The sequence below is a fragment of the Salarias fasciatus genome, chromosome 8 (genome assembly GCF_902148845.1).
Source record: "Salarias fasciatus chromosome 8, fSalaFa1.1, whole genome shotgun sequence".
In the NCBI taxonomy this organism is placed as follows: domain Eukaryota; kingdom Metazoa; phylum Chordata; class Actinopteri; order Blenniiformes; family Blenniidae; genus Salarias; species Salarias fasciatus.
Window position 1 is genome coordinate 20315337 of NC_043752.1, and position 138473 is coordinate 20453809.

The 138473-nt window shown below is 51.7% G+C and overlaps 9 protein-coding genes and 1 pseudogene across 17 annotated transcripts in view; 4 read left to right on the forward strand and 6 right to left on the reverse strand.

The window, feature by feature from the left end:
- Positions 1-3508, reverse strand: part of LOC115393530 (lethal(2) giant larvae protein homolog 2-like) — an 8067-nt gene extending 4559 nt beyond the window's left edge. The window contains exons 1-15 of the mRNA XM_030098563.1: positions 3385-3508; positions 2977-3074; positions 2771-2852; positions 2550-2665; positions 2300-2458; positions 2055-2217; positions 1820-1952; positions 1685-1739; positions 1440-1594; positions 879-1090; positions 721-788; positions 496-649; positions 324-428; positions 148-243; positions 1-86 (exon numbers count right to left, since the gene is read on the reverse strand). The exon at positions 1-86 is cut by the window's left edge and continues 111 nt beyond it. Of these exons, the coding sequence (XP_029954423.1) occupies positions 1-86; positions 148-243; positions 324-428; positions 496-649; positions 721-788; positions 879-1090; positions 1440-1594; positions 1685-1739; positions 1820-1952; positions 2055-2217; positions 2300-2458; positions 2550-2665; positions 2771-2852; positions 2977-3074; positions 3385-3459 (1757 nt within the window). The 5' untranslated portion in view covers positions 3460-3508. The remainder of the gene's footprint in view (positions 87-147; positions 244-323; positions 429-495; positions 650-720; positions 789-878; positions 1091-1439; positions 1595-1684; positions 1740-1819; positions 1953-2054; positions 2218-2299; positions 2459-2549; positions 2666-2770; positions 2853-2976; positions 3075-3384) is intronic.
- A 3293-nt stretch (positions 3509-6801) lies between these two features.
- LOC115392902 (semaphorin-4E-like) lies at positions 6802-12436 on the forward strand (annotated as a pseudogene).
- Positions 12437-14206: 1770 nt separating this feature from the next.
- On the reverse strand, positions 14207-22581 carry LOC115393450 (galactokinase-like). 5 transcript variants are annotated; one of them, XR_003931954.1, is made up of 10 exons: positions 22210-22581; positions 21850-22039; positions 21291-21407; positions 20686-20821; positions 20292-20473; positions 20050-20200; positions 19762-19924; positions 16004-17515; positions 14779-14923; positions 14207-14695 (listed from the first exon to the last, which is right to left on the reverse strand). XR_003931954.1 is itself a non-coding variant. In XM_030098447.1 (8 exons), exons 1-8 carry the CDS (start codon positions 22372-22374, stop codon positions 14621-14623), a joined length of 1179 nt encoding a protein of 392 aa, XP_029954307.1. In that variant the 5' UTR covers positions 22375-22581; the 3' UTR covers positions 14207-14620. The 5 variants fall into 5 exon arrangements, 2 of the variants coding, with proteins under 2 accessions (XP_029954307.1, XP_029954306.1); XR_003931953.1 differs by having other exon boundaries at positions 14207-14923; XR_003931955.1 differs by lacking the exons at positions 14207-14695; positions 14779-14923 and having other exon boundaries at positions 15749-16123; positions 16458-17515.
- A 4283-nt stretch (positions 22582-26864) lies between these two features.
- On the reverse strand, positions 26865-37449 carry LOC115393452 (1-phosphatidylinositol 4,5-bisphosphate phosphodiesterase delta-3-A-like). Its single transcript, XM_030098448.1, has 16 exons — positions 37359-37449; positions 35319-35374; positions 35137-35248; positions 34262-34490; positions 33813-33942; positions 31402-31627; positions 31049-31250; positions 30789-30933; positions 30045-30197; positions 29768-29917; positions 28021-28174; positions 27826-27942; positions 27550-27728; positions 27321-27456; positions 27106-27255; positions 26865-27014 (listed from the first exon to the last, which is right to left on the reverse strand). Exons 1-16 carry the CDS (start codon positions 37447-37449, stop codon positions 26866-26868), a joined length of 2379 nt encoding a protein of 792 aa, XP_029954308.1. The 3' UTR covers position 26865.
- Positions 37450-39452: 2003 nt separating this feature from the next.
- On the reverse strand, positions 39453-41197 carry LOC115393385 (microfibril-associated glycoprotein 4-like). Its single transcript, XM_030098371.1, has 3 exons — positions 41081-41197; positions 40126-40293; positions 39453-39707 (listed from the first exon to the last, which is right to left on the reverse strand). The coding sequence occupies exons 1-3, from the start codon at positions 41160-41162 to the stop codon at positions 39463-39465; spliced, it is 495 nt and encodes a 164-aa protein (XP_029954231.1). The 5' UTR covers positions 41163-41197; the 3' UTR covers positions 39453-39462.
- An 8961-nt stretch (positions 41198-50158) lies between these two features.
- LOC115392885 (V-type proton ATPase 116 kDa subunit a-like) lies at positions 50159-72664 on the reverse strand. Its single transcript, XM_030097546.1, has 23 exons — positions 72543-72664; positions 72313-72391; positions 72150-72247; positions 71927-72055; positions 71765-71847; positions 71551-71677; positions 71366-71448; positions 70122-70215; positions 68313-68525; positions 67990-68140; positions 67692-67831; positions 67456-67619; positions 66323-66413; positions 65968-66086; positions 65661-65877; positions 65042-65149; positions 63780-63887; positions 62707-62724; positions 61864-61981; positions 61515-61686; positions 60304-60405; positions 55853-55859; positions 50159-50169 (listed from the first exon to the last, which is right to left on the reverse strand). The coding sequence occupies exons 1-21, from the start codon at positions 72657-72659 to the stop codon at positions 60312-60314; spliced, it is 2523 nt and encodes an 840-aa protein (XP_029953406.1). The 5' UTR covers positions 72660-72664; the 3' UTR covers positions 50159-50169; positions 55853-55859; positions 60304-60311.
- Positions 50946-55662, forward strand: LOC115392887 (acyl-CoA-binding domain-containing protein 4-like). Of its 4 annotated transcripts, none has more exons than XM_030097550.1 (10): positions 50946-51201; positions 51743-51937; positions 52074-52194; positions 52548-52632; positions 54238-54355; positions 54437-54541; positions 54618-54872; positions 54943-55145; positions 55228-55278; positions 55350-55662. In XM_030097550.1, the coding sequence occupies exons 2-10, from the start codon at positions 51847-51849 to the stop codon at positions 55476-55478; spliced, it is 1158 nt and encodes a 385-aa protein (XP_029953410.1). In that variant the 5' UTR covers positions 50946-51201; positions 51743-51846; the 3' UTR covers positions 55479-55662. The 4 variants fall into 4 exon arrangements, with proteins under 4 accessions (XP_029953410.1, XP_029953411.1, XP_029953409.1 ...); XM_030097551.1 differs by having other exon boundaries at positions 51805-51937; XM_030097549.1 differs by having other exon boundaries at positions 50946-51171.
- LOC115392888 (beta-1,3-N-acetylglucosaminyltransferase radical fringe-like) lies at positions 55772-59362 on the reverse strand. Of its 2 annotated transcripts, XM_030097554.1 has the most exons (10): positions 59116-59362; positions 58826-58918; positions 57874-58298; positions 57701-57749; positions 57358-57460; positions 57084-57237; positions 56923-57008; positions 56689-56854; positions 56523-56608; positions 55772-56438 (listed from the first exon to the last, which is right to left on the reverse strand). In XM_030097554.1, exons 3-10 carry the CDS (start codon positions 58207-58209, stop codon positions 56363-56365), a joined length of 1056 nt encoding a protein of 351 aa, XP_029953414.1. In that variant the 5' UTR covers positions 58210-58298; positions 58826-58918; positions 59116-59362; the 3' UTR covers positions 55772-56362. The 2 variants fall into 2 exon arrangements, with proteins under 2 accessions (XP_029953414.1, XP_029953413.1); XM_030097553.1 differs by having other exon boundaries at positions 58826-59362.
- A 2953-nt stretch (positions 72665-75617) lies between the features above and the next one.
- LOC115392886 (caveolae-associated protein 1-like) lies at positions 75618-94713 on the forward strand. Its single transcript, XM_030097548.1, has 2 exons — positions 75618-76243; positions 91831-94713. The coding sequence occupies exons 1-2, from the start codon at positions 75725-75727 to the stop codon at positions 92692-92694; spliced, it is 1383 nt and encodes a 460-aa protein (XP_029953408.1). The 5' UTR covers positions 75618-75724; the 3' UTR covers positions 92695-94713.
- A 43473-nt stretch (positions 94714-138186) lies between these two features.
- Positions 138187-138473, forward strand: part of LOC115393448 (signal transducer and activator of transcription 5B-like) — an 11791-nt gene continuing 11504 nt past the window's right edge. The window contains exon 1 of the mRNA XM_030098445.1: positions 138187-138330. The gene's annotated coding sequence lies outside the window, so the exon portion shown is untranslated. The remainder of the gene's footprint in view (positions 138331-138473) is intronic.

Consider the following 138473-nt stretch of genomic DNA (forward strand, 5'->3'; position numbering starts at 1 on the left):
GGCGGCTGGCACTGCACCAGGGCGAAGGGCTGGAAGCCCGGCGGGAACAGCACCGGCTCCTCGCGCACGTCCAGCCGGGCGTGGCCCTGGTGGAGGGGGACCGGTCAGTCCTCCGCCCGGACTCCGCCCGCCCCGTCCCGGACTCACCTTCCAGCGGAAGCCCTCCTGGCCCTGCAGCAGGTCCACCACTGTGGCCTCCACCGTCTGCTCGGCCGCCTCGTCGTTCAGCTCCAGGACCAGGATCTGTGAAGACACGGTCCCGAGACGGGGGTCAGCCGTCTCCCGTCCCGAGCCGCCGTCCCGGAGCCGCCGGCGTCCCGTACCTGTCCCGCCGTGCCGGCCACCGTCAGGTAGCCGCTGTATTTACACAGGTGGATCTTCTGGACCCCCAGACGGGGGTCGTCACTGTACGGGTCGAAACAGCCCACCTGGGGACAAGTCCACGTCAGACCGGATCAGACCAGGGGGTGAGAATCCGTCCACGCACGGCCCTACCTTCCTGAAGGGGGGCCACTCTCCCTCGGGGCCCTGGTTCATGTTGTCGTTGGGGTCCGAGTCGGTGTGGAAGACCCCCGCCGTGCTCAGCTTGTACATCGGAGACAGACACACTCCAGAGGCGTCCCAGAACCGGACCGACCCGTCCTCGTGTCTGCAGGACGCAGCACACTGTGACACCTGCTCAGGGGTGTGTGTGTGTGTGTGTGTGTGTGTGTGTCTCACCCCGTCAGCAGCAGGTCTCTCTGTGGTGGATCTGCTCCCAGGTTCTGACCTCCGATTATTGGCCAGGGCTGAAGGAGACAGGAAGTGACGGTTAACAGGAAGTGGACAGGATGTTGGGTTTCGGGGGAGGGGGGCTCAGAGGGCGCAGCGCCCCCTACCTTCTTGGAGTAGTGTCGGGACTGCAGCTCGCCCGCCGCCAGCAGCCGCTCCCACAGCTTGAGGGGGATGGAGGAGACGTGGTGGGAGCAGGTGATGGCCGAGCTGTGCAGCGGGACCAGGTAGGGGGTCTGGATGACGGGCCAGCCCTCCGTCTGCAGGTCCAGGACCACCAGCTCCTCCTCCACCAGCACCACCAGGGCACGGGGGTCTCCTGCAGGGACACACAGGCAGCGGCTGATGCAGGGACCTGGACCTGGTGGGGTGGTCTCTGTGTGATCTTGGGGTGGTCTCGGGGGGGGTCTACGGATGGTCTATGGTTGGTGTCGGGGGGGGGGTGGGGGGGGGGGGGGGGGGGGGCGGGTGGTCTACAGCTGGTGTCGGGGTGGTCTACGGGTGTCTCTACGGGTGGCCTCAGGTGGTCTACGGCGCGGTCTATGGGTGTCTCTATGGGGGGCCTCGGGTTGGGCTACAGGGCGGTCTACGGGGGGCCTTGGGTGGTGGGCTACAGGGCGGTCTACGGGGGGCCTCGGGCGGTCTACGGGGTGGTCTACGGGGCTCACCCGTGTGCTTGGCTCCGTCTCGGATGACGAAGAAGTCGATGATCCTGGAGGTGAAGTCCAGAGCCACGTGGGTCTTCCCGTGGATGACGGTGATGCAGTGGCGGTCTCCGTAGCTGGCTCTGGGCATGCCGCCGCTGAACAGCAGGAACGGGGGCCTGAGGAGACACACGGGGGTCAAAGGTCAGGGTCAAGATCAGGACGGCTCACACACACTAACACAGAAAGGGTCCAGGAAGCGACCTCACCCGTCTGCTGTCGGCAGCTGGACGATTTTAGAAATGGCCTTGCAGGGAAAATGTCCTGAAAGACCAAAGGACAGTGAGACGAAGACAGAAGGTCCAGAGGACAGGGAGCGGGAGCTGAGCAGGACGTCTCCTCACCGTAGGGAATGTCAGACTTCTCCTCGTCGTCCTTCTCGTCCTCCACTCCGACCGCCCAGCGGCAGAAACTCCCGTCACTGTGGGAGCTGAGCAGGAAGCTTCCGTCCTCCGTCCACCAGACGCTCTCCAGCTGCTGCAGGGACACGGGGGGGGACAGGAGGGCCGTTACTGCTGCTGTTACTGCTGCTGTTACTGCTGCCGTTACTGCCCCCCCTCCGACAGCCCCCCTCCTCACCTGTGTGGCGGGGATGTGCTGGACGGCCCGCTGCCTCTGCAGATCCCAGATGACCATCAGCCCTCGGCCGTAGCCCAGGACCACCTGGTTCGGGTCCACCGGGTTCTCCTGCAGCGCCTCCACGTGCTCCAGGTTCCTCCGGCCGATGTAGTCGTCCGGAACGCTGCAGGAGACGCCACGCATCAAACACCAGAACATCTGGACTCCTCAGACCTCCTGTCCCTGGCCCCCTTCCAGGTCCTCACCTGCTGGACACCTGGTCCAGGCTGATGTTCCTCTCCTCCAGCTCTCGGAACCCTGGAACCTCCACGACGAAGACGTGTCCCCCTTCGGTGCCCAGCAGCAGCAGCTCTCCCGAGGAGTGAGCCAGGACGGCTGTGACCCGGGTCACACTGGGGGGCGCCCTGAGAGGCCAGCAGGGGGCGACAAGGACAACGCTTTAGAAGGGACGGGCGAGGGGACGGGAGAGGGGACGGGAGAGGGGACGGGCATTACCCAGGCGGTCCCGTCAACATGAAGCGCCCGATCTCCAGAAGCTCCGACTGTCCTTTGTGTCCTCTTAATGTCCACATGTGGAGACTGTTGTCATCCAGCAGAGTCACCAGCTCCACCTGAGACGGAGACTCCATCAGCATGCTCTGTGTGTGTGTGTGTGTGTGTGTGTGTGTGTGTGTGTGTGTGTGTGTGTGTGTGTGTGTGTGTGTGTGTGTGAGTACCTGGTGGTTCATGAAGTGAACCTGTGTGACGGCAGCGTTCTCGTCATGCAGACCCATAAACTCCACACCTGGAGCTCCATACCTGCTGCTGGTCAAGGAAGAGGACTGTGGGAGGAGGGTGGTCTGTATGGTGGAGGAGGGTGGGTGTGGGTGTGAGTGTGTGTGTGTGTGTGTTAGAGTGTGAGTGTGAGTGTGTGTAAGGATACAGTTTGATGGCTCCAGAACGAGTCCCGATGGCGAGCAGCTGTAGAGACGGGCTGAAGCCCAGGGCACTGGGCTGGTGGGGGAAGCCATGTTCCACCGTCTGGGGGGACAGAGACAGAGCTGAGAGGGTCTTCTGCACACCTGAGACATCTCGTCCCTCCAGAATAAGAGCAGCTGATGTTATGAGAGAAGACTGTAAACACCAGGAAAAGCACGGCGGAATAAAAACCTGAAGAAGAGATTCTGGTTTGACGTCAGGAGGAATAAAAGCGTGTGTTGAAAGGTCGGCTTTTATCAGGTGTAAGTGATATTCAGAGGCTCTTCAGCCTGCAGAGCGTGTGTGTGTGTGTGTGTGTGTGTGCTGCACGGTGTTGGGTTTCATGCAGGGCCTGCTGGAGCTGCTCTCTCACCTTGTTGAACTGGAAGAGCTCCTGTTTGAGCCGGTCCCTGTGGGACTCGTGGCCGTGCCGTCTGAACCTCTTCATTGTGCCTCTGTGGAGCCTGCAGGCCCCCCCGAGCCCCCGGAGCCCCCCCGAGCCCCCTGTGAAACAGAAACACACATTTTGTTTCACTATCTTCATGCAACAAATACGTAAATCATCAAGAGTCTGAATGTGCGGTGGAGAGGAACCTCCATGTAAAATGAGCCTATCATCAGCGTAGAGGTGAATCTGTGTACCGATGTTGATTCATAAATCCTGATCCGGAACAACGTCTAGGTCTGGTTCATTTCACACTTAAACTGGGCAGTCCAGCTGGGTATCGATTCATATTTTACTTTACAGTTTTACTTCGGCATGGAAGACATTCTCAGAGAACTGAAGCTGTAGATAGTAGAAACTAACGCCACCCTGGTGCATTAAAAATATGGTTCAACATGTCAGGCCGTGTGAATCAGGAGACCAGAACGCCAGCAGAGTGAGCCGACGAGCCGCTCAGCAAGCATCGGGGCTCAAACGTCTGAGTGAACACTCAGAGGACGTGGGTTCAGGGCTGAGGTTCTCTCAGGTCTACGCTCCACCGCCCAGACGGCAGGAGGGGCAGTAAAACATCAGGCGACAGCGGGCGGAGCTCCGCTCACACTCCTCAAACAAGAGATAAGAGACAAAGGTCATTCAGGGAACACACACACACACACGCACGCACGCACGCACGCACGCACGCACATGAAACACCTGTCACACACGGAGGCGGTTGGGGAAGAGGAAGGAGCCACAATGTGAGGAAGACAGAACATCCCTGTGTTCTTCCTTCTCTCACCCCTCTGGAAAACAGCCAGTGTCGCCACGGCAACGGCACGCTCCATCACCAGGAACCAGCCAATCCACCGCTGGGTCGGCCGGGCAGTGGAGTGCCCCGCTCGGCGGTGGAACCCTGGGCTGCCCGGCGCCCGGTCCGCTCGGCGGCGGAGCCGCCAGCAGGACCGTGACTCAGGGTTTCCCGTCTGAAGCGGCCCAGACAGACGGCCGTGATTCCCCCCCTCCGCTCTGACTCACTGCTGCGAGGCCTCACACACTTCCTCACACACACACACACACACACACACACACACACACACACACACACACACACACACACACACACACACACACACACACGGCTCTGGACCGAGCATCCTCACCCTGGATGACCAACTGCAAGCTTCCAGACTGAAGCAGACCTGACCCTCACTCCTCTGGAGGCAGCGCTTTGAGACAGAAGCACGCTTTAACAAGTCCAGTCTGCAGAGAGGTGGGGGTCTGCAGGGTAGAGGGGGTCTGCAGGGTGGAGGGGGTCTGCAGGGTGGAGGGGGTCTGCAGGGTGGTGGGGGCCTGCAGAGAGGTGGGGGTCTGCAGAGAGGTGGGGGCCTGCAGAGAGGTGGGGGTCTGCAGTAGAGGTGTGCTGATACATCGATTATTAGATTAATCGTGATGCGACACATAATGATTCGATTACGATTCATAAATATTTAAAATTGATTATTTTTCATAATAACTAGACGCCAGGAGCACGGACGCCACTTGCGGAACCAAAGTATTGTTCCTACGCACCACCCGGACATCTGTAGTGACGGACCGGTTAATATGGCGACAGCTAGCTCTTTAGCTACAGTAACAGAGTGTGAGATTCATTCTTCTGGATTAAAAGCCAGTGCTAAATGCCAACGCTGCTTTTGCTAAAGAGAAAATCATTCAAAGTTCTCGTCCACAACATATTCATCCAATAGATATTCGTCCATTTTACGCTACACTGGAACAAACAGCACCGTGTAGCCTCATGTCGCCCCGGAAACAATGAGCCGTACTGCGCATGGCGCGGCGCCGTAAACAAAGCTTTCAGGTCAGAGGTAAACAAAACAACCAAAACATTTATCTCTGTAATCTGCCTGAAAGAAGTCCAGAGGCGTTTGGCAGCATGACGATGTTTATTCCAAGAGCAGGGATCAGAAACATGCGTTAGCATCGGCAGTCGAAAAAACACGCACACAACAACACTGCAGCTCCCGTAGCTCCCGCTGACGTCCCGCCACCGCCTAGACATATAGACATAGATATCTAGATGTAGGTGTCTAGATATGCTGCACGCCAAGTAGTAAATTCAAATTGAACATATATCTGCATATATGACATATCTGCAGAAACATGGTTGCAGAAACAGCTGTACATTGTTTCAAAGTATGAAGTGGGCACTAAGTGAGGGGGAAAAAAATGCACAAAAAATCATGATAATCGTTTTTATCATTAATATCGTGATAATCGTTGAATAATCGAATCGTAGCACCCTGAATCGTAATCGAATCGAATCGTGAGGTGCCTTAGATGGCACACCCCTAGTCTGCAGAGAGGTGGGGGTCTGCAGGGTGGAGGGGGTCTGCAGAGTGGAGGGGGTCTGCAGAGAGGTGGGGGTCTGCAGGGTGGAGGGGGTCTGCAGAGTGGAGGGGGTCTGCAGAGAGGTGGGGGTCTGCAGAGAGGTGGGGGTCTGCAGGGTGGAGGGGGTCTGCAGAGTGGAGGGGGTCTGCAGAGAGGTGGGGGTCTGCAGAGAGGTGGGGGTCTGCAGAGAGGTGGGGGTCTGCAGAGAGGTGGGGGTCTGCAGAGAGGTGGGGGTCTGCAGAGGAGAACGGTAAACCTCTAGCTGCTGTGGAGTGCAGCGAGCGGCCGCCGTTCACACACCTCCCTCCCTCCCTCCCTCCCTCCACCTGGATGGCAGCAGCAGGTGTCACCCGCTCATTAAAACACACACACTCTCACGCACTAACACACACACCACGCCTGCTACTTATCAAGGGCTGAGGCGGGGAAATGAACTTTACAGTCATGTGAAATAAAGCAAAACTCACAAGGAGGAAGGAGAGGAGGAGGAGGAGGAGGAGGAAGGGTCCTGCAGAACAGGGACGTCTCTCTCTCTTTCTCTCTCTCTCCCGTCTGACTCTGCAGCCTCGGGTCAATCATTTATCACCTCCACCTCCACCCTGGAAGAGACCCACTCTGGTCCACTCCAGTCTGAACCAGGACAACCAGACACCCTGACCTGGTTCTGGTCCAGAGTTAAAGTGACGTTCCTCTGAAACCTTCTGTAGTTCTTTCAGAGATGACGGCCTGCAGTAAGAACAAACCGGTGATTCACCTCTCAGGGTTAATCATTAAGCCTTCACTTCTTTTATAGTCGTCCTCCAATCAAAATGGCGTCAGTCTCGCTCCTCGTCCTCCATCAGATCAATCTGCTCCAGACTGACAGGAATAAAGTTCTTTAATCACGCCGACGTCGAAACAGAGTTCCATGAGAACGGGCTCACTTTACTGATTGTTGACAGAACAACGGCATTCTGGGTATGTAGAACTGCTTCCACCATGAAACAGGAGCAGAGGAGTTCTCCACAGCGTCCCCTCCACCGCCCCAGACCTCCGCCGCCCCAGACCTCCACCGCCCCAGACCTCCGCCGCCCCAGACCTCCGCCGCCCCAGACCTCCGCCGCCCCAGACCTCCGCCGCCTCAGAGCTCCGCTGCCCCAGACCTCCGCCGCCCCAGACCTCCGCCGCCCCAGACCTCCGCCGCCTCAGAGCTCCGCCGCCCCAGACCTCCGCCGCCCCAGACCTCCGCCGCCCCAGACCTCCGCCGCCCCAGACCTCCGCCGTGGAGGCTCACGTTGTGCCGTCACTCTGGGAAACGTTCGGCGCGCTCGCCCGGCAGCAGAACCACCGGCGGGTTCATCGACCTCGCCGAGAGCGCTGCAGGGTCTGGGCTCAGAGAGAACAATGAGCCTGGCGCTCCGACGGCTCCGGGCGCCGCTCGCATCCGAGCGGGGTCACGACCTTCACAGAGCGGGCGGTTTGAGAAATGACTCAGAGCAAACAGCGAGCGTGGAGCGCCCGTTCCCACCGCGTGCCGCGACCTCGCCGGGCCTGATAAAGGGCCCGGTATCGAGCGGCCCCGAGCAGACGTGGTCGCTCTCAGGTAGCGCCGGTTATCTCTCCCGCCGTCACCGCATTCCCAGCACGTCCGCTCAGCCGCGTGAGTCAGGACGAGAGCGGAGAGGGAAGACGTGTCCCGACACGACACCGCTCCGTCTTCCCCGGCGCTGCCGCTGCCGCGGCGGAGAACCTGCGTCCAGGAAATGCCTGGCATCCGAGGCATTCCACTCCGCCGCTTATGCAATCAGACAGGAAGAGGAAAGCAAGAGGCTGGACGGCGGCGGCGCCGGGCCAGCGGCCGGCTCAGAGGTGGAGCAGAACCTGCCACAAGACCGCTGCCGGGGGGGCGAGGGGGGGCAGGTGAGACCAGCAGGTGGAACCTGGAGCATTCCTGGGAACACAGAGGACTTTCTGCAGAAGAATGCAGGCGGACGGGGGGAGATGCTTCCTCTCAGGAGGAGATGTTGTCAGTGTGGGTGTGGCAGGCAGGATATCATATCTCCACCACTCACTGCCTCCTTCCTGTAATCAGAACCCGGGGGGGTGGGGTGGGGGGGGGGTGTTACACCCCACTGCTGCTCATGGGCACACAACACAGAGCCGTTAAAATAATTCACGGTCCTGTTTTCATTCATTTATGACTGCAGCTTATCAGCTGCTCCGTCAGCAGCAGGTGACGCTTCGCCTCTTTCATTTCCAGCCGCGGTTTCTGAGGTGGAGGGGAAATCTCTGGTGCCCGTGCACTTTTGTGGTCGAGTTATGAAGTGATCCACACGCTCGAGGACAGGAGCTGCAGTGTTTTCAACCAGGAAGACCTAATAAAGATCATCTTCAATCAGACTAAACACAGCTGATCTGAACGGATTATTCTGTCTGGAACAGGAAATTTGTCTCGTTCCGCTCTACTCGTGAGACCAGCAGACAGAACCGACTGGTCCTGGACCAGATCCAGACCCAGGGTAACCCTGGTAATGTCAAACAATCAGGACTAGTATTGATCCGGCCCGGTTTGTGGTCGAGGACGACTCTGGATGGAAACGAAGCTCAGTCCCACCTGCAGCAATGGGACGGCTCTGGAGATGCTGGGTCCTCAGTCCTTCAGGAGACCCTGTCACAGACCCAGCGAGGAGCCCCACACACCTCTGCACATTAATTACACACTTAATATGCAAGTTAGACACTCCTGGAGGAGATGCCAAACAACTTTTAGTAACTCTGTACTTGTAAACATGCAATCAGAGCAGAATTGGATCCTGATGGTGGAAAAACTTCCCTCCATCATCAACAAAACATCTGAATGAAACCAGCATGAAGTCCTGGACCTGATGTGGCCCCCGCGCCGGAGATTGACCCCCCACGACTACAGAATATCTGAGAGAAATCAGTCTGACACACACACACACACACACACACACACACACACACACACACACACACACACACACACACACACACACACACACACCTTACTCCAGTGAAACGTTTCCGTATTTAGAGTCAACGTGTCCGGTTAATTTGCTCCTGTTTAACCTCACCTGTCCACAAGCAGCTAAACTAACCCACTAAGTAAACCAAACCACCGACTGCATGGAGTTCCTCACACAGGTAAACTAACCCACTAACTAAACCAACCCACTAACTAAACTAACCCACTAAACTAAACTAACCCACTAAACTAAACCCCCACTCTGCAGTGGCGGAGCACGCGCTGTTGTTGATATTCAGCTGTGAGCCAGACTTCATGCAGAAAACGCGTAATTTAACACCGGACCGTTTGAAATCCCCCCTGCTCGTCCTTCGAACCGGACAGGTGAGTCTCACCTGCTCAATGCAGGTACGGGGCTTCATTCGGCCAGCACGAGGCAGGCACAGCACGCGAGACGCGCTGAGTTAGTGGAGTTAGCAGGTAGTTAGCTAAACTAGCAGCTTGGAGCTCAGCAGGCTGTGAATGGGAGCAGACTCCCCTCCACAAGGGGGGCAGTACGCCCGGGTCTCCCGGAGAACCGGCCGAGGGTCAGCTCAGACCAGCCGGATCAGGGGCAGAGTTTCGGTGCAGAGGTTAGCCAGCTAGCCGGTGACATCCAGAGCACCGTGCGGGGCTAAAGCAGAGCGAAGCTAGCCCGAGTTCAACAGGAGACCTGCCGGGCTTTAACCTAAAGCCGGACCAGGACCCGGACGCGGACCTGAACCTGGACCCGGACCCGGACCCGGACCTGGACCTGGACCCACCCCCACCTCCAGACCCACCTGTTCACACGGCCGTCGCTCCGCCGCCCTGCGCCGCTTCACCGCCGCTGGATGGTCTCCCTGCTCGGCTCGTGCCCGCTGTATCCGTTAGCTCCACTTTAAAAGTACCGGAAAAAAATATGTCGCGGCCGGAAAACAGCACCGCGGCGAGCCCAGTGCCTCTTGTTCCCCGGGACGAAGTCTCCGGCGGGGCAGAGCCTCCTGAGAGCGGCGGGGAGGGTCGGAGTCTTTCAGGGAGAGTCAAACAGGCTCCGCGGCTTTCAGCTCCAGGACGCTCCGCGGCTTCCGGCTGCGGGCTCCGCCCACAAGATGCGTTCAGGGCGCCTCGGAGAGCAGCACCAGACACGTTCAAAACAGTGGCAGGATGCGTTCAGGGTGCTTCTAAGGTAAGATGAAGAATTATTGTATAGCTGGGTTCTTTCTGTCTAATAGTTACTGTAAATCATATGACTGAATGTTCCCTTTCTTCTAACAGTTAGCTTTACGATACATTGCTTAGATTTTTTTATTTTAATAACTCACAAGATTCATCGTTTTGAGATTCAGGCCTGTAAAATGCTCTGACAAGATGTCCAGTGGTTGCAGAGTTGTGGATCTCAATATTGACTGCATTGTCATCCAAGCTTGTTTTCCTCTAAACTGCAATAACTATGGTGCACCGATTGTAAATATTCAGTTACTATTTAATGGGTGAGATTTTGTGAACTTTGAGTCTGCTTTTCTCACATTTAGCCCAGTTTTCTTTCATTTGAGAGAGAAATACATGCAAAACTGAATGTTTTGTTAAAAATGTGGTGTACCCATGAAAAATAAATCTATATCTAAATGCTAAACATAAATGCTAAAATGCTCGCCAAGCATAAAGCTAAATGTTTTGAAATTATTCAAAGTAGGCAGGTCTAACACGCCTCTCGCTCGAGCCTCAGATCACGAAGCCCCGCTGTTTGTCCGCACGGTGGCGCACTGATTAGCGCTCTTGCCTCACAGCAAGAAGGTCCTGGGTTTAAATACCGGCCTGGGCTCGGGGCCTTTCTGTGTGGAGTTTGCATGTTCTCTCTGTGTGTGCATGGGTTCTCTCTGGGTTCTCTGACTTCCTCCCATGATCCAAAAACATGCATGTCAGGTTAATTGGTGACCCTAAATTGCCCGGGGCTTCGTGATCTGAGGACATGAGAGAGGACATTGACCGAATTATCCTTGGTGCCGGAGAGAAAATACTCACCCTCAGCAAAGGATGTCACCAAGAAAACTGGACAGGGGTTGTGGAAAAGCAGCTCGACTGCAAAATCCAGTTGCCAGAAGAAGGGAAAGAGCAGCAAGAAATGTAAGAACTTCATCAGGGCCACACACACCATGAAAAGTGGAAAAATGCTTGTGTGTGGGACCAACGCCTTCAGCCCCTCGTGACTACATGACAGTCACAGACGAAACCATCTCCCTGGATGGAAACCAGATGAGTGGGAAGGGAGCAGTACCGTTTGACCCCAGCGATCGATTCGCCTCCCTGATGAATGACGACACCTTGTTCTCGGCCACCTCTGCAAACTTTCTGGGCACAGAAATGGTTTTCCAGAAACATGGACCCATACCTGGACAGAACGCCATCAAGACCGAAATGAAACGGTCTTTGCTCAACGAGCCCAACATGGTTTCCGTCAACCTCGTTGAGGCCAGCAAGGACAGTGACAATGGAGAAGACGACCAAGTCTTCCTGTTTTTCACTGAGAAAGCCGTGGAAGAACGGCATGCCGACCTCCTGGTCTCCAGAGTCGCTCGCGTGTGCAAGAGCGACCTTGGAGGCAAAAAAATTCAAAAGAAGTGGTCGTCGTTTTTTAAAGCCCGGCTGGACTGTCCGTTTGGAGACCCTTGCTCATTGGCCCTCATGCAGGATGTTTTTCTTCTAAAGAACCAAACCAACTGGAAGGACAGCATCTTTCACGCCACGTTCACGTCCAATCCGCAGCACTCTGGAGCCAGCAGCCATTCTGAGGTCTGTGCTTACGGACTGTCAGACGTGAACGCCGTGTTTGCCGGGAGGTTTCTGACTGACACCGACACTAGAGGCTGGGTTCGATACACCGGAGCGCTGCCGTCCCCTCGCCCTGGCTCATGCATTAACGATGAAACGAGGGCTACAGGCATCACCTCCACTCGGGACCGCCCACACCAGTACCTGATGTTTGTGAGGAACCATCCTCTGATGGAGGGGGTCGTCACACCCATCGGTGGAAAACCTCTGTTAGTCCAGTCATCAAGGAAGTTCTCCAAAATCGTGGTGGACCAAGTGACATCCCCAAACGGAGAGCAGCACCAGATGCTGCTGATCGGCACAGAGTCCGGCTGGCTGCAGAAGGCCGTGAAGCTGGACGGCGAGGAGGGACGCATCGTGGAGGAGCTGCAGCTGTTTGAAGACCCGCTGCAACTGTCCACAACAGGTCAGCTGTACGGCGGCACCAGCAAGGCCGTGGTGCAGGTGGACGTACGAGACTGCAGCCGCTACACGTCCTGTGACGACTGCATCCTCGCCAGGGACCCGTACTATGGCTGGGACCTGATGGAAGGGAAATGTGCCTCTGCTGCTGGAACGTCTTCCTGGTTCCAGAGTCTGACAGATGGAGACACCAGCATATGTCCAGCTCCTGATGTGACAAAGGAACCAGAAGCTGTCCTCACCACGGACAGAGCTCAGTTCCTGCCGTGTCACCCTGATACCAACCTCCCAACCAGCTGGCGCTTTGCTGACGACATCCTCCATCCTGGTCCTCGACTCACCCCAGTCAGCCAGGGTCTCATCATCACACCCTCCTCTTCAGATGCTGGTCTTTAACCTGTGAGACGCTGCAGGACATCGGGGGCAGAATGCACCGAAGGACGGTCATCCAGTACCTGGTGCAGGTTCAGGACACCAGCACCCCGGTCCCTGTTCAGGAGACTAGCACCCCGGTCCCTGTTCAGGAGACTAGCACCCCTGTCCGAAGGAAGAAGAAGAGAAAAGAAAGAGGAAGAAAGAGAAGAGCAGGAGGAAGAGCGATGGAGGAGGGATTATCGTTCTTGCCTCAGAGCCAGAAGGACCTGGGCTCAGGGGATGGCTGGGCGGGGTTGGGAGGGGTTCTTTAGGTAAGTTACTTCGTCGTCGTAGTTTTAGTCGTCGTAGTTTTAGTTTTAGTGGTTTTCTTCATCAGTAAACATAAAAATAAAGAAAATGACAAAAAGTCAAATACAATGTGTCGTCCGCTCAGTGTCTGAACTCTTACACACCAAGAAAAAAACCAAATACATGTGTTATGAATACATGATGAACTCTGTGAGCTCAGCTCCGATTACATCAGCTGGATTCAGGTCTTTCGTTATCAGGAATGTTGGAGTCCAGACTGCTCTTCTTCAGGAGAGGCTTCACCGTCTGAAGAGAGCAGTTCATGATATTTAAAATCTGTTCCTCAAAGAACCAGGACCAGAGGACCTGAGCACAGGAACCCCAGCAGTGGACCGGATCCAACTCCCGGTGTGGAGGACCCCCCTCAGGAACCACTGGAACTAAACAGCTAAAAACTGAAGAGGATACGATACAAAGTTAATATAAAATAATAAGATTATAAAATAAAAAAGTGATAAAAGATAAAAGTACATAATAAAATAGAATAGAATTACATAAACAATGATGGAATAAGAGGACTATAAAAGGTCAGTTAAAAGTCTGATTAAAAAGGTGTGTTTTCAACCTCCCTGTAAAAATATCAACGGTCCTGCAGTCCTGAGGTTCTCATTCGCATTTTGTTTTCCATGAATTTGTCTCGCAGATGAAAGAAAATTAGCTAAATGCAACAAAAGTGAACTAAATGTTCACAAATGTCGCTGTGAGGGAGCGAAATCTCAGGCTGTCTCTCCTGCATCCTGCTACACTGAGGTTGGATCGCAGCGCTGCTCCAGACAGGACATTCAGGGTGGCAGTCCAACCCATGGAAGCTTTTTATTTGTTCAAGGGTTACTGTTCTCAAAAAGAAGAAAATATTTTCAATCCAAACAGTTGGATCACTCAGATGAGCTGTCTTCACAGGAGACACACCTTTCTGTGGGTCAGCCATGTTTGTTAAGGCGTAGGATCCAGTCAAAGACACTAATTTTAAAACTAAATGCAGTTTAAATTTGTCCAGCAACTTGAGGACATGATGGGAAGAGTCTTTAAAACAGAGTCAGAGATATCAGGTCACATCATTATTCTGAGGAACCTGATTTATACCCTGTCCATCATCTAGCCCCGCCCCCTCATCAGCCGCTCTCCTCACTTTCCAAACATTTCAAGGTCTTGGTTAAAAGGAGAGCTGATGAAACTCTGACTGTGTGCTTGTTTTCATGTGTCCAGGGTAATCATTAATCCTTTGAACTCTGTGAATCTGACCGTTTGTACTGTCTCGTCAAACAGTGTCTCTCAGCTGGACGAGCCACATGTCCAGGTTGTCTTCGGTCAGAAAGACACCCTGGACATGTTACTGACTGAAGCAGGACCCAAACCTGATCCACCATGTGTCTCTGAAAGGATCAGTAGTGAACCCAGAACAGAACCGCATCGTCACCGTAATAAAACACTCAGGAAACACTGCCGAGTCTCAGGAGCGCGTCTGTATTTCGTAATAACACCACACACATTTCACAGCGTTTTGACATTTACATTAAAAAAATAATCACCCTGAAAAATCAAGCAATGCCAGGAAATCCATCCCATAATAAGTTCTGTTCATTACATGTAATGATTTTGAGTGAGAGCGTCCAGGCTGTCGAAATCATGTGACAGACGGCGGCTGTGGAAAGCTGTGGGCGGAGCAGGCGTCCAGGCGTCCAGGCACTTCGATGGCGGAGGACAGGATCCGTCCGGCGCTCAGGACAGGATCCGTCCGGCGCTCAGGACAGGATCCGTCCGGCGCTCAGGACAGGATCCGTCCGGCGCTCAGGACAGGATCCGTCCGGCGCTCAGGACAGGATCCGTCCGGCGCTCAGGACAGGATCCGTCCGGCGCTCAGGACAGGGCCAGCGCTCGAGCTCCTTCTGACGGAGTCGTCACGTAGAAAGTGGGAGTCCCGCTGAATCGCTCCTGTTGAGAGACAGAAGACGGAGACAGACGCAGTGAGGACAGGACCAGCGAGGAACCAGGGACAGCCACAACATTATGACCACCTGGCTGATGAGGAGTCCATCTGGATTTCATCACATTCCAGAAGAGAAGGTGTGAGTCTGGAACCAGGATGTTCGCGGCAGACGTCCCGGAAGCTGTGAGCGAGGACCTCCAGAAGCAGCACGTCTCACGTCTCAAAATCCGCCTCTTCAGAGGGAGTTCAGTATCAGGCCTGTTTGTTCATCTCATCCTGCAGGCAGACCACCGAACGCAGACCACCAACACTCCACTCTGACCCCGTCACTACCAAACTCACTCAAACATTCACTAGACATTAATAAAGCATCAGTCTTCGTCTTCCAAACCACAGTTATGAGAATGCAGTGGCTAACTGATGTGTATCATAATACCAGTGTGTCCTGGAAAAAGACGGCGAGGGAAACAGCCATTCATTCACTTCATGTCACTTAGAAAGTCTGAGGAAGGAAGTTCAGACAAGAAGGAAAAAGAAAAAAAAACACATTTGTTGTTGTAAAGACACAGATTTCCTCTTCAGCCGACGCACATCTTCCCCTCCTCAGGACTTCCTTCACTCCTGCTTCCTCCACTGCTAAAATTACCCTGTCTGAAAGTCGTCCACCTCCTGCCGAAGACCGCCCTTTTCCCCACATCTGTCCACAGATCTTGAGTTATCCTGTTAACCAACCAACCAACCAACCAACCATTTAACCAACCAACCAACCAACCAACCAACCAACCATTTAACCAACCAACCAGCTGACCAACCAACCAACCAACTAGCTAACCAACCAACCAGCTAACCAATCAACCAACCAACCAACCAACCAAACATTTAACCAACCAACCAACCAACCAACCAATCAACCGGACAACCTACTAACAATTCCACCAACCAACCAACCAACCAACAACCCACCAGCCAACCAACCATTTAACCAACAAACACCCAACCCACCAACAACCAAATAATTAATCCAACCAAAAACTCACCCACCAACCCACTAACCAACCAATGAACCGACCAACCAACCAAAAACAACCAACAAACCAACCCAATCCAACAACCTACTAACAAACCCAACAGCTAACCAACCAACCAATCAACTGTAACGAAAGCACGTCCCTGCTGGCGTCTTTAAACTCTTCAGACTTGTAATTATAATAACCAAGATGGCCGAGTAACCCTGATCAGCCATAACATTATGACCCAGGGTCACCATGCCAGGACAGGTGAAGAGAATGATGACTGTCTCTTCATCACAGCACCTGGAGGTTTGACACCTGGGGCAGGAAGGAACGTCTCCGACAGCTGGAAGAGTCCGATTAGCTCCAGAGCAGCAGGTCTTCTGGTGGAATGCTGATCTGCAGAGGCCCGCTCCATCAAAGCTGCTCCAGAGAAGGAAAACACATGAATCTGTGATGGAGTCCAGAGAAAAGGCTCACAGACAGAGGCGGGGATGAAGGCTGGCCCTCGTGGTCTGATCCAGCAGACGAGCTACCGGGCTCTGTTCCACTATGGCGTCCAGTCCGGGGACTCATCCTGACTCCAGTCCACCAATCAGACCACAGCAACCACAGGACTGGGCAGGTGGGCTGGATGTTTTATCGTTTACTGTCAAACACCAGTTTAGATGGAGGCCTCTGATGACTTCATTCAACAACTCTTAACCAAGGCCATCCGTGTTCAGTTATGTGATATACCTGAAGTCTTCAGACTCACTGTCAGAACGTCGCTTCAGACGGTTCAGATTGAAGGTGTCCTCTCAGACACGTCAGCTCTCAACTCATCCAGAAATGGTGAAAGTAGAGGAATGATGAATGGAAAAGGACAGGCGGTCCTGACGACACGTTCCAGTCAATATGGACTCATTTTCTCTCTGCAGGCTCAACTCAACATCTGGTTACACATCAACAAAGTAGTGTTGAAAGAGCAAAAGCATCGAAACATCTCCATGAAATGTCATGACAGGAAATCTAATGCCACGCAGCAGCTTTAGGCTTTAACAGCAGTCAGCGGTTTGTCTTGATGTTGGAGGTGAAGGTCGTGAAGGTCGCAGGTCGCTGCAGGTGTGGAGTGTGTTCAGAAAGCAAAGGCTTCATCCTTCAAAGTGTAGAGAATGTGAACTTCTGACCACTTGGGGTTGGGATTATTGGGATTATTTAGTCTGAGTAGATTTGAGAGGATATGCCAGTTTTAAAGAGACTGACTCATTACAGAAAGACAATCGCATTGATAGAATGCTGGATGTTAAAGTGGTGAGTGATCAGGACCAGGGGCGGATCCCGGTGTCGGTCCTGCTCCTGGACTCTCGGCTGCCTTCAGCCCTTCACCAGTCGGAGCGAAGCGCAGTGGAGGACGTCGGCCGGGTCCGGCGAGGCCAGGTCCACCCGGAACCCTTCGGCCAGAGACACCTTCAGCAGCTCCTCCAGGAAGCTCTGCATGTCGCCGACGGGGCGGGGGCCCAGCGGGACGTCGTCCGCCGCCGCCGCCGCCTCGGCGTCGCGCACGGCCAGCCCGCGGTAGCGCTGCTTGTCGTACTGGTCCTGCGGGAGCTGGTCGGGCCTCGGCGCCCACTCCAGCCTCAGGCGGCTCCCTCCAGGGTCGCACGGGTGAGGCCGGGCGGCGCCCTGGGACGTCCTGTAGCAGAACCGCTCGCAGAGCAGAGCCAGAAAGGCCCTCCAGGTACAAAACAGGTCGACGGCGAACGCTCGAACCGAGCACGTGCGCAGCTCGTAGTTTTCCGGCCCGTGGCGCAAGTTATAGTGGAGAAGACGCACCTGGAAAGACAGGAGGAGAAAACGCTGACCAAGAGCTCTGCACAGCAAACACAAACAAAGAACCCGTCCCAGTACTCCTCCATAACACCAACGGCACGCCTCCACGTCAGCCCAACATGACAGGAACGTCTATTTCAACATGAAAGGTGACTTTCTGCCACGGTGGCGAGCAGAGCCAGACCAACCGGAAGAACCTGCTCCCAAAACTACCGGAGTCAGGACAACCCCAGTAGACGCAGGACCAGGATCGGTTCCTGAGCAGCGGAGCGTTCCGAGGGTTCTCATCCGGATCCTGGAAGCTTGGTTTGGGTTCCAGTGCAAAGCTACCGGTTCCGTTCAGAAACCACAGGGCCTGTTTAGAGCCCGACCCACCGCAGCTCCAAGACGCTCCGAGGCTGAACCACAACAGACAGCCGGCTGAGTTTAGGCTGGTTTCATTAAAACACCAGAAAAACCTGCTCAGGGCCACATTCCAGGCTCTGAAGTGAAAACACTGAATAAAACCACTCAGTAAACATAAAGGTTTGGACCTGACGAGTTCTGTTCAGGCAGTGAAGACGCTTCGGTTTAGTTCAATTACTGGAAAAACGGATTTTAAACATTCAGCTTTCTCAAACTTTTTTAAGTTAGAGATGGATCCTACATGATCAGGGAAGGGTTCGTAAAAAAAAGTTCAGGAAACGTGAGGACTTGGTTTGATCCAGGCCTCATTTACAAGATGTTTCGAAATAACTTAACCAGTTCAAGAAAACCACCAAAACTACGTTGGTTTAGGTGAAACCTGGTAAAGTTTAGGAGGTTCAGGAACACGGTCACTCCATGTAGTGTCTGGAGGTGGACACCAAAGCTTTACGGTGAAGACCGGCTGACCAGAACGATGCTGAAGGGTCAGCAGATCAGCTGCTCTGGTTTCAGATGAGACATGTTGCTGAATACTGGTCCTCCAGCAGGTCAACCGGCCGAGCCCCGAGCGGAGCTGCTCTCTGGAATGACTCACACTGATCTGCTGGTGTGTGACTGACCTCCACTTCCCTCTTTCCTAAAGTACAGTCCGAATTTACCCATGATTCAGTTCTCTGGATCCTTTTTAAGATCAGCTTGACATTTAAATAATCCTGATGGTATTCTATCTTTAAACGGTTTAATAGCAACAGATTTTCTTCGGTTCTGGAATACAGGAACTCCTTAAGCCCCCCCAGAGGAGTCCCTGATGGACGGAGAGCCTCTTCATTCAGGACTGCAGGTGTTCTCGGACCGCCGTACCTTGGAGTCACAGTTGACGATAATCATGGCAGCTAGGGGCCCCCCCCTCAGGCTGAGGGGCCCCGCCGCCTCCAGGTGGGCCAGCTCCTCCACCAGAGGCCGGATCTGGAAGAAGTCCGCCTCCCTCCTCAGCAGGGCCAGTTCTTTAAAGCCCCGCGGCAGATCCAGGGCGCCGGAGCGCAGGAAGTTGAGGATGTGCCGGAAGACGTTCCCGTCCCGGTCGATGAAGACGTTCCCCCGGCGGTCCCGGAGCGCGGGGATCTGCCCGGTGAACATGGCGCCCAGCATGGAGTCTCGGTACCGCGTCAGCGTGTCCAGGGTCGTGGTGTAGACCTGTCCGCCCACGTTCAGAGACACCGGGTCCCGGACCGGCGTCCCGTCGTCGCCGTCGTCTGGAGGGTTGAAGTCCAGCATGCCGAGAGGCCGGGCGACACAAAGGAGAAGCTGGGATACGGCGAGGCTGGAGAGATGAGGGAACTAGATCTGACCCAAAGACCCGAACGCCGACTCACATCTGCTGCAGCCTCTTTTACCCACAATCCTCCTCCTCGCCCAGCAGCATGCTAATCTGCCTCCTCCCAGCTGCAGCCCGGATCCTCTGGCAGACACTGGGGCCGTCTGAGGCAGACACCGGGGACGGGGCAGTTTGTCTGAAAGGCCCCCACCCCTCTGAAAGGCCCCCACCCCTCTGAAAGGCCCCCACCCCTCTGAAAGGCCCCCACCCTTCTGAAAGGCCCCCACCCTTCTGAAAGGCCCCCTTAAAGTGACAGCGAGGACACAGAACGGTGCTTTCATCCGCTGTCTGGACGAACAATGTCCGAAGCGGCTCGGATCAGAGGCGGAACACAAACGGTCTCCTCTGAAGGAGAGACAACAGACCAGTGTTCCTTCAACGCTCCGGCACCACAACGACCGCTCTCCGCACGCTCTCCTCGCTCCGCCGGAACCTTTCGAAACTCCTCCCCTTCTAGAGACAGTCTCACCTGCAGGTGGAGGACGGTCCGGTCCACGGCCCGGGCCTCCAGCAGGGTGACGGTGCAGCCGCCGAAGCCTCCGCCCGTCATGCGGCTGCCGTACACGCCCTCCACCTCCAAGGCGGCCGCCACCAGCTGGTCCAGCTCGATGCAGCTCACCTCGAACAGGTCCCTGCGCACACACACACACACACACACACACACACACACACACACACACACACACACACACACACGGCGTCAGCTCGCAGCCCCGCCCCCTGGGACTCCCGCCTCCACCCGCCGCTCCGCCCGCACCTCAGAGAGTTGTGGCTCTCCACCATCAGTCTGCCGAACTCCTGGTAGGCTCCTCGTCTCAGCGCCTCCACGGCGTCCAGCGTCCGGCGGATCTCCTCGATCACGTGGCGAGCGCGGCGGAAGGTGACGGCGTCCATCCGGGGCCGGGCGTCTGGAGGAGGACGGGAAGCTCCACTGACTACAGCCTGCTCCACCCAAACAAGAACCCCCCCCCCCCGCAGGGTGATGGAGGCGCTGCTCACCCTCCAGCTCCTCCATGCTGGCCTCCCTCAGGCTCCGCCTCCCCAGGGCGGAGGCGGCCTCCTCGCACTGCCTCCGCCTGCTGGGATACTCGCTGCCCGTCAGGGAGTGCTTCACGTTGGAGTTGGTGATGAGGATGACGAGGTCGGGGTCCGAGAGGGGGACGGGGGAGAACTCCAGAGACCTGGACCACAGCACACCAGCAGGCTCATGTCAGGCTCCGACCTCTGACCTCTACTGTTTCTGACACTGTCGATTCTGTTCTGCAGTGTTTATCAGTTTCCTCACAGAGCAGAAAAAGCCTGGTTCTATCAGTCTTTCTCATGAGAGCAGAGACGCAGAACGTGTGCAGAACGAGTGCAGAACGAGTGCAGAACGTGCGGGTTCTGCTGGTACCGGCAGTCGATGAGCAGAGCGTGGCCCTCCCGACCCAGAACCGACACAAACTGGTCCATGATGCCACAGGGGACGCCGGCGTGGCTGTGCTCCGCCTGCTGGCAGGCCACAGCTTTGGACACCAGGTCTCCGTCATCTGGGGGGGACACACAAGGACAGGGACACCCGGGACCAGTGAGACACCGGGGACCAGGGAAACACCAGGGACCAGGGAGACACCGGGGACCAGGGACACACCGGGGACCAGGGACACACCGGGGACCAGGGAGACACCAGGGACCAGGGAGACTCCGGGGACCAGGGAGACACCCGGGACCAGTGAGACACCGGGGACCAGGGAAACACCAGGGACCAGGGAGACACCGGGGACCAGGGACACACCGGGGACCAGGGACACACCGGGGACCAGGGAGACACCGGGGACCAGGGAGACACTTGGACCAGAGAGAGGCCTTGTAATAAGTGGGCTCCGCAGGAGGTTTAAGTGATGGTGGACCCTGAAAGTCTCAAGGATAGAGGACTCTGGTGGGGGACGGTGGACTCTGGTGGGGGATACTGGACTCTGGTGGGGGACAGTGGACTCTATAGAGGACTGTGGACCTCACCTGGCTCTAGCTGCTGCAGGAAGGTGTAGAAGGCCACCTCCAGAGAGGCGGAGCTGGACAGACCTCCGCCCAGCGGCACGCTGCTGACCACCACCGCTCTGAAGCCCTGGACCGGACCTGAGAGGACGGAGAGACCACATCAGCCCGTTTCCTCTGGACCAGTTCCCAGGTCCCACTGAGGAACAGTGACGGTGGTTCTGAGGTCACACAGTGACCTCTAGTGGCCTCAGGCGGTTACTGCAGTTTCTAATTTGGATTCAGTTTATTCAGAATTAAGTAATTCTGAATTCCAGTTATTCTCCTGTTTACCTGCAGAGCTCTGATTGGCTGAAGCGTTCTGATTGGCTGAAGCGTTCTGATTGGCCGAAGCGTTCTGATTGGCCGAAGCGTTCTGATTGGCTGAAGCGTTCTGATTGGCCGAAGCGTTCTGATTGGCCGAAGCGTTCTGATTGGCTGAAGCGTTCTGATTGGCTGAAGCGTTCTGATTGGCCAGTGATACTTCCCTAGAGGAAGAGAAGTTCTTCTGACGGCGTCAGATGTTAGAGAACGTTCCGCTCACCTCGGTAATGTTCCACCACGCCCTTCACGTAGTTGGCCCAGCGGGGCGACCCCGGGGGCAGCGGGGCGCCGCCGGGGGGCAGGACCAGGTCCACCCTGTGGGGCTCGTCCGCATCCTTCGTCCCTGTTACCACGGTAACGCCCGGGCCCGGGGTCCGCCTCCCCACCACCACGGTAACCAGGGGCAACGCCTGGGGCCGGAAACAGGAAGAAGTCTCAGACGCACCCAAGAGGGAAGCAGTGCGTTGCACTGCGATGACACTGTGAGGGGAACATCGGTTCGAGTCCACACTGAAACTGCTTCAGAGCGTTTGAGTTCCCAGGAGGATGGGTCCTCATCAGAACGTTACTGATCACTCACCATCGGGAGCACCACCCCCTGGTTGTAGTCGGTGTGCTCCCCGATCAGGTTGACTCTCCCCGGGGCGCACGCCGCCACGTGCGGGACGTCTCCTCCGAACACCTGACCGAACAGGAGCCGCGCCTCCGCCAGCAGGTCCGCCACGGTGGGAATCGAACAGGCCATAATGACTGTTTGGGGTTAACAGTTTGGCAGTCCACTACACACACACCACACACACACACACACGCGGTTCGTCTCCGGTGTCCCGGGTCGGGTCCAGGTCCGGTTCGGGTCTTGTAATCTTAACTACCGGGGGCTTCAGCGGGGGTAACAGGGCAGTCCACTGCACACACAGTGCGTCTCAGACCCGGGTCCGGTGCTGTAATGTTTACTACCGGGAGGAAAACACGTGAGCCGCATGGCCTCGTCACGTCATGCTGCGGACTGACGTGATGCGTCAGTGCGTCCGCCATGTTGGACCGGGCAACGCGAACCGGAACACACTGACCTGCAGACTTTAATAAAAATAGAACAATATGAACGCTCTAAAATAACAGTATAAAATAGTGAAATAGGATATAATATTACTTATATGAAAACTAATCATGTGGAGACTGTGGAGACTAATGAAATAAAGTGAGGAAAAAGTACCTAAAGTCTGCCAAATCTTTAGTAAACTTTGTATTTAAACATTGACGAAAAACAAACTTTTATCAATTAAGTGATAAAATTAATTGAATGTTTGATTATTCATTGGATACTGTAATATTCTCCTACCTTATTTGTGTCATAAAGATAAAAGCAGAACTCTGTCTTCCTTGTTTATCAGTAAGTTATTGTAGTGTACTGTTAAAGTGGAAAAAAAAGGTGCCCGGTCCAATATGGCGGAGGAACTGTGGCGCAGAGGTCACGTGATGAGGTCAAATCTTCACAAATAGAGGAGAACCTATCCAAGCACGACGGAATAAAGTAAACCCATAAGTAGTCCAGCACGACTGATGCTCAGTCAGCGGGGTGGCGCCCTCTGGTGGTTACAAAGTGTAAAACACAACTGGAAGTCCTCAGTTTGGACAGAACTGAAGATGAATGAATGGCTGGTGGATGGAAGTTTAGACGGCAGCATTAAGGTCAACACTGATAGACTGAAAAAAGCAGCAGGAAGTGAGACGCGCTTTCACACTGATGTCTTTATTTCCTGTGAAACGTCAGTTTGAAGATGAATCCTTTACTTTGGTAAGTTCAGACTCGTTTCACCACACTGGACGGCATTTTCGCTTCATCATAATTAACACTGTTCTGATAAATATGTAAATAACACATCCTTAAAAGTAAAGCTGTCATACCGATGCTACATGTTTTTCTTTTATGGGAATATAATCCCATTTCAACAACACAAGCATCGACATCTGATTTGTTTTTCACATAAATAACATCTGTCAGTAATGTTCACACCATTTTCATTCAGATTTTACTCCCTATTTTTCACTGGGACTTTAAATCCTGATGGACGTTTTTAAGGAGAGAGTCAACAAAACATGAATTTCTGCTATGGGTGTTCAACATATGGCTGGCGGGAGAAACCGGGCCCATCAGGGCCCATCAGTGGTCCCATGGAAGAAAGCTTCACAACCTTCAACAAAGAAGGAACGTCAAGTTGAAATCTGACGTCTTTTTCTGCATGAATGTGAACTTTTGCAGGTTTTGTAAACATTAATTGAGCCATTTCTTTCCACTGAACCTTCAGGGTTTTCACTTAAAGACTATACAGAGATAATGAAGGCGTCGTCTTACTGGACGTTTGGTGAAATCGGTCTGAGTCGACTTGGAGACAGAATCACAGCTAAAATACGAGAGAACACAAAGAAAAAGAAAAGACAGACAGAAGGGAAGCGTGAGGCGGGTCTGCTCACAGTACACATGGTCTAAGCTAACGGTAAGGCCGCAGGTCTCTTATTGCATCAAGACTTTGGGTTTCTACAGGGAATATATCATACAAATATAAATATAGATACTGATATTACGCTGAAGGAAACTACAGCAGGCAACACAAGAAAAAACACTGATACACGTCTGAGCCGCTGATCGGCCCAAACTTCAAACAGCCGGCGACACAGAACCAGGACCAGGACCAGAACCAGGACCAGGACCAGGACCAGGGCCAGAGGGGGTCTGGAGACCCAGAGGGGGTCCGGCTGGAGGACAGGAGTTGTGTTCCAGGCTTCAGCAGACGGAGCAGGTGAAGGAAGCAGCTCCTGGTGAACTAACCAGTGAGTCGCTCCTCTGTGAGGAACAGGAAACAGGAAGTGACCCCTGCTGTCAGGAAGAGTCTGCCAACAGGCTCCTGACGCGTTCCCCTGAAAGCCCGAGGCCTTTTAACAACGTGGGCATATTTTCACCTGAGCAGGTTCTGAAGGTGGAGAACGAGACACGCTGAGAACACAACACTGTGTGTGTGTGTGACCGACCGCTCACACACACACAGTCACACCGTCTTCCTGGTTTCACATCAGGAGTCTCCAGAGAACAGACGGCTGTTTTTCATGTTAAAGGTGCATTAAGGAGTTTTTCAACTTTAAAAATACTTATTTTCCACCATAAATATGTTACACATTTTTAATGATGTGTCCAATGTGCCCTGACATATTCATTACCAGAACCTCTAACAGCGCTAAATTGTCACTTGAAAGCTGCAGTGCCGGTCCGACACCAGAATTTTTTGGGGGAGAATTTGAAAAGAATGTCATAATGAACGCTCCGGCTGGCCTGATTTAGTTAGGTTTCGTTTTGTCCGCCATTACTCCGCCAGATGCTTAGTGAGCAACAACTGAGCAGGATCTTCCAGAAAGTCAGAACAGACTGGCTTCTAGCACTGCAGCTCCACACAGACTCCACCAGGGAGAAGAAACTTACATCTTACTTGAGCGCTACTAAATGAGCGAAGACGGAGTTCCCCTCTTCCGTGCACGCGAGCCACAGGCAGTGTTTCACTAAGCTGCATTACGCCCAAGGCCTGCAGGGGGCGCTGTTTCACATAAAACGTGTAAACTCCTTAATGCACCTTTAAGAAAATGGTTTTCCTGTTTATCATCATTATTATTATGATTATTACTGTGTGAAACTTTGAGTGACGTTTAGTTTCCACTCAGTCGAAGAATGAAACCCTGAATAAAGTTTCTGTTTCTCACAGTCAAATACTCTGAGAGAATGAAGAGAAAGTTCTCTGGTGCCTCCTGGTGGCCATGAAGCTCCTAACCAATAGAAATCAGGACACTGAAGCAGATATGATCACATCTGAAACCCTGTTAAGTAGAGAAACAGCGTCTCATTCTGCAACACCCGAAATCAGAGTTGTCTTTTCAAATTAAAAGCCCTCAACTGAGTCGTGTTCAAGCTGTACTAACTCAAAACGCAGAGTTTCACCTTTCACTGATTCAGTTCTGGTGATATCATTTTAAACCTGAGTGTAAAATCACCTACCATGTGGAAGTGGCTCCAGCAGAGAGCAGGAAACTCACTGAATGCTGCGATTGTCTTTTAGACTGAAGTCTGGGATTGTTCCCGTCACACTGTCGTTTCAGCGTCGGTTCACTACAGTCAGTCAAGCTGTAAAGTTCTGATGAATGATGAAGAGGAGGAGGAAGATGGAAACTCCGTCAGCAGAGTTACAACCATGTCGCTCAGTACTTTAACTGCTCTGAACGGAACTCTGAGCCGCGCTACATGCTACATGCTAAAGAGTTTCAGGGTTCACACAACAGTGATGCTACATGCTACATGCTAACATTTTTCGGTAGCTAAAGGTTAGCACTCATCAGTAGGTCCTTTGAAGTTCTGCTTCTTCAGTATTAATCCTTCTTTGAAGCCAGTTAAAAACAAACAGCGTGACTGTTCTGTCACGTTAAAATACAGTAAAATAAAAAAGATGTTTCTGCTGGTGGATTCTGGGGTTTCCCTCTGTTTTCTCCAGGTTGCAGTTTGAGTTCATGTTTGGACGTCTGGTTCTTCTCCTGCTGCTGGAATGTGGTTGAATGTGGTTTAATGTAGTTGAATCTGGTTGAATCTGGTTGAATCTGGTTGAATCTGGTCGTCAGTCTGAGTTCTGGTCCATCACACTGATTTTATGGACCAAACAGGCTGATCTGATCCTGGGGGAACTGATCAGGAGCTGCTGGACGCTCTGCCACGTCTCAGACGGACCACGTCCGCCGTCATGGCGTCAAAAGAGCTCCCGGAGGGACGAGTCCACCTCCACCTCCACCTCCACCTCCACCTGAAGCAGCAACAGCAGGACAGCGGTGGAGCAGGTGGGGGTTCAGGCCGGCCTCTTCTAGATTCTTTGAGCGTGTATCGATGTGTTTTCCTGGTCGTTCAGAGTCGTCTGGCGGTGCGACGTCTGTTTGAAAACCTGAACAAACCCGAGCAGACCACATGGACTCAAGGTCTGGTCTCGACGTTCCGTCCAGACCCAAGGACTCGAACCTGCAGCCGGAGACTCTGCTGCTCAGGGGCAGGTCTGGAAAATCCAAAGAGTGGGCGGAGTCATGAACAAGATGGCGGCTCCAGGAGGAACCTGACTGTAAACACTGAATACTGGCTTTGCCCCTGACTGGAGCAGAACCTGAAGTGGCCCCGGCCCCGGCCCCGGCCCCGGCCCCGTCCCCGGCCCCGGGGGTCTCAGGGTCTCTTGGTGGTGGCCTTGGCGGGGGACCCGGTGGAGGACTTGGACGGAGCGCTGCTGCAGGCTGTGATCTTGATGTGGACGAAGAGCGACGCCGGGGAGATGCTGGAGCCGTCCAGCTTCAGCAGGCGGACGTGGCGGTACCCTGCGGCGGAGAGGACACGGCGGCGTGAGGAGACAGGAGACGTCCCGACGGAGACAACGCCGCTACCTGAAAGCCAGAGAGGCTCACACACCGGTCCGCAGGCTGCAGAACGGCAGCGTGAACTGTCCCAGGAAGTCGTTACTGGACGTGTAGTCGTGGTCCTCCACCATGAAGCGGACCAGAGCCAGGTCCGGGACGTGGACCGTGAAGTTGAAGGTGCAGTCCCAGCGAGGACTGAAGCCTGAAACAGAGACTCACATCACGGGGCGGAAGACTTCCTGAACGGGGGCAGGGACAGGGACGCACCGTTGTTGTCCACGTGGTGGGTCTTCTTCTTGTTGTTGTCGATGGGGACTCCGTGGACCTCCACCCAGACCTGAGGGTCCACGATGGACGAGGGTTTGTCCCACTCTGGTTTGGGAAGCTGCTGAGCTGAAATGACCTGCAGTGAGAGAAGAACAGGTCCTCACTGGTACCGGTCCAGAGCCGGGTCAGAGACAGCGGCTCGTCTCCACCCTCATCACGTCGCTCGTACCCGGACTGTGAGCAGGGCGGGCTTGTGTCCGGGCCCGCCGCCCACGTTCTCCGGGTTGAAGGTGGTCTCATGGTGGCACATGAAGGGGGGCTTCAGGACGTATCCGCACCGGCCGTTCTGCAGGAAGCGGCCCTGGTTCAGGTCCATCGGCTCGCCCGGCGTTTGGAAGTTCAAGGCGACTGCGAGGAGACAAAGACAGCAGCGATAACGAGTCTGACCAGGACACAAAGACCGAGGACATGGGGACAGACTGAGGGAGACGCCTGCCGTCCTGACCGATCTGGCAGCCGGCGTTCCACATGTCCTGAGGGTTGTAGTTGGAGGACTGGAGCCTCTGTCCTGACGGGTAGACCCTGCTCAGGTGCTGGCTGTTGTGACGGACAAACTGCGTCCCTGCAGGGAGGAAAGAGACTCCGGTGAGCGGGGAGGCGCCGGCGCCCCCTGCAGGGCCGCCCCGCCTCCACGTCTCACCGGAGTCTTTGGCGTGCCGGAGCGCCTCGCTCTCGGAGAACGAGGACATGTCGGAGGCCGGGCTCCTGGAGGCCTGCTGGAAGCCCCTGAAGGGGACGCTGCGGGTGTAGACCACCAGGTCGGACAGCTCGGGGCTCAGCTTGGACACGGCCGGCTGGAGGACACAGGAACCACAGGGTGAGTCTGAACAGGCGTGTGCGAAATGACGATATAAGATCGTTAAGCATTATAACGCCGGGACGATCTCATAAATCAGAGAGATTAGCTAGCGTTAGCTTGCTAGCTACCTACTGATAGCGGTTCACAAGCTAGCATGAGGGATTTTATATACAACAAATCAAAGAAATGAGACAAGACACTTAGTGAACATATCATCAAGCTAACAGCTGAAACGGCCCTTTAGTCTGATAACTAGTGGAACGTCTTTGAGTTAATGGGATGATGAGGGGCTGTAGTTCAGTGGAGACAGAGCCCTCTCGTGGTCATAGAGCGCAACTGCAGTAGAAAAAGATAAATCTATGACGTCTCGTGTAACCGGTTACACCTCGGCAGAGGTGGCAAGAAAGTACTTTCCCATGCCATGTTTTTGTTGTGCCCAGTCAGTTAACAAAGGGCTGGGCTGATCTGAATCACCTGCAACAAACAGTTCTGGGCCCAGGTGATCACAATCAGCCCAGCTCTTCCAGAACTGACTGGGTACATGGAAAACATGGCATGGGAAAGTACTTTCTTGACACCTCTGCACCTCGGTGAGAAGTCCCGGTTAAACTTGTAGAAAAAATTGTAAACGTTGACACCTCCAGAAAGAGGTAACTGAAGCAGTTACTCATTACCTTGCTAAAGACTTGGGTCCCATTAAAACTCTGCTAAAAAGCTATTTGGTGTGTTCAGTTTTTTGTGTTACAAAAGTGCACTTTATTGTTGTTCATTACCTTGTACCTTAATTTTTAAAGGAGATAAAAGCTTTGATCTCTGAACAAAAATTTGGTAACACTTTACTTTAAGCACCCGGTGTAACACATTGTAAGTAGTTATAAACACTCATACATGATCACAATGCTTTATAACTCACTATACAGCATGGGGTTAGGGTTAGGGTTAGGGTCAGGGCCTGGCATTGTGATCATCTATGAATGTTTGTAACTATAGCTACATGTGTTATAATGGCATTATAACGCTTTATAAATGTACTTATAATGTGTTATACAGGGGGGCTTCAAATAGAGTGTTACTAAAATTTTTCTCAAGTATTATTCACTCAGGTTATAGACATTGAAGCTAAACCGTTTCTTTTCTAAATTGTTGCCCTTTAAGAGGTAACCAGCTGCATTTGCATTTTTATTGACCCTTTTTAATAATCTATTTGGTGTGTTTAGTTTTCGTGTTACAAAAGTGCACTCTATTGTTGTTAATTAGTTTTTATGTTTGTGTTCATTACACATTTTGATTAGAAAAAAAACTGTACTATTTACATTAGAACCAGTTTCTTTGGATTAAATTGTCTTTTTTTTCTTTTAGGGTTTCACATATTTAAATACATTTTATACGTTTTATATGTTTAACATTGGGGGAAAATGGTCAAACTTGCAAATATAAAAAAGAATCGTGATAAAATCGTGATCGTGATATTGATTTAAAAAAATGGTGATATGATATTTTTGGCATATCGCCCACCCCCTGTCTGAACCCCCTGAGCGGTCCGCAGCGGGGGACGCAGCGCCCCCTCTGTCTGTCTCTGGAAACACACCTTCTGGTCCTCCTCCTTCTTCTTCCTGGTCCTCCCGTCGGACCGGCCCGCCTCCTCGTCCGAGGAGCTGAGGTCCGAGGAGCTGCAGGACAAGTCCTCCTCCTCCACCCTGTGCTTCTTCCCCTTCACCAGGATCTTACCTCTAAGGTCCTGCTCACACACACGCACACGCACACACACACACACACACACACACACACACACACACACACACACACACGCGTGTACCGAGGCTGGTTCCACCAGGTTTCAGGGTGTCTCTGTGCTGGCGTCTCACCTCGGGGGACGGCAGGTAGCGGGAGTCCAGGCCGTCCAGGGGCCGGGACAGCAGCTTGTCCCCCAGGATGCATTGCAGCTGGCGGGCCATGACGGCCTGCTGCTCCACGGAGCAGTGGTTCTCCAGGGACAGGATGAGGGGGAACGGCGAGGCCTGCAACAGGACAGGTTCTACAGTCCAACAGGCCGTCTGAGACCACCACAATAAAAGTCTCCAGGAAGCATTAACATGAGAAACGCTCCAGTCGAGGTTCTCTTATCGAACAGAGAAGCAGAGTTCCCACAGCAGAACCCGAAGCAGAGCAGAGGGAGGAGCGAGTGTTTGACAGAAGAGCCGAAACCACCACAATAAGAGACCTTCTGCACCCAACAGCACCAGGACTTACTAAAGCTTCCTCCTCTTCCTGTTCTGAGGAGGCTCAGGTGAGACCTGCGGTCCAGAGACATGGTCCTCCGTTCAGACAGGTGGAAAACACTGAGAGGTTCCAACAAATCAGAAGAGCTGCGAGTCAACAACACCATGTTCCTGAGGTCTGCTGGATCCAGTAAACCTGAAGATCACAGAGGACTCCTCCTGATTCCAGAGGAAGACCTGGAACGGTTCTACTGAAGACCTGTGTTCTCCGGATCAGAGAACGCCACAAAGACTCACGTCTAGCAGAGATTCAGCAGGCTAGTCAACAATCAGAGAGGTTTTGAGGGGTCTGGACTGCTGGAGGAGGACCTGCAGGTCTGGGTTCCTCACCTTGAAAGCGAACTCATTGATGGTCTGGACCACGTCCACAAACGGAACCTTGGAGGTCAGGGTGTGTCCGTGGTAGATGACCGGTTCTCCTTTATCTCCATCCCAACAGTCCAGCTCCACACAGCGGCAGCCCCCGTTCAGGGCCCTGAGGACCAGATCAAGACCATCAGGACCACAGCAAGACAACAGGACCACAGCTAGACCATCAGGACCACAGCAAGGACTCTGACTAGCCTCAGACCAGTCTGGACTGGACTCACCGGATGTAGGGCTCCACGCTGCTGTCCCCGGTCAGCTGGTCCTTGGTGAGGTAGGTGTTGTGGGACGAGGAGATGAAGTAGTGGGACAGCGGCCTCCTCATGTCCTGCTGGACTCGGGCGTGGTCCGGGTCCAGGACACAGTTCTCCTTGGACAGCATGTACATGGTGAACCCGTTGGGGGTCATGAAGTGGTTCTTCTGAGCTGTACGGGGGGCGGGTGTAGCGATCAGGACCGGGTAATCCAGCAGCAGACAACACAAACATCTGTCTGGTCCCGAACATCTGGACCGTCAACAACCCACGGAAATAAGAAGTCTCTGAAGACCTGGACCGCCGTGGCGGCCTGTTCCTACCCCACTGGTTGAGTTCGTAGGTGAGTATGAGACTCTGGGCGTGGACGAGCGAGGCGTCCTCGTTCTGCTCCCTGAGGAACTCCATCAGGTCGGCGGTGGACAGAACGCAGCCGTTAGCTGAGTACCGCAGGAAGACGGCGTCCAGCTCGGGTCTCCTCAGCAGCTCCCGGCAGAACTCCTCGATCTCCCCGTGGTCCAGACGCCCGTCGCCCGAACGGTCACACTTCTGAGAGACACACACGCTGAACACACACTCTCTGGAGGCCTGCCTGAACACACTCTCTCTGAAGGTCTGCCTGAACACACACTCCTCTGGAGGTCTGCCTGAACACACTCTCTGGAGGTCTGCCTGAACACACACTCTCTGGAGGTCTGCCTGAACACACACTCTCTGGAGGTCTGCCTGAACACACCTCCTCTGAAGGTCTGCCTGAACACACACTCTCTGGAGGCCTGCCTGAACACACACTCCTCTGGAGGTCTGCCTGAGCACACACTCTCTGAAGGTCTGCCTGAAGACACACTCTCTCGAGGCCTGCCTGAACACACACTCCTCTGGAGGTCTGCCTGAACACACACTCTCTGGAGGTCTGCCTGAACACACAGTCTGGAGGTCTGCCTGAACACACACTCTCTGAAGGTCTGCCTGAACACATACTATCTGGAGGTCTGCCTGAACAGACACTCTCTGGAGGTCTGCCTGAACACACACTCTCTGGAGGTCTGCCTGAACACACAGTCTGGAGGTCTGCCTGAACACACACTCTCTGAAGGTCTGCCTGAACACACACTATCTGGAGGTCTGCCTGAACACACACTCCTCTGGAGATCTGCCTGAACACACACTCTCTGAAGGTCTGCCTGAACACACACTCTCTGGAGGTCTGCCTGAACACACACTCCTCTGAAGGCCTGCCTGAACACACACTCCTCTGGAGGTCTGCCTGAACACACACTCCTCTGAAGGCCTGCCTGAACACACACTCTCTGGAGGTCTGCCTGAAAACACTCTCTGGAGGTCTGCCTGAACACACACTCTCTGGAGGTCTGCCTGAACACACACTCTCTGGAGGTCTGCCTGAACACACCTCCTCTGAAGGTCTGCCTGAACACACACTCTCTGGAGGCCTGCCTGAACACACACTCCTCTGGAGGTCTGCCTGAACACACACTCTCTGAAGGTCTGCCTGAAGACACACTCTCTCGAGGCCTGCCTGAACACACACTCCTCTGGAGGTCTGCCTGAACACACACTCTCTGGAGGTCTGCCTGAACACACACTCTCTGAAGGTCTGCCTGAACACACACTCTCTGGAGGTCTGCCTGAACACACACTCTCTGAAGGTCTGCCTGAAGACACACTCTCTCGAGGCCTGCCTGAACACACACTCCTCTGGAGGTCTGCCTGAACACACACTCTCTGAAGGTCTGCCTGAACACACACTCTCTGGAGGTCTGCCTGAACACACACTCCTCTGAAGGCCTGCCTGAACACACACTCTCTGGAGGTCTGCCTGAAAACACTCTCTGGAGGTCTGCCTGAACACACACTCTCTGGAGGTCTGCCTGAACACACACTCTCTGGAGGTCTGCCTGAACACACCTCCTCTGAAGGTCTGCCTGAACACACACTCTCTGGAGGTCTGCCTGAACACACACTCTCTGGAGGTCTGCCCGAACACACACTCTCTGGAGGTCTGCCTGAACACACACTCTCTGGAGGTCTGCCTGAACACACCTCCTCTGAAGGTCTGCCTGAACACACACTCTCTGAAGGTCTGCCTGAAGACACACTCTCTGGAGGTCTGCCTGAACACACACTCTCTGGAGGTCTGCCTGAACACACACTCTCTGGAGGCCTGCCTGAACATACACTCCTCTGGAGGTCTGCCTGAACACACACTCTCTGGAGGTCTGCCCGAACACACACTCTCTGGAGGTCTGCCTGAACACACACTCTCTGGAGGTCTGCCCGAACACACACTCTCTGGAGGTTCGCCTGAACACACACTCTCTGGAGGTCCGCCTGAACACACACTCTCTGGAGGTCTGCCCGAACACACACTTTCTGGAGGTCTGCCTGAACACACACTCTCTGGAGGTCTGCCTGAACACACACTCTCTGGAGGTCTGCCCGAACACACACTCTCTGGAGGTCCGCCTGAACACACACTCTCTGGAGGTCTGCCTGAACACACACTCTCTGGAGGTCTGCTTGAACACACACTCTCTGGAGGTCTGCCTGAACACACACTCCTCTGGAGGCCTGCCTGAACATACACTCTCTGGAGGTCTGCCTGAACACACACTCTCTGGAGGTCTGCCCGAACACACACTCTCTGGAGGTCTGCCTGAACACACACTCCTCTGGAGGCCTGCCTGAACACACACTCTCTGGAGGCGTGTCTGACCTGGAAGAGGCTCCGGGCGTACTGCTCGCTCAGGTCGATGTTGATCATCTGCAGCAGCGTCGTCACCTCGTCGTAGCTCATCTTGTCGTCGTGGTTCTGGTCGGCCCGGCTCAGGAAGGAATGGATCCAGGTGACAGCAAGACGGTCAAGGACCAGCAGAACCCGATGGTGGAGGTCTACACAGGATGCTAACCGCTAACCGCTACAGGTCTAGACAGGACGCTAACAGCTAGCTTAGAGGTCTACACAGAACGCTAACTGTTCACCGCTAACCCAGAGGTCGACTCAGGATGCTAACACTAACACAGAGGTCTATGGAGAAGAATGGAGGAAGCGGGGAAGGTGGAGGGGGTGGATGGGATGTAGAGGTGGAAGGGTGATGGAGGGAGATGGAGGTGTGGAGGGGGCAGATGGAGGGGGTGGAGGAGGGAAGTGGAGGTGGAGGATATTGGTTCAGCTTGTCCTTGTGGCTCATGTTGCTGACCCGGTCCTGCAGGGTCCGGATTCCCCGGCTCCACTGCTCCGCCTCCTCCGGGCTCTGGCACAGCAGGTCCAGACTCCTCCGGCTCCCCTTGAAGACCACCGTCAGGCAGCGGGCCTCCATCGGCGAGCCCGACATCCGCCTCAGCGCCTCCGACTGGCAGCCCCGGCGGACGCACTCCACCTCCGTGACGGAGACTGTGGACGGAAAGGGGAGTGGAGAAGTCAGCTCCACCAGGTGGAGCACATAAAAGACGGTGCAGTGGATCGGTGGCCTCAGGCCTGGAGCCTGTGCTGCAGTGGTGCAGTGGATCGCCCGCCTCAGGCCTGGAGCCTGTGCTGCAGTGGTGCAGTGGATCGCCCGCCTCAGGCCTGTAATCTGAGTCTGGGCTGGAAATAGAAGGCTTCAGCTGACACACCCTCATGGAAGGTATCATCAGCTGGAGGGTGGAGGATAATGAGAGGGTGGGGCTCAGACCCGGGGTGGGGTCCTGGTTCTGGTCCTGGTTCACAGCTGATTCATCCATCCAGAGAGAGAGCGGCTGGGATTAAACTGATGGGATTAGACTCGCTGCACTGCCACAGCCTGTCGCTGTTTCTACCAGCTGCAAACAGACTTCAGCCACCAGAGGATGGCGCTCCTGAAGTCTGGTTTCATCCTACAGACCACAAACCTGCCTTGCTCTGGGGCATCGGGGTAATCTGGGTAAACACTTCTGAAAAGAAGCGTCCAGAAGGACACAGTTCACTTAAAAATCAAAAACACACATAACAGCAGTTCCAGTGTCATCAGACGGTTCTGATCCGGTCCCGGCCGGGTTCCGCCGGTCCCCACCAGACTTACAGGACTGCTGCTCTTTGGCCCGGCTGGACGTCTTGTGGGACTGACACCAGACGGTGACGCCGTCCTCCAGCAGCCTCAGCGTCCGTCTCTTCTGCCAGCGAGGCGACCGGACCTAGACCCCGTCAGACCGGCAGCCGTCAGAACCCGCCCCGCAGGAACACCCGGTTCCGGATCGGCCGTACCTTCACCATGCTGGAGCCCTGCAGCATCCGCTTCACGTCCTCGTCGTCCTGGACTCCTGCAAGACCCAGAGACCGTATAAATATAACGAACCTGAAGTGTGAGGGAAAAGAGAAATGTATTTTTTACACCACCAAAAAAAAACATCTGGACGCCCTGAGAGGTTCCCGGAAACCCAGGAAGAGACTCTGGTCACCACTGATCTACAGCAGCACTAGAGAGACGAGATGTGGCCCTGGTCCTGGTCCTGGTCCTGGTCCTGGTCCTGGTCCTGGCCCTGGTCCTGGTCCTGGTCCTGGTCCTGGCCCTGGTCCTGGCCCTGGTCCTAGGTTAGGCAGTCCTCTGGGGACAGCTGGATCAGTTAAAGCCAGTCAGCATTTAGCTGCAGGATGAACCAGGGTTTGGTTCTGAGCTCCTAAATTGCGGCCGTGCAGCAGATGACGTGAGGACTGAGGTCCAGATGAGAGGCTTTCAGCCCTGTAGTCTGTCTCCACGGCGACGTCCTCCTTCCAGACCGAGCTTCAGGACCGGGAGCCTCCTCAGACACTGATTCAGTGGTTCCGGTTGAGTTCTGGCCTCTGTTCTGGGCAGCAGGGATGGACCCGGTCCCCGGAGCTCTGGGCGGGTCTGGGCTGGACCTCCTCTAACCACAGCGGCTGATGAGAGGCCGCCGCCGGAGGATATTCTGGGCTGCGGTTCCAAATGACAGAGGAGGCGCAGAGCAGAGAGCAGGGTGGCGGCGGAGACGTGGAGCCATGTGGAACCGCTTTGATCCCCTCCAGAGGGGTTCCTGGTCTCCAGACACTAGGAAAACCTGGAGCGGCTCCAGCGGAGCGGCTTCCTGCTGCCGAGCGTCGTTAGCTCCACGACCCGCCCAGCCGGAGCCTTCAGGACCGGATCAGATCAGAGAGAGCTGATCCTCACAGTGGGCTTTCTCTCGGCACCGCTGTGACTGAACGCTGGAGACAACCCTGTCTGTGGACATTTGTCCTCCATTTCTGTGCTTCTGACTTCTTCGGTGGTGTTTCTGGGCCGCGGTCGAACAACCAAACTTGTCTCTCATGTTTGTCTCCAAAGTGTGTCCACTGTCCCCGCTCCGGACCGATGTCCGTCCAGCCTGATGTGAGGAATCTGAGTTATGTCCAGCAGCCCCCTTATCTCCCCGCCACAAATAAACATGTCAACGCTGTGGTCCGGATCCAGTTCTGGAGGAAGACCAGGACAGACCAGTAGGACTCTGAGCTGCTGGGGTTCAGGACAACAGAGGGTCCCTCCAAAGGGGGGTGGTCCTCTGGTCCACCTGGACCCTCTTCATTGTGCTACTTGGGGCCTATCAGAGGAGCAGGACCACCAGGGCCAGGACTAGGACCACCAGGGCCAGGACCACCGGGGAAATTAACTTAAATAAACGCTTCATTCAGAATTTTTTTTTCTTTCAGATCAAAACTCTTATTTATTTTTCTCAAGTGAGATCAAAACACAGAATTCAGGTTTTTTTTCACTGACTAATTATAGAGACACAGAGCATCTACAGAATAAAAGATTCTATGAGAAAATCAGACATGAAGGCCGAATTCTGTGATTATTACCAGTTTAACCAGAGACTGATGTATCCTGAGGAGGAGGAGGAGAGGAGGAGGAGGAGGAGAGGAGGAGGAGGAGGAGAGAAGAGGAGGAGGAGAGGAGGAGGAGAGGAGGAGAAGAGGAGAAGAGGAGGAGAGGAGGAGAAGAGGAGAGGAGGAGGAGGAGGAGAGGAGGAGAAGAGGAGGAGGAGAGGAGAAGAAGAAGAGGAGAGGAGGAGGAGAGGAGAGGAGGAGGAGGAGAGGAGGAGAGGAGGAGGAGGAAGAAGAGGAGAGGAGTGGAGGAGAGGAGGAGGAGAGGAGGAGAGAAGGAGGAGGAGGAGAGGAGGAGAGGAGGAGAAGCTGAGGAGTCTGGATGTGATGAGGACCCGCTGGGGGGGCAGCATGCTGATGTGGGGGGTACCGGGGTACCGGGGGTACCGGGACCTCCCGGGTCCGAGCGGCGGGGGGACAGACTCTCACCCAGGTTCCTCAGAGGGTCGATGGCCTTCAGCTCGGACGTCCCGGCTCCGTTCTTCCCCCGGGGGGCTTCTTTCTTCCTGCTGCCCAGCATGATGGGCAGGGGACGGGCTCTTCCACAGGGACTGGACCGGGACTGGACCGGGACTGGACCGGGACCTCTACCGGGACTAAACCGGGAATAGACCGGGAATGGACCAGGACTGAACTGGGACCTCCACCGGGACCTGGTCCTCCGTCTGGGCGGAGAGGAGCCGCACCGGAGCTTTTATTTATGAAGCGCGAGCTGCGTCCGTCAAGCTGACGTCACCGCGTCACGGGAGGGCTTCCTGTTGCTTTTCAAAATAAGAGCTAAAACACACACACACACACACACACACACACACACACACACACACACACAGAGTGCAGTCCTGTTATTCTGAAGCCAGGCCGTCGTCCTGTTAATCTGAGAGCTTCACAGCAGATTAGGCGGGATTACAGGAGGCCTTCAGGTCTCCTCCTCTCATCCATGAAGTCAGGTGACTGATGGGAGCGGAGCTTTTGTTCCCTGTAATTGGGGTAATGGTGCTTCACGATGTGACACGCTGACCGCCAGTGACCCCATGAATTAGTGAATGAATTAATGTGTCACAGCAATGGTAGCACCCAAAACCAGGTCTGGTTCTGCAGGAAGTCTCCTCTGACTCTGGTCCTGCAGGAAGTCTCCTCTGACTCTGGTCCTGCAGGCTTCTTCCTGTTAACAGGAAGCTGGTCAGGATGTTGTTGTCCAGGACATCAGCAGGTCTGACTCCAGGTCCAGCAGCTCCTCCAGCAGGGGGTCAGGGCCTGTGGCGTTGAACGCCGAGCTGCAGTAAATGAACAGCATCCTGGCTTTGACCCCCTGGACCTCTGGGTGGTTCAGGACTGTGTGAAGAGTGTGTGTTGATGGCATCCTCTGTGGACCTGTTTGACCCATAGTCAGGCTGGTATCGGTCAAGGTTCCCCAGGAGATATGCTTTAAAGTGCTGGAGGACCGGCCTTCGAGGCACCTCATCACCGGACACCAGCGCCACCGGTCTGTAGTCTCTGAGGCCTTTAATGGCTGCCGTCTTCACCGGGACGATGGTGGCAGTCTATAGACGGGGCGGTACTTCAGCCAGTGACAGGGATCCACTGAAGATCCCAGCCAGAACTGGTCAGCTGGTCTACGCAGTGTGTAAAGTGTGGCTGATAGCCATGACTTGAAGAAGCTGTTCCCTTCATCCACGAGTCATGCGTTCACCTTCGTTGGTGAGCTGCTCATGATGTTTGCTGATGTTTCGCAAACTCAGAACTAGGAAAGCTACAAAAAGGACAAGATTAGAGGCTAGGGACAAGACTAAAGTCTAGACTAAAGACCAAGGAAAAGACTATAGACGAGAGACTGAGGCCCCAGAGCCAGAGGGCTAAGCTAGCATTAGCATCAGGTGGGATGGATATAGAACACCACACTGGGTTCCTCCTCCGGTGGCACCGGCCCACCAGTGCGAGGTCGAGCCAGAGAAAGCCCGGCGTTCTGGCAATGTCCTCTGGGATGTCCCGGGACCCTGGAAACTCTGCCGTTACCGCCCTGTGACACGGAACTCCTACATCTACAGCTGGGCTCGGGTGTCGGAGAGCCTCATACTGTTCACACAGCAGCAACCACGCAACACTGAACCAAAACCACCGATACTGGAGCCGAGAGCTGCTGCATCCCCGAAACGGCGCCATCTCGCTGGAAGACACCTGTCACAACTGCAGCAGTGAATGTACTGATGTGGAAGTCAGCCAATAATAAGATTTTTCCATCAGGAACAGGTTTAATGGCCATATTTATTCAGAAGTCTTGAAAAACAAAAAGTACAGATTTTTAATTGATTCCATGATTGGCTGTAATGATTCCATTATTAGTTGGGCATAATAAGTGCTGTACAAACTTCAAACGGTGCTGAATACAGCGCTTAGAATGGGGAGAAGTTCAATTCCTTGAATCATTTTAAGCATGGTTCTATTGTACCACATCATTTTAAAACCTGTACAGACTTTATTGCTTTTTTACAGCAAATGACAACAAGAGTTTGGCTCGATCTTCACGAGGAACATTTTATTCTGCTTCGCGGCGGATCTTCATGCTGAAGGCCTTCAGAGAGTAGTCAGAGCCCTTCCATGTGTGCCACACCACCCCGTCCAGCTGCGGCCCCCAGGCGTAGATCCCGTTGGGGTTGGTCTGGTAGCAGTCCCGGTACCAGAATGCGGCCCGCAGGTCCTTGGCACAGTTATTGCTGTCACTGTCGCTGTCTTTGTCAAAGGTGGAGAAATTGCGATTGTTGTGGTACGTCAGCGAATCCCCTGCGGACAGACAGGAATCAGAGCTGCAGCGTATCAGGAAGCACCGCCTGGGCGACGTTTACGTAGCTAAGAAGAGACATTTGATTAACTCAGAATCAACCCTGAGTAAATCTGAGTGTTTTTAACGGTGCGGTTTCAAATGTTGTTTTATTGTCTCGAATGAACACCAGCAGCGTTTTTGCTGTCTTCATGTCTCCCTTGATTTTCGTGCCTTCGCCTCAATATCACGACAGATCAGAGCATTTAGAGTTAGCCTAGCATTCCTGTAAAGTGTAGAGTATATCCACTGACCGACGAACCCAGGTCCACCACTGACCGTCAGGAACAAACCTGGAGGACGTTAGAATGGATCTGGTCTGTTGTGTTTGTGTCTTCATGGACGTGTTCTCACAGCGCTGTTCCTAATCCCGTGACTCACCGGCGCCTCCGTCGGTGAATCCGGACACCTTCAGGGTGTACTTCACACAGCCGGGACCAACAGAGAAGGTGGTGTAGCGAGCGTGCACTTTGCGTCCGGTGAAATCCATCATGTCCACGTAGAGCTCGTACTTCTTCTTGCGAGTCAAGTTGTGGATGTTGTCCAGACCTGAGCACACATTCATTGACATCTTTGTGGAATTAGTTTCAACTGTGTCTTCCCTGCTGCAGAACACAGGCTGGTCCCAGCTCACACTGGACGGGGGACATGCAGGGGGACCAGGAAGGGTCTGGAGTCAGGCTCTCTGCTGGACCTGCTCCTGTGTTTGGGAAGACGTTTCACTGCTTCTTCAGTCAGAGGAACGGGGAGAAACGTCTTCATCTGAATGTTTGATAGCAGAAAAAGAACCACCTCCGCAATTCTAAAGCTTTTCCATATTAGAAGATAAAACTGTTAATATGTGTTGGTGATGAGACACGATGAGAGGGTCCATGGAACTGGAGGCTTTGGCCTTCGTGTTAGTGTTACAGTCTGTTATTGTCTGTTACGGCTACCGTCTGTGACTGTTACTGTTATTGTTACTGTCTCTGTTACAGTCTGCTGCTGTTACTGTCTGTTACTGTTATTGTATGTTAGTGTTATTGTCTGTTAGTCTGTTACTGTTTCTTACTGTTACAGTCTGTTACAGTTACAGTCTGCTACTCTTACAGTCTGTTACTATTACATTCTGCAACTGTTACTGTTTTTTCCTGTTACAGTCTGTGACAGTTACTGTTGCAATCTGTTATTGTTACTGTCTGTTAGTCTGTTACTGTTTGTTACTCTTACAGTCTGTTACAAACCGTAACTGTTACAGTTACAGTCTGTTAGTGTTACTGCTACAGTCTGTTAGTGTTACTGCTACAGTCTGTAACGGTTTGTCCCAGTCTGTTGCTGTTACCGTCTGTTGACTCACCCAGCCAGTATTCTCCTTCAGCGTTTCCAAAGCCTCTCTTGTACTGATCCCAGGGTCTGTAGAAGTTTATGGAGCCATCCATCCTCCTCTGGATTACCTACACACACACACACACACACACACACACACACACACACACACACACACACACACACACACACACACACACACACACTTATAGAGACACACATCAAATACTCAAAGTTCTTCTGTGCCCTCTTGTTTAAACGTCATCAGAAGAGGATCTTACTGTCCAGGTTCCTCCATCTGTTTTCATGTCACAGTACACCTGCACACCAGATAAGATGAGATGAGATGAGATGAGGTGAGATTACATAAGGTTTCACATTGATGTGTTCAGCTCATTCTGTTCTGTTCAGTTTGTTCTGTTTAGTTTGGTCTGTTCTGTTCAGTCTGGTCTCTGTAGTTCAGTCCGGTCTCTGTAGTTCAGTCCGGTCTCTGTAGTTCAGTCCGGTCTCTGTAGCTCAGTCTGGTCTCTGTAGTTCAGTCTGGTCTCTGTAGTTCAGTCCGGTCCCTGTTCAGTCCGGTCTCTGTAGTTCAGTCTGGTCTCTGTAGTTCAGTCCGGTCCCTGTAGTTCAGTCCGGTCCCTGTAGTTCAGTCTGGTCTCTGTAGTTCAGTCCGGTCCCTGTAGTTCAGTCCGGTCTCTGTAGTTCAGTCTGGTCTCTGTAGTTCAGTCCGGTCCCTGTAGTTCAGTCCGGTCTCTGTAGTTCAGTCTGGTCTCTGTAGTTCAGTCCGGTCCCTGTAGTTCAGTCCGGTCTCTGTAGTTCAGTCCGGTCTCTGTAGTTCAGTCCGGTCTCTGTAGCTCAGTCCGGTCTCTGTAGTTCAGTCCGGTCTCTGTAGTTCAGTCCGGTCTCTGTAGCTCAGTCTGGTCTCTGTAGTTCAGTCCGGTCTCTGTAGTTCAGTCCGGTCCCTGTAGTTCAGTCCGGTCCCTGTAGTTCAGTCTGGTCTCTGTAGTTCAGTCCCGTCCCTGTAGTTCAGTCTGGTCTCTGTAGTTCAGTCCGGTCCCTGTAGTTCAGTCCGGTCTCTGTAGTTCAGTCCGGTCCCTGTAGTTCAGTCTGGTCTCTGTAGTTCAGTCTGGTCTCTGTAGTTCAGTCCGGTCCCTGTAGTTCAGTCTGGTCTCTGTAGTTCAGTCCGGTCCCTGTAGTTCAGTCCGGTCTCTGTAGTTCAGTCCGGTCCCTGTAGTTCAGTCCGGTCCCTGTAGTTCAGTCCGGTCCCTGTAGTTCAGTCCGGTCTCTGTAGTTCAGTCCGGTCCCTGTAGTTCAGTCCGGTCTCTGTAGTTCAGTCCGGTCCCTGTAGTTCAGTCCGGTCCCTGTAGTTCAGTCCGGTCTCTGTAGTTCAGTCCGGTCCCTGTAGTTCAGTCTGGTCTCTGTAGTTCAGTCTGGTCTCTGTAGTTCAGTCCGGTCCCTGTAGTTCAGTCTGGTCTCTGTAGTTCAGTCCGGTCCCTGTAGTTCAGTCCGGTCTCTGTAGTTCAGTCCGGTCCCTGTAGTTCAGTCCGGTCTCTGTAGTTCAGTCCGGTCCCTGTAGTTCAGTCCGGTCTCTGTAGTTCAGTCCGGTCCCTGTAGTTCAGTCTGGTCTCTGTAGTTCAGTCCGGTCCCTGTAGTTCAGTCTGGTCTCTGTAGTTCAGTCTGGTCTCTGTAGTTCAGTCCGGTCCCTGTAGTTCAGTCTGGTCTCTGTAGTTCAGTCTGGTCTCTGTAGTTCAGTCCGGTCCCTGTAGTTCAGTCCGGTCCCTGTAGTTCAGTCTGGTCTCTGTAGTTCAGTCCGGTCCCTGTAGTTCAGTCCGGTCCCTGTAGTTCAGTCTGGTCCCTGTAGTTCAGTCCGGTCCCTGTAGTTCAGTCTGGTCTCTGTAGTTCAGTCCGGTCCCTGTAGTTCAGTCCGGTCCCTGTAGTTCAGTCCGGTCCCTGTAGTTCAGTCTGGTCTCTGTAGTTCAGTCTGGTCTCTGTAGTTCTGCTGGGTCTGCTCGGTTCAGCCTGTCCGGTGTTGCTTGTTTTGCCCTGTGCAGGTGGAGCTGAGGAGGGAGGAGCGGTACCTTGACGGGATTCCAGATGTCACTGGGATAGATGGTGTACACCGCGCTGGGCCGGTTCTTGTAGTGCTCATAGATGTCCTGACAGTCCAGCGGGTGGAAGTTGTTGTTTCCGTTGGTTAGCAGCGACTTAAGAAGGATGACCAGCAGCAACTGAAAAAGAAGGTTCATGTTGTCACAGGAAGGGAAACTGCTGGAAAGTCCAAGAAGTCCAAGAAGAGACTCTCTTCATTCAGTCATTCAGATTCTGTACCGCTTCTGTTCAGGGTCAGAGAAATTCAGAGGTGAAGAAGGAGCAGAGTTGTCAGGAGTCATGGTGAACGCCTCCCATGACTCTGATGTGCAGAGAGCGCTGGTCAGGAATGTGTTTTTCGACAGAAAAGTGACATTTCAGCGTTCCGCTAATTGCTGCAGGATTTGCATAAAGCGCCGGCGTGAGGCACGGCGGAGGGACCATCATGATTTGTGGCTGCTCCGCTGCCTCCGGCCCGGCCGCGGGGGAAATGTCAGCTCGTCACATTCCTTCAGGTCTTTTACTGTAGAGATTAAAGCAAGTTATGCTCAGTGGATAAAGACAACATCCACCAAGTTTCTTCCAACTCGTCTTTCAAACTTAAACTGAAAACAGGAGCCCAGGTTCGGTCGTTCAGTCTGATCAGCTGATCTGATCTGGCTCGTTCAGTCGGATCAGATCAGCTGATCTGCAGTCAGTCAGGAGGAACGACTGGAGTCAGACTGCCGGGGACGAAAAGCCAAAACATCAAAAGAAAACTGCAAACTCCACATGGGGTGAGCAGGATGCAGACGGAGCGCTCTGGAAGCGTTTCTCCGGGGAGGATGCTGGCGGCGAGGAGGAGGAGCTCCGGACTCACCCTCAGCATGCTGAGCAGCTCCGCTGAAAACGCCTCTCCGAAGAATAAAGAGCTTCGCCGATGCTTCTGCCGCTCCCCTGTCCCCGGGTTTATATTGGGGGGGTGTGGCGGGTCGCGCTGGCAGGCCCACCAATCGGAGCGCAGCGATCACTTTCCACACTGTAATTATGACAGGCAGCATTCTGGGTCAGCGCTGCAGGAGAGGAGGAACCGGTGGGACGGTGACCGGGACACCCCGGGCGTCACACCTTCACACCGCCCGGCGAAAAACATGTCAGTCAAAGAAACCAGGCTGGGAGGTTGAGACCAGGAGGGGGGAGCAAGACAGGGGCAGCAGGGGGTCAGAGCAAGGTCAACAGGGAGTCCGGTCAGGGTCAAGGCTCTGATCAGGGTCAGGGTATTTTCTCTTTGTAATCTGAGTATTCTTTTTCTTTCATTCTCATCTATTTATTAAATAAAGTCCCTGACTTGGCAGAATCTCTCTCCACGCACCCGTACCTGTGGTGGTCAAAGCAGTGGTCTTCAGCCTGCAAAGAGGCCGAGACACTCAGTCCAGAGGACCATGAGGACTGCGGAGGAGGTGTGTTCTAGAAGCGTGAGAGAAGAGTCAGTGTATCAGTGACTTCCTGCTGATATCTGCAGTCTGACTGATCTGGAGAATGTGAAGTCATTGAAAACTGTTGTTCTCTGGAGATCTTGGTCTGTCATGTTCTACAGGCTGGAGAACTCTTCTTTTGGACAGATTCTTATGATGCCAGGCAGCACTCCTCCATGACAGACCAGCCTGTTCACAATAGACCCAGCAGCACCTCGAAGGCTTCAAACCCAGCGTTCAGCAGAAGAGAGCTGGATGGAGCGACCCCCCACAGGGTCCGGCAGCTGCAGTGTATTTCAGCCAGTTTCAGCTGATCGAACCTTGTCTCTCTTTGGCCCCTGCTCTCTTCACTGGTGGTTTTGAGTCTTTCAGAGTTTTCATGGAAATTCACAACCCAAAGCAGTGTTGCTGTGGTGAAAGTCAGCGTCTCAGCACTTCAGGGTGAGGGTTAGCTGCCAGTGACAGGAAGACACGTCACTGTGAACGCTCGGCCGCCGGAGCCGGTTCTCCTGGAAGGTCCGGACGATGGTGAGGACCAGCTTTCACCGTCCAGCCTGGTAATCGAGATCAAGCTTCGGTCCGTATTACGATACTGATCAGCTATCTATTGGTAAATGTTTCCATTATCGGCTTTATCACCTGGAAAAAGGCCAAACTGAAGAGGTTATCGTGAGGCACATCGGAGGCGCCCTGAGAGGAACCGGAGGAGCGTCTGGCTCATCGATAGAAGGAGGAAGAACTCACACCGTGTTCCCTCCAGACTGCTCTGGGCCTCCATCGGCCTGACGGACATTCTGGTTTGGAAACAGGTTCAATCAGAAAACACTTCTTTTGAACTGCATCTGCTTCGGGGAGGAATCAGCCTCATTCCACAAACTCGCTTCATTCCTCTCAGACCGGCCTCGTCACACATTCTTCTGTGTTCACGGTTCTGTGAACGGCCGGCGGTTCCTCCCTCCTCTGGAGGCCGACAGAGCGAGTGGGAACGTCTCCGGTTGTCTCCGACCTTCACTGCGTCGCTGTTCTTGTCCTCCATCACCCTGTAGAACAGGGTTCTGCAACCTCTTTGCCCAAAAGAGACATTTTTGTGACTTTCCACTAAGTCAAGTTCACTTGAAGCCATAAAGCTTTTCACATGCAAAAACCAGATCTTTAGATATATTCATGAAGTTTTAACTACAGCTCAGAATAGTGAACCTTTGAACACATTTAACCAGGTTTTTTTTAACCCTTTTTTACTGTAATGTTCCTCTTAAGAGTGAAGAGTATAGGTCCTAGAACAGAACCCTGTGGAACTCCATATTTAACTTTGATCTGAGCTGAAGAGTCATCACTAGCCATCACGAGCCTGCAGCTCGTCCAGAACTCTGCCGCCCGACTCCTCACCTCCACCAAAAAACACGCTCACATCACTCCGGTTCTCGCTTCCCTTCACTGGCTCCCCGTCCGCCACCGCATTGATTTCAAAATTCTTTTAACAGTTTTTAAATCTCTTCATCTCCTCGCCCCTCCCTACCTGACCGATCTTCTCCGCCCCCTCAACTCTTCCAGAGCGTTACGGTCGGCTGACCAACGCCTCCTCTTCATTCCCAGGACCAGGCTAAAAACCAGGGGGGACAGAGCCTTTTCTGTTACTGCCCCGAGGCTGTGGAACTCCCTTCCCCCCCACATCCGTGCGGCCGAGTCTGTGGGAATTTTTAAATCACTGCTGAAGACCCACCTCTTTGCCTTGGCCTTCAGCTAGGTCTTTCCTTGGCGCTCGAGTTTGAGATGTGTTTTAATTTGTTTGTGCTGTTTTGTCTTTTCACCGTTTTTTGTTTGTTTCTATTCTCTGCACTTGTGTGAAGCACTTTGGCACGGCTAAGCCGTTTGTAAATGTGCTATATAAATAAACTTTTACTTACTTACTTACTTACTAACATTAACAAAGTGGAACCTGTCTGTTAAATATGATGGAAACCAGTTTAATGCTGAACCTTCAATCCCATTAATATATTCTAGTCTCTGTAGCAGGACAGAGTCCAGGACCGAGACCAGGACCGAGACCAGGACCAAGACCAGGACAGAGACCAGGACCGAGACCAGGACCGAGACCAGGACAGAGACCAGGACCAAGACTAGGACAGAGACCAGGACCGAGACCAGGACCGAGACCAGGACAGAGACCAGGACCAAGATCAGGACAGAGACCAGGATCGAGACCAGGACCGAGACCAGGACCGAGACCAGGACCGAGACCAGAACTGAGACCAGGACAGAGACCAGGACAGAGACCAGAACCGAGACCAGGACAGAGACCAGGACCGAGACCAGGACAGAGACCAGGACCGAGACCAGGACAGAGACCAGGACAGAGACCAGGACAGAGACCAGGACCAAGACCAGGACCAAGACCAGGACCGAGACCAGGACCGAGACCAGGACCGAGACCAGGACCGAGACCAGGACCAAGACCAGGACAGAGACCAGGACCAAGACCAGGACAGAGCCCAGGACAGAGACCAGGACAGAGCCCAGGACAGAGCCCAGGACAGAGCCCAGGACAGAGACCAGGACAGAGCCCAGGACAGAGACCAGGACAGAGACCAGGACAGAGACCAGGACAGAGACCAGGACAGAGACCAGGACCAAGACCAGGACAGAGACCAGGACCGAGACCAGGACCGAGACCAGGACAGAGACCAGGACCAAGACCAGGACAGAGACCAGGACCAAGACCAGGACAGAGCCCAGGACAGAGACCAGGACAGAGCCCAGGACAGAGCCCAGGACAGAGACCAGGACAGAGACCAGGACAGAGCCCAGGACAGAGACCAGGACAGAGACCAGGACAGAGCCCAGGACAGAGACCAGGACAGAGACCAGGACAGAGACCAGTCCTCTGTACTGTGATGAGCTCTGAAACCTGATTGAAAAGACTCTAACAGGTCGTTGTTATATAAATGGTCACAGAGCTGACTCCAACAGCTTTCTCTAGGGTTTTATAAATAAAGGGAAGCTTGGACATTGGTCTGTAACTGGTTAGAACTCCTGGATCAAGGGGGGCTTTAGAGGAGAGGTTTGATAACAGAACTTTAAAGGCCTGTGGAACATAGCCTGTTACTGAAGATAAGTTGATCTGATCTAATACTGATGTACTGATCAGGGGGAAAATGTCTTTAAACAGTCTGGTTGGGATTGGGTCTAATGTGCAAGTTGTAGGTTTAGATGAGGAGCTCAGAGTTCAACAGGATGAAGCTGGATGGTTGTGAGTCAGGTTCTACTGACGGATCTGAGGATGTGGTTGGTTGGTCTGGGACCACTTTGGGTAGAGTGCTTTCAATTTGATCTCTAATAGTGCTATAGGTCTACACCTGGTGTGGTTCTTTTAACCCGGTAGTGGTTCTTTAAACTAGACGTCGACCGATACATCGGGCCGATATTTGGACATTTTTCTCCATCGGCCTTATTTTCTTTTAAAAAGCCGATTTTTGATATGTTGTATAAAATGACGCAATTTTTGATCAGGCACATGTGCGGGCAGCTAAAGCTGCAGCTCAAGAAAGGACCCTGTGGCATAGATAACATCCATGTTCTGGTCCACACAGCAGCAGGTCCCTAACTTCTCCGGACCAGATGAAAACACCATGAAGGACTCTGGGATCACTGTTCATTCATGCTAGGAGCTAACGAGTTAGCATCCTTTATGTCTGCAGCTGTTTGACATTTCTGCCAGCAGCATGGTTTCCCCTCACCTCCTGCTGTCCCACTGAGGACACTGCCTCCTCAGGAAGTCCTCCACGGTCCCTGATCCTCGGTCCGCATGCGGCTGCTCCTCTGAATCGGTCCCTGCAGGCACCCATACTTCTGACTTTAAATTCGGAATTCTGAGAATTCTGAGAAAAAGTCAGAATTCTAGATTTTTTTTTCCCAGTGGCGCTAATCCTCTTCTGTAGAACGAGACGTTCTGCACGTGGTGTGAAATGTTCTGCAAGACAGCTGGCGCTAGTGTTCTTTAAATACTCAGACGTTCTCAAAGAGCCGATTGATTGATTGATTGATTGATTGTCCTATCAGGGTTCTGTCAGCTGAGTGAAACACTGACTGAAGCCTGGTGAGACTCTGAGCTGAGTGCGGCTGCTGGTCTTCTGTGAGTGAACTGCTGGTTCCCTGATCCCAAGCAGCAGTTCTGCTTCCGCGGTTCTCCAACATTCAATGAACCGAAAATGTTCATTCTTTTTTCCATCCTCTTTGACCTGATTATTAAAGGTTGGAGGGAAAAAAAAATCAACATTTATATATAAATTGTATGTAATATTTTGTTGTTTCCATATATGGTTAATTTGAGGCGTGTTCCAGGTTCCTAACAGAGACGTAAATATGGCTCAAGATGAGCTGAGATATATATTTTCTCTTCAGACATTAAATAAGAAAGAAGGACCAGAAACGAGGCTTCTTTTCTTACTCCACATTCTCGCTCTGTCAGTCAAACAAAGCAGTGCTGGAGGTTTTTATCTGTGGCGCTGTAGCAGCTTTGTGCGGCCATACAGCGACACCTAGTGGTCCCTGATGGTAGTGTAACTTATATAAGTGAGATGAACAGCCAAACACTTAAAACAACCGGTGACCTTCATCCAGAGCCTCTGCTAACCCCTGGACCCTGCGCTGAGCAGGAATCCTTCATCCAGCCGTCAGACGGCACCGTCCGCTGCCCCGTTCAGCCTCCGGCAGGAGAAACAGCAGCTCCTGCAGGTTCTCCAGACACTCGCAATGTTTCATGAAGTAGATGAGCTCAGATAGCGACCAAAACCCTGTGCTTCGTACCCAAACGCCACGTCGTCTGGACTTGAACCAGACCTCTCCGGCAGGAAGTACCAAACTTTCAAGTATTATTTTGTATTTGAAATTCAGATTTGTCATGTTTCCAGAAGGAGTCCATATTTCTGCTGTATTTGTTAGAAACACTGCCGACGCTCGGGAGCTCAGAGCCCTCCGCCCCCCTGCTGTGCTCTCAGGAGACCAGCAGCCTGGAATGCCCTCTAACGCTGTTTCCACCAGAAGCGGTGAACGCAAATTCATTCGCGCGACAAATGAAACCGTGCCATGCGAGCCGCTCGAGTTTTATCTCTGGTACAAATATGCAAAAAACCCTCGCCGCTCGCCGCAGCATCACGTCGCTCCAACCCGTCACGTCCGTGACGACCTCCACGCTGATAGGCCGTCCTGGCGCATCAACAAGCGAATTCGCTTGAAAAGTTCAATTATTTCAGCTCAAGCAATGAAGAGGCGAGCTAATGTCCGCTGGAAACGCTCGCTGCACAAGACTGACTGACAATCGCGTGATTACATTGACCCTGTACGTAATCTCACTGCGCAAAAAATTTGCGTTGTGTCCAGTGGAAACACAGTGTAATATAAACTCATATATATACACATATTCAAACTTACCAAAATCCATTTATATCAGGACATGAATGGACATTTATGTATCTGTATTTCCACTGTTCACATTCATATATCTGGACTTGCAATGATTTTAACATGCATTTTTTTACATTCTATGCATCTTTTCAAGAGCATTTTTATACTGATGTGTGCACTGTTTTTATATGTAGAGTTTTCTCGTCAGTATGTTTGTATCCTCATGTGCACGGCTGCTGACAACACTCAATTTCTCCACTGAGAGACAAACAAAGGATCATCTCATCTCAGCTCATCTCGTCTTAACTTATCTCATCACATGACAAATAGTACAAACAGCACATGGATGACAAATAAGAAAACAACACTGGTTTGTTGTGTTGTTCAGAGGGGAGTAGGGAGAAGCAGCTTGTTTAACTGGCCCCACCCACAATCTATCTTCATTAATGAAACCATGTAAAAACACATCAAACCAGCTCAAACCAGCTCAATCCAGGTCAATCCAGGTCAATCCAGGGCCGTTCCACCTCCTCAGTCACATAAATGAAGCCTTCAGTGTTCTTTACACTCATCTGTTTGGCAGCTTGTGGGGATGTTGACGTCTCTGCATGACCTCCTGAACAGCTTCATTTTCAGGGAGCGAACATGTTCTGGACGTTCACAGGAAGAGCTTTTATTCTTGCTTTGTAAATAATCTGTGCAGTTTGGCATTCAGCAGCTCTTTAACGTCAGAGCATGTGACAGGTTGTTTTGTTCTTTTCTTTTTTGAGGCAGAATAACGGTTCATCGTACATCTACACAATAACTACTGGGGATGGAGCACACGCACAAGCACGCACACGGAACTGAGTTAACTTCTATGTATATCTAGTGTTATACATCTATGGTGAGACGTGATTGGAGGGTCGTGCTCGTCACGTGACGTGAACCGGAAGTAAACTGCAGCGGCCGGAGACGGCGGACAGGTCGGTCCCAGCGTCCGCCGGTGTCTCCTCCGGGGGACAGTGTCCCTGATATCTGCTGTACACTCAGACGTCCATCTTTACCGATGTGCGAGTTTGTCTCGTGATAAATATGTAACGCTGTGGACCGCGCTGGAAGGGGCGTGGCTAGCAAGTAGTCACGTGACGGAACCAGGAAGTAAAGGGACGCGGTTCGTGTGGCCGGAGACGGTGGACAGGTCGGTCCGGACGGCTGTCCCTCCTCAGTGGTCTGTGTCTCCTCAGTGTGTCCTCAGTGTCTCCTCAGTGTGTCCTCAGTGCTCTGTCTGTCTGTCTGTCTGTTTGTCTGGTCTGGTCTGGTCTCTCTGGTCTGGTCTGGTCTGGTCTGATCTGGTCTCTCTGGTCTCTCTGTCTCTCTGTCTCTGGTCTTGTCTCTCGGGTCTCTGGTTCCTGCTGTTCTGTTGGGTCAGTCCTTCTGTTCTGTGTGGATCTTAGGGGACAGGGGACAGGGGGACAGGGGGTCCGTGAGATTTAAAAAAAGTTATAAAACTAGCAACAATTCCAAACTCCTTCATGAAAGATATTTGTTCATGAATACTTCAGTAAAATACGAATATAAGATCATCAGCTGTTTCAAATCAAGTCACCTCTTAACCTTCATGAGCACAAACCCAGAGACCCCAACACACACACACACACACACACACACACACACACACACACACACACTGACGGTTTGACCTGGAACCTTGCACCTGTTCATAATTCAGCTCATGAATCCAGATGTTTCTCTCTCTATATATATATCAGTCCAGCTGGTGTCTGCTGTGGCGTCTCGTGTCTCCTGTTTGACTCGTCGTCTCGCCGTCCAGCTCCAGCCCCTCCCCCGTCCCCGGTGAGACGGGACGAGGGCCATGCCGGTTCCCGCCATGGCCGAGCCGGCGGTCAGTCACCAGAGACGCTTCCAGGCCGCCGTGGACGTCATCCACAACCTGCCCAAGAACGGTGTGTCCTGTCCCCCGTCAGCCGGCCCCGGTGGAAACAGGGACACACGTCAGAGACGGTGCCTTTGTTTCCACTTTCTGTCTCTGTGTAATCCTGTCTGTCCCCCATCTGTCCCCCTGTCTGTCCCCGTCCCCAGGCTCGTACCGTCCCTCCTACGAGGTGATGCTGCGGTTCTACAGCCTGTACAAGCAGGCGGTGTGTGGACCGTGCAGCGTGTCTCGACCCGGCTTCTGGGACCCGGTGGGACGCTACAAATGGTCAGTGTCCTCTGAACCCTGTCCTCCACCGCCGTCCAGACGGCGCCCCGTTCCATCCCCTCACTCCGACCGTAGTGCTCATGAGCAGCAGCAGTTTCTGAAAGCTTTAATCTTCCCCGGAAACAGAAAGTTGATTTAATTTAAGTGGTTTTCACAGTTCTGCTTTCAGAAGTTTTCCATTTTAACATCAGGGTTGGGTCAACTGTGTCTCCCTGTCCCCGTCCCCGTCCCTGTCCCCGTCCCCGTCCCCGTCCCTGTCCCTGTCCCTGTCCCTGTCCCTGTCCCTGTCCCTGTCCCTGTCCCTGTCCCTGTCCCTGTCCCTGTCCCCGTCCCTGTCCCTGTCCCTGTCTCAGGGACGCCTGGAGCCGGCTGGGACAGATGAGCAGTGAGAGCGCCATGGCTGCTTATGTTGATGAGATGAAGAAGGTGGCTCAGGAGGTCCGTCTGTCTCACACACACACGCACGCACGCACGCACGCACGCACGCACACACACACACACACACACAGACACACACACACACACACACACACACACACACACACACACACACACACACGAATGAATGAATGAATTTATTTATTTTTCGAACATGTATAAAAAGAAAAAAGATAAAAAGGAAAGTTAATGCAAATCAAAGAAAAAGAAAAAAACAAACAAAAAAAAAACAAAACAAAAAAAAAATCAACATAACAGCACAGTTCGAAAAAAGGAGTAGGAAGAAGTAAACACTTTATAGAGATTCCTACCCCTTTTTAACTATTAACAAGTTTTAAAATCATACATCATAGGACATCACATAATATATGTATACATATACCGTGCAGATATCCCTATAAATACATAATATATACCCACACATACCATATACTTATCCCCATAAATATATACTATATAACAGAATAATTATAATATAACTACAGTATAACAGCAATATATCAGTTTCCACTATATGTATAACACTCAACACCATTTGTTATCATCGTCCAGAGTTCCAGACTTCCTCCTCCATATACTTATTAAGAAATGTTTTTTTGTACTTTTTTTTAAACAGATTTCTGTTGCTACTTTGTTTTATTTCTGTCTCCAGACTGTTCCACAGAGCCACTCCACAGCTTGACATGCACATACTTTTCAGTGTAGTTCGAACTTTTGGTTTTTTATAGTTCAGGTCTCCTCTTAGATTATAACCACCCTCCCTTTCCGCAAACATCCCCTGTATATTTTTTGGCAGTAAATTATTTCTTGCTTTGAACATTATTTGTGCTGTTTTGAATTTGACCAGATCCATGAATTTCAACAAGTGTGATTTTATGAATAGTGGGTTAGTGTGGTCTGTGTATCCTGCATTGTTTATTATCCTTATTGCTCTTTTCTGTATCGTGCATATCGGCTGTAGAGTGGCTCTGTAGCTGTTTCCCCAGACCTCAACACAATAAGACAGATATGGCAAAAAAAGTGCGCAATATAAGGTGTGCAGTGACTTAATGTCCAGGATATGTTTAGTTTTCCACAGTATTGATGTGCATTTTGCCAGTTTTGCTCGTATGTAGCTCACATGAGGTTTCCAGCAGATTTTGTTGTCCAGAATCACGCCAAGAAATTTAATTTCACTTACTCTCTCTATTTTGTTATCATCTATTTTAAGTTCCACATTACAATCCATTCTGTCTCTCCCAAACAGCATGATCTTTGTTTTACTTAGATTTAATGATAATTTATTTTTATCAAACCATAGTTTTAATTTATTCATTTCTGTTGTGATGGTCTCCAAAATCTGCTGCAAATTCTCACCGGAACAAAAAACATTTGTGTCGTCCGCAAACAGAATAAATTTCAATAATTTAGATACACTACATATGTCATTAATATACATTATGAATAATTTTGGTCCTAATACTGACCCCTGCGGTACCCCACATGTAATATTCATCAGTTTTGATTTATGATTCCCCATCTGTACAAACTGTTGCCTGTTTCTTAAGTAACTCGATATCCAACTCAACACTTGTTAGAGTAATGGATTACTCGGGTCCCCTGCAGGTCATCGACACCATGCCCATGAACGAGAAGACGGCCTCCCTCTTCACACACTTCGAGCCGCTGTACCAGGTGATCCACGACATGCCGAGGCCGCCGCCGGAGCTGCTCAGTCTCAGAGGTCAGAGGTCATCCCCTGCATCCCAGCCGTCCTCTGTCCTCCTCGTACCAACACACTGTGTGTGTGTGTGTGTGTGTTCAGAGATGAAGAGTTGTGGTGAAGACCAGGATGTCCTCGACCCGCCCGTTGGACCTGGTGTGGAACAGGAAGTGGCGTCCTGTGGTCATGTGACCAGCAGCTCTCACGGTGAGATCTGAACCTTCCGTCCGTCTGGAGTTCGGTGCTGAAGCAGTTTACCGGAGCGGCGCCCCCCCCCCCGCAGACCCCCGGGTGGCGGAGGGCGTGGCGCTGACCAGCGACTCGGAGAGCGAGGTGTTCTGCGACTCGGTGGAGCAGCTGAGCGCGGCGGAGGCGTCCGACCCGCACACCAACGGCGTCCGCCACGGGGGCCGGCAGGCGGGGGCGGGCCACGGAGGGGAAGGGGCGGAGGACGGGCGGGGCCGCGGGCCCCACAGGAGAGCCCGGGACTCGGACCGGGACCCGGGGCGCGAGGCTCCCCGGCACGGCTGGAGAGAAGGTGAGCGCCGCTCCGACCGCACGAGCCGCGACCCCCCGCCCGCTCACGTCTCCGCCCGTCCCCCCCTCAGGCGGAGTCCCACAGGGCGGGCCCGGGCCCGGGCGGCGGTCCCCGGGGGCCGGCGGCGGGGCGGGGCCGGGCGGAGGCGACGGGGCGGAGCCGCACGACGCCCGCCTGCAGCAGCAGATCGTCCTGGCTCTCCGGCGGCTCCGGGAGGACATGAGGAGCGTGATGGAGCGGCTGGAGGCCGTGGAGAGGCTGGCCGCCGCCCAGGTGAGGCTGCCGGGGGGGCGGGGGCGGGGCTGCACCCGGGCGGGGGCGGGGCACTGCCTCACTGTGTGTGTGTGTGTTCCAGGCGCAGGCCTCAGACTGGAGACGCTGTGGGCAGTGTGCAGCTCCTCAGCAGGTACCGCTCCGTCAGCTCCGTCAGCAGAACGAGTCCGTCATGAGACGCTGACCGTCTGTCTCCGCCCCCAGGACAGCTGGTGGTCCCTGGACGTGTCCTCCTCCACCCTGCTGCTCCTGCTGCTCTGGCCCTTCGCCGCTCAGGCTCTGGTCTTCCTGCTGAAGAGGCTCCAGCGGCGGACGGGCGGAGGCTCGGAGTGAGGACGGGTGGAGGGGGAGGGGCTCCACCCGCCTCCGCACCACTGACAGTAATCTGGAGTCCAGACGGCGGAGCGTCTTCCCGAGACGAGACTTTCTCTTCATTACACCTGGAATCGTCTCTGACCGCCGCGATCTGAAGCTGGTGGCTGTTCTTATCGCTGCTCAATAAATCCTGTATTTAATGTTCAACTTCTGCCAAACAGAGTCAAACCGGAACCAGCAGGATCAGCTGATCTGTGTACATGCGTGTGTGTGTGTGTGTGAGAGAGAGAGAGAGAGAGACGCAGCAGACGGTGTTTTCAGAGGTTTTTATTGTCGTAGAAACAGCAGAAGAAGAACGGTTTCCAGAGCGCTCCACTGACCCGCAGCAGGACTGCAGGACTCCAGGATCCTGGTCTTTGGTGAGACTGACGGAGACACGCCGTCCATTCAGCAGCTTTCAGTCGGTTCTGAGTTCAAAGGTTGATTGTTGGAGGACGTCTCCGTCCTGCTGACGCCGCGCTTCAGGAGACGGGGTTTCAGGGCTGGACGACAGGAACGCTGAAAACACCGAGCCACTAGAGGGAGCCGCTGAGTCGCAGCAGCTGGTCTCCGCCCTCTGGAGGGGACGGACGGAGACGCACCGAGTGTTTCCACAAAGTCTGACTTTACCCGTTTCCACGGAGACGGAGCGTTTCTAATAACACCGAGGTCCAGATCAGACTGGAACTGATCCGATCATCTGATCCAGATCAAAGACTCCAGGAAGCAGGAAGCAGGCCTCACTGAAGCCCCGCCCACAGCGTCACTCGTCTCTGTGTCCAGCAGTGACACGTCCACTTCAGTCAGGAGAACGTGGACCATCAGAGACACGTCCTCATCACCAGGCTCTCCAGACGGCGTCCTCAGGGCCCGGACGGCGCTCTGGACTGAGGACACCACTCGGTGTGGGGATACAGCAGGCAGTGGACGCTCCTGAACCTGCAGGACAGAGGGACGGCGCGTCAGACGGGCCTGGCTGCAGTCTGAGGGGTTCTACCCCCCCGGGTGTGGGTGCAGCGGTACCTGGTGGGGTCCTCGGTCAGGGAGAACGCCCCCTGCAGGTTCACCACGTTCCTCCTGTTGTCGAAGCCTCCGTAGCTGAGAGTCACCTGATTGGAGCAGAGCGTCAGCGAGGAGCCGGGCCGGGCCGGGCCGGGCCGGACCGGGTCCCGGTGGGACCGGGGCTCACCTGCTGCAGCACGCCGTCTGCCGGCAGCTTCTGCAGGTTCTCCAGGTGGGAGTGGAACAGGTGTGTGTGCGTCAGCGGGACCTCCAGCAGCGCCTCGATGATGTAGCCCACCGTGCAGTCGTCCGGGAGGCGGAGCTTCTCCGCCGTGCTGATGAAGTTCCCCAGACTGACACACAAGAGGGGGGGTCACGGTCTGAGGGGGGGGACCGGGGGGACCAGGAGGAGGAGCAGTACCTGGCCCACGGGCTCATCTTCAGTGCCAGACCGCGGCTGATGCAGAACCCGGCTCCGCCCGTGGCGAACCAGAACCGGACCGACACCTGGACAGAACCAGAGACCGCATCAGTCCCAGACGGGGGGGCGGGGTCGGAGGTCAGGGGGCGTGGCGGACTGACCGAGCCGTCGCTCTTCACCCGCTCCGCCGCCTCGATAGGGTGGTCCAGGCTGGGCCGGCCCAGGTACACGTCCTGGCTGTGGTGGTAGGAGGACAGCAGGCGCAGCAGGCTGGGCAGGACCACGTAGTTATCATCGTCCACGTGGCAGAACCACCTGCACCGCACGCGCACACACACACACACACACACACACACACACACACACACACACACACACACACACGGTCAGCGACCGCCCGCCGTCCGCCCCGCTTGTCCCGCCAGCGCCACTCACTTCCTCTGCGACTCGATGAACTTGTCGTACTCCACCGACATCTTGCAGCACAGCGCCTGGCGGGTGTGAGCGGCCGAGCAGTTGGTGTTGATGATGTTCACTCCTGGATACACACACACACACACACACACACACTCAATCATCTACCCACGCATCAACTCCAGCGTATCGTATGATATGCTGGAGTTGACAGTGGATTTATTCATCAGGGTGAAGCTCCGCCTCTAAGGGGAGGAGCTATTTCCCCTCATGATGTCATCAAGGGAAAGTCTTTCAAAATAAAACTTTGTATTCTTGGCAGTTTAATGACAGTGGAGCCGATCGCGGTCCCTCCTCCACCCACCGGTTCTCAGGCGCAGCTCCTGGTCGTCCCCGTCGGTGAATATGTAGGTCTGGAACAGACCGGGACACACCGTCAGACCCCCGTCACACCCGAAGACCTCTGCCCCCCCTGAGAGAACTGAAAACCCCCTGGGAGTCCAACTCAATGTGGATTCAAACTACCGCCCTGCTCACCTGCTCCTTGGCCCGGGACACCCAGGTCTGGATCAGCAGCTCCAGCCGGGACTTGTGGTACTTCCTGGTGGTCTTCACCGCGATAAACAGGTCCCGGCCCTCCAGCTGCTCCCGGGGCCCGGCGCGTTGGGGCGGAGCGTCTCCTCCGGACAGGGTGCGGTTAGCGGGTCTGCGAAGCTCCGGCGTGTGGGGGGGCGCGGCGTGGCGGCGGGGCTGGGGGAGCTCCGCCTGGCGTGCCGGGGGCTGGAGGGCGGGGATCAGCAGGAGGAGGAGGCCGCAGGACGCCAGGGACAACAGGAAGCAGGACTTGGTGACGCCCACGGAGGCGATGTGCATCCTGACCGCCGGCGGCGCCGATCATCCACCTGCAGGGCTGCAGCCCCCACCGGCCCCACCCTGCTGCACCATCACCGCTGCTGCTCCACCTGCCGACACACAGCACCATCACCGTGTGTGTGTGTGTGTGTGTGTGTGTGTGTGTGTGTGTGTGTGTGTGTGTGTGTGTGTGTGTGTGTGTGTGTGTGTGTGTGTGTGTGTGTGTGTGTGTGGGTGTGTGTGTGTGTGTGTGTGGGTGGATGTTTCACTGATCTCGTGCAGCCTCTGCATCAGGTTTCTTCAGTTCCATTTAAAGGTCAATTAAAGCCTCTTCAGTGTTTCAGAAGGTCGCGGGTTCGAGTCCCTGTGTGTGTGTGTGTGTGTGTGTGTGTGTGTGTGTGTGTGTGTGTGTGTGTGTGTGTGTGTTGGCTCCACGGGCCACACAGCGGGGTTTGGGACTATAATAAGTAAGTTTTTCCGCTCGCTGAACTCTGGACGGAGACTTTTAAAGCTCGCTCACACAAACAAAGGAAGGCTCCGCGTTCACCGAGAAACGAACCGCGGACGGTCTTCGAACCTGCACTCTTTCGTTCGGTTAGTAGAAAAGGCTTTTATCCGGAGAGCTTTGGGCCCGTACCTCACACTCTGCCGTGGTTTTGTTGAGCTTGGAAGGAAAACTCCGCCGGAGCTCCGCAGACCGTCCTCCGGTGTGACGGATTAACTGGTCCCCCTGCAAACTGGTGACCGACTTCCTTCAGTGTTCTTTGTTGGTTTTAGCAACAGCAATGTTTAAAAGTTGCCAGAAATCCGTATTTAAGTATTTTAAGAACAACAGATGTTAAAACTTTGCCATAAACCAGGTTTCCGGTGTGTTTTTAACATGTGTTGATACTGTGAGCACAGGGGATGCTAAAGGAGGTCTGTCACCGGATAGCAGGGAAACCAGATCATCCGAAACAGCGGCTCTTTTCGCTCCGACGAGCCGCGGACCTCCGGCCGGTTCTCCGGTTCCTCCTGCGGCCCCTCACAGCCCAGCCTCGGGTCTGATCCGGCAGCTGGGCCCGCCGGGCCCCGGGGGACCGCGCTGCAGTCACGGTTTGGAGCCGCACACGGTTTAATCACGGCTCCGTCCTCTGTGTGAGCGAGCCATTTCAGCCAACAGCAGCAGAGCTCCACTTCCGCTCTACGCCTTCAAAATAAGAGCGAGACCGGAAACCCCGCTGCAGTAAAACTACCGAGCCCAGCTGAACCTGAAGTAATTAAACAGTGTAATTAGTAATACATATGTTATTGAGTTTTCACTTGTAAATAAGTAATATATATTTTAAATTAATCCAGTAGTTTTCTGACAGGATTATATAAATAATAGAGGACAGAAAAACTGAACTGAAAACAGCTTTTCTCTCTCTCTCTCTCTCTCTCACACACACACAAACACACAATAAGCGTTTTTGCTTCACAAAGCATCACAAAGTCTTTAGTTCTTCTGAAGTTTCACATGAAAAGAAAAGAAGCGACGAGTTGAATCCCCAGCTCGGCTTTTATTATTGAGCACAACACAGAAGAGTCCAGTTTACAGAGGAGCACATTTCACCAAATCAATCCATCAATACACATCGACCATGAAGGGATTTCACCATGTTTCCTATATGTTCGTGTCACTGGTGTTGGGGGGCTGGACGTCACGTTAATGGAGGTGAGAAACACATGTTGGAGCTGCAGTGGAGGTCTGAGGCTACAGGAAACACTTTTCCTCCACTGGTTCACATCACGTCACAGAGAACGAGCACCGGGAGGACTTCTTCTGCTGCTGCTGCTGCTGCTGCTCTTCATCACACTGATCCGAGGAGGGATGGAACAATCACTGGGGCCAAACACTGACCTGCTCTCACACTCGTCAGGGTTCACAGGGGTTTTTCCAGGACTGAATCTGCTCCAAGCCAGACACTCAACTACCACAAACTACCAGAGAGAGCTGGTTCTTCACCAGATTCACTGGAAAAACCCTTCAAGACCCCACAGTACAGAGTACAGCTGGCCACCAGGGGGCGACACATCCACACAAACACCCAGGAAGGTGGGGGGGGGGCTGCTGGGGACATGCTGCAGGGGGACGGGACTCCTCAGTCATCGAACCGTCCCTCCAGGATGCTCTCGAAGGAGAAGGGCACGAACTTGAAGCCCTGACCAGAGTAGAACTTGTTCTGAAACTCCACCCTGAAAGAAACGGAGACCCCTGATTGGTCAGATCAATCATCAGACAGGAATCCTGATCAATAACGTTCCTGTCAGCAGCAGGACCTCCAGGACCTGACCCAACAGTCAGACCCTGCCTGCCTTCTGCTGCTGAAGGGACTCGGGTCCCTGACGAGTCTGAGGGCCTCATCATCCCTCTCTGCTGTCGTTCTGCACTCCGCCCTTCAGCCTCTGCTCCGGACTCCAGCCGAACGCTGAGGAGCCGGCGCTCCGCTCAGGAATGTTTCTCAGCCCCGGCAAATATTTGTCCTGCCAGAGCTGCGACAGGGCGACGCGCAGAACAGAGGAAGAGAGAGAGAGGTCCCGGGGTGTGTGTGTGAGTGTGTGTGTGAGTGTGAGTGTGTGAGTGTGAGTGTGTGAGTGGTCACGCAGCTCGTTGTCAGGTGTGTGTGAAGTGTGAAGAGCAGAGGAGCTGCTTGCTGTTTACTCTGAACATGAGGACTTTCATTCACTCGCCGACGTGAAGAAGACTCTGGAGGTCTTCTGACCTTCGCAGAGAGCTGCTGAGTCAGCAGGGGGCCACGGCGGGGGGGACCGGGAGGAACCGGGAGAACCGGGAGAACCGGGAGGAACCGGGAGAACCGGGAGGAACCGGGAGAACCGGGAGGAACCGGGAGGAACTGGATATTAACTGGGATTAACTGGGAGTTGTTAGGAATAACGATATAATTATAATAACGAAGTAAAAATTATGAGGAAACAGCAGCAGGCTGACACTCGGAAAGGTCAGAAGGTCACGTCTGGGAGTGAAACATCAGTTTCATCCGCCCCACGTTTTACTGTCAGCCAGCGAGAACCTTCCAGGGTGTGTGTGTGTGAGTGAGTGAGTGTGTGTGTGTGTGTGTGAGTGTTATCAGGGCGGAGGTGGAGGCGGTGCCAGGAGGCGATGGCGCTGCAGGGTGTGAGCGCTGCGCTCAGCCTGCAGAACGTCTGGAGGAATGTTTCAGGCTGCTGCGCTGCATTCCTCACAGTGCAGCTCTGGCAGCGGAACACCTCATCACACACACACACACACACACACACACACACACACACACACGCAGGCGCAGCGGCAGGTGTGTGTTGCTCACCAGTGCAGGCGCAGCGCGTGCAGGAAGGCCGACAGCCCCTCCATCACCAGCAGGATGGCCACCGTCAGCGTGGCGAAGGCCGAGAAGATGATGGACAGGCCGAAGAAGCCGCCGCCGCTCCGGGACGACAGGCCCAGGTGCATGACCATGCCCCAGAGCACCTCGGACAGCTCTGCACGCGCACACACACACACACACACACGCAGAGAGAGTGACAGCACAGTGAGACCTGAAGGCAATCAGCAACATCTACCATAATGAGAGTGCACGTGCGTGTGTGTGTTTGTGTGTGTGTGTGTGTGTGTGTGTGTGTGTGTGTGTGTGTGCGCGTGCGGGCGCCTGTACTCACGTGCATGAGCCAGGCTCAGGGCCCACAGGCGCAGGTAGGAGGCCGTGTTGGAGATGCAGCCCAGGCAGTACTCTATGGTGTGGATGGCCTGGTGGACGGCTACGTCTCCAAAGTCAAACTGCACAACACACACACACACACACACACACACACACACACACACACACACACACACACACACACACACACACACACACACACACACACACACACACACACAGAGCATCGTTTACATTTCCCTTTAGCGCTGAGGGTGAAAGCCGCTTTAAGGAAAGACATTCTGAGCAGTGAACAGCGAACCCTGTCCAGCGGGGACCTGATCGGGACGGACAGGGTTCTCACAACAGAACTCTTCCTGAACGTCTTGTCACATAAATCAGAGCGTCCGCTGGAAAAGAGGAGGATCTGTGAGACGGTGGACCCTCTGCTGTCGTGTCCATGACCTCTGACCCCCGGCCGGGCGGCCGGACCACAAAGAGCCGTTAACGTGGCCGGGAGCTTGTTTGTGTATCGTGAAGCCAGCGCTCCCGTCCTGCTTCCTGCGGGGCGGGGGGGGCGGGGGGGCGGGGGGGCGGGGGGGACTCTGGTCGGTTTGGTTTGGCGCTGCTCTGGCTTCCTCTTTCCACGCCTCCACACATGGAGCACAGTTCATGGAAGCGGCTCATTGTTCCCATTCAGAGGCTCTCCGACGGGAGCGGGGAAGGAAAACAACATGGCCGACCGGGCAGAACCCGCAGGGCCACGGCTCGGTACCCATCGCACGCACACACACACACACACACACACACACACACACACACACACACACACACACACACACACACACACGGTTCAGGATCTTACCGGCTCTTCCTCTGCGTGCTTGAAAGCAAACAAAGACCAAAGGTTAGTGGTATTATTACAGATGAGCAGAGATCCAGAAGGTTCCATCCTCCTTCTGAGTGACTCCAGGTCTGAGACAGACATCAGGGACGTCAGGGACATCAGGGACGTCAGGGACGTCAGGGACGTCAGGGACGTCAGGGACGGAGCTGGTTCTCCTCAGCCTGAAGCTTTCTTTACAGCTTCACCACCACAGAGCTGGACCAGCAGAACCAGACCGCCTCAGACCGGTTCCTGTCCTGGAAGGCTCCATATTAGCCCAGGCTGTCAGAGAGCGTCTGGCTGTGGAGCAGCAGAGACCCGCAGGACTGACTGCAGGACCTGGCAGTCTGCTATCGCAGTGTAAACACTCAGAGATTCATAACGCAGCCTCTGAGGCACTCCGGAGGAAACACAGCCTGCTGTTTTCAGAAATTCCAGCGCCTGGTTCTCATGAAATCCACCTCACTGTTTACGCTTCTGAGACGGAAAATCCATCTGCTATCAGGGCGGGTCATTCTGGACCCCCCCTCCAGGAGCACCGAGGACGGCTCTGGTCTGGGGGTGCTGGTGGGTGCTGCTAGGGATTGGGCTGTGTTCAAGGGGTTTTGAGGGGTTGGTGGGGTTTGGGGGATTGGTGGGTTTGGGGGGCCAATGGGGTTTGGGGGGTCAGTGGGGTTTGGGGGGTCAGTGGGTTTTTGGGGGGTCAGGGGGGTTTGGGGGTCAGTGGGGTTTGGGGGGTCAGTGGGGTCAGGGGGGTCAGTGGGGTTTGGGGGGTCAGTGGGGTCAGGGGGGTCAGTTGGGTTTGGGGGGTCAGTGGGGTCAGGGGGGTCAGTGGGGTTTGGGGGGGGCTAGGTTCACTATGAAGGTTTTCAGGTTTCTCACTTCCTGTTTGTGCTTCATGAGTTCAGTTGTGGATGAAAAACAGCTGATGGGTGTTGGGGTATTTGTTGCATCGGGGCCTGAACACAGCAGAGCTCCGTGGCCTCTGGAGGCTCAGAAGGAGGATGGAAGCAGTGTGCCCGGTGCCCGGCGCCCGGTCCTCGGGGTCTCACCTCGTCTCCCTCCTCTGAGTGCTGGGAGAGCTGGTCGTGGTCCATGATGCCAGCCTCGTCCTCCGTGGGCCCGTTGCCCACCCGCACCCCTCCGAACTTCTGCGTGCCCTGTTGGGTGAGTCCGGTGCATGATGAGGACACGCCTGTTTGCTCTAAAGCCTGCTCTAGACTCTCTGCAGGGGTTTCTTCCCTCTTCTGGGACTAGATACAAAAGCCACAAGAGCTGTGTCCAGCTTAAGTCCAGCCTCAGGATCAACGCTGCCCTCTTCTTCATCCCAGATCAAACGGGACACCCAGACCGCCCACAGCAACAAACGCCTTTGGCTAAGCCCCGCCCCCACACGACCACAAACCAGTAGCATTCGACTACCAACTGCACGGAAAGCTGACTCGGACATTCTGCCGAGAACCATCAGACTTTGAGACTCTTTAGTTGTTTCCGGCGGTATTTAAGTAATTTAAGATGAAAAACCGATCAGACGACGTCACACAGTCAACTGAACACTGCTAGAAACAAGGATGTCTACGTTTGACCCGAGGTGAAGCCACGTCTGGTAGAATCTGAGCAATCGAGGCATGTCTTATCAACCGCATCGCGCTAGCAGCGCCACCTAGCTTACCTGAGAGACACAGACGGGAGCGAAGCGATCAGCGTCACGAGCTAATCCAGGCAGCCAGGTGGCTAGCCACAGGTGGACGAGGTAACAAGCTAGGTGGCTAGCCACTAGTGAAAGAGATTACAAGCCAGGAGGCTAGTCACAGGTGAACAATCTGCTCCATACTACCCCCCAATCTGCGTGTTTGCATTAGCCACAGTAACAAGGGGGGCGGGGCTTAGCCAAAGGTCCATTATTTGCCGAACGGTCTCTCTGGTTGACTTAAAGACAACAGACGGGAACTCGTCCAACATTTAGAACCTGTTCACACCACAGCGTTTTCAGGTGAACTAGGCTGAAGTCAGAATTAGCTAAGAACATTTCCCCACTAAGTGAATGTTAATCAGAGGAAACGGTGGCAGTTTAACCCAAACAGAGAGAGAGCTCTGCGTTCTGCTTTCTGCAGGACCGGGGCAGCCGGGGTGTCCTCGGAGTGGTTGGATTTAATCTATCAGCGCTCCCGAGGCCGGCTTTAAGCAGTTTCCATGGTAACACAAGCACAATGCACAGCACGATGTGTGTTGAAATGAATGGCAGAGCAGGAATAAAGCAGAAGTCATTGGTTAAACATGGCAGTAAGTCAGCGGCGGGCGCAGATCCACATACCAGGTGCTTCTTCCACAGGTGCTGACGGCGCAGCACCATAGTTTTCACAACCAGCATACAGGGAACACATGCAAGGGCAATCAGCACCAACAAAACCTGGATCCCCATCTACAGATGCAGACAGAGAGAGGTTAATGAGGGGACAGACGGCGTCCTGCGCTAACAGCAGCCGCCGAGGTCCTCCAGCTGCCGGCGGGAATCGGACCCGCCACCTTCAGCTCCTCCGCTGGGCTTCCTGTGACCAGCAGCCTCTAATCAGGAGCTCTGCAGCCCTGCGGCGCTCCAGCTGCTAGCCGCCAGCTAGCAAACAGCTAAAAGAGCTAAAACTGTTTAAACTGTTTAAATTGAAAAAGAACAGATAAAATGACCATTAAGAAATTAAAAAAGGCCTAAAATCTGTGAAAAGGAGCTCAAACTACACATTTAGCTGAGATGAGACTAATAAAAAACAGATAAAGCCACGAAAAACTAAAACATCTAAACTAAAAATGAATCCTGTCATCCTCCATTCATGTGCTAGTGAAGAGGAGACAGGGAGGACAGGGGGGACGGGGGGACAGGGGGGACGGGGGACGGGGGGACAGAGGGGACGGGGGGACAGCGGGACCGACAGCAGCACCTGTCCGCTGTACAGGGGCTTGTTGGTGGGGTCGCTGTAGTTGAAGAGACACATGTTGATGAAGTGGATGAGCAGGCTGGGGGCGTCTCTGGAGCTGTAGGCGTCGTAGGCCGTCCACTTGTAGAAGACCAGCAGGACCAGGTACCCGAACAGGCTGAACATGAAGACGATCTCGGGGATGAAGCCCAGGAAGATGTTGAGAGGCTTCTTGAAGTACCTGCACACAGCAGAGAGCGCTCAGCGGGGGTCCCGGGGGGTCCTGGGGGGTCCTGGGGGGCCGGGTCACTGGGCGGAGTGCAGGTCTCACAGGTGGTTGAAGAGACTGAGGGACACTCCGAACAGCATGTGGATGACTCCCAGGATCACAGACATCTTCATCTTGAAGGAGTTCAGGAAGGTCAGCTTGTTGGTGGCCACGTTCCAGATCTGCAGAAACCACAACAAAGTCCCCCGTCTGCCGAGTCTGACTCCAGAATACAGCCGGACAGGACAGAACAGCAGCGGCCACGAGGGACGCCGGACCAGCAGAGCCCCGAAACGCTGCAGCATGCAGCATGTAGCATGTAGCATGTAGCACGGCAATGTGTGAAGGTGTGTGTGTGTGTGTGTGTGTGTGTGTGTGTGTGTGTGTGTGTGTGTGTGTGTGTGTGTGAGTGTGTTACCGGGTCGATTCCCAGCGGGTATGGCCCGTTAAAGACACCGGGAACAGCAGGGTCCAGCTGCAGGACTGTGTTACTCCCAAGGGTCTCGAACCTGGAACACATTCACAGAACATGTTCTGAGTGGAGACGGGTTCTTTCAGAAGGAAACAGGAAGAAGGAGCAGAGGAGACCAAAGGAGCTGTAGAGCTGCTCTGGAGCCACTCTAGAACCAGTCTGGATCCACTCTGGAGCCACTCTAGAGCCAGTCTGGATCCACTCTGGAGCCGCTCTGGAGCCACTCTAGAGCCAGTCTGGATCCACTCTGGAGCCACTCTAGAGCCAGTCTGGATCCACTCTGGAGCCGCTCTGGAGCCACTCTAGAGCCAGTCTGGATCCACTCTGGAGCCGCTCTGGAGCCACTCTAGAGCCAGTCTGGATCCACTCTGGAGCCAGTCTGGATCCACTCTGGAGCCACTCTAGAGCCAGTCTGGATCCACTCTGGAGCCGCTCTGGAGCCACTCTAGAGCCAGTCTGGATCCACTCTGGAGCCACTCTAGAGCCAGTCTGGATCCACTCTGGAGCCGCTCTGGAGCCACTCTGGAGCCAGTCTGGATCCACTCTGGAGCCACTCTGGAGCCAGTCTGGATCCACTCTGGAGCCGCTCTGGAGCCACTCTGGAGCCAGTCTGGATCCACTCTGGAGCCAGTCTGGATCCACTCTGGAGCCACTCTAGAGCCAGTCTGGATCCACTCTGGAGCCGCTCTGGAGCCACTCTAGAGCCAGTCTGGATCCACTCTGGAGCCACTCTAGAGCCAGTCTGGATCCACTCTGGAGCCGCTCTGGAGCCACTCTAGAGCCAGTCTGGATCCACTCTGGAGCCGCTCTGGAGCCACTCTAGAGCCAGTCTGGATCCACTCTGGAGCCAGTCTGGATCCACTCTGGAGCCACTCTAGAGCCAGTCTGGATCCACTCTGGAGCCGCTCTGGAGCCACTCTGGAGCCAGTCTGGATCCACTCTGGAGCCACTCTGGAGCCACTCTGGAGCCGCTCTGGAGCCACTCTGGAGCCGCTCTGGAGCCACTCTGGAGCCAGTCTGGATCCACTCTGGAGCCAGTCTGGATCCACTCTGCAGAGCTGCAGACGATGCCGACTCACGTCCAGTTGGCTCCTTTGGGACCAAACATGGGTCTGACGCTCCAGCCGGACCCGAACATGTTGAGCGACTTGGAGAAGCAGTCGTTGTAAATGACGCCGGTGTAGACGGAGAAGACCCCCATCAGGAGGATGATGTAGCGGCCGGCGAACACCATGTTGAACATCTGCGGAGGGGAAACGGCGGCTCAGACACGCGTCGGACCGTTCCAGAACCCCGGTCTCCGCGGTGACGGTACCTCGTTGTCGCTCTTCTGCGCCAGGAGGCGGCTCTCTCGGATGACGAGGTAGAGCGCGGCACAGGTCATCAGCAGGCCGTGGCCCATGTCCCCGAACATGACGGCGAACAGGAAGGGGAAGGTGATGATGGTGTACGGAGCTGCAACCGGATCAGTCAGGGGATCAAATCAAACTGACAGAATGAGACTGAAATGATCAACATCTTCTGCACACATAGCATTCCAAAACACTGTATTAAGAATGTCAATAATGGACATAATTCAGCCAGACGTCCAGAAGGAGAGTCGGCTGGATTACCTGGGTTGATCTCCCGGTAATTTCCGATGCCGTAGGCGTCCACGATGTTCTGGAAGCCCGACGTGAACTTGTTGGTCTTGTTGAACGTCGGAGGCGTCTGTTTGGTCTGCATCCGGTTCAGGATGGACGGCACGGTGGAGCCGCTCCTCTCCTGCCACCACGGGGAGCAAACATCCCACATCAGAGGATACAGCGACACTTTGGACTGGGGGGGTCCAGTCTGACATTCTGGATCGGTATTGGGTACAACATGGGCCACAACTTGAGTGTAGATGTGGTCAAACAGCAGCAGGCCAGACCAGAGCCGAGGGACGCCGACTCACCGTTCCTCTGCGCAGAGCGAACTGGATGGAGTCCAGGTCTGAGACGGGACACCACACCTCGGCGATCAGGCACTTCTGGGTCACGTCGATGTTGCAGAGGTTGAGCGTGTGGTAGATGGCCTTCATCTTCCTCACCTTGATGAACCACACCCGCATGGTCTTAGAGGCGGCCTGCAGGACGCGCTGGCGGTGGTCCTCGGTCTGGTTCAGCACCTACACAGTGGACGGGTGTCGGGGTCAAACACAGGGCTCACGGGCTGAAACTGACCCGCCAAGGGGGGCGTGGCCAGTAAATTCAAGTCTATGTATCTGCTCAAGGTCCTTTGTAGCCAAATGCCAAACATGTAGCCAAAATGGCTGCATATGCTTGTGTTAATATGTAGCCAGGAACTAAAGCTAATATATACCCAGGAGCTAATGCTAATATGTAGCCAGGAGCTAATGCTAATATATACCCAGGAGCTAATGCTAATATGTAGCCAGGAGCTAATGCTAATATATACCCAGGAGCTAATGCTAATATGTAGCCAGGAGCTAATGCTAATATATACCCAGGAGCTAATGCTAATATGTAGCCAGGAGCTAATGCTAATATATACCCAGGAGCTAATGCTAATATGTACCCAGGAGCTAATGCTAATATATACCCAGGAGCTAATGCTAATATATACCCAGGAGCTAATGCTAATAGGCAGCCAGGAGCCAATGCTAATATGTACCCAGGAGCTAATGCTAATGTATACCCAGGAACTAGTGCTAATATGTAGCCAGGAGCCAATGCTAATATGTAGCCAGGAGCTAATGCTAAAAGGTAGCCAGGAGCTAATGCTAATAGGTAGCCAGGAGCTAATGCTAATAGGTAGCCAGGAGCTAATGCTAATATATACCCAGGAGCTAATGCTAATATGTAGCCAGGAGCTAATGCTAATATATAGCCAGGAGCTAATGCTAATATGTAGCCAGGAGCTAATGCTAATATATAGCCAGGAGCTAATGCTAATAGGTAGCCAGGAGCTAATGCTAATATGTAGTCAGGAGCTAATGCTAATATATACCCAGAAGCTAATGCTAATATGTAGCCAGGAGCTAATGCTACTATATAGCCAGGAACTAATGCTAATATGTAGCCAGGAGCCAATGCTAATATATACCCAGGAGCTAATGCTAATATGTAGCCAGGAGCTAATGCTAATATGTAGCCAGGAGCTAATGCTAATAGGTAGCCAGGAGCTCATGCTAATATATACCCAGGAGCTAATGCTAATATGTAGCCAGGAGCTAATGCTAATATGTAGCCAGGCGCTAATGCTAATAGGTAGCCAGGAGCTAATGCTAATATGTAGTCAGGAGCTAATGCTAATATATACCCAGGAGCTAATGCTAATATGTAGCCAGGAGCTAATCACAGCCTGTGTCCTGCTGGCAGGCAGGGATTAGGATCGGCCTCTCAAGCAGAACCAGGACTGTTTTCCAGACTGAATATGGGAAAGAGGAGGAAGCGGCGGAGGAGAAAACAGGCTGCGGCTCTGAGAAGCTTTGTGATTCGATTGGAAATAAATTGTATGAAGAACAGAGCAGCAGGCTGAACAAAGACTTCCTGTTGCACCGAGTTTCACATTAATTTCTGGTTGTTTGGAGTGAAGGACTGGAACACAGAGTACAAAGAGCCTTTGAAAGCCTCTAAATAAAGACAAGAACTGCTTTTCCAGAGGAAACACGAGCCGGACAAAGAGCAGGCATCACTCCAGGGTCAACGCTCTCCTGGCGTCCAGTCTGGATGTCTGCCGGAGCGCCAACGCTCAAACTCACCATTTGGAGGTCGTCAATGCGACTGTTGACTCCGGCCAGCATCTCCTTCCTCTCCTGAGGCGTCTCTGGACACGGGTAGAGCGAGGCCCGGAACCTGGACAGAGCAGCCGCCATGACAGCCTGCCCCATACCACCCCCCAATCTGCCCCATACTACCCCAATCTGTCCCATACCACCCCCAATCTGCTCCATACTACCCCCTAATCTGTAACATTGTACCCCCAATCTGTCCCATACCAGGGCTGGGCGGTATAAACAGTATAAACCGTATGCAATATAAATTTGGTTTATATTAGGTAGGGATGTTGGTCATACCGCCCAACCGCGATAGCACATTACGTCCTCTGGGTGGCAGTACTACAACTTTTTAGATGCCCGGTTCCCTGAAGAAGAAGTACACAACAACAGCGATGGCGGTAAGCGATGAACAGACAGAGGAAGAGCTCCTGAAAAAGATTGGTGCAAAATCTATAGCAGCGATCTGTAACTGGCGGCCTGCTGGCCGAACATTAATATCTGACCCGCCAGATGATTCTGAAAATCTGAAGCAGCTGCTTCACAGAGGCAGTAACTCCGCCCATCACCCTGTCAGCATCCAGCTCCTCCTTAACCGCCTTCATTACCTGTGAAACACCTGAAACCCTCTGATTCAGAGAACAACCTGCAGCTCCTGCTGCCTTCAGGGACGCTTCGTAAAAGTAGCTGCTGATGGCGGTGCCTCAGTCAGCTGTTAGCTTAGCTGTTAGCCACCGACGAACGGGGATCACTCAAAAAAATTGGCACGACGCCAAATCAAGTTGCAGACCCCTGATCTGTAATCTGGACCTGGTTTAGATTCAAAGTAACTTCTGTTATTTAATAGTTTAAAAACTACTTCCTGCTTCCATGCTTTCACCAGGTGCCATGGTAACCAGTACAAGACTGTTAGCCTGAAATGTATATATCAAATTATACCGTGATATATACCTTCTACTGTGTAAGTTTCAAATTATACCGTGATATAAATTTTAGGCCATATCGCCCACACCTACCCCATACTACCCCCCAATCTGCTCCACCCTGCCCCACCCTGCCTGCTTTCTACCCGGTTCTACCCGGTTCTGCGCCGTTCAGTCATGTTCAGACGTGTTTTCTTGAGGTTTTGAAGAAACATGTGCAGTAGGCTTTAAAGCGGACCTGTCGTGGTCTGCGGGCCGGATGTTTGACCCCCTGCAGTGTTGCGGGGGTCCCAGCAGGACACTCACCCCTCACAGATCTTCTTGACCCGGTTCTTCAGCTGGTCTCCCTGGAAGAAGATGATGAAGACCGACTTGTGGACCTGGTCTCCCTGAAGACCACAAGAGCGAAGACTCAGTTCCCCCGGACGGACTGGGTGTGTGTGTGTGTGTGTGTGTGTGTGTGTGGGTGTGTGTGTGTGTGTTCCGCTCACCGTGGTGGGGTCCTCCAGAGGATCCTCGATCTCGGCCTTCCTCAGGAAGACGTTTCCTCGACACACTCTCCACAGCATCCTCTCGAAGGTGGGAATCCTCTCCCTGCTGATCACTCCAGCCACGAAGCTGCACACACACACACACACACACACACACCCGGAGGTGTTTCAGGTGTTCCAGGGCGGGGGTGTGAGCTCCTGTTGCCGTGGTTACCCCAGCCTGAGCGGCGCCCCGCGGCCCCCCTCGCTGCCCTCCATCAGGGCGGAGGACTCCTCCAGCAGGTTGGGGTCCTCCATCTGGCGGACAGAGGGGACAGGACGGTGAGGACGCTGCGGTTCTCCGGGGGGACGGGCGGGGGACGGGCCGGGCCTCCACCTCGTCGAAGAACTGCTGCGTGCGGTGCAGGATGTGCTTGAGCTCCGTCAGCTCCAGGAAGTTCTTCTTCAGGGCCTCCTGGTTGGTGTTGATCTCCTTCAGCTCGTTCTCCAGCTTCTCGAACGTGGCCTGCGGAGAACATCCGGTCATCTCAGTGAGGTTCTGGACCAGGACCCGCATCCCGGTTCCGGGTCTGGGTCTGGGTCCGGCCGGCTGCGGTCACCTCCAGGTCGATCATGTCCCGGGGAAACGGAACCTCGGGGTTCTCTCCGGTGTCCACGGTGGGGATGTTGGCCTTCTTGATCTCCTTCTCAACAAACCCTGTGGAGGAGAGAGAGTGAGGCCTGGGGGGGGGGGGGGTGCTCAGGGGGAAGGTGGAGACTCACTCAGCTTCCTGTCCATCTCCTCACACCTCCTCACTTCGTTCACAAACTTGCGCTGGAAGACGTTGACGTCCGGGTTCAGCTGCACGCAGAAGAAGAAGGAGAAGAAGAAGAAGAAGAAGAAGAAGAAGAAGAAGAAGAAGAAGAAGAAGGAGAAGAAGGAGAAGAGGGAGAAGAGGGTGAGAGCTGGAGAGAGCCCCCCCGACCCGGCCGCCCCCCCGGTCTGGACTCACGTCTCTGAACTGCACCATGCCCAGCTCCCCCAGCTCGCTGACGCAGCAGTACGCCGCCTCCGACTGGAGGAAGAGCTGCGCCAGGGTCATCTCCTCGCTGCGGAACAGTTCTCCCATGATGCTCTGCTCCAGGAACCGCTGCACGGAGAACAGGATGCTGCCAGAGACACGGAGAACAGGACGCCGTCAGCCATGTCATTCACCAGAACAGTGCTGTCAGTACCGGCCGTGGCCAGTAGAGGTCTCTGTTTGACAGCTGCCATGACGCCGCAGGACAGCCTGGAACCTTCTAGACTCTCTTTGTTTATTTATTTCTACATCAGAAGATGTTTAAATAATTGAAATATGAAAAAGTAGAATCTAATGATTTGGAATAGAGAGACATGAGGCGAAAGCGGTCCTTCCTGTGGCGGCAGCGTGTTGCAGTGTCCCACACTGGACGCAGCGGCGGCCCGGTTTGAGTCTGCAGACCTTATGTTTGACAGCCCTGAGGATTATCTGACGGCGACATCATCCTGAAACACTGAGGCTTTAAACCGGGATGAAAACACGGAGGCTGATGGAGGATGAGGAGGAGGAGGAGGAGGAGCCCCCCCCCCCCCCCCCCCCCCCCGGATGCTGCAGCTCTGCCCTTCACGACTCAAGGACGCCATGATGCTGCAGCTCCTCTTCCTCCTCCTCCTCATCATCATGTAACACACACACACACACCCCGGACCCAGCTGTTCTGATCAGCGCCAGTGGTGTGTGTGTGTGTGTGTGTGTGTGTGTGTGTGTGTGTGTGTGTGTGTGTGTGTGTGTGTGTGTGATGCTCAGATATTCAGGTCAATATGAAAATGCGTCACTCCTGATTGAATTCAGCATTCAGTATTTTCAAATTAAAATCCCCCCCCCCCCCCCCCCGGGACCCCCCGGGACCCCCGGACCCCCCCGCATCGCCCCGCATCGCCCCGCACGGCTCCACTCACCGGACGCTCCGCCGCTGCTGTCGGGATGCGGGATGCTGCGGTGCACCGAGCTGCGTCAAGTCCCGTGCACTTAGCCGGAAGTACGACACAAACACGCTTTCAAAATAAAACCACCAGACGATTTACTGAAGTCAATAAATCGTCTGGTTGTTGGATTTAAAATCGATTCCCTCCAAACACACTGATGGAAAACCGCCAAAGCTTTAAATCTGTTGTGTTTCTGTTTCCTGCGTCACGAAATAAAAATGTGTTCCGATCTGTGTTTTATTGTGAAGCCCCATCAGGAACGAACTCACCCAGAAACACACAGAGCTGTAGGAGTAGACCGAGAGCTACAAACATGAGCCGAAAAACATGAACATAGACATGTAAAAGTAGAGACAGAGTGAATTTGAATTAATTTAGATTTATAAAAACCGTATTTAAACATAGATAATAAAAAGACATTGAGAATCCAAGGAAACAAAAATCCACAGTTTCTCTGAAACAGACGAATAGAATTACATATAGACTAATTTTAGCAGAACTAGACATAAGGAGAGATGGACAAATATAAACAAATACATTCATTCTAAAGCAGCCATGAACATTGATATATATAGTATATTTAAATAAACTTTATTTAACTGAATTGAACGCGATCACAGAGTTGTGTTAGTTATTCAGCTCTTGAACAGACACTTTAATTTGATAAGTTGCATGATTTATATGTAAAAAGCAGATCAGTGAAGCAGTCTTCCTGTTCCTGAGTGAATACATTAATGTGATGTACAGCAGCTCCCTGCTGCTGACCGGTCCTGGAAACATCCGGTCAGCCCACGCTGCAGAAAACAAAGATAATCTCATCTTCGTTTCACTTCTGATGAAACCGTTATGTTGAAGTCTTCAAAGGTCGCCGACTGAAACATTTAGAAATGGAAAGAACCAGAGAGAGACCTTCTTTCTTTATGTTTTGCTGTGAGAATCTGTTGAAACATGCTAAACTGAGCTCAGAGACGTTTGTATTTCTCAGCTTATAGTGTGAAAACGTCTACTGGAAGGATTAAAGGCTGTCAGTCCTGACGTCTTGTGTGTTTTGTGCGGATCCTTCCCTCCTGCAGTGGATACTGAACCCTGGGTGTGAGGCGTGAGGCGGCGCCGGGCCAGATGTGGTGGAACAGTTCTCCAGAGGCCAAGTGTTGAGTCAGTCCTCGGCAGGTCCACATGGCGGGGGTGAACCCGGGACACTGGCCGGCCGCCACCCAGCAGTTTCCACGCCGCGCGGCGCGCCCTCGTGCAGCGTGGAGCGAGGGGGAAGGCGCCATGTGCTTCTCATCACGCCGCTCACACCGAATAAAGAGCCTTTTATTTCAGACCCCATCCTGACTGATGACTGATGACGACCAGATGATACAGTGAAATAAAAACCTCCCTTTAATCTGTCCTCTTCATCAAATGGTTTAAAAACAGGAGCGATCTTTAATCATGTGGGGTCAATTCATCTGCTAATCTGATCTCAGGTCAGTAGTTGTGCAGACGTTCCCCCGTCTGTCTGCTGTGTTCCTGCTGCTGACCTTCAGCTCTGTTACTCTGTCATTCTTCTACTCTGTGACTGTAGTGAGCGTCTGAGGCTTCATCTCAACACTTCTCCTGTTTCATGCCCTGTCAGGCTTTGGTCTGTGGTCCAGGTCTGCCTGGACCTGGATCTAGAACCAGACTTCTTCATCAGCCAGTGTGTGTGTGTGTGTGTGTGTGTGTGTGTGTGAGAGACTCCGTCCTGGGTTTAGCTGAGGTGAGTGTTCAGACCCTCTCCTCAGCCCCCCCTCTTCGCCCCTTGTTGACTTTAGCAGGAAGCTCCGGCAGCTCGGCGTTCCTCGCAGCCACAACACTCCTCAGTGATCAGAGCGGCGGCCCGGCTCTCCTTCCTGCTGTCAGCCACGGAGGCCAGGCGGAGCGGCGGCGAGCGGCTCGCCTGACATTCCTGCCGCTGTGCCCCGGCTTGTATACGAGCCGATCAGGCAGCTATTCCAGCCACGCTGCTGCGGGGCGGGGGAGGGGCGGGGGGCGGAGCCTGAGCGGGGGAACACGGGGAGGTTCTCCCTGCCTGCTGTGGCACTCACGCCCTGACTCTCATGTGGTAACATCCAGCGCCGCTCGCTCTCCCCGCTCAGCACTGAACTCCAGGGAGGAAGACAGCGCAGCGCCGAGAGGAAGGTTCTGACCAGAGAGCAGAGCATGGCAGCCATGGAAGCTCTGGAGTCCTCCAGCGGCCTGATGGAGCCGCACACCCTGACCGAGATCTCCGACGACGAGGTCAACCTGCCGCCCTCCGACGACGAGGACGACGCCAAGAGGGAGGCGGCGGCCGCCGGCGCCGAGGGCGACGCCGCCGAGGAGAAGGCGGAGGAGGACAAGGGCGACCCGCAGGCCAACGGGGTCATGGTGCTGTCCCTGCTGGACAAGATCATCGGGGCGGTGGACCAGATCCAGCAGACCCAGAGCGGCCTGGAGGCCCGGCAGCAGGAGATGGAGCGCTCGGTGGCCGGCATCCAGGGCGAGCTGACCAAGCTGGCCAAGAGCCACAGCACCACCTCCAACAGCGTCAACAAGATGATGGAGAAGGTGCGCAAGGTCAGCGTCAACGTCAAGACGGTGCGCGCCACGCTGGAGAAGCAGGGCAGCCAGATCAAGAAGCTGGAGAGCAACGAGGCCGAGCTGCTCAAGAGGCGCAACTTCAAAGTCATGATCTATCAGGTGAGCGTTCGATTCCCGGGGCGGCGGCAGCGGTAGCGGCAGCGGTAGCGGCAGCGGCGGCGGTCATGGGTGTGGCTCATCATGACTCCTGCCAGCATCAGACGGAGGGGAGTGGATCCAGGATCTCACAGCTCAGAGTGTTCAGGTCTCCTTCTAACAGGAAGACCGAGCAGGGCTTTCCTCTGGTGTCAGTCCAGGTCAGGGTGTCCAAAAGAAGACCCAGTCTGGCCCATTGGGTGACTCCGAAAAGTGTAAAAATAACCAATAAAATGAAAAAGAGCCAATAAAAGAGGCGCTCCAGCAGCCCTCCCAGCTGCTGCTGCTGGTCCTGGTTCTGTCCCATGAAGGAAAAACCTTCAGGAGGGCTGGACCAGATCCCCGCTGCTGACAGGGACGCTCCATCATTTAACCAAAACCAGTCTGAAAACTGTCCGTGGTTTGTCGGAAAGTTGTCCGGTCTAGTCTGAAGTGAACCTGGTTCCGTGGCTCCTGCTGCCTGTGAGGAGCTCCAGGCAGCTTGGCGCTCCGGTTCCTGGTGTGTAGACGGCGGCGGTGAACCCGGAGCGTGTCCTCGTGCTGCTCGGCAGCGTGTCCAGACACATCCACACCTGTGGAGACGCTTACAGGATGCTCACGCTTATTTATCGGAAAACATAGCCGCAGGTTATTTTCCAGGCTGCTGTGTGCCACACTTCACCGGGGATGACAGCATCCAAATACACACACACACACACACACACACACACACACACACACACACTGCAACTCGTCCTCCATCTTCACTGTTCTCCACATGTGGCTCCCAGAGACTTTTCAGAACTCAGGCCTTCACATGTGAGCAGCTCTGCAGCTCCGATCCGGTCGGAAAGTCATTTTTTTCACCCCCCCCCCCTCGCCCCCCCTCCCTCTCTTTTTTAAACAAAGATGGAAAATACCACAAGCACGCTGGAGCTGTGGGAGGCGGCGATGTTTGGGGCTGTTTTTAGCCGCCAGGCTGCACTCTGATGTGTAATGGCTCGCCGCTTTTTGCACGGCGGTGCGAGAACATTCAGAGTTTCCATCCTGGACTCCGACTCGGGGACTTGGACCGAGTCTCTGGCTGGGACGGCCCGCTGGACGCAGTGTGCACGGCTCCCGGGTTTTCCTGCAGACTCACTGACCGGCGCTGTCAGTCCAGTGAGTCTGCAGTAAAGCCGGCAGGGGAGGACGGGACGGGCTGCGATTGTGCTGGCGTTAGCCGAGCGCTCGCTCGCTCGCTCGCTGGCGGCGGGAGAGTCTCCCCCTGAATGCCGATCGGCGGCTCGCCGGCTGGCTCAGAGCGCGGCTTTGTTTCCAGCTGCCAGCCATGACATAATGCCAGATTCATCTTGGTTAAACGAGCAGACCGCAGCGCTGCCTGGTTTCAATGTTCTGCTCCTCTCAACAGCAGATCGCTCCCAGGGTCTCGTGTTCGTCAGCGCTCCTGCTATTGTTTGACCTTTGTGGTGAGAACGGTGGAGGTTCTCCTCCACACACTCTGGGAACCCATCGAAACGTTCCAGAGCGGTGGGACAGGTTGACGCCGCCGTTTCACCTGGAAGCATGAAAGTAGCGTAGAAGGGAAGTCTTTATCAGCAGAGACACACACAGAAAGTGGCTGTGGCCGCTGGTTAGGAGTGTGTGTGTGACGGAGGCCTGGTTTCCACACCACTCTGTTAGAGGGAGCCACAAATGGAGTTCATTCCTTTAATTTTGTGGTGAGTTTGTTGGAGACTGCAGCCAAAACAGGAAGAAACGGAGCGAGGAAGCAGATCAGGCTGAGAAAACAGAGCGGCAGAGAACAGGACAGAACACACAAGAGACACAAACAGAACGCAGGAGACACAACACAACGCTTACGGAAACACAAAGATATCGTATCAAAGAGACGACACAATATGTACAGACCTTCAGCTCTACATCTCCTCTATAGCGACTCTACAGCTCTATAGTGACTCTACATCAGAGTTGGGGTCCGTTACTCAAAAAAGTAAAGAGTTACCCGTTACTAGTTACTTTTGAAAAAAGTAGTGCCTTACACTACTTGATTACTCCATGGAAATAGTAACGAAGTTACTCTACTCGTTACTGCATAGTGCTCCGCGGAGCTGTGCTCCCTTATATCCTCCGCGGAGCACTGCCATACGCAGATCTGTGTGTATCAAAACGTTTTTTTTAACGGATTGAAAAGAAAACACGTCTTTTAAAATGTTTTATAACCATTCAGATTTGCTTCACGTGCTAATACGCCGTCCCCTGGACCACTGGAAGGAGGATTTTGTCCATTTGCGTCCATTTGATTGACTTCCAGCTAAGCTTCGAGCTAAGCTAACTACGATGCTAACAGCTGGGAAACAGAGACACAGGGATTTATGAGCTTGTCTAACTTTGTCAATGATAGGGAAAGGGCGTGGGTCCCTGATCTTCAGAGTATTCATTTAAAAGGGGCATTTACATTTGGATGGAGTGCAGTGTTGTCAGTGGGGCACAAATTTATATAAGGCAACCAATTTTACGTTCACGGTTCCATCAGCCCTGACCCGGAAGAGATAGCGAGTAGCTGCTCGTGTGGCCACCATTCCATCTACTGGTGGTAATTAAAAAACTCAGCTTAAATAATAATATTTTGGTTGCTCTATTTGCAGTCATTGTAAAAGTAACGATCGCAGCGTTTCATTTGTAACGCTAGTTTAACTACCAATCTAGAAGGAGTAGTGCCGTCAAAAATCCCATCAAAAATAATTTAACTACTTGTAACGCTCGTTACTTGTCGTTACATACCCAACTCTGCTCTACAGCTCCTCTATAGTGACTCTACAGCTCCTCTATAGTGGCTCTACAGCTGCTCTATAGTGACTCGACATCTCCTCTATAGTGGCTCTACAGCTGCTCTATAGTGACTCTACAGCTGCTCTATAGTGACTCTACAGCTGCTCTATAGTGGCTCTACAGCTGCTCTATAGTGGCTCTACAGCTGCTCTATAGTGGCTCTACAGCTGCTCTATAGTGGCTCTACAGCTGCTCTATAGTGACTCTACAGCTGCTCTATAGTGACTCTACAGCTGCTCTATAGTGGCTCTACAGCTGCTCTATAGTGGCTCTACAGCTGCTCTATAGTGACTCTACAGCTGCTCTATAGTGACTCTACAGCTCCTCTATAGTGGCTCTACAGCTGCTCTGTAGCGACTCTACAGCTCCTCTATAGTGACTCTACAGCTCCTCTATAGTGACTCTACAGCTCCTCTATAGTGACTCTACAGCTCCTCTATAGTGACTCTACAGCTGCTCTGTAGCGACTCTACAGCTCCTCTATAGTGACTCTACAGCTCCTCTATAGTGGCTCTACAGCTGCTCTATAGTGGCTCTACAGCTCCTCTATAGTGACTCTACAGCTCCTCTATAGTGACTCTACAGCTCCTCTATAGTGACTCTACAGCTCCTCTATAGTGGCTCTACAGCTGCTCTATAGTGGCTCTACAGCTGCTCTATAGTGGCTCTACAGCTGCTCTATAGTGACTCTACAGCTCCTCTATAGTGACTCTACAGCTGCTCTATAGTGACTCTACAGCTGCTCTATAGTGACTCTACAGCTGCTCTATAGTGGCTCTACAGCTCCTCTATAGTGGCTCTACAGCTCCTCTATAGTGACTCTACAGCTCCTCTATAGTGACTCTACAGCTCCTCTATAGTGACTCTACAGCTGCTCTATAGTGACTCTACAGCTGCTCTATAGTGACTCTACAGCTGCTCTATAGTGGCTCTACAGCTCCTCTATAGTGGCTCTACAGCTCCTCTATAGTGGCTCTACAGCTGCTCTATAGTGGCTCTACAGCTGCTCTATAGTGACTCTACAGCTGCTCTATAGTGGCTCTACAGCTCCTCTATAGTGGCTCTACAGCTGCTCTATAGTGACTCTACAGCTGCTCTATAGTGGCTCTACAGCTGCTCTATAGTGGCTCTACAGCTCCTCTATAGTGACTCTACAGCTGCTCTATAGTGGCTCTATGGCTGGTCTACAGTGACTCTGACTGAGGTGTGGGTGACCGGATTGGAGAGCAGCAGGTTGGAGGCTGATGGAGAACATGTTGAACCTCTGCTGCTCCTTCTTCTTCTATTTAAAGTTTTTCGAGCTCGAGGTTTCCTGCAGTGAGCGCGGGGCTGAACGGCCTCTGGAGAGCTTCAATAATAAACAGAGTGGAGGATCTGCTGGAAGGAGGAGGAGGAGGAGGAGGAGGAGGAGGTGTTCTCCTGGTGGAGCAGGGAGTGGACGGGTGTGTGGATGGAGAGCCCCGACCATATTTAGACAGCTGATTCATAGCACAGGCATCTCCTCCTCCTCCTCCTCCTCCCTCTCCTCCGCTCCTCCTCCCTCTCTCATTGTGTCCTCCTCACCACGCCCCGGCCCACATCCCAGCTCCTCCACCTCTCCCTGCTCCTACTCCTTCACTTCTTTTATTCTCCGTCACATTCCTGAAGCCGTTGTTCCTCCTGGCTGTCTGTCAATGAAGCTGTCTTCCAGTCACATCGCTCTGATTTCACCATGGCACAGGTACTGGTTCCTGGTAGCTGCAGTCCCTGTGCCTGCTGCAGGTTCCAGTGGTTGGCATGCAGCGCTCCTCTCTCTCAGAACCTTCTGAACCTGAAGTCTGAACCTCTGGTTTCCACACGGAGAACGTTCTGCCCTGAGCGTCTCCTCCGCCCTGTACCTTCCTCCTCCACCACCACGCCTCGGGTGGCGCTCTGGCACGCCAGCGTTCTGCGGACGCTCTCAGATGGAGATGTCTCAGACCCGCCCTGAGCCTGTGAGACTGGAGAGGAGTGAAGCTCTTCTCGGTCCGGCCCTTATAAGGTCAGGCCGGGCTCCAGCCTCCCCGGTGCTCCTGCCGGCCGGGCTGTGGGGGGGTCTGTTTGTGACGGGCCGGTTCTGGCCCGGTAGGTACGGAGCGCGGGGAGCACCGGGGAGGGGGTGTCACGGTTCGATCCCCATTCCAAACCGCTGACTGCCTGCATGGGGCTGAAGGAGGTGAAGCGGTTCGAGAGGAGGAAGGAGCAGCGGGCGGACTGGAGAGGCTAAAAATAGACACCATCACATAGCTGCTTGATTGTGAGAAGGAAAGGCCCTTTAGGAGATGGTTCCTGTGTGTGTGTGTGTGTGTGTGTGTGTGTGTGTGTTTGTGTGTGTGTGTGTGTGTGTGTGTTCCACATCTGTGTGGAGCGGGTTCCAGGAGTCACCCCGTATCTCTGGACCTGTTTACACCTCCACCTGGTCTGAATGTGTCTGCCCTCATATCTGCACCTGAACACACACACACACACTCACACACACATGCACTGTGTGTGTGTGTGTGTGTGTGTGTGTGTTTTAAATCTCTCTGAAGTGAAGTGAATAAAGCTCCTCGGACAGCTGGAAGACAAAAGCAGAGGAATGCAGATTATTCCTGCAGCTGAATGGAATCCAGCTGTGGCCGATGCCACCGCTGTCCACAGTCTGGGTTTCATAAGAGGTTGGAGACGGAGGAGGACGGGGACGGAGGAGGACGGAGACGACGGACATTTAACCCTTTATGGATGAAAAATCCCCTCTTTACTGACTGAAGAGGTGAAACTGGCTCCGGAGATCTCAGTGAAGTTTAAACTCTCCTCTCACGGCCGAGTCACACAACGCTCAGAATAAACCACACTATCGCCCGTCGCCACGGTAACCATGGCGACGGAAAGCTACAACAAAACAAGCTTTCCCAAAGGAGGCGGTGGCTTCAGAGCCTCTGCTAACACACTGAATCCCACTGAAACTGAAGTAACTTTACTCTACTTTCCTGATTTCACCAGACTTTATCCGTCAGACTGAATCTGTAGATGCTGCTGGAAATAAATCTAAATCTAAAAATGTCTACAAATATATCTAATATAAAATACATAGCATTCTACTTCTCTTCCTATTGTTAAGACCTAATGTAATGTAATGTAATCCAATCTAAAGTAATCTAATCTAATCTAATCTAATATAATATAATATAATATAATATAAAGTAATCTAATCCAATCCAATCGAATCGAATCGAATCGAATCTAATCGAATCGAATCGAATTCAATCCAATCAATTTAATCTAATCTAAACTAATCTAATCTAATCTAATCTAATCTAATCTAATCGAACCCCACCCCTCTGTATCGTGTTTAACACCCGGCAGCAGATTTTTCTTTTCAGATTAGGATTATTTCTGATCCTGAGGCGTCACACTGGGAGATCAATTCGTTGAGGTGTGTGTTCACTCCTGCTGTGCTGCATGAAATCTTCATCGGTGATCTGAAACTGTCTCAGTGATCCAGGGGTTTGGGTCTTTTCACTGTGTGTTTACTGCGACCCTGAGCGAGGCCCCGCCCCTCATGTTGAGAACCACTACCACCCATGGTGAAAGTTTAGAGTGTTTCCGTGTTAAATTACATTTTTCCTGAAACAAAGATGAAAAATTGTTTTATTTTACTCCATATTGCCGAGGCATCCTGACCCTGACCCTGACCTTGACCCTGACCCTGACCCAGACCTGACCCGGACCCTGACCCGGACCCAGACCCGGACCCAGACCCAGACCCGGACCCAGACCCGGACCCGGACCCGGACCCTGACCCTGACCCGGACCCTCCTTCCAGTCCTCCAGTGTCTTTCTGCTCGGTCTGGCTGCAGCAGGTTTGCTCCTGAGTCCGTGGTCAGTGACTCAGAGTCAAAAGACGATTAAAGCCTGTCCTCATGTGACGCTGCAGGTCATCTGACTCCGAACAGAGCAGCGCTTTGTGGCCGGCCTGCAGCTCGTCCTCATCGGCGCTCACGGGGACGCCCGCCTGGATTTTCCACGTCTGATGGTTTAATGGGAGCGCAAAACTCCGGGAAATGTCAAAATAATCTGAAACGGCGTGTGACTGTCTGAAGAGATATAAAATATCTCTGCAGTTTGGTGAAAGATTCTGCAGCCTTGGCATGTGCTAATGCCAGTTAGCATGTGCTAACGCCAGTTAGCATGTGCTAACGCCAGTTAGCTAACAAGAAACGCTAGCTTAAAAATCTCAGTAAAACAGAAACAACAGTGGATTAAATCAAATTCAGTTTAAACATTAATGATCCTTGGACCGGATTAGACCCCCTGATGAGCCCATTTGGGCCCACGGGCCATAAGTTTAGCACCCCATGCAGCCTGTGAACGCAGAGCAGGACCGGAGCAAACAGGAGGAAGACTCCTCTTGTTCTCCAGCTCCATAAATCTGTGTGTGAACAGCAGAGCGACAGGGCGGCCATGGCAACGGCGGCCGGAGTGGGGACCGGGACCGGGACAGGGACCGGGACCTGGACCAAGCACCACCCTCCAGGTCCACACGGGGCTGGCAGTGGCATCGGGGAGCCTGGGGCGTCCGGGGGGTCAGGGGGGTCTGGGGGGCCCAGGGGGGCCGGGGTGGTCCGGGGGGTCGGGGGGGTCTGGGGGGTCCGGGGGGGGTCTGGGGGGTCCGGGGGGGTCCGGGGGAGCTGCCTCGCTCACACGTGTCTGCAGCCCTGGAAACACCCGGCAGATCCGGATCTCTGACAGATTCATGTGTTCATCCTCACAAAGCTCCCGGCCGGAGGAGACGGGAGGTCCTTCAGTCCGTGAAAAGACAGCGTGTCTCTGCCAAGGCTGTCAGGACAGACCAGGAAATCCAGACACGACAGGACAGGAGGGACAAAGTGGACATTTCATCACTGAGAGGACGACATCAGAACTCAGGAGAAGCAGCTGAAACCAGTTTCTTAGAACCAGCAGTTTGTCCACAAGAGTCCTGATGTGAAGTCCAGAAGACGCAGTGAGTCTGTCTTCAGTCCAACAAGTGAGAGACAAGCAGCAGGGACAGACTTTCCTGACTCTGAGGCTCTGAACCTGTTTTGGAACATGGCGTTTGTTTTGGACCCCCAGTGAGGTGATGGACCACACCAGAGCCTGGTTCTACTGCCGGGGCCTCCGGACCCCATGTGAGTCCCCGCCCTGTGTGGAGAGTACAGGGCTTCTGGGTCCTGGTTCCTGGTTCCTGGTGGGGCTCAGTCCAGCTCCAGTGAGTCCCCCTCTGGTCTCCCCTCAGAGATCCGCAGCGTTCCATCACTTTATATAGAAATGTCTGATGAGAGAGAGCAGCTCCCCCCACAGCGTCACTCTGTGTGACCGTCACACTGTTTCCCATGGCGCACGCACACACACACACACACACACACACACACACACACACACACACACACACACACACACACACACACACACACACACAGCATCGATTCCTTTCCCCTGGATGATTTATCTCGTTATAAAGAGAAACGCTGAGCGCTTGCAGCTGAGTTAGTAAAACAGTTTAAACCTCATATAAACGACGTTTCGAGTGAAAACATGTTAGTGTTTCGTTTCTGTTCCAGAAAAGTTTCATGTTTCCACGGAAACGTTCTGAAAACGACTATTTTACGGAAATAGCAGAAACACTGAAAACCATGTAGTTTGCATGTCGAGCCACAGGTGGGTGCTGTTGGTCTTCTGCAATGGAGCTGCTGGGACTGGGGAGACTTGAGCTCATTTTACACCCGATCCCGCATGGATCTGGAGCAGATCAGTTGTGGATCTGGAGCAGATCCGGTATGGATCTTGAGCGAATCTGGCATGGATCTGGAGCTGATCCAGAGTGGATCCAAAGCAGATCGGAGTGGATCTAAAGTGGATCTGGAGTAAGTCCGCTGTGGAGGTTTGCCATCCCCGCCAGATAAAGAATGTGTTGCGGCGTATGAGAAGGATTCTCCGTGTCGGAGGACCGGCGGCCGGGTGCCCGAGGCGTCCTGTCGTCCCTGACGTTAGAGTCCGTCCTCTGTTGTCCAATCGCCGACGTGTTGTCTCCGTAGACTGAGACAGTAGACCTGCTGCCGGATCATCAAGCTGCAAGTGACCAGCAGCTGGTGGGATCCAGCCGGTAGCTGCAGCAGAGGTTCATGCCTGAGGCAGTGGATCCACGTCGGATCAGAACTGGCTCGGCCCAGTGGGACTCTGGAAGCCGATGCAGAGAAGCAGAAAGGTGTAAGACCTGACGGTCGTGGTGTGAACCGGGCCTCAGTGTGAACCTCCAGCGCTGAGTCCTCCACCTCCACCTGACGGAGCTGAAGGAGCTGAAGGAGCTGAAGGAGCTGAAGGAGCTGAAGGAGCTGAAGGAGCGGTTCTGGACTGACTGCGGTCCAGAAACAGGCTCAGTGCTGCTGCTACAGGATCCTGACAGGACTGAACTGTCCATCTGTCCCTGATCTGGTCCAGGGCTGTAGTCTGGACCTGCAGGGAGGCCTCACCCATCCTCAGGTGTGTGTGTGTCTCTGGTGGAGAAGGCCTCGGTGTGGGAGCCTGGCGTTCAGTTGCGGTGTCTCCAGGGAAGACGTGAGTCCCTGCAGGCTGTCCCCTCGGCCTCCAGCAGCGTCTTTCTCTCATGACTGACCGTCGTCCGAAACGTTCTGAGAGAGGAGCTTCTGCAGCTGCTCCACAACATGTGACAAGATCAGAAGATGCAGCTCTGCTGCAAACTTTTACTGGAGCCTCAGAGGAATCCACAGCCTGCTCTCTCACTCTCTCACAGGCACACTCTCTCACTCTCTCACTCTCTCACTCTCTCACTCGCTGAAAGTTCCTCTTTACATCAGCAGTTATATCATGAGGATTTCCCTTTTTCCTGGATTTACTGGAAAACCCCTGTGTGTGTGTGTGTGTGTGTGTGTGTGTGTGTGTGTGTGTGTGTGTGTGTGTGTGTGTGTGTGTGTGTGTGTGTGCGTGGGGGGAGTAATGGAATGTGAACTCAAAAAGCGGTCACACACAGCATGCAAGTCACACATAAAGATATAGTGTAAACACACACACACACACACACACACACACACACACACACACACACACACACACACACACACACACACACACACACACACGCGTCTTTTCCACAGCAGTAGGGGAGTTGATGTTGGTTTGTGTTTGAGAAGGAAAACAGAAACAGAGAAGTGTGTGTGTGTGTGTGTGTGTGTGTGTGTGTTCTCGTATTTCTATTCTTGTTGGGGCCAAATGTCCCCACAAGGATAGCAAAACGTGGAACGACGTGCCTTGTGGGGACCTTTTTCCGGTCCTAAGTAGGAGAAACAGTGTTTTCTTGACCATGTTGTTGTTACTGAAAAAAGTAAAAGTGCAAAAACATTTCTTTAGGGTAAGGCGTTATTGTGGTGTGGGTTAGGGTTAGGGTAAGGGTCAGGGTTAGGGGCTAGACATGAATGGGAGTCAATGGAAGGTCCCCACAAGGATAGAAATACGAGACTGTGTGTGTGTGTGTGTGTGTGTCCCTCCATGTCAGCCTGATGAGTGGTTTCAATGTGAGAGTGGAAAGCTTCCATAGTGTGTGTCTCATCCCCCCCCCCCCCCCCCCCCACACACACACACACACTGAGATGACTGTTCAGTGAAAACTATTTTCCTTTCATGTGGAAACGTAGTTGCAGCCCGACTCCCCGCGGTTGCCATGGAGACGCCAACACATGTTGTGGCTGTAATTACAGCCCAGGCTTTTTCTCTGCGGTTTCTATTTGTTGACTTCAGGAGTTACATCTGAACAACCACCCAGGAGGACGGGTCAGGAGGACGGGTCAGGAGGACGGGTCAGGAGAACGGGTCAGGAGAACGGGTCAGGAGGACGGGTCAGGAGGACGGGTCAGGAGAACGGGTCAGGAGGACGGGTCAGGAGGACGGGTCAGGAGGACGGGTCAGGAGAACGGGTCAGGAGGACGGGTCAGGAGGACGGGTCAGGAGAACGGGTCAGGAGAACGGGTCAGGAGGACGGGTCAGGAGGACGGGTCAGGAGAACGGGTCAGGAGAACGGGTCAGGAGAACGGGTCAGGAGGACGGGTCAGGAGGACGGGTCAGGAGGACGGGTCAGGAGGACGGGTCAGGAGGACGGGTCAGGAGAACGGGTCAGGAGGACGGGTCAGGAGGACGGGTCAGGAGGACCCGGCAGGCGAGGTGTGAGGGTTCAAATCCCCCCGAGACCCTGGCCCAGCAGCTGGACCGGCGCTGGACTTACAGGGACTCGTGCTGGAGAATTCCTGCTTTAGTGGAGAAGCAGGGAGAGTCTGAGCCTCACACACTCTCACACACTCTCACACACTCTCACACACTCACACACACACACAGAGCCTCCTGGGTGTATTTTCCACGGCTCGGACTGCACCTTCCTGCCTCTTAGAGAACAATGTCCCATTAAATCAGGAGGGTCAGGAAGTTACCACACCAAGGTGAATGCTTCGACTTCCCCAGGCATGCTTTCCATGTACCGAGGACACACACACACACACACACACACACACACACACACACACTCCAGAACCCCGGTACAAACACATTAACCGCTGACCTCCCACGCCGAGCCGCTGCTGCTCTCCTTTCAGCTCCTTATCAGTTCAGATCAACCTGATTTCTACAACCCAGCGAACTTTTAGAGAGAAACTTGGAGACATGAACAATCAGTAGTCCAGCAGAACCAGACTCAGAGGAGGCTGGGAGGGAGGGATTCAAACCGTGGCTCTGGGAGCAGTGAGGGAGCCTCCCTGTTGTAATCTTTGATGGACTATTTGATTTTGGGAGACGTTGCTGCGGTAGTTCGGGTTTCTGTCCGGTGTTCAGTGGAGCCGACAGGTCCAGGACCTTTCTACGGGTCCTGGTTTGGTTCTTCTCCAGAGGACTGTGGGTTCGGGGGTTCCTGTCCAGCAGGGGTCGCTGTTCATAGTCTTCAGTATAAAACTCAGTCTGGACTGTTCCTGTGTGGGCTGAAGGTGTTCTGGATGGAGTTCGCTCTCAGGGTGTGTGTCGAGTGTCAGCGCTCAGCTCTGCTGGTGGTTCTCTGGTCTGAGGAGGTCTTGGTGTCACAGGTGAAGCATTGAGCCGACCCCCCCCCCCCCCCCCCCCCCCCCCCCCCCCCCCCCCCCCCCCCGCCTCTTCTTCACGTCAGAGACATGGCTTCAGCCATCTTTCACCCGGCGCTTCGTGAGCGAGGCCAGAAGTTTCCAGCCCCCCCCCCCCCCCCCCCCCCCGCCGGTCCAGCTGTTCAGGAAAGCCTCAATCCTCCTTCCAAGGTCAAGTTTCCCCGAGACACCGCGGTACAATACCTCCATCAGCCCACCGTCACACAATAGCCCCCCCCCCCCCCCCCCCCATACCTCCACCTTCCTGCCAACACTTTGATGCTATCATCTTCCTGCTCAGCAGATGGTTTTCCAAGACCGGGGAGAGTCGTCCCTCCTGAGCTATGAGCTGATCCAGAACAGCATGCCCGCTTTCCACACCTCACCCCCGTCCCCTCCGTCCCCCCGTCCCCCCGTCCCTCCAGATCCTTTGTCCTCACTCCGCTCACTTCCTGTTTTCACCATAAGTCAGCGTAAGGCGAGAGGAAAGGACAATAGGAACAACGAGTCGTTGATGCAGACATGGAGGAGCCCCTCTGGATGAAGACTTGCCGTGATGGAAAGAGGAAGACCCCCCCCCCCCCCCCCCCTTCCCCCCCCCTCCCATCCCCTCATTAACAGGCTGGATCATTGTGTTTACGAGGTGACGGGAGCTCAGAGGAGAAAGGAAGGAGAGGCTCCCTCTTCAGGAATGCAAAGAGGGAAAGGCGAGAGGAGAGGCTGGGCGTGAGTGGAAGAGAGGGATGGAGGGAGGGAGGGAGGGAGGGAGGGAGGGAGGGAGGGGTCAAACATGAGGTACCACTGTGCAGGAATGCTCTGGGAGGGCAGGTCGGGGTCATCCGGGGTCAGCTCACACTGACGGACTGCAGCTCAGCACAACTCGAGACGATTCAGCCCGAAAACGCTGCAGTGGAGAAGAACTGCAGCAGTTCAGAGAGCCAGAACCCGGCCCTGCAGGGACAGGGTCTCCAGACCAGGACCCAGACCAGGACCCCGACCAGGACCCCGACCAGGACCCAGACCAGGACCCTGACCAGGACCCCGACCAGGACCCAGACCAGGACCCAGAGGAGGTCCTACCTGGATCAGGGCATGTTTGGACCACGTGTTTCAAGTGAAAAATTTTGTCTGTTTCCACGACAACGGTATTGGACGCCACTGGCAATGCTATATTTTGAAAATTGGTGAAACTTTTTCAAGAAGCTCCGAGGCGGGAGGCCACGGTCTCTCCTGGTTTTCAGCGCCTCTGCTGACTCTGTGGAGACGAACACCGTTCTCAAAACGCTGCTGTGTAAACGTGAACCAAAGACAATACTTGTACTTTTATAGTTAAAACTATGTCGTCTAAACAGGGCTTCATGGCCACGTCATTAAATGAGTAAAAGCCGTCTTCTTGGTGGTTTGTTGGCTGTTCTGCTTCAGTAAGAGTCGGATACATGGAGTAGGATGGAGGATGGCCTCAGCATGAAGCCGTTTGACTCTTCTGTGCGTCATGTCGGACTGCTGTCTGTCTTTATGTGTCCATTCTGGAACATTTCCAGGTCGTTTAAGACCCAGAATAACTGTGAAGTGAACGACCGGCAGCTGTTTCTGTGTCTTCAGACCAGAGTGAGGTGTGGTTCTCTACAGAACCTGCTGTTTGGAGACAGAACCTGCAGCGGAGACGAGTTCATGCAGTCGTTCTCAGACCTCTCCGAACCAGGAGCTCCACAGAAGACGCTCACAGTGTCTCGTCCTCATGAGAGGACGGACCTGCAGACAGCCGAGAACTCTTCTAGTCCGGATTTCACAGAAACACCGGACACTGCCTCCTGCAACCCCTCAGCCAACCACCAGGGGGCGGTGAACACACTTTGGGGAATTGACAAGTGAATTTTCAGGAGAAAGTCCAGTTTTCAGAGCAGCTGCAGTTCTTCCCAGCACACCAGCAGTTTCTGAGAAACTATTTCAAGCCTGTGGATCTGGATCTGGATCTGGATCTGCATCTGGATCTGGATCTGGATGAGGCTCCACTCTTTTATTATTATTATTATTCAGTCAGCCTAAACGATATTCTTAAAATATAGTCCCACATCATTTCCACCTGGACCTGGTTCCCCTGGACCCGGTTCACCTTCTTAGCATGTCAAGTACCGTTTCTGCTCTGCCTGAAGTTCCAGACACGTTCGATCCCTCTGTCCTGAAGTCTGACGTGTGTGTGTGTGTGTGTGTGTGTGTGTGTGTGTGTGTGTACTCGTATTTCTATCCTTGTCGGGGCCAAATGTCCCCACAAGGATAGGAAAACGTGGAACGACGTGCCTTGTGGGGACCTTTTTCCGGTCCTAATGAGGAGAAACAGTGTTTTCTTGACCATGTTGTTGTTACTGAAAAAAGTAAAAGTACAAAAACATTTCTTTAGGGTTAGGCTTTGTTGTGGTGTGGGTTAGGGTAAGGGTCAGGGTTAGGAGTTAGACATGAATGGGAGTCAATGGAAGGTCCCCACAAGGATAGAAATACGAACCTGTGTGTGTGTGTGTGTGTGTGTGTGTGTGTGTTCCTGAATATGAGATGAGGAGGAATTGTAACGTGTGTCAGCCTGCCGAGAAAAACACGATTAGACTGTAAACTTTGACTCATGTTGATCTAAATGGAAACATTCCAGAGTTTACTCAGTGTGTGTGTGTGTGTGTGTGTGTGTGTGTGTGTGTGTGTGTGTGTGTGGTTGGCTCTGGGCTGTAATCTGATCTGTTTCCATTACCCCAGAGTTGTGAAGTTGATCACACCTGAGGAACAAAGTGTCTGAATCATGGAAATGAGAGCAGAGCCTTGAAAGCCCAGCAGGACCTCGAGGGCCTCAGATTGAAAGAACCTCTCAGTCCTTTCATTCATCAGTCTCTCAGACTCTCTGACTCGCAATCCCTCAATATATCAATATATCAATATATATATAATATATATAATATATATCAATATATCAAACCTCAATTCCCCAATCCCTCAGTCCTGCAATCAACCAGTCCCTCAGTCCCTCAGTCCTTCAGTCCCTCAGTCCCTCTGTCCCTCTGTCCCTCAGTCCCTCAGTCCCTCAGTCCTTCAGTCCCTCAGTCCCTCTGTCCCTCTGTCCCTCAGTCCCTCAGTCCCTCACACCAGGTTTTTTGTGTTCATTCACAGTTGATTCTTTGAGATATATTGAGATATCTGGGTGCTGAGAAGTGTTCTTGTGTTAGTTGGATTATAATCTGGAATGTAATTAATCTCTATATAAAGTCTGCCGCCGTCGGTTTTTGCAGTCGGTCTTGTTTCCTAATCTGAACTCGTCTCGTCAGCAGAGGAATTAGGACCTTTGTCTTAGTTCAGACATTGATCTGTTTTTCTCAATGAGAGCCGACAGTTCAGAGAGGGGTCTGAGATGATTCTGAGGTTGAGGTCAGATCAGTGTTCTAGATCTCTGGTTCCACTGTTCTGGTTCTTCAGATGTTCACTCATCAAAATGTGTTTTCACAGAATAAGTCCCAGTTTTTAAGCGACAGCTGTTTCTCCGTCACGACTCTGAGGCGTGCTCCTCCTCGTCCTCGGCGTCGGTACTGACCTTCACGTTTCTTTCGTCCACAGGATGAAGTGAAGCTTCCCTCGAAGCTCAGCGTCTCCAAGTCCATGAAGGTGTCCGAGTCGGTGTCCGGGAGCCGAGGAGGGAGTCTGCTGGAGCTGAAGGAGGCGGCCGAGGAGGGCGGGGAGGACGGGGAGGCCGAGAAGGTGGACAGACCCCAGGTGGACCTCTCATCGGACGAGGAGGGCCTGGAGATCGAGGAGGTCCTGGAGGAGACCCGGGCGGAACGCATCAAGCGCAGCAGCCTGCAGCGAGTCCAGAACCTGAAGACCGTCTTCTCCAAGGAGAAGATGGACAAGACCAGAGCCAAGACCAAAGAGAACCTGGAGAAGACCAGACAGAAAACCAAGGAGAACATCGAGAAGACCAAGCAGAAGACTAAAGAGAACCTGGAGAAGACCCGGCAAAAAACCAAGGAGAACCTCGAGAAGACCAAGCAGAAGACCAAAGAGAACCTGGAGAAGACCCGCCACAACATCGAGAAGAAGATGGGGAAGCTGGGAACTCGCATGAGCGTCAACGCCGAGAAGAAGCAGAAGATGAAGACCTCCGGCGACAGGGTGAAGAAGGCCTTCACACCGGACCACGTGGTCTACGCCCGCTCCAAGACCGCCGTCTACACTGTGCCCCCCTTCACCTTCAAGGTCAAGAAGATCCGCGAGGGGGCCGTGGAGGTGGTGCAGGGCACCGAGATGGTGGAGGTGTCGCCGGACGCCGGGGTGGAGGCGGAGCTGGAGGAGGGGGCGGAGGAGGTGGAGATGGAGATGATGAACGGAGGCGGGGAGGAAGAGGAGGAAGAGGAGGAGGAGGAGGAGGACAGCCACGAGGCGCTGCAGGAGGACGGAGACAGAGACAGAGACAGCGACTGAGCCAGACCCCGCCCCCGCCCCCGCCCTCAGCTGTCCCTCCTTCAATCCAGCAGGAGAGGCTAGAAGAGCCCGGATGTTGAGGACCACTTCCTGAAACCATCCCTCCCTCCTCCCGGTTCAGACGGACCGGGTCTCATCACAGGCTGCTCCACCCAGCAGAACCCAACCAACACTGACTGCACCATCTGGAGACAACACCACAGAAGAAGAACCAGGCCGGGAGGACTCCCCAGAACAGCAGCAGACCGTCGCAGTACCCGATGAGGTCTGTCCTCTGATCCACCTCAGCAAAGCCCTGGTTCTGAAACCTGACTGTGGGTTTGTTTCCATCTGGTCGGACCGTCACATCCTGAGTCAGGTTCAACTCAGAAAACTCACTGAAGACCCACCAGAACCACCAGAACCGCCAGAACCACCAGAACCGCCAGAACCACAAAGCTAGGTCTTCTTTACAGCAATCAGCCACATCAGGAGACCTGAATGACCCCTGACCTCCGGTAGCCATCTGTTAGCTAACACGCCTTCATGAAGACGCCACACCCTACATGCTAACGATGCTAACACGCTACAGAAGGCAAGGCCTCGTATCCACGACAACGTTTCGAGTGAGAACATGTCGCTGTTGTTTTTTTGATTGAAAAGTTTCCCGTTTGCACTACAGCAGCGTGAAAACGTTAGCGTGACGTTAGCGTGACGTTAGCGTGACGTTAGCGTGACGTTAGCGTGACGTTAGCGAGTTGGGCCGTATGTTCGACACCCCTGCTCGTTAGCACTGAGCTGTGAAGAGAGAAGAAACGTTCTAGAAGAAACGTTGAGGAGAACTGATGCTCTGTGTGAGAGGAAGCAGGCAGGTCGGGGGCTGAAGCCTTTTGGTTCGGGGGGAGGACAAGAGAGGATGTTCTAGACCAGGGGTGTCAAACATAAGGCCTGTGGGCCAAAACTGGACTGCAAGATACTCTAATCTGCCCAAAACACCAAGAAAATGATAAAACCTTCAATTAAAATATATATATTTTTAATTTCTTTCTTCAGAGCTGGCAAGCTGCCCGCTTACCGTCAAACTAGCCTCAGAGCCATGCTGTCAAAAATACCCAGAATGCAACAGCGAGAGAGGTTTAGATCACATTGGCCTGGATTGGTCATAATTTAAACAGGCTTTTTGCTGAGACTGGAGTCATTTTCTGTAAAAATGGTTTGGTTTAGTGTGAATATCGACATTTCCATCATATATTCTCTGCTCCAGAAGAGAAACGCTTTAAAGTTTAACTTCAGAGGTTAATCTGCTGCACTCAGGATGGAACTGGACTAAACATTCAGTGGGATTGAAGAGATGGAAACGACCTCTCAGCTGGTTTTATTTCTGTTATTTGAAGACTTCCTGTGATGATTTTCCCGTCTCCGATAAGAAACCTGATTTCTGAATCCTCTGCGTTCTTCTTCCAGCTTCGTGTTGTAGAACGGTCACGTTCCCCGCCTCCGCTCCGCGCTCTAGAAGTACTGAAGTGTTATCTCGCTTTACTGACACCATGTAGAAGCACCGCCGCCCCGTCCTCAGAATTAACCAGTGTTTGTGTATGATTTTGTACGTGAGCCCGCTGTATTCCTCACTCGCTGTTTTCCTGTTGCTAAATGATGATCGGTGGCCGTGAAGGCGACCTCTGACCTCCTCCACACATTCATCAGTCCAGTATGAGAAAGGAGAGTGTTAGACAGCAGGTCAAAGGTCATCAGAGGACCTGCTGGTTCTGTACATAATGTGAAGCATCCTGATGTCCTGCCCGGGTCCCTCGTGAGACGGGCTCCACGCCGCCGTGCGTCCCTCGTGATACGGGCTCCACGCCGCCGTGCCTCCCTCGTGAGACGGGCTCCACGCCGCCGTGCGTCCCTCGTGATACGGGCTCCACGCCGCCGTGCGTCCCTCGTGAGACGGGCTCCACGCCGCCGCTCTGCTCTGTAGCTGAATCCTGTATCGTTTGGCTTCATGTTGCTTTAAACCACTAATGAATAAAAGCTCCTTGGTTCACAGCTTCTGTCTCCTTCCTCTGTGAGAGTCTCACCGATTCACAAACATGTTCCACAGTCCAGCAGGTTCCACAGTCCAGCAGGTTCTAGCAGGTTCTACAGTCCAACAGGTTCTAGCAGGTTCCACAGTCCAGCAGGTTCTACAGTCCAGCAGGTTCTACAGTCCAGCAGGTTCTACAGCCCAGCAGGTTCTACAGTCCAGCAGGTTCTAGGAGGTTCTACAGTCCAGCAGGTTCCACAGTCCAGCAGGTTCTAGCAGGTTCTACAGTCCAACAGGTTCTAGCAGGTTCCACAGTCCAGCAGGTTCTACAGTCCAGCAGGTTCTACAGCCCAGCAGGTTCTACAGTCCAGCAGGTTGTAGGAGGTTCTACAGTCCAACAGGTTCTACAGTCCAGCAGGTTCTACAGTCCAGCAGGTTCTACAGCCCAGCAGGTTCTACAGTCCAGCAGGTTCTAGGAGGTTCTACAGTCCAGCAGGTTCCACAGTCCAGCAGGTTCTACAGTCCAGCATCCAACAGAACTCCTGGTCCTCAGAGTGGAGGTTCCCCGGTTCTCTGTTCCACCTCCTGAGGGAGCAGAACGCAGCTTCTGAAGTTTCACGTTCTGAAAGAACATGTTTTAAACCACTGATGAAGTTTCATTAGAACTCAGAACAGAGACGCTTCCCTGTTTTAAACCTGGTTCTAGTGGTTTAATCCTTTTCCAGAAATTCTCTGACGTTCTAGAACAAAACAGAGCAACATTCCTGAGCTGCTGATGGTTCCAGTCATGACTTTAAGTATCCAGGCTGGAAGCAGAACCGGCCTGAGATCTCTGGCGCCATCATGAGGAGGATAAGAGACGTTCTCCATCCTCTGACCCCAACTGGAGAAACAAAGTCTCCTCTGAGTCTGGTTCTGCGGGTTCCTCCTTCTTCACATCATTCATTCTGATACATGTTGAGCTTTCAGATATTTTATTTTCTCTTTAGTTTGTTTTTTGGGTTTAAATTGTACAAATTGCAGCTTTTATTTTTCCCAGAGGAGGCTGACTGCAGAGGATGCTAAACCTGACCAACAGAAGATGCTGGAAGAAGACTGGAGGAAGATCAGACTGAATGTGGAAGAGAGACGCTGAGGCTGGCCGCCGTGGCAGAACTAAACCTCACCAATAAACCAGGAGTTTGTAATACTAGTAGTTTATAGTAGTTTGTAGATTTGCAGATGGTTTTAGATGTTGCGTCTATAGAATGTGACTGAAAATATAGATTAATTTTGTCATTCATTTATTTATTTGGTGATTTTTTAAATTTTTTTGTACCTCTTCATGACTGCATTTATTCCTGTATTATTTTACTTTAACATGGCCTTTCATACCAATTCTATTATTTTCATCTGACATTTATGTACTTATGTATGTATTTATTTATTTATTCACGCACTTACACTGTTTTTATTCGCTGTCACATTTATGTCTTCATGATTTCCACTCTGGTACTTTCTTCCACTATTTTTTTTTTCACACATAAGTCTTTATGTGTCTCCTTTTTACGTTTCCATCTGCATTTCCGCCTCAATATGTAAATGAAGGCGTGTCTTGGCCAATCAGCTTCAACATTCAGACATCAGTCGGGAAGACAAAGATGATGATCTCTGATGAGTGTCACAAGCTGTTCCCCTGCTTCACCACTAGAGGGAGTTCCCCTAGAGGTGAGCAGGGTCCGACAGAAACCTGTGTGGGAACAATAATATGAAAACGCACCCAGACAGATGTGACAGCATGCTGGGGTGACCTTTGACACTCGTTTAACATGGAGAGAGCATTGCGGTTAGTAGGGAAGTGCAAGACAGGGGTGAAGTGGGGGCAGACACACCGCACTAATCTGATCAAGGTTAGACGATGGGAGTGGGGCATCGGGATCAGCGGAAAAGTCTGAATTAACAACTGTTGGTGGAGTTCAGGCTTCAGGCCTGGAGGCTCTGCTGAGGAGCAGGGAGAACATCAGCGGCGTAGAGGCAGCAGAATCACCTCTTGACCTGCGCAGGAAGCAGTTAGAGGCAGTCAGTGTGTATTAAAGAGTTCAGTAGGTCAGTAGATCCCGCAGCAGACCAGACTTGCTTCCTAGAGTAAGACAAGGTTATCAATAAATTGAGTTTTACAGATTAACAGCATTAGCAGAAATAAAAGCAATTCAAATGACCGAAAACAGACAGAAGAGCCGTCGATAGTGAAGGTGGGTTTCAGATTGACACCGTGGTGTCGGAGGTCAGTGACAGGTGGAGGAGTGACAGGGCGCTGGTAAGTCGCCGCGCTGTGAGCGGGGAGGGGTGATGTGTGAAGGTAGGACCCCCCCCTGGGAGTACAGTCTACCTCTGCACACTGGTCTTCATACTGTGGAAGTTTGGCGGTAGTTGTGGAATTTAAATTTTGCATTGCCTGAGGGGATTTCTGGCACATTTGAGACCTACAAACTGCGAGGAAATGGCCGGTAAGTTTTTTCTTATATTAAACTCAAGTTTTAGTATTTTTTAAAGAAAAATATGGGAAATGACAAGAGCTAATAATATAATAATAATAGAATTATAATAATTTATAATAATAAAAAATGCCCTGTGAGCTACGATGCACAAAGACTATCACTGTATAATGGTGTATTTATAAAAATAAAACAACTGCCTGGAATGGCTGTTTAGTGTAGAGAATGCTCTCCGTCCTAATAATATGGATAAAAGCATGCAGCCCTGTTCTGTGTCTTTCATCTTGAAGCTAATTTCAAGCTGCAGCTGTTATAAGAAGATTTTATTTTACAGAGAACTTAGTGGTAGCATGCTTCTGCAAGGACAAATCAGAGCGTTTGTTAGACACTGACGCAGGCGCTCTGGTCATTTAGCACCATCACTTTCTTTTAATCATACACAGGGATTACAGGGTAGAGCGCCCCCGTCAGGACTGAGCCATGGTTGCCAAAAACTTTACAAGACCAGCTGACTTTAGTGATTCAGTAGTTGTAAAATATTAAATAAATGTTGTGCTGCATGACTGGCTTTATTTTAACTCTCACATTTAACTTTATTACACACAACTTTTGTGAATCGATTTGCGATATTGTCCCCAAGTGCATTGTGGGTAAAACTCGTCATCATGAGTCACTTGTGGACAGTGACAAGTGCTCCATCCTGGACACGACGCAGGACGTGTCAAAGACAGACCAGCTGAGCCAGGCGTTCCGTTACGTCACTGTTGTTGAGAAAGAAATGGATTTTCCAACAGATACTCGGATCACTGAGGTGGTTTTGGGTTTTGAAGCGACTGTGGGCTCATCAGCTCTTCAGCATCAGAGCCTGAAAACCAAACCCTGAGCTCTATCGAGAAAAATGGAACTGATCTTTCAGAATGCTGCAAACAGGGCTATGATTGAGTAGTGGTGCGTATTCAGGCGTGCGGGGAGAATAACGGAGGGAGCCCCTCGCCCGGTGTGTTCACTGCGCTGCTCATAACCTCCACCTCGCTCTCAACGACTCCGCTAAAAATGTCCCGGTAGTGAAGCAGTTCTATGATACTGTAGAGGCTCTGTACAACGTTTTTGGTCACAGTATGAAACGATGGGCGCTCCTCAGTGAGTTAAAACGCTGCCTCACAGCGACTGCATGCTCAGGACCCGGGTATTCTGAGAGCATCCACTCTTCTGCAAAACGCCATCAGTATGCGCGTTTATATGACCAGAAATTCAGGTTAGAATAGGAGTAACCCAGGGGTAATATTCAGGTTTTTAAAAACCGGAATATGAGCATATTCAGGTTTTTGCACGTGTTTACATGGCTGTGCGCAACCGGGTTATTGCGAATATTCTGGTTAAGAAAGGGTTATTGACTGCATGTAAACGCACCCAGTGACTACGTTTACATGCAGTCAAGATTCGGGTTAAGGTCAATATTCCGGTTTCTGAATCATTTGGAATAACCCGTTTACATGCTTAAACAGACAGAGTTACTCCTGTTTACATGATCAGGGATCTCCCCATTCAAACCGCGGAGCACAGACGACGCCATGACTGCATTTGCACTTTATGCCACTAGGTGTGCTGTTTGCATGTTCAACCTTATTTTACACAGACGCCACAGAAAAAGAAGGGCGCTGCAGGCTCTCTCTGCATGTTGTTAGAAAAAGAGTAAGCCAGCCAGACGTGGTAATATGTTTAATGATGCCATGCACCGTTTTTTTCAGTAAAAGAGAAGAACTGAACGATCGTTTTGGCACATTTTATTTACTTAGTAGCAGTTAAACTGTGTCACAAGTAGTTCTGGACTCAAATGACTGAGATTCCTTGCGGGTAGAACATGCGCTGAGCAGTACTTCATGTCCCTTTCGACCGGGATATTCCGATGTGCGTTTATATGACCAGAAATTCAGGTTAGAAAAGGAGTAACCCAGGGGTAATATTCAGGTTTTAAAAAACCGGAATATGAGCATATTCAGGTTTTTGCACGTGTTTACATGGCTGTGCGCAACCGGGTTATTGCGAATATTCTGGTTAAGAAAGGGTTATTGACTGCATGTAAACGCACCCAGTGTTTACAGAGTTTATGGAGCAGTTTGATGAGGAGAAGTCTGCCACTCTTGCTCTGGCTACAAAACGGGGAAGTCAAGCACAGTTTGAAGCGAGCAGGTCCAGAAAAGTTAAGCGTCACTTTGATGAACTTTCTGAAGACAGCCGCCTCGCTGACGCACAGAGCGACGTTTTCAGTGCCTGTCTCCATGTTGTCATCCAGCAACTGTCCCAGAGGTTCACCAGCTTAAATGGAACTGTGAATACGATCGAGGCAACTGAAGAATCCTTCAGGTTTTGCTGTTAAAATTTAGTCATTGTTAATAATCTAATTGTTAATCAAAATTTCACATTAATAGTTTAACCAAGTTTATGAGACTGATTACAATGAATTAGCTCTTTTCCGACTAAACGTAGGCGGTGCCCCGAGGTTATCTGATGAAAATCGGATCCCAAATTCTTTAATTAATAGTTATCTTTGATAATCATTAATTATTACTGATAATCAAATTCATTAAGTTGAAATCACAACATTATTGGTGCGGCCCATGTGAGCTGGAAGAACCTTAATGCTGTGAACCCCGACAGAGAGGGCGACAGCAAAACAACAGCAAAAAGACACAACGGAAGAGAGTGCTGTCGGGGAAAAAACTTTCTGGGGGACGTCGGTTCCGTCAAAGAATGGTGTCCCCCAGAAACAAAGACGGACTGATTTGCTTAAAGCGAACCTTGATTACACTGTAAAAAATTACCAGCATTTCACAATAATTAACAGTATTATTTTACAGTAACTTGTTGTAATTAAGTTTCCCTGTAATGTCCCAATGAATACCTGTAAAAACTACAATAGACTTGGATTTTATAGCATCTCACTGTTATTTTACAGTAAAATCCTGCAATCTAAAACCCCTGTTATACACAAGGTCTGTAAAATCACAGCAACACAGTAAAACAATGCAAGGCCTTCACAGCATCCAGTAGTAATATTACAGTCAAACATTGGATTCAAATATTCCTTGGTAAGTCACATGACTTAACTGAACTAGAGAATAATGCAGCTGCCCCAGTGACTGTGGACCGGGCCGCGAGGCATCATGGGTAGTGGGATTGTTTTGGGGCCATTTCAGGGCCGTTTTATGTGTTCTGTTTTGTTTATTTGTGCTTGGTTGTGTTATAGTCATGTTGGGGGTTTGTTATTGTGTGCTGTTGCCACTTTTCTGTTCCTTTTGTATTCTTTCATTTTCATGTCCTGTCAGACCGGGACTCAGAGGGGTTGCCATGGGGATGGCCTCGACCTGCACGCCTTTAGTGGGCCCTTGTCTGGTTGCTTAGTTGTTGTAACAACAAAGCTCCAGTGTGTTGAATCTAAAGAACAGTCGTCCTTGTTCGCTGCCGCCACCGCTCCATAAACGCTACAAAAAGTTAATAGGTGAACATACAGCTCATCTAACTGATAGCATTTCTACTTCCTACACGGAGCATTGAGCGAGTTTTTGGGGGTGGAGTTGCTGACGGAAGCAGAGGGTGGAGCTCAGAGGAGGCGCCACTTTCACTTTGTCGTCTGGGCTGAATGGAAAAGGCGAGCTGCGTGCAAAACGTCTGTTAATATTTCCTTTCAAATGAACGTTTATCGCATGACACAGTTTATATTTTGTTGGCAGGAGGCCGAAACTGTTAGAAGTTCTCTCATGTCCTCCTGTAGGTAATGAACGGTAGCTACCTAGTGAGAGGCTGCCAGTAACACCAATAGCAACGTTTAGCACTATTAGCTAACTAGCAACGTTAGCGTTTGCCTATGTGGTCAGATGAAGGCTAGCTTACGCTAGCTATTTAACGTTAGCTAACGCTAGCAATCTAACGTTAGCATTTGCCCTGTGTGGTCAGATGTAGGCTAGCTAACACTAGCAAACTAACGTTTGCAGTGTATGATCACTGCTATCAGGAAATCTCCCCTTAATCCTAATAAAAAAATGCATAAATGACCACTTCTGCATCATATGCAAGCTGAGACCATGAAATGGGCCTGAGATGAAGGGTAACTCCGGTGTACTGCAGAAAACACACAAAACGGTCCGAGCCTCATGCAGATGTCAGGCTTGTACTGTGGCTCTCAGCCTCACTGCAAACACAGAGAGCTTTCAGGCCAGACACACCAGGAGAGAGGGCCATTTCTGCAAATAATGTAAATAATATATTTTATATCATAGTTAGAGCCTTGGTTATTTTTCTCTTAATCCCCAAGACCTCAAAGAAAAGCTATATAACATTTAACTTCTTGATAATTTTCTTTCTGTGCGTTTGCGATAGATATGCGTGAAATTAATTTTTGTTTTTTTCCTCTCTCTATTTGGTCACATCTATTTTTCTACATTGACATGACACCGCCACAGCAGGCATATTCTTAACGCTCAGGTTGTTCTGAAAAATAAAAATATGTTAAATACTTCATTGCTCTTCACAGGGTTGAGGATTTATAAGAATTCATACTCAAATAGAGCTAGAGGAGAACAGGAGTGATTTCATAGACCATTAAGATGTCAAAAAATGTCCATTAAGTTTTTCTTTTTTCTTCTTTATATATATATATATATATATATATATATATATATATATATATATATATATATATATATATATATATATTTTTTTTTTTTTTTACAAACCAGCAAATATGTCCAGATTTCATGTTTTCAATACATGCTGATGATCATAATCTGCATTCCAACTTAAATTTGTATCGTTGGTTGCCTTTGTGTAATTTCTCTTTTTCCCTTTCTTTCTGGGTCATCAGAGGACGAGGCTAACCATCCTGTTGACTGTCAGGCTAACAGTGAAAAATAATTTTATGGTGAGAGGAAGGTCCAACAAGTTTGGATGATAGCTCTGTGAGGGTGTGACATGGGAAAAGGCTCAGCTGAACACTTTGATAAATGTTGACTGCAGTACATAAGCCTGTTTAAACTGACACTGTCTTTGCTCATTAACAGGAGCTTCTTGGGCATCAATCCTGAAAGAGGCTCCAAGACCAAGAAGTAGACAACAATGAACCGTCATGTGGACACCCTTTGAGGAAACTAATGGAGTTTAAGTGGGCATCATAGTTTTTTTTTTGTTTTTTGTTTTTTGCCACAGCAGTTGTCAGGCTCAGTTTTGAGTGTTTTTTTGTGCTTTTTTTTAAAGACAACTTTGCATTATAAGATTTTTGCACAACGCTGTCGTGTTGGATGTTTAGAATGTTTGAGGCTGAGAGGAGCGCCTCATCCCTTCATCACTCTCTCTCTTCCTCTCTTACCTTTCCAGGCCTCATTCACATTGTTGTACTGTTATTATGACACAGCTGGGTAGTCGGGACAAAAAAGAATAACGTGTCTGTTGCTGTTATTGTGACACATCTGTGGAAAGTTTATGACCAGGAGGTTTAATTTCTTGAATTTCTTGGTGGTTATGTTGAACAACCTCTATTGGTAAATAAATACGTCACTGGGCTGACAGTGACTTTACCTCAGAGTGGTGGCGGTGGGGGGGTTTGCTTTAAATTGTACCATGATTGTAATGTGTATTCCTGCTGTGGCATTTTGTGGATGTTGCTTTTCTTACATATTAAAGTAAATTAGATGAAAAAAATATTGTGTGTTTATGTTACTCTGACAGCTGGATAATTGAATCACAGGTTTGGGCTCACATTTCCGGGTGTGGTGGCTGTGGGGGGGTTGATTTTAATTGAACAATGATTATATATTTACAGTAAATGGATCCTTCATCTGCATTACTTTCACAGTAAATAACTGTCGACTTGTGCTTTACTTTCACAGCACACACTGTAAAAGCACCCTGTTGTAATGATGTAGAGCAAAAGGTTGTGATTCCCCAGTCGTGTCCTGTAACGTCACAGTATTGCTTTGTCAGTGACACTGTGAAGTTACAGTAAACAGTTGTGCTTTTGCAACAATGCATTGTAATGTCACAGATGTGAAATCACAGTAAATTGTTGTGAGGACATTTCACAGTATCATGCTGTAATCCTTGCTGTGAAAGTCATGCAAAACTTATCCAGTAATTTATTGTGAATTCACACCGAAAAATTTTGCAGTGCAGAACGACTATTAGCTCTACAGATGTTGTCACTGATGTCTACACTAAAATACATAGTTAGAAATGATAAACACAATAAGTTATAAAATGTCACTCGTTTTACAAGATTATTGTTTACATGGTTGTGATCACGGTTTGGCCGCGCAATGCATTCTGGGAGTGATGACGTCATTATATGTTCGTTCACCGAGCAAAGCCACAAACTGGTCACGATGTACTTCTGTCTTCAGCTACAACTGAACAAAATGCGACATTGCGCCGCGTTTGGATGTGATTTTGAAACGGAGGGAAATAAAGGAAGTGCGGTAAACATCTACAGCTTTCCTAAGGACGGAAAATCAAGAAAAAAGTGGGAAGATGCCTGAGGGAGAGTTCAGCTCCCCAGGTACCCATACCTGTGCTCCCGCCATTTCAGCGCCGATTCATTTGAGGATTTCCGCCGCCATCAGCTGGTGAAAGAGCTCGCAGGTATTCCTGGCTATAAAAGAAAGCTTAAAAAAGATACAGTGGCGACCATTTCTGTTCACAAACGGATAAGCGCCCACGAGTGTCGAGCGAAAGCCGGATAAAAGCACGAGAAAGAAGCGAGATGCTGGATGCCTGTCTGCGCAGTGAGCCTGCTGCTGCTGCTTCGCTAACGTTAGCCGCAGCTACAAACGACCCGACACGTTGCCGTTTGCTGCGGAGGAGACAGAAGTCCTGATGAGCACATCTGTAGGTGTGCAGTGTTCCCCCTCATGGCTGATGCTTCAACTCAAACTGACAGTACGTGTCCGACGTGGCTGTACAGTGGCAGGCTAATGCTAACTCACCGACAACTGACCACGGCTACTTCAGCAACACGGCATCGACCTGGATTCAGACAGCGAAGCTACCGCAGAAGACGTGTTCATTTCACCCGAGGACTCCCGTGATCGCTGCCAGTCACAGCCCTCGTGTCAGATCCAGACTTCACAACGAGTCACTCCGAAAGTCCTCAGAGCCCCGATGCTCCAGAGTCTCTCGACACACAAGGATCCTAGAGTATTTCTGGTTTACCAAGATCAACTGAATGTGCTTCTTCTGCGGTGTATGAAGTGTGGCTCCCGTTATTCCAGAGGACACTAAAGAGTTCCAGAGCGAAGCCTCGCTGACGACTCTGGAGCTGCTCTCACCGCTGGCAGCCACAGCCACCTCTGAGTGCGACCAAAGGCGCCGGAAACGTCCTTCTATCTGCATCCGTTTTTCCCAGTGGGATTCATTTTGCAACGTTTGACAGGTTTTGCAGTTGCATGAAACTAAAAACGATAAGTGAAGACACTTACACAGCCCTGAGAAAAAAAGCAGGTGTTTCCTGTTATGAAGAAAACCTGATGGCTGAGCAGGAGGCGGTGCTGTCACAGGTTAAACCTCCAGAGGAGGCGGAGCTCTGTGGAGATGGCCGCTGTGATTCTCCAGGAATACTACACCGACATGTTTCTGGACTCCCAGAGCAGTAAGGTTGTGGATTTTAGTGTTGTGTCACTGAAGTGAAAAACTCCAACACTATGGAACTGAAAGGGTTTAATGAGACTCTCAAAAATATTCAAGATAAGGAAGTGCGGATCTCAACCATCTCAACTGACCGACACCCCCAAATTGTTCAGGAGATGAAGGTGAATAATCCTGACATTTCCCATGAGTTTGACCCGTGGCATGTGGCAAAAGGAGTGTCCAAGAAACTCACAGCAGAGGCCAAGAGAGAGGGATGTGAAGACCTGGCAGCATGGACGCCGTCCATCAATAACCGTCTGTGGTGCAGTGCTCAGACCTGTGAGGAGGACGCTGCTCTGCTGAAAGAAAGGTGGTCTGTCATCCGTCATGTGACCAATCGGCTCGACTGGCCTGGGAACAGACTTTACCACCGCTGTGCTCATGAGCCCCTGGATGAGGAGAGTCAGAGGAACAGGCTGTGGATGAAGTCTGGGACCGAGGCTCGCTCTGCACTGGTGAAGATCGTAACCTGGATCCCCTCACCATGTGTGTCCAACAACAACATCAGAGGTACGTAAACTTCTTTTGCATGAAAAGGTCCTCATATTATGCATAATTCATTAGTTCCATTTCAAATGCAGGCGTATCACTCCATGTACTTGAAGTACCTCCCCAAGCGGACACTCTGGTGACGACGTGATGCTCCTCGCCTCCGTGCTGCCTGCCCTGGATCACAATAACAAAGTGAACAGAAAGCAGGTTTGTCCACTGTTTGATCTTATACTTCAGAATACTGTATATTTTAATGTTATTCACCTTTGAACATGTTACTAGAAGTCTAAATTGCAGAGTTCGATATTTTCATTGCAATACATACGTTTATGTTTTCGTTTGATAAATGTTTATTGTGTTCTCCCTGGTTTAAATAAACAGGCTGTAATTACAACATGCATTGTATTTATGAGCTTTAACAGGCTGTTTATCGAGATGGGGGGAGTGTTGGTGAACCAAAGTACAAAACCTCCTGGAGCAAGGTTCACAAAAACCTCACAGCAAGACCTGCGGCTGTGGGTAAAGACGACAGCTTCATGGCGGCGATGATGGCTGATGTGCTCTCCTCTGCTGAAGAGACGAGGGACATCGGCCCAACACTGAAGAGACTGCCCAGATCACACATTATCTCACAGACACAAAGGTTTTCACGCTTCAAGTAGACTCAGCCACACCCACAACTCACGTTTTACCTGCTCCGGTCCGTAGCTGCGTAAAAACCGCCTAATCCCAGAGGATTTGCTGCAGGTTCTACAGGACCGGCAGGACTACCTGCCCGCCGCCGCTCTCTGGTTTGGACATCCGTATGGTGGAGTTCTGATAACTGTGCAAATAGTTTCTGCCTTTCAGTTAAGTTTATTGGACACTGTTATTTTCCATCGTCAGATTTGCAGATGCTCACGTTGGTTTAAAAACAGAGCAATCCTTACCCACAGTGCAGAGAGTTAGGCCGGGGTAAAAGAACCTTTTTTAATTCAAAGAGGCAATTCTTCCAGAGTCCACAACATTTAGTTGTGAAGAGTCGCGACTCATTTTAAACTTCAGCTGTCACGCCCTGTGCCCCGGCGACCTCGTGGAGGCGCTGGGGTCCTGTCCTGTTTGTCTGCCCTCATCTTCTCCTGTCTGGTCTTCTGTCTCGTTAACTCCCTGATGTGCCTCACCTGCCCTGGCCTGTATTTAAGTCCCGCGCTCCTGGTGTGTCTTGTCGGCTCCTTGTGCGTCTGTCTGCGTCCGTGTCCCTGCCTGCACCTCAGCTTTGTTACAGCCTTTTTGAGTTTCCTGAGTTCCTGACCACCTGAGTTTCCGGAAATAAAGACCCTTTTCAACTCTGCCTGCTGCCTGCGCCTGGGTCCGTCCACCCCGCACCCATGACATCAGCCTTTCAATCTTAGGTACTGTTTGTTTCTGCTTTAGTTCTGGTCAGAACATTTGTAGTCTAGAAGTTCTAAACTGTTTTGTCCTGAAGGAGTCTTGAATTTGACCTGATTAAAACTCAGGCTCATTCAGAGTTTAGCCTTGTTTTAGAAATGTTTTTGTTTCTTATTTAGTTCAATTGAAACTAATTTTAGTCCAGATTTGGTGAAATGGTCAAACTGTCACAATAACACCTCTGAAAGGCTGCATGTGCCCGCAGGCCAGATTGTCTTGGCAGTGGATTTTTTTGTAACGTTATCATTTTCTGCCCTGTGGCCCGTTTTTTTGAAGTAAGCAGATAACGCTTTGTACACAGACAGTTTTATATTGTAGCAAAGGTTAATTTCCCCTGTGTTGACCCAAATAATATGAAATTTGGCATTTCCAGAAGTCTGAGTGGCATTAGGGCAGAGTGATATGCCTACATTTAAAGGTGCATTAAGCAGTCTGCACATTTCATGCGAAACAGCGGCCCCTGCAGGCCTTGGGCGTAACTGCAGCTTAGTGAAACGCTGGTGCCTGTGGCTTGCGTCCATGTACGTGCACGGAAGAGGGGAACTCCTTCCTCGCTCTTTTAGCAGCGCTGCAGTAACCTTTAAGGTTCTTCTGCCTGGTGGGTCTGTGCTGGAGCTGTGGCAGAGCTAGAAGCTGGTCTGTTCTCACTTTCTGGAAGATCCTGCTCAGATGTTGCTGTATAAAATAAGTCTGTAGGAGAACAAAACAGTGCCGGGGGGAGGGGAGGGCAGGGGGAGTGGTCAGAGGGCATTCTCATTTACATATTGGCAGAGTAATGGCGGATAAAACGAAAGCTACACGAGTCAGGCCAGCGGGAGGCGCATTATGTCACATCCCTCACATCCTTTCTTCATAAATATGTTACTGACAGCAAGCTGAACCACATAGAGCAAATTTATCATTATAGTGGGCTTTGTTACAAGGGTGAGTTTAATGAAATGTAAGTATAATATTGCTGGTTGATGATTGCTTTCAGAAAACAGCAATGTTCGTCACTGCGTTCGAAACTGTCACAACAATATCAGGGTTTTTTCCTGCGTTCAGCCTCCCCCAGCCAGAGCGACTGATATCGCTCAACATGGCGTAAAGCTTCAGCTGTGTTGATGGAGCGCTTGATGTCCCTCTGCAGCAGCTCCGTATTTTAACTGCAGTTGCAGCGTTGCGCCACTGTGGCGGCGCTATATCAACAGCAGTGCACCAGAAAGACCTAAAGCAACTACCGAAGAAGAAACAGACTGACTCCTGTTTTTTTCTGTTTTTTCCCCGTCAGCTGGTGCTATCAGCGTCCTGATTTTCCTTGGCGGATGTGACAAACAGGTTCTTTGTTGCATCCAAGCATGTCGTGCTTTTTTTGAAAAGGTTTCCTCCGTGTCAGTAACCTTTATGGGGGGGATTGTGTGTCTGACCTTTTTCTTGTGTTTCTTACCCCCTGTTTCTGTGACCTTCTTCCTTTTGGTTCGTTTTTTTTTTTTTTTAACTTTTACTTTGAAGGTCTGCCACTTTTTTCTTTAAACCAGCTGAATTTTTGGATGAAGTGAGTAGAGGGGAATGTTTGGGGTCGTCCTACTTCTTCTTCTCAGACCCCCCAGTTCTGATGGTCTCACTCCATTTGGCTCCCTCCTTCCTCTTCTTCCTGTCTTTCTCCATATTTTTGACAGCTTCTTTTCTGGCCCTGGTCTCAGTCTGGAGCCGTTCTTCCAGGACTTCACATTTTCTTGTCCACTCGGCCTCACTCTGGATCATTTCGGCCCCGAACCATTTGAGCTTTGCCACAGAGTCGATGTTCATTTCAGCCATGGTGGCGATCATGTCAGTCAGGACACTGAACTTGTTCAGCTGAGCTCCTCCTGCTGCAGCCGCCTGCTCTCTCTCCACCTCCAGCTCCTTCATGGAATCTTCAGGGGCTTGCTGGAATGAGCAGACTTCCTGTTTCAGTTTGGTGACCTCTGAACTCAGCTGGTCCACCTTGTTCGGACTGCCGTTTCTCTTCTGCCGCCTCCTGCAGCTTAGTGAGCATCGGAGTCTCCAGGCTGGAAGGAATGTTACTTCCTCGTTCTTCTCCTCCAGTTTCTTGTCAGGTATATAATATACAATGCACTTGCTTCTGATTTGCAAATTAGATGTTCAGTTTATTGTCAATACAGCGAAATGCTTAACAGCACAATGTGAAGCAGCAGTAAACTGCAGAACTGATGTTATAAAATATATCTGACTGAATCACAGTGCTGATATTCACAGCAGCATCCCTCTCCTGCGATGCTGCTTAATTAGCAATAATGATGAGCCTGAACACCTCGGCTCACAACTGTAAGATCTGGACGACTCAGTAAGTAATATTGTAGACAACTGTAATTGTATAGTTCAACTACTCAGAAAACCAGTGAAAGTTACACCTTTTCTTCTTTCCCATGTGTGCTGCTGGCGCCCCCTGATGGACGGCGCCCTTAGCATCTGCCCATACTGCCTATGCCACAGGCGGCTGTGACCAGACATGAGGCTGCAGGTTACTCGCCCCTCTGTCTGCATGGCAGGGTCCCCCGTCTGCCAGCCGACCTGCTTTTTGACTTGAAACCTAAACAGAAGCCTCAGTCCAGAGTTTGTCCAACAATGGGCTGCACGGATGCCGGAGGCATAAAGAATCACCTCAGAGAACAGTGCAAAGGCCTCGGCAAACTAGAAGTAGACTCTGATTCGTTCCGCTAGTGGATTCATGTCATTAAGTCTACAAACACACAAGCAGTTGACTGTGAGGCAGATTTCTGCCAGCAGCTAATGAAGATAGGAACTAAATCTGGAAATCCAGCTAAAGAGTGTGTTCATTTGGAGAGAACACAGCGTGCTGACCCATACAGTCCACTGCACGTTTACAACAACAGTCTCTAAGAGAAACGGGACAATGGACTCATCACAAAGGACTGGGCTGGAAAATGTGTTGAGATGCAGCAGCAGGCTACGAACCTTCAGGTGGACGCTTTCACCCCATATTTCATGATATGGAATATTCAGAGATGGGTATTTTTTCTGTCTTTACCAACACAATAGATAACTGGTGCAAGTTTGGTCGGACAAGGGTCAGTTCTGACTCTGTGGGAAACAGAACTGTCGATGTAGAGGGACGAGCACCGTCTGCTCGCAACATGGTGGATATTTCAAGAGTCCCCACAACTTCTGCTGCACAGCACAGACGTGCATTCAGACGACACTGAAGATCTGGAAACAGCGCTCCACGAAACAGTGTGCCTACAAGCACTTAAATCTTCATTTACAGCTTTGATTTTATAGAATTGTATTCCGTCCAATTGTATAGATTATACCTGTTCTGACTTACTTTTATGGAATTTCTTAATATTCATATGAATATTACTTAACCTGATTGGTTATAACAAAAAAAGTAATATTCTGCTTTTTTATATTTACTTTACAGAATAAAACAGCTCCGGGACGCATGCTGTCAACTGGCTTTCACCATCAGACTGTGAGAAAGGCTCTCCATCATTTCCTCTCCGATTGATTTTAAATTCCACCAGTAATTATAGCTGATGCAAACTTGAAGTTGACCTTTGACATACCTGCTAATCCTTCAAGCATGCATCCTATCGTATAGATTGTACATGAGTTCCATTGCCCAGATGATATCAACAGAACGATGTGCTTGCATAAATTCATCAGTTGCAGAACAACTTCGAGAACTCTGCAATTTCCTCAGGCGGGACACATAAAGGACTTTCAATTCAACTAGCAGCCATCAGATACTCTCACTCAAATGAATGAAGAGCACTTCAAACAAACAGGCAGAATTTTAACCGAATTGAACAACCGGAACATTAATACCAAATTCAAAGATGAAATGATGGAGCAGTCATCCATCCCTCTCCAACTGGGGATACTCTTGGGTGCCAAACTGCAGGTGGGTTTACACTTTTTTAGCAAATCAACACATTGATATTTTCAGTGATTTCATGTAAGAGGACCAGACATTAAGTATTCCATCTGCAGCATTTCTTCTTCAACTATTCACAGTTATAAAGTGTGTGAATATGAATATCTACACTCAAAAGCATTGGGTAGTTTTGGTTACCTAAATCTTGGGTACTGCTAGTTGTGTGATTGAATTGGGTCATTTTTACTTTAAATGGGTTATTTGATAACCCAACTCTCCAGGCTGCTGTGTTGGGACGGGGGTTATTAAGTGTTGGGTTTAATTTCCTGTGGAATTTGTTGGGTTAACTCAGCCTACCCAACAGATGAAGTAACATTTGAACTTCGCGCAGGCGCAGTGTTGTTTAGTTTCTCACTAAATCCAGCGACTTCCAAAGCATCCTAATGACTTTTTTTGTCAAAAGCGACTAGCGACAAATCTAGAGACTTTTTCTGTCGTTTTGGAGACTCTGACAGGAAAACTGGGATCATTTTGCAGTTACTGTCCCTACCAAGCAACAGGTCCTGCTGTGAGCTTCTCCCCGTCCCAAAGCACAGGATGTCAGTCCAGTCGCCCCGCAGCAGTCTGCTACTGTCATATTTATATTCACTGGATTTTTTTCTTCTTTCTTTTGCCCCTTCGAATTTGTCATTTTCCTTGGAAAATGAAATGAAGTCTATGTATATGTAAATGTACCTCACTGTAAATATTGTATTTATGCACAATGGAAAAAAAATAGGACAGCCAATAGCGGTAGTCCTTACTGAGGAGTTGGCAGCACTGGCGCATTGTGCGAATTGTCCCCGGCATTCCGAGGACGAGAGTTTTGGAGGGAAACGCACCACGGAAGAACATCTTCATCTTTTATTCACCTTATTCAGGCCTGCCCATTTCTCTAGGGGCGGGACTTCCGCTTTGTGTTTGCACTTCCGGTTAGCGACGACTGCGGTGTAAACAAACGGTAAAATAGTTTGGATAAAAAACAAAAATCTCTCTTAAAAGCTGTAATGGAACAACTCTGCCTCATCCGAGGCTTTTAGCAGAGTGGGAGGAGGACATGCGGAAGTGGTCTCCAGTCATGTATGGTGATATTTTTAATGACTTTGTGCATCGCTGGGTGTGGATGGTTCAGCCTGGAGGAACTACAAGAGCGCCGAAGCTTACAAATATCTTCACAGTGGGAAAGTCTGCTGTTTTATTATTTTTTTAATCAGCAACAGGGCTATACGTTTTTTTAAGCCAGTGTTAGCCCAAGTCAGTTTTGGGTGAAATGAACCAGCCCAACTTGTTGGGTTAAAATAAGCCAGCACGTGTCAGGTCCAATATGTAACCAGTGTTGGGTTGGAAACTACCCAGTGCTTTTGAGAGTGTATGAGGGGCCGTACAAGACATAATTCATTCTGGCTCTCTCACATACATATATTCTCTTTGAACACACATATGTTCTTCTTGCACATAGATATATTCTCACGCTTACACCAGACAGGCCTTCCTCGTTCCTGTATTTCCAGGGTGACTGAACCTCCCATCATTCTGGGCCCTGCCCGGCAGTCCTGTACTTTACCTGTTTCCACCTCTTACGACTCGGATGTGGATTTTAAGAGGCACTATTTACAACAGGATTCAATAAAACAACAACAACCACTTGAACATTTTTCACAAACAGAACTCCCTGTATTAACAGTAATCATGATCTTGCAGAACAAGAACCCGGTCCATCGGGTCTGTTCCTGAGTGTGTCCCCAGACCGCTGCGCTGGCTCAGGTCCCTCCCCTCCATCACCACCGTCGTCCTCCTCCACCAGCTCAGGCTCCAGCATGTCCCCAGTGGCGATGCAGAGGTTGTGCAGGAAGAGGCAGCAGTGACGACCTCAGGCACAAACTCCACCTTTGCCTCCAGCGCCTTGAGGAAAATGGAGCGCCACCTCGTCTTCAGGACTCCAGAAGCCCTCTCCACCACACACCGTGCCCTGGACAGCCTGGCGTTGAACCGGCCCTCCACGGCGTTGCAGACAGGCTCCCTGAAGGGTGTCCGGAGGCAGATTGGCTCGGCCACGCAGGGATATCCGCCATCCCCAATCACATACCATCCAGGAGGCGGGTACAGCTGCGACGAGCTGATCTCCAAAGTCCAGAAGCCAAGAGCTCTCCTGGAAACTCGCCCTGGGAACGTGCCTGTCTGTTTTTCGAACTGTCGAGGTCCAGAGCTGCTTCATGTTCACTGCAAAGTTTAGCTTTTGGAATAAACTCCCTGTGAGTGAAAAACAACTAAATTTTAGTGTACATGTGTGACCATCGCATATACTGCAGCTGTACCGCCCAGCGGAACTTTAGTTCCTGTTCCACTGACGCACTGACGCAGCAGCACGAGAAAAATCACCACGAGTTGGCTTCTTTTCAACACTTGGTCAGAGCTTTGTAAGTAATTTCACATTATGTTGGAGTATTTGTTACCTTTGTTGTCCTTCTCTGCATGTCCGTCGTCGTGTTGTTTTTTTTACTGCTGAGATACGTTTTGGGTGACGAGGTTCGTTTTACTAGTGTAGTGCTGTTTATATCCAGTAGAGGGCCTCAATACTGCGTTTTGACTTGATGACAGGCTGTGTTTGCATCTGTTTATTATATTAAGAATGTTGGTGTAATTAATAAGACTGTAAATGTCATATTTTTCATTATGTCAAAGACAACAGACATGTTTTGTAATGTTTTATTTTCATCCTTTGTAGTCTTACAAAAAAAAAATCTTAATGGAGGAAAAAGTATAAAGAAATAAAACTGAGGAACAAAAGAGTCAAAAAGAAGAAACATCATTCCTCAACAAAACTTCTGGAGCTTTTGTCCTTCCATCCATGTTAACTATCTGTCTAGCGGCACAAAGCTGGAAACGTGTTGCGAGGGCAGAATAGCAGCGCTGAGTAAAAATAACTTTTTTTTTTAGTTGATCTTGAACCCCTTTTTCTGAGTTAAAATTTTACTCCTCAGGTGTTAAAATTCAAATCCTATATAGAGTACATGCAACACTAAAACGGAGTTAATTTAAATATTAACTCATCACCAGTGTTATTAGGAACATTTAAAATGTATTTACTTCAACCCTTCCCTAGAGTTAACAATACTCATATATTATCATTATTATTATTTTTTTTTTTTTTTAAATGGAAAAATTACTGCTGTGACATGAACAATTTCCCCATGCGGGACAAATAAAGGACTTTCAATACTTTCGCAACATAGTTTTTATTTAACATTTAATATAACACAGTCAACAACATACACAATCAATTACATTTTGTCATCAGAACAATAAACACATAACAGCAGTGTTCAGTGCAACATGAGGTAAACCACTGACTTTGCTCCTGTTGAAGCACATAAAATAAGTTCACATGGATTCCATTTTGATAAATCAGATAATACAATGTTCTGACACAACATAAAATTGGGAATCACATCCATACGACATTTGGGCATCAAAACACTTGAAATGTGTTAACTGCTCCCTTTCTATAAGCAGTATCTTCCTCGGCATGTGTTCACTCACTTGAAAAGCATGGAAATGGTCATGAAAAAAGTTTTCATGCTCAATCAAAACAAAAACAGCTTGATTATTGTGCAAAATGATTGAGGCTATAAAGAGGTGAGTTTTCCTCAGTGCCTGTGCAAACAAAGAGACCAACACGGTATTCAGCTCCACAACATTCACACACTTTGTGAGGTTGACAGTGGCTTGTGCATCAACATGAAGTTATTCTTTTACATCTTCTGTAAATTCTTGTGTTTCAAGTAAACATATTTTGACTGGACCAGATTGGACAGATTTTGAAGCCAAGCATTCCCAACGGTACGCCACTGCAAACTGGTGTTTATTTGCAATTGATACAGTCAAATTTTTGAAGTTCTTCACACAATCTTTAAAAAATTATGTTTTGCTTCAAACCTCATGGTCCATATATGAATGAGTGGTCCAATCTTTCTGATGCATCTTGGGTAGTGCACCATAAAATGATGTTTTGGAAGCAAGTTTTTTTGATGGGTACAACTCTTTGAAGATTTGATGATGTTCAATAACAAGGTGCTTTAAATATATGGTCATTCCTTCAGTGATTGAGTAAGAAAACACAATGTTTATAATATTCAGCAACAAAAGCAACAAGCGCCAGTGCAAATCATCCTCTGATAACAGGTTGCCAAATATCAAAGGTATGTTTGTGAGTGGACACAGTGTCTGTGAAGCATTTAATCCTATTCCGTGTCCTCCCTGGTCAATGTTAATATGTGTTGGCTTGTTTTTACTTCCAAAATAGCCATAGTTAAAAGCATATATCCTGTTTAACAAGCTTTCTCTAGAGATAAAATGTGCAATCAAAAATTCAAAAAGAAGTCTGACCTCATATTGACCAACCCTTTCCAAAATATCATGCATGATGTCAAGAGCATAGTTCTCAGCAGTACTGAAATACTGCAAAGAATTACCAGTAAGTATGCTTTTTCTCTTGATGCCAAAATAAGAAGTTAATTTTGGATCATCTACCAAACTGGCATAGTGTTGTTCATTCAACTCAGGTGACCTTAAAGTCAAACTTGGGTTACCCTCAGAGAAAATTGACTGTGCTGAACATTGGTCAATTCAGCAAAATCGACAGAAATAATTTGCACTAAATAACTCCAAGAATCCAAGAATGGTGTGCATTCCTAAGTTATCTCCTGTAGTTTGTGCAAGCGTACCATATATGTCCATATACAAATGGAACACAAACCTCATCTGTTTCAAGTATTTTCAAGTCCCTTATTAAAGGTTTCAATATTTCATCAATACCATATTTATTAGCATCTTGTGCATGAAATAATGATATCAAATGAATGTTCATGAGGGCAGAATTCAGCTTTGGAGGAAGGTTTCTGAGAATGAAGTAAAGGCAGCCAACTTTATATATACCTTTTTTGGACCCAAGAGGATTTGCACATTCGAATTTGTCATAGAATAATTGTAATTGGAGAGCAAATCTATTAACTGAAAACAAAGGATGACTTTTAAAGTAGCTTCCATCACAAAATTCTTCATAAACGTCAGACTGAGTGACTGCTTGCAGCATCTCACAAATGTTTTCATTTCTGAAAACAAAGTCTAATGTTTTTACAATGGGAACATAGATGAATTTATCATTGACAGGAACCTGTTCATAATTCCCAGTTCTATTATTTCGTCTGGTATAATACCTAACACCAAGTTGCAGTTCAACTGGTTGCACTATACCCCATTTGTCCTTGAAATACTTCTTCCATTTGGTATCAGAGTTCAACTGGCTAAAAGGGTTTTCCAGATTTTTAAATACCTCTTCTATGGTTGACCTGCTTGTGTTGTTTTCTGGGATTAAGCTCAGTATTTGGTTCTGAATATCAGATTGCAGATCGTCCACAAATTGTTCTAAGTTCTCAATAGTAGAAAGAACTACAGTATTTGGTACACCGCTTCCTAAAAGCTTGGCTACAATGGAAGCACTCACGTCTTTCTTGTGAGTGGACGCTGGAGTGACTGTTCCAGCATTCTGGCACTGAGATGAGGTTGAGGGTAGTTCCCTTATAGACTGAGAATTGTTGCATTCATCTGTGTCATAGTTGGAAAGGGTCTCGTGACACACACACATACTGTCAGTTAATGCATGGATCTTAATAAGATGCCTCCTAAACCCAGAATGACTAGAGACCTGCAAACAGCAACCTGTCTGACCAAATTTTAGTCTTAGACTTGTTGGGGTTTACGATTGGTAATTGGGATTAAATTACTAAAGTATTGATTACTGGGAGTAATTGGTTACTTTAAGTAATTTAGTTACTTATTAATTTGAGTAAATTTTGATTTACTAATTAATAATTGCAGGTCATTCACAGTGGTTCACCAATAACAATCAATTACTGCGTAATAAACTGTTTAAAGTGAAGCGCCAAGTAATTTAACCCAACATCAATTATTATTAATCAGAATAAACGGTTATTTATTCCTTAATAATCTTAAATAATCAGCTATTTGGGAATGGAGTAGACCACAGAGTGATTTAACCATTGAACTATTGATTAACAAGGGATTATTAATTAATCAATAATGCCACAAATTACCAATTACTGGAAATGGGTAAATTACAGGAAATGAGCTGAGGGAAATTGTGAATTATGCATTAAATAAACCTGTGGGTTATTTAATTGGTAATTCCGGGGCACCACCTCGTCAGAGGAACATTCATTACCAATTTTCAGTCTCAAAGATGGAAAGATAATTTAAGATGGTGGTTAATCTTTGCATAAACAACCATTAAATTATCAGAGAAGGTGTGAGATCAAGCATAGACTGTTACAACCATGGGCATTTGTCACAAGACCACCAAAAAGAGAAGCATGAATCGTTCAGTTCAGTTAATGAGCGTTTATTAACAATGTCTATTACACATCGAATAACACAAACATGAAACATATTCAACTTGCAAGGTGTGTGTGTGTGTGTGTGTGTGTGTGTGTGTGTGTGTGTGTGTGCGCGCGTGTGTGTGAGAGAGAGCGTCTGAAGACGCACAAGAAGGGGTGTTAACCCGTTCGGAGCGTGGCCCGGTGGGGCCGGCTGTGTGTGGCTCCGTGTACGGTGTGTGAGTGGGTGTGTGGCTCGGGCTCAGTCTGCTCTGTCCGGTGACCGGCCACGAGCTGTGGGTGTGTGCCTGTGGTGTGTGAATGGAGGCGAAGAGAGAGAGAGAGAGAGAGAGACAGGGTGAGGGAGCGCCCGACGGGCACCTGTGTGCAGGTGCGTGGGTCCCGCGATCTACGCCTGCGCAGATGAGAGAGAGAGGGAAAAAGGGGGGATTCTCCAGACCTTCCCCTTTGGTGGGCGGTCTGATGGCCCGTTTTCCCCCCACGGAGACGGAGAGGAGGGGAAGAGATGTCTGTTCTCGACCGAGAGAGGGGGAAAAAAGAGAGAGAGAGAGAGAGAGAGAGAGAGAAAGGAGGGGGAGAGTCGAGAGGCGTGGTGGCCACACCGGCCTCATGGTGGAATGAGCAGCCGTCGACATAGACTCGGGGAAGACCCTGACAGACGTCCTCATCATGGCCATGATGAGGGAAAAAGAGGGTCTGAGTCGTGACAACGAGAGGTTTGATGTTAGACTGTTCTGCACAGTCACGTCACTGACACTCAACCAGGCTTCGGCCCGCAGCCATGTTCTGGTTCTGAGCATACGCGACCTCGATGTCATAGCCTTGAAGCGCCATCATTCCTGAGGCAATGCGGCTGTTCGAAAGGTGAGCCAGGAGCTGGCTCAAGATGCGTTCGGTTTCGGTTCTATGGTCCTCCGAGGAGCAGTTCCTCATGAGTATGTCACCCACATAGATGAGGCTGCTGCCGGCGGCGCTCAGGGCTTTGTGGGGAAAGATGGTGAACTCCGATGGTGGGTTCAAGTAGCCGAATGGGCACCGGTTCCAGGTGTGCTGGCGGTTGCCGAAGGAAAAGCCGAGTCTGTACTGGTCAGCGGGGTCCACCGTCATGGTGGGCCGCCATTTACCCGTGGGTTTTAACGCTGGCCAGATTGGTGAGTTGTGGGTCGAGCTGCACTCTCGGTTGATGTTCTTCTCCGGCGATCGGTCAAGGATCCTCTGCGCTGACTCGTAGGCAGCCGACCGAACTCTGCGCTGCCGTGCAAAGGACGGTGGCGGGCCCGGGTCAGTGGGAACAGGCACCGGGTGGAGGTCAGTGACCCCACCGTTATGCGAGTCCCGGGCGAGAGTCGCTTGAAGATCGCGGAAAACACCTCTGAGCGCGTTTCTCCAGTTCCGAGCTGCGAGAACATCCGCTTCTGCAAGCTGTCGCTCGATCGCTGGCTGGGAACCGGAGCAAGGCTTCCCGAGTGCATGCTCGACTGGTTCATTGGGTGTACCTGTGTCTCCTGGCTGGGCTGCCAGGGTGTACATGATCATGTCACCTGTCATACCCGGGGTTGCATCACAAACTGCCTCCTGCTCGACGGCGTTATGGTGGCTAACTGTGATCACCCTGGTCGGTACGGTGAAAGAAGTGTCACTGAGCACGCGTCCCTGTTTAAGGACGGGGGTTGGTCGCTGATGACTGGGACCAGTGGCTCAAAATGGTGGAACGAACTGTTGGTTGGGACCCTCGGTGGTTGCTGTGCAGTCACGTGAATCACAACCCGTGTTGGATTCTGGACTAGCAGGTAGGCTGAACGACGGTTCAGCTCAAGAAGAGGTGTGCCACAGATCGTTAAATGAAGGTGACGAAAGCGGGGCAACGGTTGGAAAAGAGCCTGTGGGTCAGGCATTGTCTGCCCCTGAAGGAGTGTCATGTGAATGGGGACCCCTGGTGGTCGTGCCGGGTCTGTGACGTCTGTGTCACGGGCCACATGACGTGCTTGCGGGCTGGTTTGGCCGGACGCCAGCTGCTCTGGCTCCGCCGTCAGCGGCTGAGGGTCAGTGCTTGGTAGCGACCACAGATCTTGGTGCACAGCATGCAGTTGGGTCCCAAGCCTGAGAAGAGGATCCACCCTGGTGAGACCAGGGGGACATAGACCATGAGTGATGCTCATACGGTGCATGGTGTCTTTCTGTCCGGTGCGCTCGGACAGAACGCGTACACCGATGGCCTTAATGGAGGTCTGGGTGGAACCTGCTGAGAGTCGGTGGTGACTGTGTTGCACCTGCTTGGGAGGTGCGTCGTGTGGGCACGAAAGTTTTGGCAGGTCCACGTTGACGGTGGATGTCTTGGACCAGAGGACCAAGAGTGTCTCGGGAACCAAGGTTCCACTTAAATGTACTCCTCCCACAATGTGGGGGATGTACAAAGGAGAGCTCATGGGTCTTAGTGAGCATAAGAGAGACGGGTGAACCTGAAAGCGGTTTTGGGTCTCAGCATGTGGTGGCTGGTGACCGAAAGGAGGTGTGATCAGCGGTGTCTGCAAGCTGAATTCTGGGAGCGCCATGAGCATCGGTGCCGGACCTCGGGACTCGATGACAGCGACTCTGCTGTTGGAAGCGGCCTGGTCCATTTCTGGACCAGATGGAGTTGGATTGCTGATCTGGGCTTGCGGGTGCCCAAGATGGTGATCGATCAGCGGCGCTGGTCGGTCGAGGAGGTCATGGCCGACGAGTCGTGGTGCTGTGTTCAGTGTGGTGACGTCGGTGGGACGCACCAATGATGTCTCTTGGAGCATGATGTTCACCCAGACTGGTGGTGTTGTGGGTGAAGAATCCTGAGTGTAGCTGGTGAGGCTAACACTGCAGGCTGCCACATGAGATGGTTTACCAAGAGAGAGCAGGGTTCTCCGGACCACTGCAAAAGTCACTAAACACATGAAAGTTGTTTCAGACCCAGAATGAAGCAGGGCAGAAATGATGACAAACACCTCTACCACCATGGTGGTGTAAATGCGCATGAGATGGTCTCTGCGCTCAAAACGGCTCAGGAAAGTCAGGAACGGTAAGTCTGAGGGCTGGAGATCGGTGGTCTCGGTCCCCCTCTTTGACTTACCGAACTCCCTTCCCCAACCCACAGGGGGAGCCCTGTGAGCGGCGGGGAGGGAGTCTTGGCCTAGTCAGGCGAGGAAGGGCTGGTGGCCCTGCACCCCCCTCGGTGGGGGTCAGGTCCAGGCCCTGTATGGCTGTCTGAGTGCAGGTTTTCATCCACTGCTGCAGCTCTGTTCTCAGGTCATCCCCTAAGGGGATCCCTTGGTTCTTTTCAGACTCACCTCTCCATGTGTGGCTTGGGTCTGACCCCCCTTTGTGTTGAGGGTTCTGCAGACTCAGTTTCACACCCCTTTGACCTGGTTTTTCACCCTGGTGTCGAGGCAGTGGGTGTGTATTAGACCCCCTTATGCCAACCGCTTTAGGGGGAGGGAACTCATGACCTTCAGATCCTAGGTTTGTGCTGCCTGTCACCTGGATTCCATGGACTCTGGCGCCACCTACAGGCTTCGTGCCTGTATGGCTTTGACGCTGCTCCTACACCAACTGCGCACGTCTGCAGAGTTCTGTCATGGTGTGTTTGGCGGTCCTGGAAAACAGAGCGACATTGAACCTCACACGGCCGTGTGGGTGATTAACAAACATGGACCTGGGTGCATGATCATCCTCCAGCTCTGGTTCTGTGCGGCTATCTCTCAGGCGTCTGTAGTCCTCCCCTGGAGGTTCAGACTTCTCATGGGAGATCACGCGGGGACCAGGTGTTGCGGAAGCGGGGTCATGGTACACTTCACTGAGCACCTGATGTAAGTCAGGATGTCGGTCTCTGATGGAGGGTGGAAGTGATTCCATGTACACATGGATGCTTCTGGACTTTTTCTTCCAGAAAAGCTTCAGCTTTTCATGAGTGTAAGGGGAGGGAGAGTCCAGGAGGAACCGCTCGACCTCTCGGAGGTAGTCCTCATACTAACCTCCGAGCTGCTGAGGTCGAAGCGTTCAATGTCTCTCACCAGGGATCCTGACTGGCGGGTGCTCAGACCACGCCCTCTGGGAGAGTTGAAGCTGTCAGAGTCTGCTGGGTCTAACTCTGACCGATCTCGGTGCGGATACAACCGGGGATCTCTCGGCTGGTGAAAGTGGAGGCTACTGGGGTGGATGGTCTCCACAGTAGCCGGGGGTCCAAAGCTGCTGGCACCGCGGGTGGCCTGCAGTGAAGGGGTGGCGGGAACGCCAAGATGCACGCCGAAGTGGCGGGACCCAGATGGAAGAGGACCGACTGGAGGTGGAAGCTGAGAGACCTCAGTTCAAGAAGCGGGGGAGGAAGCATGATGGTGATATGGAGCAGAATCACTTACCTCATGGTAATATGCGGCCTGCATCCATGCTGTCACACTCGGCTGGCAGACGGCGTCGAGCCTCCCGGATCGGGTTGCTTCAAGATTACCCCGGTTGGGGTCAGGCTGTCCATCTGACTGGACAGGTTGAAGTTCACATCGCAGGTCTGCTCCTCCCTCCTGAGGAGCGCTGAGCTGTGGCTGGACCGGGTCCCCGGTCCTGTCAGCAGGGTGGAGGTCGATGACCTCGGATGATGTTTCTGAAAAACCTGCGGTGATTTCCTCCTCTGGTGGTGGAGGAGCGATATGTGACTCTGGGAGCTCCACAAGGTTGTTCTGGTCCGGCCGGGCCAGGTCCTGTGGCTCCATGACGTCACAGGTCAGCTGATCGTTTTGACGTTGCAGCTAAGAAAGATGCACTTGGGCTTTCTGAGCATGGAGCTCGGCTTTACGCTGGCAGAGCAGCGTAAGTTTGTTTAAAGTGCTTGTGATGACACTCGGCTGGGTGCCGTCCGGCTGGGTGAGCTTGTCAGCCAGTGTCCGGATTTCTGCGTCGCACTCTTCAATGCTGAAGTCACTGAAGCGTCTTCTCTCTGGCACAGAGAGCACAGCCGCTGTTGTGCCATGCAGGGCTGTCTCCCGAGGCATCTGCAGCGCCTCTGCTGCTTCTGATGTCTGAATGCTCTGATTATCCATGATAATAGAGGCTTACACTCAATATCAGATGAGCTTGCTTGTGAACACGTGTAAAAGTGCACAGGTGAGCCGTACCTGTGACTTACAAACCTATGAGGTCATGTAAAATGCTCTACTGCAGCCTAATTAGGTTAGTAAGACGTGTCTAACAAAACCTGGTGAGCAATAACTTGACTGTTACTTTCCAGAAAGAGTTAAAAATGCATGCGATGCATATTTAACTAGAAAAATCACTCTCTATACCACTTCACAACCACCACTGACTTTGTTCGACAGCGTTGCAACATGTTCTCTGAAAAACCAAATTCTGCCAGAATAAAGTTAACAGCAACGAATAACAACAAAGGAACAATACAGGTTTTGGAGTCTTGTGGCAAAGTCTGGTTTAAAACAGCCTCACACGGGGCACCAATATGTTGGGGTTTACGATTGGTAATTGGGATTAAATTACTAAAGTATTGATTACTGGGAGTAATTGGTTACTTTAAGTAATTTAGTTACTTATTAATTTGAGTAAATTTTGATTTACTAATTAATAAATGCAGGTCATTCACAGTGGTTCACCAATAACAATTACTGCGTAATAAACTGTTTAAAGTGAAGCACCAAGTAATTTAACCCAACATCAATTATTATTAATCAGAATAAACGGTTATTTATTCCTTAATAATGTTAAATAATCAGCTATTTGGGAATGGAGTAGACCACAGAGTGATTTAACCATTGAACTATTGATTAACAAGGGGTTATTAATTAATCAATAATGCCACAAATTACCAATTACTGGAAATGGGTAAATTACAGGAAATGAGCTGAGGGAAATTGTGAATTATGCATTAAATAAACCTGTGGGTTATTTAATTGATAATTCCGGGGCACCACCTCTACAGAGGAACATTCATTACCAATTTTCAGTCTCATAGATGGAAAAATAATTTAAGATGGTCGTTAATCTTTGCATAAACAACCATTAAATTATCAGAGAAGGTGTGAGATCAAGCATAGACTGTTACAACCATGGGCATTTGTCACAAGACCACCAAAAAGAGAAGCATTAATCCTTCAGTTCAGTTAATGAGCGTTTATTAACAATGCCTATTACTAATTAACACATCGAATAACACAAACATGGAACATATTCAACTTGCAAGGTGTGCGTGTTTGTGTGTGTGTGTGAGCGTCTGGAGACGCACAAGAAGGGGTGTTAACCCGTTTGGAGCGTGGCCCGTTGGGGCCGGCTGTGTGTGGCTCCATGTACGGTGTGTGAGTGGGTGTGTGGCTCGGGCTCAGTCTGCTCTGTCCGGTGACCGGCCACGAGCTGTGGGTGTGTGCGTGTGGTGTGTGAATGGAGGCGAAGAGAGAGAGAGAGAGAGAGCGAGAGAGAGAGAGACAGGGTGAGGGAGCGCCCGACGGGTGCCTGTGTGCAGGTGCGTGGGTCCCGCGATCCACGCCTGCGCAGAAGAGAGAGAGAGGGAAAAAGGGGGGATTCTCCGGACCTTCCCCTTTGGTGGGCGGTCTGATGGCCCGTTTTCCCCCCACGGAGACGGAGAGGAGGGGGAAGAGATCTCCGTTCTCGACCGAGAGAGGGGAAAAAAGAGAGAGAGAGAGAGACAGAGAGAGAGAGAGAGAGAAAGGAGGGGGAGAGTCGAGAGGCGCGGTGGCGACGCGCGTGCCTGCTCCCGACAGAGTTGTACTGCTCTGGTTCGAATCTCCAAAGCTCGGGTTAATAACAGAGGAGAGGAGGAAAGATGAGCCTGTCTTCCTATCTCACACGCACAGATGCACGGCTAGCCGGCTTCTTGCGGGTCTGATCTGTGAGGAGGAAGCGCGTGCTCGTGACCGTGAGCAGGGGAGCGCACGAGGAGAAAGCGAGAGAGACGAAGAAAGGAAATATAAACAATCTACAACCTAATGAACATGCTTCAGTCCGTTCATTAATGAATGCACAAGCACGATTGTCACCACTATCTAATCTGAACCCGCCCAGGTCTCCAACCTTGTGCGATGGGGCTTTAACGAGCGGCTCTCCGCCACTGCGTGTGTCCTGTCTGTTGATGAGGTGAGTTCGGTGGGGAGATCAAGCTGTCGCTCTGATCTCGATTGGGTTCTGTTGCATCCACCAGAACCTAGATGGCTCTTCTGGGGGAGTCCATGTGGAGGAACAAAGGAGTCCGGTTCCCCTGTCCGGGTCCTCAGTTGGTTCTTGGTCGGCTGCAGGAGGAGGAGAACGGAGGAGCTCTGAGCTGTAGTGGTGCGGTCCTGCTGGTGTCTTCAGTCCACTCCGGGGGAGTCCCTGCCGTTCTGCTCTGCTGGGAAAAGGGGTTCACCGGTGAAGGAGGGGAGATGGTCCCGAAACCAAAATGTCCCGACCAGCGGGTCAGTTCGGTACCGGGTTTAGTCCGTGGGAGAGACGTGCTGCGCACGTCCTTCCTAGACAGAAACGTAAGCTGAACTGAAGATGGCCTGTGTTGTGACTCTGTTTGACTGGCAGGCTCCCGCCTCCGAAGCCTGCTCGGCCAATCAGAGGGTGATCTGGGTCCTCCCTCCTCTGCTCTGGGGAGGAGCCTCACGAGCACCCTCGTGAGGTTGGCGGTAGTATTGCACCCTTATCTGGTTTTCTTGCGCTGTGAGGAGAGATAAGCGGCCATTGCATGAGGGTTTCTTTGTTCTGAGCACATGGTGGAGGAGATGGGCAGCCATTTCAGGTTCTGGGGGACAAGATGGCGGTGGCCTCCTGCTGAGAGGAAGAAGTTTCTCTCTTTGTTCAAGAGAGCTTCAAAGTCTGCTGCGTCTCCACCACGGCGGGGGTCATGTCTCCTCTGTGAAGGGGGACAGTATTCGCAGACAACATGACTCCAGGTCATGTCTTGAAGGGCCTATGGCCTGCTGAAAAGGCCTGGGTCCTTCACATTAATATTTCCATTAATGCGTCCCCAACAGACTTTTCTCTGGATACATCCCATGAATTAACTTTAGGTGCCTGAACAAAAGCACAACTGCACTAAAGGATGAAGTGTGGAGGAAACAACTTAACATGTTTGGCTGAATGAATTTGTTACAGCTTGTTCAACAGCTTTGCCCTCAGCTCTTTGACTCTTGGAGTTTCTTCAGTTCCGCCTATGTCAATATTGTACACAGTGGTCTGCAAAAACATGTACAGGCTGGACTGAGAATCATCATACTTTACACTGAAGACAAAATGAGACTTAAATAATAGCTCATCAAAAGCCCCCAAGGATGTACATGACTGACATGGTACAAGCTTTTTGTCCACGACAATGTAAAAGGTGAAAACCTGCAATTTTGAAATTCCTGTGGCAAGAAGATATGGCTGAGAGGCGCCTTCAGTGGTCATCAGATGATCCTCAAGGCTTTGACATGACTGAAACACAATGAAGACATCACCACATAAATAATTTGCTTAAAAATGTTAAATTAACATCAGTGTTTTGAATTAAATAGTGTTATTCACAAACCTTTTCAAATTTCACCAGATGATCTGTTGCCTCTTCAATGCTAATTTTTTTGGGCCGTTTTCTTCCAGTCAGTTGTGGTGTAAGAAGATGCAGCAGGAGAAGAACAGACAACATGTCACTGTCCCACTCTGGAAATAGAGGAAGAAATATTAATTATTTTAAAATGATTCATGTTGTGCATCTCTGGAGTCCATCATAACTTGTGATTGCTTTATGATATTTTTTTTTAAACAAAAAAGTGAAAGTGTGCTAGTTATAACAAATGTTTTTCAGAGGCATAATTTATTTTAAACAAATAAACTTTGATGCCAACTGATTTCAGTTATTTAATAATACACTTTGTTCTTCTGAGAGGTAGTCAATAAACTCCTTCTCCATCCTGGAGACTGTATTTGATTTTGATGATGTACCTGGATCATCAGTTACGTCAGATCCTTCATTCAGAGCAGTTCTATTTCATCCCTACTGACCACCAGAGGCAGTGCTTAAAGCACTGGACTGTTCCCTTCGCGCATGCGTAGTTCGAGTATGTATACTAACAATCGTCACTCGTGACCCTTGGGCGAACCAGGAACTGTTTAAGTTCAGGGCTCCACCCACAATCGGCTCCTCATTTTCTTCTCACGTTCAGTTCTGGTGCACCTGACGGGACGAGCATGTACTGCGTCGTGATGCACCGTCGCTGGGAGCCTTCTGACCTTCGAGGTCAGAGCTGCTTTACGCCCTCCAAAGGCTGTGACGTGTTGCGGTCCCGTTCACCTGATTCGGTGGCGCTGAGCGTCGCTTGTGTTGAGAGATTTAGGCTGAATCCCATTTCACCCCTTAGCCCTTCCCCTTGGCCCTACCCCTCGTTTTGCGCGTTCACGTGGAGGGGTAGGAGTGTCCCAATTGTCATTATGACGGAGGGGTAGGGCCAAGAAGGAGGGCCAGTCACCCCTCCAAAAGGAGATTCTCGAGAGGCACACTCCAAACGGAGGGGTATCGGCCGATGGCGAGGGGCGCTTGTTCTTTCAGCCTAGGTCATGCCTGGCGGGCGGGGTGAATTCACTTCCGCATTGACGGGAGTGATCGTTTCCACACCCGCGCATTCCAGACGCATTCCAAACACAACAGATAGACGATTATTTTCAATAAACTGGTTTCTTCAACACGGCCCGCCTGGAATGCGCGGGTGGGAAACGAGCGCCCCCGCCAATGCGGAAGTGAACTAACCCCACCCGCCACTGACGGTCCAGGCGAACAAAACAAGCGCCCCTCGCCACCGGCGCCACTGGATGACAGATTTCTCAGAAAGCCTTCCAAGATCGGCAAGATGGCGGCGTCCGCAACGAAAGACGTTCATAAATGTCAGTATTTTGTCAATTAATAAAGTTTTAAAATGTAAGAAAAACATTCTTCTTCGGCAGATAATTGTCGCATCTGCCTACGTCATCGGCAGCGGCGACTACTGATGACGTACGCGATTGTCGGAGGTGTGTCCCAATTCGGAGGGGTTGACTTTCTCCCCTACCCCTTAGCACTCCGTTTCATAGGCGGAGGGCTAAGGGGAAGGGCCAAGGGGAAGGGCTAAGGGGTGAAATGGGATTCAGCCTTATTCATACCTCCGGCAGACGGTAAGGTTGCTGAATCTACTATTCCTCATGGTGAGTGATGGGGGGAGTGGCTGCTCCCCCCGGGCTGTTTACATGATGACTGCGGCCGTTGCAGTTTGGTCGGTGTATCTTGGGGGTCAGGGACGCCGCTGGCGTTCTCACCCAGCTTCAGGTAGCAGCAGCAATCTGGCTGTTGTGCTACTGTGCTTCTGACTGTTGTTCAGCCGCCTTGAGCTCCGCGCCATGTGAGGCTCGCTGTGGCTGCTGGCTTGGGCTTATTATTGCGCTGACGGGCGTGCCGCCGTGGCTGGTGGGGCACGGCGGGTGGCACGGCGGGTGGCACGGCGGGTGGCACGGCGGGTGGCACGGCGGGTGGCGGCGTACGGCCGCTCGCTCGGCTGAGCAGCTAGCCTGTGATGTGTGTTGTGGTGTAGGAGGCCCAGCCGCCTCTTGCAACCGGCTGCTGTGCTTTTTCTGTTCTGTTGTGTCACCCCCGCTTCGGCGGATGACGTCGCTGCTGGCGGACGGATGGGGGGCCGCCGTTGCCGTTGCCACAGCAGTGGGCGCGGACCACAGCGGGTGTTAGCATGCAGGCAGGTGGGACCCCCCCTGTGTGCCCCAGCCGTTACATGCTTCTGGTTATCATGTGCACCCCCGCTCCACCACCACTAGCAGGCGGAGGGAGCCGCCGCGCCCCTTCTCCGCTTGTAGCATTCTCTGGTGTCTACGTTGTTGTGCAGGCCAGGGGTGTATCTCTGTTTTTTGAGCCCGCATGGGCTTACGCTGGTTGCGGTGTTTCCGCTGTCGCCTCACTTACACTGGTTGTGGTGTTCCCCCCATAGCGGCGTTTACGCTGATTGCGGTATTTCTGCTGTAGTGGTGCTTACGCTGGTTGCGGTGCACCACCAGGTTGCAGTGTTTCCGCCGGGTCGCCGCCTGGTTGCAGTGCCTCCGCTGGTGCGGTGTTACGCTACTGCGCTGTCTGCACTCTTTGTGCAGCGGACTGCTCTGTGTTCTATGCGAGCAGCGGTATAGCCTTCTGTTCTTGGTGCTAAGTAGCTGGCGTTGCTGTGCAGCTGGCGTTCCGGCCTGCCACCCTGTCCTTTTCCCCACACCTATTGCTCGGTGTGTGGAGCCGCTCCCGCGGAAGCAGCGGGGTGAACGTTTTCCCCCCCACGCCCACTTGGTTTGCCGTGCAGGCTGCGTATACACCCCTTCCCTCGGCTTACCACACCACCGTCCCGGGCACCTGATACTCTGACTGATGGCACCACTGCGGAGCAGTGAGGAGCAGGTGTCCCTGGTCGACTGATTTTTTCCATTGTGGTGCTGCCCGGCTGCTAGCTTACACTCTGTGTTTGCCATGCAGGCGGCGTATGGCCCTTTCCCTTGCCTTACCGTGCTAGCATCTCCTACTCCGGGTGCCGGGTCCTCCGACTGGCTCAGCTGCAGTTGCTGTGCAGGCGGCATACGACTCCTTCCCTCAGCTTCTGCGCTGCCATTATTCTGACCGGCTGCGTGCGGTAGGGCAGGAGGAGAGACAGCAGCCACCTGGTGGCCACTCTTTCTGCTTGTCGTGGATGGTGTCTGGTTTTGTTGTGCAGGTGGCGTGCGCCCCCTTCCCTTAACCATCCGTGTAGGCTGTGACATCAGGTGGGAGAGCTGCGTGTTTGGTGATGGACGGCTCTCACCGTGCTGTCCCCGTTGTTTTGGACAGCCTGGTGTTCTGCGTTGCTTCGCGGGCGGCATACACCCCCTTCCCCGCAGTTTCCCCCCTTACTTTTGTTGGTGGGTGTGCAATGCACGCCCCCGCTGCTGTTGGGTGGTGCCACTTGGAGGCTGTTGGAGGAGGGAGCTGCTGGGCAGCCGTTCCCTCTCCTCGATGTGGCCTTAGCTGGGACCCTGGCTGGTGGTTAGCGTTTGCTGAGTAGGCGGCATGGGCTGCCTTCCCTCAGCTTACTGCATCATTGTTCTATTGCCTTCTGGGTGCTGTGTGCACCCCCCCCCCCCTCGCCAATGGTGGTGGAACTAGTGGCAGCTGATGGAGGGGGGTGGCCGGGGGCGGCCGTCCCTCTCCGGGATGTGACTCTGCTGGCTTGCTGACCGGTGATTGAGGTTGATTGTGCAGGTGGCACACACCTCTTTCCTCCGCTTCTTGCATGCTGCTGTTTCTTCTGGCCATGTACAGCTCCGACAGCACAGCAATGAGGGTGCCGCTGCGCGGCTGTCCCCTCTCCCATGTACGGCTTCAGCTGGCTTTCATGAGCTTGATCACACGGCGTCCGCTGTGCAGGCGGCGTCCGCCTCTCTCCCAGCTTGTCGCACTGCCTTTGAACCGACTTGTTGCGTGCACCCACCGTTCCAGTGGGTGGCACCGCGAGCCTGCTAAGACCTCCGCCTGGGTTGGCTCTCTGAGCTGCTAGCCCGGTGATTTCCGCTGCGCCCCCGCTCTGGTGGGTGGCGCTACTGTGGGGGCTGATGGAGGAGGGGGCTGCTGAGCAGCCGGTCCTCCTCCTGGACGGAGCTCTGTTCGTGCGTGCCTCGCTTGGCTTGTCGGCATGATCTTTGCTGATTGCGGTAGGGCTGGCGTTGGCTAGCTCTGGGTTATAGGCCGCATATGCTGCTTCCCCTGCTGTTGGACCCCACAATGGCGGTCACCACACAATGAGTGCTGGTTTGGGCGCTGCCAGTGGAAGCACTGTTGTGTTCTTCTGGCTTATTGGTACCTGCTTGTGAGCAGGGTGCCTCTGGCGAGGGGGCCGGAGGGACGGGGCACTGCTGTGCCACCGTTCCCTCCCCTGAGCATAGTGCAGCTACCCCCTGTTGGCCTTGCCGTCGTGCGCTGGCTGTGGAGGCAGCGTATGCCCCTTCTTCAGCGTATTGCACTGACCTTGACTCCTGACCCTCTGACCGACACTGTGGGTGTCGGTTCGGCTGTATCCGCCCCTGCCTCATTCCCAGCAGGTGCCATCTTGTGAGACGGAGGGGAGTGGGGGCCGCCATGCGGCCGCTCCCTCTCCCGGATGTGGCTCTGCTACCTTACTGATGAGGTGATGTGGCATCAGCTGTGCGGGTGGCATGTGCCCCCTTCCCACGGCTTATCACCCTGGCCCCGTCTTGTCCTACCGGGCTGCACTCTTGGTGTCGGCCCGGAGCCTCTAGCTGGTGGCGGCCATGCTTTGCCTTCTCCCAGGCTTGTACAGACCCTGTTTGTGGTGGTACGAGGCCGGCTTAGGGCGGTGGCCGCGGTCCCCGCCGGGGGGTCCATCCCCCTACTGGGCGAAGCATCAGCCGGGCTTCATGGGCAGGCCCGTCTGGTGATGGCAGGCCTCCCAGTGGCGTTGTGGACGGTTGGCGTCCTGTCTGGCCCGCCTGCAGGTCGTGTGCCTGCAGGGGGCTCAACGTGCTGACGGACTCCCTCTCGTGTTGGAATCCTCCACCAGGGGGGGTGGTGCCTCCATGGGGGAGATGTGTGCTGGGGGTTGCTTAGGAGGTGGCCTCTTTCCACCTGACCTTCCGAGAGCCGCGGGCCTCTGGGCCACGGGGCGCTCATGCACTCTTGGCCACAAGTCCTTCGGTGGACGTTCCCACCGGCCCCTCTCCTTGGTCGATGTCCATCACGGTGCTTCAGAGGGGCGCACACACACACACACACACACACACACACACACACACACACACACACACACACACACACACACTGCTGTTGGTGGCCCCCTACTGGCCGGCACAGGCTTGATTTCCTCTGCTCCGCTGGTTGTTCCGCGGCAGCCCATGGCGCCTTCTCAGCAGGAGGGTTCTGCTGTCTCTGCGCGGTGGCCGGGTGGGGCACCGTCTCTGTCTTGCGACTGAGGGGCCCGACTCGCTGCTGAGCAGCTGTTCGGAGCCTGTCGGGCAAGCCGCCTCGGATGCTTGGGCGCCATCTACTGGTGGCTGTATGGTAGTGGTGGAGGTTGGTTGCACGGTGGTGCAAGAGCCAAGGAGAATGACAGGAAGGACGTGAAGTGACAGGGATGAGGATCAGCACCTCCAAATCCGAGGCCATGGTCCTCGACTGGAAGAGGCTGGCCTGCCCTCCCCAGGTCGGTGGAGAGACTCTGGCCCAAGTGGAGGAGTTTAAGTATCTTGGGGTCTTGTTCACGAGTGGGGGATGGATGGATGGAGCATGAGATTGACAGGTGGATCGGTGCAGCGGCTGCAGTGATGCGGTCGTAGTATCGGTCCGTTGTGGTGAAGAGGGAGCTGAGCCAAAAATCGAAGCTCTCAATTTACCGGTCAGTCTACGTTCCCACCCTCACCTATGGTCATGAGCTTTGGGTCATGACAGAAAGGACAAGATCCTGGATACAAGTGGTATATAAGCACTAGAAAATGGATGGATGGATTAAACAGAAGCTGTCAACTCAATTCTGGAGGCAAACCATAATGTAGTACTTTATTCAACCTGTTCTTCAGACCTTTGGCCACCATATGCCACCAAATAGATAGTGTGTTGAAAAGCTTGGAGTGTTGAACCCTTTTCTCTACAGGCCTCAATGCTGCAGAGCTTCATTTGGCACAAGGTTTAACCAGTGGACTAACAAGGGCAATCAGCCGGGGGGTGGAGGGGGTGGACTGGAGACTGGATGAGGGCTTACTGGAGCTGGGGGTCATCCACGTAGCAGAGGAAGTGAAGCTTCCATTTTTCAGAATATATTGCCAAGTGGAATGAGTTAATTGACAAAGAGGAGGAGCCCCGGGACAGAGCTCTGGGGCATACCTGTGGTGAAGGGGAAAGGATTCCAGCTAAATGAAGTGAGCACAGGGAGAGGGGCAGGAAGTGAACCCATCTGATGGAGTGTGAGGGATGCCAATGGAAGACAGTGGATTGGGGAGGGTTGGTGTGACGGATGGAATCAAATGAGGATGGCGAGGAGTCCAGAATCAGCTGCTATGAAGAGGACGCTATACTGAATCTGAGAACGGCTGCTAAAAAGTCAGCTGAAAGTCTCAGGTGAGGGTCCGAAGCGAAGCGCTGGTGGATTCTCATGGTGGAAATGCTGCACTTCCTGAATGAGATCTCCTGTCAAGTCTTTCATGACTTCATCTTTTTGTGAACTTTCATGTGACAAAACAAGTTCATCCGTTTGCTGAAACTTTTCCCAAATGTTTCACAAGAATACGGCTTCTCACCTGTGTGAGTTCTCATGTGGACTAACAATTTACTTCGTTGGTTGAAACTTTTCTCACATGTTTCACAAGAATGTGGCTTCTCTCCTGTGTGAGTTCTCATGTGAACTTGCAAAGCGCTTTTGAAACTAAAACTTTTCTCACATGTTTCACAAGAATGCGGCTTCTCACCTGTGTGAACTTTCATGTGGACCAACAGTTCACTCTGTCGGCTGTAGCTTGTACCAGAGATTTCACAAATCACATTCTTCTCAGTGACAGTTCCTAACTTGGGACATAGTTTACGTTTTTTATGAACAGTTGTACCACATGTTTCCTCTCCCTCCCGGCTGGTACCCCGCTCCTTGTGCTCGTCAGTTTGTGAAGGTTCAGGTTCTTCTTGCTTCTCTTTGGTCTGTAGAGATTCTGGATCATCTAGTTCCTCTTTAAACTGGAGAAGTTCAGGTTCTCCTGGTTCCTCTTTGACCTGTGGAGGTTCTGATTCTTCTTGCTCCTTCTTGCTCTTCTTGACCTTTTCTGTGCCCTGGGATTCTCCATCACTGATAACCTTGGTGCCACCATCCTGACTGTAACGACGCCGTGGCAGCAGCATTGGCTATCATTTTTTATCGGGCTTGGATGCCTCACCACCTTCAACCACCAGCTGCTCATCGACCCCACGGTGCACCCCGTCATCCAGCCTCTGCGCTGGCGACCCCTCACCCTGCAGGATGGTGTCACCGCCGAGCTGCAGAAAATGCTGGATGCTGGCATCATCGAATGGATCGGGATACAGTCAGGTCGGCACCAATCCAAGTCGGCCATGGCCAACTCGGCACCGCCCCCGGGATGCAGTCAAGTCGGCATCAAAGCCAAGTCGGCCTTGCGCGGGGGCTCTCAAGTGGCCGAGTTGGTCGGTGCCAACTTGACTGTAAGCTGCTTACCAACTCGGCCAAACGCCTCTTTTTTTTTTTAATCACGATGCGGCGTGTCGATTTGCACAGTTTTTTGACGATGCGCTCGGATGTAGGTTTTTTTGTTGTTTTTTGCCGCGGCGAGAGCGCAGATTTGCATTTACACCAACCTAGTTGATGTAAACAACAGTGAAATATAATAAAATATTTGATAAAAATTTAATAAAAATTTAAATTAAAAAAATTCGAGGAGTCTGTGCCTTCAGAGCGGGCAGAGCGGACGTATAATGAAACTTTTCCTAATCACAGCTAAACGTGTTTTTATTCTGGTGTAAACTACCTGTCCAAACTGTGGACAAAAATAATGATTTAAGATATTTAGTGATTTAAATAAGAAGCTTGTGTTTGTCACACTATCTGCTCAAAAGAAAAAACATTTTTCTGACAGGCTCATCACAGTCCTCACAGTCTGCTGCTGCACGAGAGAGGGGTTGGGTTCCCGCTGACGGAGATGCCAAAATGAATGGATTACCTGAGGGAATGAGCTCTCCGCTTATTCCTATAGTGGAGATGAACGTCAATATCGGAATGGAGGGAAATAATGATTAACACTAGAACTAAAATGATGAACACTAGAACTGCCAGCATTCTTACCCCCCCCTCCAAAGGACGCAGTGCTCAGCCAGACCGTCATACATTTTGCAGTGTTTTTGCGCAGGAGCACAACAGGTTGTTTTTCTGTAATCTAATGTATTAGAAATTAAGATAAACAAAATATTAAGCCAAGAGTATCAGCAAACCTTTTAATGCCTCATGTCTGCTTTATTAATGCCTCAAATCAGGTTTAAAAATTTATTTAATTTTTACAGTGCGCATTTCAGCAGCGTACCTCTCACTCACACTTCACGCACTCATTTCCCTGATAAACACGCACACACACGCCAACACACACAAAATAGTTGTATTATTAACCGTCAATAATAATCAAGAACATATTAAAATTAGTAAAATAAGTTTCCCCGGCTGCGCACCAGGACGGACACCCCCCCACACGGTCCGTCCTCACCCTGCTCATTTGATTCTAGGACTGCAGGCTCCACAGGACAAAGGTATTTATTCAGAAAATATGTTAGTTCTAAAATTAATTTTTGGAAACGAAAAATACATGGTTTGCTGTACTTTGATGGAGGATATAATATTTTACCTGAATCTGTAATTGGCACCTCTGGAGATGCTGCAGTGCTCCTGCTGTCAACTACCGTGTTCACTATTGTGTTGACATTTATTACATTAGTTTATTTATTTTTCACACCATTTATGTTATTATAATTTAGTTGTAAACTGACAGTAGCCTACAGTAATTCTCTATACCTGGAGGTGACGCGTGAGCGCTTCCATGCGCCACTGCAGGTTCTGCGCTGTACAAGTCACCATAATCACACAGTTTGTCCTCCAGTCCCCCGCCTGCTACGTGAGGAGAAGTGGCGCAGCCGTCACGAAAAAAAAAACTGTGCAAATCGTCGCGCCGCAGCCGCATCTTGATTTAAAAAAAAGAGGCTTTTGGCCGAGTTGGTAAGCAGCTTACAGTCAAGTCGGCACCGACCAACTCGGCCACTTGAGAGCCCCCACCCCGCGAGGCCGACTTGGCTTTGATGCCGACTTGATTGTATTCCGGAGGCAGTGCCGAGTTGGCCAGGGCCGACTTGGATTGGTGCCGACCTGACTGTAATCCGAATGGATCGACGTGTCAGCCTGGATCTCCAACCTGGTGGTGGCAAAGAAGAAGATGAGCGGTCTGCGCCCCTGCGTTGATCTCAGGCAGGTGAACAAGCTGTGGTCCCAGATAAATACCCATTACTCAAGGCTGTTCCATGCATCACATGTAGGCATTTCCGCGTCCGCTTTGGAAGGTCCGTGCACCACCGATGCAGACGCGCTTTCTCCCATGCTACATTTTGAGCTCAGCTGTGCACGTCTCATGCAGGCGAGGTGATCCACGCACCCTCAAGAAGCTTTTCCGGCACTACAGACTGTTTATCCGCTCATTTATTACGGATCATTTAGAGAAAATTAAGCACATACACTGTCAGTACATTATCATTAAGTATTAAAGTTTATTTAGCCTTTTTTTCCTGTTTCTGAATCGCGGGGGCGGCGCCGGAGCGATTCACTTCTGTCTGCAGACCTTCTCCTCCCTCCAGACAGTCTCTCTCTCTTTCAACGAGTTTTTCACTCTTTCGGTGTCTTTAAGTGGAGCCATCAGGCTGGAGCTCATTCTACTTTCACTTTTACCATCATGTTGTGTTTGCTATGGCGCTCTAGCGCAGGCGGGCACTTCCGCAACCTGCGCGCAATGCGCAATGCGGTCTCAAAATCTGACTGCTGCGCGGACGTCTGCGGATCGGTCCGCGCGGACCCTCGCGGACAGGAATTCATGACGATTTTTACGTCACGCGGACCAACGCGCAACGCGCACCCACGCAGACGTGAAGCATGGATGGGCCTTCACAGTAGAGGAGCTCTCTGCACAGTTCTACGGTTCAACAGTTTTCTGTAAGGTAGACCTTCGCCAGGGCTACCTGCAGGTTCCCCGACACCCAGACAGCCCCAACCTCACCGCTTTTGTGACCCCATTGGGTTTTTCCGCTACACTCGCATCCCCTCGGACTCAGCTCTGCTCCCAACTGCTTCCAGAAAATTATGGTCACCATTTTTGCAGGCCTCCCTGGTGTGGTCATTTACCTGGACAACATCGTCATGCACGGAGCGACACCCGCCCTGCGTGATGATGCCTCTCCAGGGTACTGGACGTGCTCACGGGTCACAACCTCACACTCAACGGTGAAAAGTGCATTTTTGCAGCCGCTGCCATCGAGTTCGTGGGGTTCCGCCTGACTGCCGAGGGTCTGAGTCCGCTACATTCTAATGTTGACGCCATCCTGCACCTGCCTGAGCCCTCCTGTCCTGCGCAGCTGACCCCATTCCTGGGGATGCCTGCCTACTGCCTACTGCCTACTGCCTATTTGTAAATGTAATGGAATCAGAAGCAGGGATGTTGTTACAGTTCCATCCAGAGGAATACTACGGAGTGGTTTGCCAGTCAAATGAATTATATTCTGAACAGATCTGGCTCACCCTTGCTCTGCTCACTACACAGTTGAGCTCCTACATAAAATAAAGTACACGGAATGAATTTACAGATTTGTTTTCTGTTGTTTTCTTGGTTAATTGTTGGTTTGTGTTTCATAAAAAATAATGAAAAAGTCTGTTTTTGCCCAACTCATTGCTATAGTATGATCAGCAGCACCCTTGATAGCTGGACGGATTCATCAGTCTGCAGTTTCTTGCAGTGGACTTATTGAACATTATTCATAAACATTCATGAAAATGGCGAGAAAGTAGTTTTTGTCAAAATAATTGTAGAACTATAATCAGCAGGACTCATGTGATAGTGAGCAGGGATCAACCAGAATCAGATTCATGTGTTCATCAGATGTTCCCAGACCTGCTCAGTGACAGCTGATGTGAAGCAGCTGGCGAAGACGAGCCACCTCCTCCTCGAACTGGACCATCGCTGCTTCCAACACGGTGAAGATTTCTCCAGCAGCAGCTGCTCGTCTGTCGCTGATGAACTCCCTCATAGCCCGGCTGGAACTCATCGTTGCTGCAGGAGAAGAAATCTTTTCAACGAACTCCGAACAGCCTCCAGATCCTGCTGCAGCCTCGCTGAGGGAGGAGAGGCGTGTCCACAGTCTGACCGAGGGAAGAGTTTATAGAGAATAACATGGAGAGAGCTGCTTGCTAAATAGTGCTCCCAGCATGCCACAGGGCATGCTGGGATCTTTCTGTTTGGGGCTTTTGGGGCTGTTTTGTGTGGTTTATTTGTGATTGTGACATTCCTTTTATTTTTAGTTGCATTTAGCTTTCTTGTTCTTGTGTTCATTTTCTGTTATTCACGTCAGCCTGAACAGTTGAGTTAATTTCATTCTGTTTATGTCTGTGTGTCCTCCATGTCTGATGTTTATGATAAACTATTTATGATCACTTCATATTGTGAAACTTGTCATTCCTCAATGTGCTGTGGAGGCGAGGTCCCTCTGCAAGATGGCCGCCAGGCAGGCACGGTCCATAGCAGGTGAACAAGGTGTCTATGGCATCTGTGGTTCTACAAGAAGTCTCCTCTGAGTCTGGTTCTGCGGGTTAATCCTCCTCTGGGTCTGGTTCTACAGGTTCCTCATTCTCTGGGTCTGATTCTGCAGAGAGTCTCCTCTGGGTCTGGTTCTGCGGGTTAATCCTCCTCTGAATCTGGTTCTGCGGGTTAATCCTCCTCTGGGTCTGGTTCTACAGGTTCCTCATTCTCTGGGTCTGATTCTGCAGGTTCTTCCTCCTCTGGGTCTGGTTCAGCAGGCTCCTCCTCTGGGTCTGGTTCTGCAGGCTCCTCCTCTGGGTCTGGTTCAGCAGAGAGTCTCCTCATTGATCAGCTGCAGGATGTCTGCGGTGACACCCAGCTGGGTGAAGGGTGGAGGTGGGGCTGTTACCGGAAGAGGAGATTCAACAGCATCAAGCTTCCTGCAGTCAGCTCACACTAAACCGGAAACAGTACACTTCCTCTTCCTCTTCACAATAAACTCCTCACGACACACCAACGTTGATGTTCACCCAGAGTGAACATTTGCACATTTACTACACATACGCTATATGGCGCTAATGAGAAACAAATAAGACATGTACAGACATCACGTGGCGATACAGAAATGAACATACAGATAATGAAAACTTACTTTCAATGGAAACTTGCAGTAACGTTACGTATTGTCTACTTACTTTAAGGTGCTCCACGTCGTCTGTGGTCGGAGTCAGAGTGAGGCTTTTATTGTGGCGGTCCCGCCGGAAGCAGCGCCTCGCAGGGCGCTCGCGTGCCGCAGTGTGAAGGAACAGCTGCTCTGAGCAGAAAGTTGGAGGAAAAGTGAGTTTGTTCTCGGTGATGTGGGCTGCGTGTCAGCTCAGGAGTGAGTGTGTGTGCTGTGCTGCAGTCTGTGAGGGGGTGAGTACGACACACACACACCCAATCACTCGCGCGCGCGCAGAGACGCGCGCACGCTTCACGTAAAGTTTGATTAGATCTGCTGCAGTCCGTGCTAGCTGTTAGCTAACCTCCTGAAACAGGACTGACACGAGAATCCTGTG

Bases quoted from the DNA above. Each gene is read 5' to 3' on its own strand.
- LOC115393452 (XM_030098448.1), bottom strand. From the start codon at position 37,449: ATGCTGGGCAGCAGGAAGAAAGAAGCCCCCCGGGGGAAGAACGGAGCC. The intron at 34,491-35,136 runs GTAAGTCTGGTG...TTCCGTCCACAG, and splicing joins GGCCAAAGAGCAGCAGTCCT to TCTCCGTCACGGAGGTGGAG. The intron at 28,175-29,767 runs GTGTGTTTCCAG...TGTGTCCTCCAG, and splicing joins AGAAGGAGGAGGACCAGAAG to CCGGCCGTGTCCAAGCTGAG.
- LOC115392886 (XM_030097548.1), top strand. From the start codon at position 75,725: ATGGCAGCCATGGAAGCTCTGGAGTCCTCCAGCGGCCTGATGGAGCCG. The intron at 76,244-91,830 runs GTGAGCGTTCGA...TTTCGTCCACAG, and splicing joins TCAAAGTCATGATCTATCAG to GATGAAGTGAAGCTTCCCTC.
- LOC115392888 (XM_030097554.1), bottom strand. From the start codon at position 58,209: ATGCACATCGCCTCCGTGGGCGTCACCAAGTCCTGCTTCCTGTTGTCC. The intron at 57,009-57,083 runs GTCAGTCCGCCA...GGTTCTGTCCAG, and splicing joins GGGTGAAGAGCGACGGCTCG to GTGTCGGTCCGGTTCTGGTT. The intron at 56,855-56,922 runs GTACTGCTCCTC...CTTGTGTGTCAG, and splicing joins AAGATGAGCCCGTGGGCCAG to TCTGGGGAACTTCATCAGCA.
- LOC115393385 (XM_030098371.1), bottom strand. From the start codon at position 41,162: ATGGATGGCTCCATAAACTTCTACAGACCCTGGGATCAGTACAAGAGA. The intron at 40,294-41,080 runs GTGAGTCAACAG...ATGTGTGCTCAG, and splicing joins TGAAGGAGAATACTGGCTGG to GTCTGGACAACATCCACAAC. The intron at 39,708-40,125 runs GTGAGTCACGGG...GTCTGTCCGCAG, and splicing joins ATTCACCGACGGAGGCGCCG to GGGATTCGCTGACGTACCAC.
- LOC115392887 (XM_030097550.1), top strand. From the start codon at position 51,847: ATGCCGGTTCCCGCCATGGCCGAGCCGGCGGTCAGTCACCAGAGACGC. The intron at 52,195-52,547 runs GTCAGTGTCCTC...TCCCTGTCTCAG, and splicing joins CCGGTGGGACGCTACAAATG to GGACGCCTGGAGCCGGCTGG. The intron at 54,356-54,436 runs GTCAGAGGTCAT...GTGTGTGTTCAG, and splicing joins GGAGCTGCTCAGTCTCAGAG to AGATGAAGAGTTGTGGTGAA.
- LOC115392885 (XM_030097546.1), bottom strand. From the start codon at position 72,659: ATGGGAGAACTGTTCCGCAGCGAGGAGATGACCCTGGCGCAGCTCTTC. The intron at 65,878-65,967 runs GTGAGACCTGCA...TGCTGTGTGCAG, and splicing joins CTCAGTCTCTTCAACCACCT to GTACTTCAAGAAGCCTCTCA. The intron at 61,687-61,863 runs GTGAGTACAGGC...GTGCGCGTGCAG, and splicing joins CCTGAGCCTGGCTCATGCAC to AGCTGTCCGAGGTGCTCTGG.
- LOC115393450 (XM_030098446.1), bottom strand. From the start codon at position 22,374: ATGGCCTGTTCGATTCCCACCGTGGCGGACCTGCTGGCGGAGGCGCGG. The intron at 20,474-20,685 runs GTACCAGCAGAA...GCTGTGGTCCAG, and splicing joins GCTCTGCTCATCGACTGCCG to GTCTCTGGAGTTCTCCCCCG. The intron at 20,201-20,291 runs GTGAGCAGCGCC...GTCCTCCTCCAG, and splicing joins CAGCATGGAGGAGCTGGAGG to ACGCCCGGCCCCGGATGGAC.